This window comes from Oncorhynchus mykiss, chromosome 4, assembly GCF_057628025.1.
Source record: "Oncorhynchus mykiss isolate SJ-2025 chromosome 4, ASM5762802v1, whole genome shotgun sequence".
Classification (NCBI taxonomy): Eukaryota; Metazoa; Chordata; class Actinopteri; order Salmoniformes; family Salmonidae; genus Oncorhynchus; species Oncorhynchus mykiss.
The window spans coordinates 9,884,522-10,028,700 of NC_143025.1; the positions used below are offsets into that span (position 1 = coordinate 9,884,522).

Sequence of the window (144,179 nt, forward strand, 5' to 3'; positions counted from 1 at the left end):
TGCTTTCCATTTAAACAACATACTTGCACGATAAAAACACCTCTTTATTAGATTCGGTCTTAAACAACATTGTTTTTTTTTTCCTTCACATATAACCTCTCCAACGTGCACATATTGTGATCACGCACATCATCTGTGATGAGGATAATTCTCAAAAGTTATTTCAGCTTTCAAATCACTGTACTGCACCTCAAATCCACATCTAAATGGACAACACTTTCCAACTAAAAGTGCTATCTTTACAATGTATCGATTGGTCTCGCGTTGTTGGGGCGTCTAGTGCCTAATGCTCCATTTAAGATTGTCCACAGTTATGTCACATTCAACATATGAAACTTCAACACTCTTACTTATTGTCTTAAACTCAACAGAGAAATACAAAATGAAAATAAAATGTAGAAATTGCTTATCCAAAGGGCCAAAGTAAGTGCCAAAACAGTCTTGAGGTAAGACAGGGGCTGTGTCCCAAATCTGTCTTGCCTACTACTTCCCTAAACAGTATACTGCGTACTAATTGATCTACATACTACAATGTACTTAGTAAACAAAAATTATGCAGCAAGCAACAAATATCAACATGATGCGAAGGCATCAAACATGTTGTCGCACTTGTTCCCCCGTCATCTGTTCATTTTTTTTGTAAAGCACATCTGATTATCAGCTGGTGTCGAACCAGCGCGGGTGTGAAAAAACACTTCCTCAATAGTGTGTAGTAAATTCTACCAGAGGAACAGCCTAAATAAGTATGACATCTAGGCATTTCATGAATACTCGTTTTATCGAAATTTCACATACTCAAACGGCCTACTATTTAGGATGCAAGTATGGATATTCGGACACGGGCAGTTGTTAACGCTCTGCAAAATAAGTCGAAAACCGTTACGAGATGAACAGTTACTTGATCTCGCTTGTACGCAGACTACGCACAATGTTGTATAATGGTAGTAGCTTTCGTAAGTCTCCTTAATCAGACTACGAATAATGTTGTATAATGGTAGTAGCTTAGTAAGTATCCTAAATTGAGGCTTTGTTTTCGATATATAAGACATTACTCCTGTTCGGAGATATTACGTAAGATGCAGCTCTAGATGCTGTACCATTTGACTTTCTCAGTACTCTTAACTACGTCAACTGGTGTTACAGAGGACTATTACCACATTGCTTGTCGTGAAGCTTTAGGAGGGGCCTGAAAGTGCTACTTTCAGTTTAAATAACTAGCTAGCTTTTATGAATTATTATTTTCCTCGGTAGCTGAAGCATGATTCTTGCATTTAGCTCAGACTCCTCCCTCGAGGAGTTTTTTTTTTTTTTTTTTGCCTGTGTGTCTAGTCCTTGCAGTCTCCAAGTAGGGAGTAGCCTATAAACATGTTCCAATACCTTACCGTTTGGCTGTGTGTTTGCTAAAATGAACATTACACTGTAGGCACCGGGCAAAGAGATGGTTCTCTTGTATTTGCTATATTTGTGCTGGATATAATGGTTCTTTATCAATATGTGAAGCAGTGGAGGCTGCTGAGGGGAGGGACGGCTCATAATAATGGTCGGAACAGAGTGAATGGAATGGCATCAAACACCTGGAAACAATGGAAACCATGGAAACAAAGTGTTTGATGTATTTGATAACATTCCACTGATTCCGCTCCAGTCGTCACCACGAGCCAGTCGTCCTGTGATCTGAAGCCATTATCGTGGTCTTTGTTGGTATGTTGATATGTTGATACATGGAGAGATTGTGTTATAACACATTAGAGGAGGATGTTTAAGTGAATGCAGCTGACTGGTTGAGACAGAGGCAACCGAGATGAATGTATTACGTTTGATGTTTTCTCCCGTTTTCAGTTAAATTATACTGTCTGAATGAAACTATTTAATGAATTGATGGAAACTGTATCGATTTTCCGTGGCGAATGTAGCCATTAGAGTCTACTGGAAACAATGGAAACCATGGAAACAATGTGTTTGATGTATTTGAATGTAGCCATTAGAGTCTACTCCGTCCCACTAAGACATGGTTGTGTGGAGGTTGTGTGAGTGTTCTTGTGGGGGGGGGGGGAAACATGACTGCGGTGGTAGACAATCGCTCTCATGTGTCTTCTGGTTGGGGTATATTGGTCAAGTGAGAAGGGTTACTTTTATAGTAGGCATTGTGGAGAGGGGAACCTGGATCCAGGGATAACACAAGAAACTGTGGAGAGGAACCTGGATCCAGGGATAACACAAGACATTGTAGAGAGGGGAACCTGGATCCAGGGATAACACAAGGAACTGTGGAGAGGGGAACCTGGATCCAGGGATAACACAATAAACTGTGGAGAGGAACCTGGATCCAGGGATAACACAAGAAACTGTGGAGAGGGGAGCACTTTAGAATATCAAACAAATCCATAGTTGTTGTCCAGGAATAGTGCATCTAGTCTGATCCATGTGGATGGATGCTGTATCCTGTATACACACAGTTGGTAGGCGAAAATGTCATTAGCCAGCTTAGCCAGCACATTTAGCCAGCACATTTTAGATTCAGTTTCTTATCAGTTTATTGCTGGTTAGCATTTGTCCCCTATCTTAAAGTGCCGCCCAGAAAATGCATCAGACAATAACGTTGTCAAAGAGCAAGAATGCACTTTTCAAAGGGGAGAAGAGGAGCTTAGGAGTGGGGCTGTGGTTCTAGTGAGAGAAGCACACACGTTATTTACATTTTTATTCAGCGTTCTTTACCATAACGTGGACTATGGTAGCCTTTGATTTTAGAATAGGTGGCTAGAGCAAACGCTCCATACTGTATGTGAAGACGTTCCAACAATAACGCAAGGTAGATATTTATCTAATAAAAAATTAAATAATACACTTTTCAGCCCTAAGATCATATGTATGAAACGAACATGAATGTGATGTTGTCGATTTGTAGTGGATAGAGATGTGGCACGTGCACCACAGGTCTTACGAGTAGAAGGACGTTTTGTGTTGTACGTGCTTGAGTGACACACACACAGAGACGGGGACAACAACAGTGTGTGTCTTAAAAGTGACCGTTTGCGCTGGGTAATCAGAGGTGGAGATACTTACTATGTCGCACTGCTCATCGGAACTCCTTACAAAACGTGATTCAGATTTGCATTAAATTCCATAGAGATTATAGAGTCAGTTTTTGATAGTTTTGCGTTTTACTGTACTTTTCTGGTAGTTAATTTTGTAGTTTTATTAGTTAAATTTAATTCATGAATAAATTATCAGTATTAGATTTTTTTATTTTTATTGATTTGAATTGTTTTTCAATATTTCAGTTACATGTAGAATTAACAATTATGATTGTCTCTTTTGTTTACATTTCTTAGACTGTATTTTTGAAAAGACTGGCTAAAAATGTATTTTATAATAAGCATGTGATTTTCAGCATTCGTTTTTTGCTTAGTGATTCTCATATGTAAGGTGTTTCTGTTTAGAGCTGCTGTGTTGTGTGTTTGGGGCTCCTGGCTTGAGGCCAGAGAGAGTGGATTGGGTTGGGCAGGCAGAGGTTGCTGGAGAGTCTGTCTATGACTCATAGTCTGTAGACGGACAGACATCCTTTACATCGAACTGCAAGAGGAACGTTCTCTCCCTCTATTGGATCCAGAACCTAACAGAGTCTCCTCTTAGGCTAAACCCATAAAGGCACTGTCTGTAGCCATCTTGCACTAGCCTGAGAACAGTGCCATCTTTGTCTGTTTTTTTTTCTGAACTTACTCAAATGTACGCTGCTATAATAGGCTGCAGGACAGCTTCCCCCAGGTCTGTTCCTAGCCCGGCCCACTCTCTGACTAGCAACGCGGCAGAGCCAGCCGGACTCGCGTCTCCGGCTGAATGGTTTCTTTCAGTATTATTGAGATACTCAATTTTGTTAGCTTTAGAGTCAGTATGCTTGTCATGTTGATTAATAGGAAGGTCAGAATAGCTGCTACGCTGAGTGAGAGCATCTCTATCCCCCGGAGGATAGAGATGGAGGATCAAATAGCTGTGTATGAGCAACTACATTTCCCGGGATAGAGGGGCCACACTAAGCCTATGACAGGTAGTCAGTGAAGGTATATATACATGGCTTTGGATATATTACAATGTCGTCACAAACTACTGTTTCTAAACGGATCATATCAATCTAAGTCTCTCTACCCCTTTTTGGCACTCTATGGCAGGTACAGATCTAGTACAGGGAAGGTAAGGGGGAATCTGAACCAGGCTCAAGATTGGCTGTTTAACGTATACTGTCTATGACATGGGTTTTCTGAATGGGCTGATATGGTGAATTGTCCTCAAGTCTGACTTAAGTCTGAGTTTTGTTTTAAGTTGTGGTGGAGCATCTTGGTGGTTCGATTCCAAATACCCAGCCTTAGGATCAAGCACCCTGGGGCCTTGGCAGATGGCTGTGAAATACTAAATAAAAAATAATATACAAAATATGACTTTGCAGAATGCACTAAACCTGAAATAATTCTATTGATACAGTTGGTACTGTACTGAATGCTGCTGGACAAAAAACCCAGAAGAAAACAGAATTGTACGCAAATATCTAAGAGATATATCAGTGGAGGAAAGCCTAAGGAAGAGACAGACTACTGTATTCAGATTTAATTTCTAGAACAATGATTGTAACTCAAAACAGAAAGTACAGTTTATTCATATTGCAGTGGCTGTTGTTTCATTTGCGGTTCTGTCCCAAGAGGAGAAAACTGTTATTTATGACAACACAAAGACTCGGTGTCCCATACAAACAGCAACATACTTACAATAACACAGAAACTAACTGCAGCTGAAACTTTTCCTGAATATGACTTGAAAACACATTGGAGACAGAAGAAAACAACGAATGAGTCAAATGAAAGATACATGTACATGTATGTACTGTACACAACTATGTATATACACCTTAAAACAAAGTCTCAATAGATATGTTATGAAACGTATGATCATTCTTGTTATTTTAGCAGATTTTAATCAAGTGTATGATCAAAACTTCCCAAGCCTTGAACAAAGACACATAGCCAATGCTAACTAGGTAGCTAACAGATGAAAAAGAAACATCTTTCAGTTTCATTTCCATTCTCCCAACTTTCTCATCATAAAAAGATTTGAACTCTTTTGAACATATATCATTGTCCCATCTTATCTCTCTGCATGTGAACTATTTGGTTGTAATCCTGAATGTAATTGTTTATTAACATGAAAATGAAAACAGGAAATGCTCTTTTAAAATGGTATATTTGAAACAGCTGATTGTTTAACTGGTACTGGGATGGCATATATTATTACCGTGCTGTGCTTGACTGTTTTACCCTAAGATGTTGTTATAATAAAACATGTTGTAGTTCTTCGGTCTTTGTCGCTGTATTAATCTTAGTTCTGTTACTATCTTCAGTGCAATTGTAGAAAATTGTCTCTCTCTCTCTCTCTCTCTCGCTCTTTAAATCTAAAATGCAAAACTACAACTAGGCCTACCGCAGATTAATTGTAAAAGGGAAACAGCCTGGTGATCACCAATAAAAATGCATTTATTGAAATCAGACCACGAGCCTCTTGTTGTTTTGGGATCTTTCTCTTTCATGTGAGTCAGTTTTGTGTTGTGACTCCTATGTAAACGAAGGGGGAGGGGCATATGCAGACTAAAAGGAACACTAAAAGGAAAGATTTATTAGCCCAAAAATGTAGCCAAATGGAGAAATTAATGAAATAACTATGAAAACATTGTACTCTGAGGCTGTCCTAATATGGACACCATACATTATATGGACATCAAACAATGAATGAATTCCTTCACAAATCCATTCAGGTTGGAATGTTTGAGGAAGGGATAGTATAGAGAGAATTTATAGGGTATTATAAAGTATTGATAGGGTAGTATATGATAGTGTAGGATATTATAGATTAGGATAGTATAGAGAGTATTGATAGGGTATTATAGATTAGGATAGTATTGTAATGGGTCCTATGTGTAGCTGGTGTAGAGAGTCAGGCGCAGGACAGCAGAAATGAGTAATCAATGTACTTTTACTCAAAATGTCCAATATACAAAGTAACAAATACACGCACACCATGACAGACCGAAAATACAATAAACAATCACTCACAAAAAAAAAACATGGGGGAACAGAGGGTTAAATAATGAACAAGTAATTGTGGGATTGAAATCAGGTGTGTTAAACAAAGACAAAACAAATGGAAAATGAAAAGTGGATCGGCGGTGGCTAGATGGCCGGTGACGTCGAACGCCGCCCGAACAAGGAGAGGGACCGACTTTGGTGGAAGTCGGGACAAGTATACGAGTATTGGTAGGGTAATATAGAGTATTGGTAGGGTCACATAGAGTATTGTTAGGGTAATATAGGATATTATAGATTAGGATAGTATAGAGTATTGGTAGGATAATATAGAGTATTGGTAGGATAGTTTAGGACAATATAGATTAGGATAGTATAGAGAGTACTGGTAAGGTGATATAGAGTATTGATAGGATAGTATAGGATATTATAGATTAGGATAGTATAGAGAATATTGGTAAGATAGTATAGGATATTATAGATTAGGATAGTATAGAGTATTGGTAGGGTAATATAGAATATTGGTAGGGTAATATAGAGCATTGGTAGGATTATATAGGATGTTATAGATTAGGATAGTATAGAGAATATTGGTAGGATAGTATAGAGAATATTGATAGGATTATACAGGATATTATAAACTCAGCAAAAAAAAAGAAACGTCCCTTTTTCAGGACCCTGTCTTTCAAAGATAATTTGTAAAAATCCGAATAACTTCACAGATCTTCATTGTGAAGGATTTTAACACTGTTTCCCATGCTTGTTCAATGAACCATAAACAATTAAGGAACATGCACCTGTGGAACGGTCGTTAAGACACTAACAGCTTACAGACGGTAGGCAATTAAAGTCAGAGTTATGAAAACTTAGGACACTAAAGAGACCTTTCTACTGACTCTGAGAAACACCAAAATAAAGATGCCCAGGGTCCCTGCTCATCTGCGTGAACGTGCCTTAGGCATGCTGCAAGGAGGCATGAGGACTGCAGATGTGGCCACGGCAATAAATTGCAATGTTTGTACTGTGAGACACCTAAGACAGCGCTACAGGGAGACAGGACGGACAGCTGATCGTCCTCACAGTGGCAGACCATGTGTAACAACACCTGCACAGGATCGGTACATCCGGACATCACAGCTGCGGGACAGGTACAGGATGGCAACAACAACTGTCCGAGTTACACCAGGAACGCACAAACCCTCCATCAGTGCTCAGACTGTCTGCAATAGCTTGAGAGAGGCTGGACTGAGGGCTTGTAGGCCTGTTGTAAGACAGGTCCTCACCAGACATCACCGTCAACAACGTCACCTATGGACACAAACCCACCGTGGCTGGACCAGACAGGACTGGCAAAAAAGTGCGATTCACTGACGAGTCGCGGTTTGATCTCACCAGGGATGATGGTTGGATTCGCGTTTATCGTCGAAGGAATGAGCGTTACACCGAGGCCTGTACTCTGGAGTGGCATTGATTTGGAGGTGGAGGGTCCATCTTGGTCTGGGGCGGTGTGTCACAGCATCATCGGACTGAGGTTGTTGTCATTGCAGGCAATCTCAACGCTGTGCGTTACAGGGAAGACATCCTCCTCCCTCATGTGGTACCCTTCCTGCAGACTCATCCTGACATGACCCTCCAGCATGACAATGCCACCAGCCATACTGCTCGTTCTGTGCGTGATTTCCTGCAAGACAGGAATGTCAGTGTTCTGCCATGGCCAGCGAAGAGCCCGAATCTCAATCCCATTGAGGTCATCCATAAGTCTTTGCTAGGAAAAAGCCCCGCCTTATATCAGCTCACTGGTCTCCATAGCAGCACCTATGGCCTATTTATTGCCTTACCTCTATAATCTTACCTCATTTGCACACACTGTATATAGATTTTTATATTGTGTTATTGACTGTACATGTGTTTATTCCATGTGTAACTCTGTGTTGTTGTATGTGTCGAACTGCTTTGCTTTATCTTGACCAGGTCGCAATTGTAAATGAGAACTTGTTCTCAACTGGCCTACCTGGTTAAATAAAGGTGAAATTAATATAACAATATTCAACAACTGAGACATAAACTGTACAAGTTCCACAGACATGTGACTAACAGAAATGGAATAATGTGTCCCTGAACAAATGGGGGGGGGGGGGTCAAAATCAAAGGTAACAGTCAGTATCTGGTGTGGCCACCCGCTGCATTAAGTACTGCAGTGCATCTCCTCCTCATGTACTGCACCAGATTTGCCAGTTCTTGCTTTGAGATGTTACCCCACTCTTCCACCAAGAAACCTGCAAGTCCCAGAGATGCTCAATTTGTTTTATACAAATATTTACACATGTTAAGTTTACTGAAAATAAACGCAGTTGACAGTGAGAGGACATTTCTTTTTTTGTTGAGTTTAGATTAGAATAGTATAGAGAATTGGCTGGGTAGTATAGGATAGTATAGAGAGTATTTGTAGGGTAGTATAGGATAGTATAGAGAGTATTGATATGGTAATATAGAGTATTGGTAGGGTAATATAGAGTATTGATAGGGTAGTATAGAGTATTAGTAGGGTAATATAGAGTATCGGTAGTGTAGAATAGAGTATTGACAGGGTTAGTATAGGATAGTATAGAGAATATTGGTAGGGTAGTATATGATAGTATGGAGAGTATTGGTAGGGTAGCATAGAGTATTGACAGGGTAGTATAGGATAGTATAGAGAGTATTGGTAGGTTAGTATAGAGTATTGGTAGGATAGCATAGGATAGTAGAGAGAGTATTGGTAGGATAGTATAGGATATTATAGATTTGGATAGTATAGAGTATTGGTAGAGTAATATAGAGGACTGGTAGGGTAGTATATATTGGTAGGGTAAAATAGAGTATTGGTAGGGTAGTATAGAGTATTGATACGGTAGTATAGGATAGTATGACTATCCTGACATAGAATATGTGGACAACTACAAATACCTAGGTGTCTGGCTAGACTGTAAACTCTCCTTCCAGACTCATATTAAGCATCTCCAATCCAAAATTAAATCTAGAATTGGCTTCCTATTTCGCAACAAAGCCTCCTCCACTCAAACCGCCAAACATACCCTCGTAAAACTGACTATCCTACCGATGCTCGACTTCTGCGATGTCATTTACAAAATAGCTTCCAATACTCTACTCAGCAAACTGGATGCAGTCTATCAGTGTCATCTGTTTTGTCACCAAAGCCCCTTATACCACCCACCACTGCGACCTGTATGCTCTAGTCGGCTGGCCCTCGCTACATATTCGTCACCAGACCCACTGACTCCAGGTCATCTATAAGTCTATGCTAGGTAAAGCTCCGCCTTATCTCAGCTCACTGGTCACGATAACAACACGTACCCGTAGCACGCGCTCCAGCAGGTATATCTTACTGGTCGTCCCCAAAGCCAACACCTCCTTTGGCCGCCTTTCCTTCCAGCTCTCTGCTGCCAATGACTGGAATGTTGTTTGTGTCGCACTGCTTTGCTTTATCTTGGCCAGGTCGCAGTTGTAATTGAGAGCTTGTTCTCAACTAGCTTACCTGGTTAAATAAAAAATTAATGAACAGTATAGAGAGTATTGATAGGGTAGTATAGAGTATTGGTAGGGTAGTATAGAGAGTATTGGCAGGGTAGTATAGAGAGTATTGGTAGGGTAGTATAGAGTATTGGTAGGGTAGTATAGAGCATTGGTAGGGTAGTATAGAGCATTGGTAGGGTAGTATAGAGAGTATTGGTAGGGTAGTATAGAGTATTGGTAGGGTAGCATAGAGTATTGATAGGGTAGTATAGAGTATTGGTAGGGTAGTATAGAGTATTGGTAGGGTAGTATAGAGTATTGGTAGGGTAGTATAGAGTATTGGTAGGGTAGTATAGAGTATTGGTAGGGTAGTATAGAGTATTGGTAGGGTAGTATAGAGAGTATTGGTAGGGTAGTATAGAGTATTGGTAGGGTAGTATAGAGAGTATTGGTAGGGTAGTATAGAGTATTGGTAGGGTAGTATAGAGAGTATTGGTAGGGTAGTATAGAGTATTGGTAGGGTAGTATAGAGTATTGGTAGGGTAGTATAGAGAGTATTGGTAGGGTAGTATAGAGTATTGGTAGGGTAGTATAGAGAGTATTGGTAGGGAAGTATAGAGTATTGGCAGGGTAGTATAGAGTATTGGTAGGGTAGTATAGAGAGTATTGGTAGGGTAGTATAGAGAGTATTGGTAGGGTAGTATAGAGTAGTGATAGGGTAGTATAGAGTATTGGTAGGGTAGTATAGAGTATTGGTAGGGTAGTATAGAGTATTGGTAGGGTAGTATAGAGCATTGGTAGGGTAGTATAGAGTATTGGTAGGGTAGTATAGAGTATTGGTAGGGTAGTATAGAGAGTATTGGTAGGGTAGTATAGAGTATTGGTAGGGTAGTATAGAGAGTATTGGTAGGGAAGTATAGAGTATTGGCAGGGTAGTATAGAGTATTGGTAGGGTAGTATAGAGAGTATTGGTAGGGTAGTATAGAGAGTATTGGTAGGGTAGTATAGAGTATTGGTAGGGTAGTATAGAGAGTATTGGTAGGGTAGTATAGAGTAGTGATAGGGTAGTATAGAGTATTGGTAGGGTAGTATAGAGTATTGGTAGGGTAGTATAGAGTATTGATAGGGTAGTATAGAGTATTGGTAGGGTAGTATAGAGAGTATTGATAGGGTAGTATAGAGAGTATTGGTAGGGTAGTATAGAGAGTATTGGTAGGGTAGTATAGAGAGTTGGTAGGGTAGTATAGAGTTTTGATAGGGTAGTATAGAGTATTGATAGGGTAGTATAGAGAGGGGAAAGGAAACGGGGTATGTCAGAGTTCCTTTCACGTACTGTTGAGGGTTTATTTACAGTGCATTTGGAAAGTATTCAGACCCCTTGACTTTTTCCACATTTTGTTACGTTACAGCATTATTTAAAAAATCATTAAATTATTAATTTTTTTCTCATCAATCTACACACAATACCCCATAATGACATAACAATACCTCGTAATGACAAAGCAAAAATATGTTTTTAGAAATGTTTGCAAAATGATTACAAATAAAAAATGGAAATACCTTATTTACATAAATATTCAGATCCTTCGCTATGAGACACGAAATTGAGCGCAGGTGCATCCTGTATACATTGATCATCCTTGAGATATTTATACAATTTGTGGTCACCTGTGGTCAATTCAATTGATTGGACATGATTTGGAAAGGCACACACCTGTCTATGTAAAGTCCCACAGTTGATAGTGCATGTCAAAGCAAAAACCAAGCCATGAGGTCAAAGGAATTGTCTGTAAAGCTCTGAGACAGGATTGTGTCGAGGCACAGATCTGGGGAAAGGTACCAAACAATGTCTGCAGCATTGAATGTCCCCAAGAACACAGTGGCCTCCATCATTCTTAAATGGAAGAAGTTTGGAACCACCAAGACTCTTCCTAGAGCTGGCCGCCCAGCCAAACTGAGCAATCGGGGGAGAAGGGCCTTGGTCAGGGAGGTGACCAAGAACCCGATGGTCACTCTGACAGAGCTCCAGAGTTCCTCTGTGGAGATGGGAGAACCTTTCAGAAGGACAACCATCTCTGCAGCACTCTACCAATCAGACCTAATGGTACAGTGGCCAGATGGAAGCCACTCCTCAGTAAAAGGCACATGACAGCCTGCTTAGAGTTTGTCAAAAGGCACCTAAAGTACTCTCAGACCATGAAAAACAAGATTCTCTGTTCTGATGAAACCAAGATTGAGCTATTTGGCCTGAATGCCAAGTGTCAGGTCTGGAGGAAAAGTGGCACCACCCCTACGGTGAAGCATGGTGGTGGCAGCATCATGCTGTGGGGGTGTTTTTCAGCGGCAGGGACTGGGAGACTAGTCAGGATTGAGGGAAAGATGAATGAAGCAAAGTACAGAGAGACCCTTGATGAAAACTTGGTCCAGAACGCTCAGGGCCTACGACTGGCATGAAGGTTCACTTCGACAAAGACCCTAAGCACACAGTCAAGACAATGCAGGAGTGGCTTCGGGACAAGTTAGCTAGCACTGACCACACCCAAAGCTAACACTGACCACACACAAAGCTAGTATTGACCACACACAAAGCTAGTATTGACCACATACAAAGCTTGTATTGACCACACCCAAAGCTAACACTGACCACACAGGTATCTAAAAAAATGTGTTGTTGGCATGTTAAACTTTCCCTGTAATTGTTGAAATGAAGCTAACTGACCATCTATGTATAGATTACCAATTGTTGTGAGCCCCTTCTCCCTCCACTGTGAAAACACCACATCATCCAATGTGGGGTAGAAAGCATGATTCAGGCAAATCGGGCTGTCAATGTATACAGTGGGTATGTTAAGAAAATACCTCATCTGTTTCCAGATCCTAAACGTATGACAAATCACTGGGTTAGAGTCATAAGTGTCTTTTTTCACATATGATGGGCTATTAACAAGTGCAGGGAGTGAGGAACGTTGACAGGAGGCCTGCTCAATCAAAAGCCATGAAGGCATATCCTTCCGTCTCATCGCAGGTAAACTTTCCCTCCAGAAAGACACAATGTTCAGATTAGCAGCCCAATAATACAGTTTGAAGTGAGGAAGGCCAAAGCCCACCTCTATCTTGTACTTGCATAAATGCTTCTTTGACATTCTGGCTGCCTTGTTATCCCATAAAAATGGAGTTACTATTGAATCCAGCTTCTTAAAATAGCTTTGTGGTATGAAATTGGGTAGACATTGGAAGAGGTAAAGAAACCTGGGTAGGACAACCATTTTAATAGCGTTTATAGACCAACCAAGGAGATAGGCAGAGTTTTCCAAAAATCTATATTTTATTTAAGCTGATATATTTTCATGTCCCAGTTCGCTTTCAATAGCTCTTGTCACTACAATGCCAAGGCTGTTCTAAACGGGGTAGATTATATTGGCATCAACTCACTTTTTTTTGCCAGTTTATCTTGTAGCCAGAGAAGGAGCCGAATGTGTTTATCAAGTTAAGTAAGGTTGGAATAGAAGTTTTAGGCTTGGACAAAAACAAAAGAACATCGTCTGCATATAAGGGAAATGTTGTGCTGTGTGTCCTTTATTTTAACAGAAGCTATATCGGCACATGCCCGAATGCGAGTAGCAAGGGGTTCCATGGCTATAGAGAAGAGAGCAGGCGAAATAGGGCACCCCTGTCGGCACCCCTTGAACAAGCGGAATGACTGCGACATTTCCCGATTGGTTACCACGGACGCCATTGGGTGTGCATAAATAATTTTTATCCGATTAATAAATTCCTTTCCAAACCCGAAGTGCTCCAGAACCGACATCATATACTTCCACTCAATCGGTTTGCCAATATCTTTGTCAACACCTTGTTTTCTATGGGGAGTAACGACACGGGGGCGATAAGACGACATCTCCATCTTTTTTTCAAGATCAGTGCTATTGTAGCCTCATACAGTGTTTGAGGGAGTTTGGAATTTTCTTTGGATTATTTAAACATAAGTGGAGATAGACTGGCGCAGTACTTCTTATAGAATTCTATTACATATCCATCGGGCCCAGGGGCCTTGCTGTTTGGAAATTGTGCTATCGCTGTGTTAATGTCCTCTGAAGTTATCCCTGCATCAAGTGCAGAAGCTGCCCCCCTGTCTAGTTTAGGAAGTTCACATTCAGCGAGAAAGCGTTCCATAGTTTGTGGATCAGTAGCATCGCATTTTTATTGGTATAGCTCTGAGTAAAACTGTGCAAAGCATTTATTAATATCCTGCGGATCTGTTACTATTTTACCCCTCGTCTTTTATTTTGTGAATAGCTCTAGATGCCTGTACATGCCTTAGCTGTCTTGCTAATCATTTATGTGGTTTGTCACCCAGTTCAAAATAACTTTGTTGCGTTCTAGCAAGTAAAGAGCCCACCCGTTTCGAAAGGATGGTATTGTATTCATATTTTAACTTTGTGATCTTCTGAAGGACTGTATACGAGGAATTCGTCCTAAAAACGTTCTCCTGCTCCCCTAACTCTCAATTTATCTCAGCCTAGTATTGGTGCGTTTCTTCCTCTCTGATGGATAATAAATAATGTAACCTCTAATCACAGCCTTTAGAGATTCCCAAAGGGTGGAGTAGTCAACATCCCCCGTGTCGTTAGTTCCGAGGAAAAAGGCAATCTGCTCCTTCAAATACTGACAAAAAGCCTAATCTTTCAACAGGAATGCGTCTAAGCGCCACGGTCGCCGACCTGTCGACATATTGTCGAGTTTCAGCACCATGGACAGAGGAGAGTGGTCCGTAATTAGAATAGGGTGATAAGTAACCGACGCAGCTGCTGTAATTAGTTTGGAGTCCAACAAAATATAATTTATGAACTGATGAAAATAAAGAATAATCCCTGTCTGTTGGGTGCGTCAGTCTCCAAATATCGACAATGTTAAGGTTGGTCATCAATGTATTTAGACAGACACTGGCATTTGATTGTTGAAGTGACCTTGATAGCTGTTTATCTAAAAGAGGATCTAACATACAGTTAAAGTCCCCTCCAACAATAACACTTGTATCTGAGATATTTGGTATGTCCTTAAATACCCTTTGAAAAAATAATGGATCATCGAAGTTGGGTCCATATAAATTGACCAAGGTTACTGGTTTCGAATTCAGTGTACCAGCCACAATAATATCCCGACCGTTAGGATCTGAAATCGAGGATGAGTAACCGAACGGAATGTTTTTCCTTAATCAGGATTGCTACCCCTCTCGCTTTTGCATCAAAGTTAGACTGGTATATCTGACCGATCCAGCCGACTCGTAGCTTGGCCTGAGTGGAGCGTTTAACATGAGTTTCTTGAAGAAGCACTATGTCAGCATCCAGTGATTTAAGATGAGAGAAAACCTTAGCTCGTTTCACCACATGCCCTAAGCCATTACAGTTCCAGCTGACTATCTTTATTCCACCTGGTCTACTCTGTGGTCTACTCTGTGGTCTACTCTGTGGTCTACTCTGTGGTCTACTCTGTGGTCTACTCTGTGGTCTACTCTGTGGTCTACTCTGTGGTCTACTCTGTGGTCTACTCTATGCTCTGTCACTATGTGGCATTTCTTATTTTAGAGCAAATTGTTGCTGTCATACAAAACCCAGATGAAAAACGTCCCGCCGTGCGGGAGCTTGTCATCCCACCTGTATTAATAAACGTGAACATAAAACCCCAGACCCCGTCCCCCCTCCCGTCCCTTTACTGAGTGACTTCCCCAAACGAAGCACTCCTTGGCTAACACACAAACCTTAGGGTGTCTAGACATACAGCTTGAACTAACTCGTCGTCTATAGATGTTCCGCATATAAACTAACATTAAATAACACTTAACTCTCACGTTAGGGGGTGAGTGGCACTAAAACATGATATGCTAAACAATGCTATATTAGCCACAACATCTCACCTATCATATAAGTCCCAATTTCTGGTCTTCTGATCGAAAAGAAATGCAAACACATTCCTGGCCTGTATTTGGCCATTTAGCCGGCTGACACAGCCATTCTGTATCCTCAGCCAAGGAGCTTGCTTGTCAAGAACAGATCGGCCTCTTTTGGGTTGTCAAATGTACGTGTTGATCCCTCGACTGTCACCTTAAACCGGGCTGGGAAGAGGAATCCATATCAGATGTTGGCCGCCCTGCATTTGTTGCGTACCTCATCATACTCTTTCCGTTGGTTCCTCACCTCCAAGGTAAGATCTGGGTAGAAAGACACCCTGGCTCTGTTGAAGTTAAGGGGGAACTTTTGACTGGCCAGCTTGAGGATGAGATCCCTGGTCTGGGGATAGTGCAGCCGTACAATGAATGGCCTTGGTGGCCCGCCCTTGGCCGGCTTCGTTGTCAGATCTGTGTGCGCGGTCGATCAGGATGGCCGTTTTGAAGTGTTCACTCCCCTGCAGGGCCGGTATCAGCTCCGAGACAAATTCAGTGGGTTTCCCTTTCTCAGTGTCCTCCTGGATCCCACATATTCGGATGTTCTGGCGTCTTGAATGCGACTCGAGCATTTCCAGTCGGGCTTTCAGGGTTTTGTTGTCATTTTTGAACGTTGCGCACTGGTTCTCTATGTCCTGTAGCCTGGCCTCGTGATCGCCTGTCGTCTGCTCAACCTCATGCACCCTTCCCTTTGTTGCTTTCACAGTTTCGTCCAAAGTCCCAATACTCTTTGAGATATCAGCCAACCTTGTGTCCACCTTCTTGCTTAGTGAGTTTATGGCAGCCAGTATGTCACTTTGAGTAGGATCTGTGGGGAACTCTTGGAAGCTAGCCTCTTCAGCTAACTCCTCGTGGGTCAGCGACGTTGAAATTGGTTCGCTGTCTCTCATTCAAATTATCTTGTTTAGCGCCCCTTTTTTTGCTGCCTTTTACCTGTGTCATATTTGTTTGAAGTTATAGGTCGTGAGAGGTTAAGATAAATACTAATTTGTTTCAAAATAGAGCAGAGCTCTTCCAAAGCACGTCTACTCCATAGCACGCTCTCTAGCGCCCCCCCTATTTGGACATTCTTGTTAGCCAGGTATTTGCAAACCTTGATGAATGCCTATTCTTCAATGCTGTTAAGACAAATAGTACATTTTTTGTGAGGATTATTAATGGCTAAGTTTAAAGTAGCACGATATGCTTTGGTCTATAAATTGTTATTGTCAATCTTGGGAGACTATAATATAGGTTCATAGTCAAATATATGCTAATAATTAATATTTAATCATTCAGCAAGAGCCAAGTCAATGTCTGTCAATCTGTTTACATTGTCTAAGGGCTGAATCCTGACTTAACATACTGCATAATTCAAAACAGAAAACTGTAAAGTAGGAGAAAATTACATAGATTTTCAATGCAGGGGTGATATCTTACTTTCCGTTCTGCAAATGTTCCCTTTACATCAATGCATGATTTACGAATGCATACAGTATGTCAGGTTAGGAGTCAACCGTATGTCAACAGAAGATGTAAGGAGAGACGTCAGAGAGCATGTTACAGACTTGGTCACCATATCATTTGAATAGGTAAATATTACTGTTACCCCTGTTGCCTACAGGAGGTTTGAAAAGATATGGGAAATATGAGAGTAAGCTTTACCAGTGCAGACTGCATCACACTGTACAGTGCCTTCAGAAATGTTGATAAGTAAGTATTCAACCCCTTTGTTATGGCAAGCCGGAATAAGTTCAGGAATTTTCTTTAACAAGTCACATAAGTTGCATAGACTCCTGTGCAATAATAGTGTTTAACATGATTTTTTGAACGACTACCTCATCTCTGTACCCCACACATACAGCTATCTGTAAAGTCCCTCAGTCGAACAGTGCGCCGCCCTGTGGGACTCCCGATCACGGCCGGTTGTGATACAGCCCGGGATAGAACCACGGTCTGTAGTGACGTCTCTAGGACTGAGATGCAGTGCCTTAGACCATTGTGCCACTCAGGAGCAGTTATTAATTGCACTTTGGATGGTATATCAATACACCCAGTCACTACAAAGATACAGGCGTCCTTCCTAACTCAGTTGCCGGAGAGGAAGGAAACCGCTCAGGGATTTCACCAGGAGAAAACTGAGGATGGATTAACAACATTGTAGTTAGTCCACAATACTAATCTAAATGACAGAGTGAAAAGAAGGAAGTCTGTACATAATACAATATTCCAAAACATGTATCCTGTTTGCAACAAGGCACTAAAAGTAATACTGCAAAAAATGTGGCAGAGCAATTCACTTTTTTTCCTGAATACAAAGTTTTATGTTTGCGGCAAATACAATACAACAAATTACTGAGTACCACTCTCATATTTTCAAGCATAGTGGTGGCTACATCCTGTTATGGGTATGCTTGTAATCATAAAGGACTGAAAGTTTTTTCAGGATTTTTTTTTTTTACTAAATGGAGCTAAGCAAAAGCCTAGAGGCAAAATCTAGGAAAGGCAAAATCCTAGAGGGTTGAATACTTACCCAGAAAGACTCACAGCAAGGTGATTCTAGAATGTATTGACTCAGGGGGTTGAATACTTACCCAGAAAGACTCACAGCAAGGTGATTCTAGAATGTAGTGACTCAGGGGGTTGAATACTTACCCAGAAAGACTAACAGCAAGGTGATTCTAGAATGTAGTGACTCAGGGGGTTGAATACTTACCCAGAAAGACTCACAGCAAGGTGATTCTAGAACGTATTGACTCAGGGGGTTGAATACTTTTCTATTTATTTTATTTTGTACAAATGTTAGAGTATTTTGTGTAGGTCGTTGACAAAATATAACAATTAAATCAATTTTAATCCCACCTTGTACCACAACAAAATGCAGAAAAAGTCAAGGGTGTGAATACTTTCTGAATGCACTGTATCTGTCAAAGGTATTTTTACATTTTATTTTGATATTTACAGAGCCCCGACTAAGCAACTGAGCTGGTTTTAACAAAATCTCAATATATTTCACCTGGCTGACTTTATACTGCAAAATGAGTGAAGGCTCTGGTCTTTGGCCAATATCCTTATCTGGTATCATGCCAGATCATGCTATTGATTGATGATTTATTGATACACACACACACACACTCTTATTAGCTACCATGTACATTACTCTTCAAAAGTTTGGGGTCACTTAGAAATGTCCTTGTTTTCCATGAAAACATACATCAAATGAGTTGCAAAATGAATAGGAAATATAGTCAAGACGTTGACAAGGTAATAAATAATGATTTTTAATTGAAATAATAATTGTGACCTTCAAACTTTGCTTTTGTAAAGAATCCTCCATTTGCAGCAATTACAGCCTTGCAGACCTTTGTCATTCTAGTTGTCAATTTGTTGAGGTAATCTGAAGAGATTTCACCCCATGCTTCCTGAAGCTCCTCCCACAAGTTGGATTGGGTTGATGGGCACTTCTTATGTACCATACGGTCAAGCTGCTCCCACAACAGCTCAGTAGGGTTGAGATCCGGTGACTGTGCTGACCACAGGGTATGGCATGGCGTTGCAAAATGGAATGATAGCCTTCCTTCTTCAAGATCCCTTTTACCCTGTACAAATCTCCCACTTGACCACCACCAAAGCACCCCCAGACCATCACATTGCCTCCACCATGCTTGACAGGTGGCGTCAAGCAGACCTCCAGCATATTTTCATTTTTTCTGCGTCTCAGGAATGTTCTTATTTGTGATCCGAACACCTCAAACTTAGATCTGTACATCGCCTCTTCAATGTTGACATCGAGACCGGTGTTTTGCGGGTACTCTTTAATGAAGCTGCCAGTTGAGGACTTGTGAGGCGTCTGTTTCTCAAACTAGACATTCTAATGTACTTGTCTTCTTGCTCAGTTGTGCACCGGGGCCTCCCACTCCTCTTTCTATTCTGGTTAGAGACAGTTTGCGCTGTTCTGTGAAGGGAGTAGTAGACAGCATTGTACAAGATCTTCAGTTTCTTGGCAATTTCTCGCATGGAATAGCCTTCATTTCACAGAACAAGAAAAGACTGACGAGTTTCAGAAGAATGTCTTTGTTTCTGGCCATTTTGAGCCTGTAATCGAACCCACAAATGCTGATGCTCCAGATACTCAACTAGTCTAAAGAAGGCCAGTTTTATTGCATCTTTAATCTGAACAACAGTTTTTAGTTGTGCTAACATAATTGCAAAAGGGTTCTCTAAGGATCAATTAGCCTTTTAAAATGATAAACTTGGTTTAGCTAACACAATGTGCCCTTGGAACACAGGAGTGATGGTTGCTAATAATGGGCCCCTGTACACCTATGTAGATATTCCATTAAGAATCAGCCGTTTCCAGCAACAATAGTCATTTACAACATTAACCATGTCTACACTGTATTTCTGATTAATTTGATGTTATAGTAATGGACAAAAAAAATTGCTTTTATTTCAAAAACAAGGGCATTTCTAAGTGACCCCAACCTTTTGAATGGTAGTGTAACTGCAACCAATGATGAATGGATGTTTATACCCAGTGCACAAAACATTAAGAACACCTGCTCTTGCCATGACAGCTGGATTCACCTGGTCAGTCTATGATCCATTATTGATGCCACCTGTTAAATCCACTTCAATCACTGTAGATGAAGGGGAGGAGACGGGTTACTGAAGGATTGTTAAGCCTTGAGACATGGATTGTGTATGTGTGCCATTCAGAGGGTGAAAAGGCAAGACAAAAGATTGAAGTGCCTTTGAACAGGTTATGGTAGTAGATGCCAGGCGCACTGGTTTATGTCTAGAACTGCAACACTGTTGGGTTTTTCACTCTCAACTGTTTGTCCACCACTCAAAGGACATCCAGCCAATTTGACACAACTTTGGGAAGCATTGGAGTCAACATGGAGCAGCATCCCTGTGGAACGCTTTCAACACCTTGTAGAGTCCAAGCCCCGACGAACTGAGGCTGTTCTGAGGCTGTCTCTAATAACTCAATATTAGGAAGGTGTTCTTAATGTTTTGTACACTCTACTCTTTCTTTCTCTCGATTTCTGCTAATACATTTTGCAGCAGTCATCTACAGATGTGAATGATTCTTAATGACTCTCTGTACCCTAGGAGAGGTAAAACACACACACACACACACGTTGCAGATGCAAGGCAGGAGGGAGAGTGAGCAGAGCTAGGCTGGTCCATGTTCAGCTGGCAGCCCTGCCTTCTTTCTGTCTCTCTGAGGTCTGCAGTTGGGTGACCAGACCCACACACAGCCTCTCTGCCACCCTCCAGCCAAGCAAAACAGCCCCTTGCAGGTAGTCTCCCTAGGAACGGAACAGGGGTTGCCATGGTGACCCATTTCGCTTTAGAAAGTGTAATTGGATACCGATGGCTGCATGTCTGATGTTCCAGTCAGAGGACCATAATGGCGAGAGAGAGGCCCCTTGATTAGGTTTGTGCTCATTAGAGCACACAGCAGGAAATCGTTTTGCAAGTGACATTTCTTATTAAAGTCCAGGTATTCCCTCCCCATTTGTTTTTGTATATTTTTTTTGGGGGGGGGGGGGGTGCCTAATGAACACAACCCATTTGGAATCTAATTTGAGCAAATGGGTGAATATGAATAGCCTTACCTTACATAATATAACTTTCACTCGCAGTCAAAATCTGATTCTCTCTCACACTGTCTCACACACACTAGGACCTAGAAAATCTGGACCTAGACAATGTGTATATCAAGTTCTGGTTACAAGGATAAAAAGGCATTGCTAGGACATCTCAGTGCAGAATGGAATGTTCAGTTAAGGATTTACATGGTCCTTGTGGGGAACAGCCGGAGACCACTGGCATCAGTTCGATTTCCCTCTGGCTGTGAGCTCCTCATAAATCATTGAAATAGCAATGAGCTGATTGTGCTGTGTGTGTAAGAGAGAGGGAGGTGTGTGTGTGAGAGATAGATGGTGTGTGAGAGAGAGAAAGGGAAGTGTGAGAGAGAGAAAGGGAGGTGTGAGAGAGGGAGGTGTGTGTGTGAGAGAGAGAGAGAGAGAGCTCCACTTCCTAACCTCCTGCCAAACGTATGACCATATTAGAAACATATTTCCCTCAGATTACACAGACCCACAAAGAATTTGAAAACAAACCCAATTTTGATAAACTCCCATATCTACTGGGTGAAATACCACAGTGTGCCATCACAGCAGCAAGATGTGTGACCTGTTGCCACAAAAAAAAGGGCAACCAGTGAAGAACAAACACCATTGTAAATACAACCCATATTTATGTTGATTTATTTTCCATTTTGTACTTTAACTATTTGAACACTGTATATAGACATAATATGACATTTGTAATGTCTTTGCTCTTTTGGAACTTGTGTGAGTGTAATGTTTACTGTTCATTTTTATTGTTCATTTCACTTTTGCATATTGTCTACTTTGTTTGCTTTGGCAACATTAACATATGTTTCCCATGCCAATAAAGCCCATTGAATTGAATTGAGAGAGAGAGAGAGAGAGAGATATGTGTGTGTGAGAGAGAAAGCGAGAGAGTGATGTGTGTGTGTGTGTGTGTGTGTGTGTGTATGTGTGGTTGCCAGTGGTAGGTATGAATGACATCAGTGTTTGGTATGAATGACATCAGTGTTTGGCATCCGGTGAAGAAACACAGCTTTCACCGTCTCTCTCCCTATCGGGTGACACAGCTCTCTGCATTCACCCACCGTCTCTCAGGAGAAGTCAATTACGTGGGGGGGGGGGGGGGGAGTAGCTGAAATGAAGCGGTTTCCATAGCAACGCGTTGGGCGCCGGAGCCGAGGAATGAGTCATCATTATTGTTCACGGATAGGGAGGGAGCGGGGAACAGAGGGTGGGTGAGAGGAGAGAGAAAGGTGTCCCATCCCAGAGCAGTGACTCAGCTGTCAGGCAGCACCCGCTCTTTCTTTATAGATCAACAACACAACCCAGCCTGTAGACCTTAAGCAGAGACCAGGAACAACATTCCCTGTCTGGACTGGTCAACCAGATGGGACCAGTCTCACGCATACAGAGATACAGTGTACAGAAAAATTAAGAACACCTTCCGAATATTGAGTTGCACCCCCTTTTTGTCCTCAGAACAGCCTCAATTCATCGGGGCATGGACAAGGTGTCGAACGATGCTGGCCCATGTTGACTCCAATGCTTCCCACAGTTGTGTCAAGTTGGTTGGATGTCCTTTGAGTTGTGGACCATTCTTAATACACACGGGAAACTGTTGAGCGTGAAAAACCCAGCAGCGTTGCAGTTCTTGACACAAGCCAGTGCCCCTGGTACCTACTACCATACCCCATTCAAAGACACTTAAATATTTTGTCTTGCCCATTCACCTTCTGAATGTATATTGATGTCGTCGAGAGATTTACACAGTTAGCAAAACGTGGCCCCAGGGTGAGCCTACACAAAACACAGCCCTTATTTTAAGTGTTTCTAAAATACTCCGTGGGACAATAAAATGGTGGCAAAACAAGTGGAACCATTTCCTCATTTAACCGCTAGGTTTTATGGGTATTATGACTCATTCTGTGGTACTCAATATATAAAAAGTAGGGGACTGAGCCTCATGGATGGATCATTTCTGTTTCAGAATGAGAGGTGGTTTCTCTCTGCTGGTGTTGCTGCTATGTCCGTCTGGGGGAACGGGCTCAGGGAGAGAGAGTGGAGAGGTCAGACAGAATGACATCACTCAACATAGACCACACGACCTGACATGAGAACGCTGTGACACATGGTGGTGGAACAGAGAGTGAAGCTGAGGAACACAGAAGGCAAGAGCATAGAGAATGAGAGGCCTCTAGTTGCCAAAAGGCTGTTTTAGCATGGGCAGCGCCATTGAGGGCATCCACCATGATTCCGCCATTTTAAAGTAGTCATAGTAGGAATTCCTATGGGTTTTAGCCTCAGTGGCGCTGCTCATGTCACAGACGCTCTAATGGCACCGATATAAAGATGAGTCCCCTATCTCTATTGGCCCGAAGAACAGCCAATGAGAGCCAGATGGACTGGAGAGAACGCAAACAGACCATAGGTAGCATTCTTTGCTACTTTTAGGTAGTTGCGATGGGACCCTACAATAACAATATTAAATCTGGTCTATACTAAATGTCACCACTAACATCGGCAACGTCTACAGTCCAGTTACAGGGAGGGGGGGACTCGAGGGAACTAGAGGTTATGAATATGTTTACATGGCAGTGACTAGAGGGAACTAGAGGTTATTAATATTTATACATTGCAGTGACTCTAGAGCTGGAGGTTATGAATATTTATACATGGCAGTGACTCTAGAGCTGGAGGTTATGAATATTTATACATGGCAGTGACTCTAGAGCTGGAGGTTATGAATATTTATACATGGCAGTGACTCTAGAGCTGGAGGTTATGAATATTTATACATGGCAGTGACTCTAGAGCTGGAGGTTATGAATATTTATACATTGCAGTGACTCTAGAGCTGGAGGTTATGAATATTTATACATGGCAGTGACTCTAGAGGGAACTAGAGGTTATGAATATGTTTACATGGCAGTGACTCTAGAGGGAACTAGAGGTTATGAATATGTATACATGGCAGTGACTCTAGAGGGAACTAGAGGTTATGAATATTTATACATTGCAGTGGCTCTAGAGGGAACTAGAGGTTATGAATATGTATACATGGCAGTGACTCTAGAGGGAACTAGAGGTTATGAATATTTATACATTGCAGTGACTCTAGAGCTGGAGGTTATGAATATTTATACATTGCAGTGACTCTAGAGCTGGAGGTTATGAATATTTATACATTGCAGTGACTCTAGAGCTGGAGGTTATGAATATGTTTACATTGCAGTGACTCTAGAGCTGGAGGAGGGGATGTGTCCTACATGGTACTTATAAGCTTCAAGATCGTTGGTGATCACAATAAACATAGCAACTTCAGTGGCTTCCCACTCTTCCCTATGTGAGGAGAACTAATAAATTAAAAGATTGAAGGAGTTTGTCTTTATAGCCTTCAGGATCGTTGGTGATCATGATAAACATAGCAACTTCAGTGGCTTCTGTCTTTCTCTTTATTCTGTAAATGTTGCATTAAATCTCTGTGTGGGCATTAATAAAGGCTTGGTAAAGGATCAATGGAGATGTTTTTATAGCAATACCAAATCATTTCTGGGTAACAGTTAAGTACCTTACTATAATAGAGCTCCACTAAAATTGGCAAAAAAAAAAAGCATTTTAGCAAAGCAAGAATTTTGCTAGGACTGTATGGGGGTGATGTGAGTTGGAAAACTGAAAACTAGCTGTTATTGGCAGAGGGGTTTGGAACTCTTTCTAATTGGTCTATTAAAAAATGTACTGCCTTTGTGATGTCACCAGGCAGGCCAAGACTCAATCCCACCAAAAGAGGCTAACATTTCAGCCGTTTTTTCCCCAAACAGCTCTTACACTAAAAGGGCATTATAATTTTTACAATATTATTCCAACCTCAGTGTGGAAATGCTGAACAAAAATATAAAAACACAACATGTAAAGTGTTGGACCCATGTTTAATGAGCTTCAACAACAGATCCCAGAAATGTTGCATACGCACAAAAAGCTTATTTTTCTAAAACAAATTTGTTACATCCCTGTTAGTGAGCATTTCTACTTTGCCAAAATAATCCATCCACTTGACAGGTGTTGAATATCAAGACGCTGATTAAACAGCATGATCATTACATAGGTGCACCTTGTGCTGGGGACAATAAAAGGCCAGTTTTGTCACACAACAATGCCACAGATGTCTCAAATTGAGGGAGCGTGCAATTGGCATGCTGACTGCAGAAATGTCCACCAGAGCTGTTTATGGTACAGGTATACACTACGGAGTTGAGTTGAGTTGAGTTTGAGGACTTTATAATATGATAGTAAACCTTGCTATACCCACACACACCCGCATGCCCACACACACACACACACACACAAACTTGTGCACCCATCAGACTAGTTAAAATGATGGATTTGTAATGCCTGAGCTTAATGGAGAAACACAACCTTCAGAGAGCCGATATGACTTTTAATAAAACAACCTTGGTATTCTATTTTGAAAGTCTAAGGAGACAGCATCAACATGTCTTTGGCTGACATTACATGCCACATGAAGTAAAATCACAAATACAGCCCTAAATTTCACCTACAGAAACACCAATCGTTAAATAAATCCTTACTATCACGATAAAAAACAACGTGAAGTAAAGTCAAAGAAAGGTTTGTTGGACAGATTCAGCAGTGCTACGGTAGGTCTGCATTAGTGCAGTTGAGAGCATCCTTGAGATAGCACACAAGACTACATACAAGACTACACACAGGACTACATACAAAAAGACGACGTACAAAACTACAAAACACAATGACAAGCATGTTCTCTTCGTACTCTATTGAAACGTTTCAGGTTTACAATTCTGAGAATTATGTCAAGAATGTAATGGCACTGTACAAGAAAAAAAACAATATGTTTTGTATGAAGTTGTATCCATAACGATATGTTTTGTATGAAGTTGTATCCATAACGATATGTTTTGTATGAAGTTGTATCCATAACGATATGTTTTGTATGAAGTTGTATCCATAACGATATGTTTTGTATGAAGTTGTATCCATAACGGTATGTTTTGTACGAAGTTGTATCCATAACGATATGTTTTGTACGAAGTTGTATCCATAACGATATGTTTTGTATGAAGTTGTATCCATAACGATATGTTTTGTATGAAGTTGTAGTCATAACGATATGTTTTGTATGAAGTTGTATCCATAACGATATGTTTTGTTTGAAGTTGTATCCATAACAATATGTTTTGTATGAAGTTGTATCCATAACAATATGTTTTGTATGAAGTTGTATCCATAACGATATGTTTTGTATGAAGTTGTATCCATAAAGATATGTTTTGTATGAAGTTGTATCCATAACAATATGTTTTGTATGAAGTTGTATCCATAACGATATGTTTTGTATGAAGTTGTATCCATAACGATATGTTTTGTATGAAGTTGTATCCATAACGATATGTTTTGTATGAAGTTGTAGTCATAACGGTATGTTTTGTATGAAGTTGTATCCATAACGATATGTTTTGTATGAAGTTGTATCCATAACGATATGTTTTGTTTGAAGTTGTATCCATAACGATATGTTTTGTATGAAGTTGTATCCATAACGATATGTTTTGTATGAAGTTGTATCCATAACGATATGTTTTGTATGAAGTTGTATCCATAACAATATGTTTTGTATGAAGTTGTATCCATAACGATATGTTTTGTATGAAGTTGTATCCATAACGATATGTTTTGTATGAAGTTGTATCCATAACAATATGTTTTGTATGAAGTTGTATCCATAACGATATGTTTTGTATGAAGTTGTATCCATAACGATATGTTTTGTATGAAGTTGTATCCATAACGATATGTTTTGTATGAAGTTGTAGTCATAACGGTATGTTTTGTATGAAGTTGTATCCATAACGATATGTTTTGTATGAAGTTGTATCCATAACGATATGTTTTGTATGAAGTTGTAGTCATAACGATATGTTTATGTTTTGTATGAAGTTGTATCCATAACGATATGTTTATGTTTTGTATGAAGTTGTATCCATAACGATATGTTTTGTATGAAGTTGTATCCATAACGATATGTTTATGTTTTGTATGAAGTTGTATTCATAACGATATGTTTATGTTTTGTATGAAGTTGTATTCATAACGATATGTTTTGTATGAAGTTGTATCCATAACAATATGTTTTGTATGAAGTTGTATCCATAACGATATGTTTTGTATGAAGTTGTATCCATAACGATATGTTTTGTATGAAGTTGTATCCATAACGATATGTTTTGTATGAAGTTGTATCCATAACGATATGTTTTGTATGAAGTTGTATCCATAACGATATGTTTTGTATGAAGTTGTATCCATAACGATATGTTTTGTATGAAGTTGTATCCATAACGATATGTTTTGTTTGAAGTTGTATCCATAACGATATGTTTTGTATGAAGTTGTATCCATAACGATATGTTTTGTATGAAGTTGTATCCATAAAGATATGTTTTGTATGAAGTTGTATCCATAACGATATGTTTTGTATGAAGTTGTATCCATAACAATATGTTTTGTATGAAGTTGTATCCATAACGATATGTTTTGTATGAAGTTGTATCCATAACGATATGTTTTGTATGAAGTTGTATCCATAACAATATGTTTTGTATGAAGTTGTATCCATAACAATATGTTTTGTATGAAGTTGTATCCATAACGATATGTTTTGTATGAAGTTGTATCCATAACGATATGTTTTGTATGAAGTTGTATCCATAAAGATATGTTTTGTATGAAGTTGTATCCATAACGATATGTTTTGTATGAAGTTGTATCCATAACAATATGTTTTGTATGAAGTTGTATCCATAACGATATGTTTTGTATGAAGTTGTATCCATAACGATATGTTTTGTATGAAGTTGTATCCATAACAATATGTTTTGTATGAAGTTGTATCCATAACAATATGTTTTGTATGAAGTTGTATCCATAACGATATGTTTTGTATGAAGTTGTATCCATAACGATATGTTTTGTATGAAGTTGTATCCATAACGATATGTTTTGTATGAAGTTGTAGTCATAACGGTATGTTTTGTATGAAGTTGTATCCATAACGATATGTTTTGTATGAAGTTGTATCCATAACGATATGTTTTGTATGAAGTTGTATCCATAACAATATGTTTTGTATGAAGTTGTATCCATAACGATATGTTTTGTATGAAGTTGTATCCATAACGATATGTTTTGTATGAAGTTGTAGTCATAACGATATGTTTATGTTTTGTATGAAGTTGTATCCATAACGATATGTTTATGTTTTGTATGAAGTTGTATCCATAACGATATGTTTTGTATGAAGTTGTATCCATAACGATATGTTTTGTATGAAGTTGTATCCATAGCGATATGTTTATGTTTTGTATGAAGTTGTATCCATAACGATATGTTTATGTTTTGTATGAAGTTGTATCCATAACGATATGTTTATGTTTTGTATGAAGTTGTATCCATAACGATATGTTTTGTATGAAGTTGTATCCATAACGATATGTTTTGTATGAAGTTGTATCCATAACGATATGTTTATGTTTTGTATGAAGTTGTATCCATAACGATATGTTTATGTTTTGTATGAAGTTGTATCCATAACGATATGTTTTGTATGAAGTTGTATCCATAACGATATGTTTTGTATGAAGTTGTATCCATAACAATATGTTTTGTATGAAGTTGTATCCATAACGATATGTTTTGTATGAAGTTGTATCCATAACAATATGTTTTGTATGAAGTTGTATCCATAACGATATGTTTTGTATGAAGTTGTATCCATAACGATATGTTTTGTATGAAGTTGTATTCATAACGATATGTTTATGTTTTGTATGAAGTTGTATTCATAACGATATGTTTTGTATGAAGTTGTATCCATAACGATATGTTTTGTATGAAGTTGTATCCATAACGATATGTTTTGTATGAAGTTGTATCCATAACAATATGTTTTGTATGAAGTTGTATCCATAACGATATGTTTTGTATGAAGTTGTATCCATAACGATATGTTTTGTATGAAGTTGTATTCATAACGATATGTTTATGTTTTGTATGAAGTTGTATTCATAACGATATGTTTTGTATGAAGTTGTATCCATAACGATATGTTTTGTATGAAGTTGTATCCATAACGATATGTTTTGTATGAAGTTGTATCCATAACGATATGTTTTGTATGAAGTTGTATCCATAACGATATGTTTTGTATGAAGTTGTATCCATAACGATATGTTTTGTATGAAGTTGTATCCATAACGATATGTTTTGTATGAAGTTGTATTCATAACGATATGTTTTGTACAAACGATTTAACGGATCCCTCCCATCTCATTTTTTTTTGTTTTTGTTGTTGCCCTATTTACATATTCAATATAATGTTAATGATCCTCTCAGGTGCAACACAGATGGCAAAATAATATGCATTACAACATATGATATTGAATCGTTTAAATTAATATTAAACACTTAACTATGGCAAAACAGCAGACTGTTTTTTAAAACTAGTATGAGGACTGGATCCAGTACAGACTGAAGTAGCCTAAAAGACAGTCAGCTACTTCCTCTGGAGTGGTTTACCCTTAAAACACTGTAAAAAAATAGATTCAGTAACACTGATTCTCGTTGTAAGGGAGTTGAGGCAGGTGTATAGTTTATTAGTTTGGTAGGTTGAAGGAGGTGTATGAAATATCTTTTACACTTAAAACATAACCAGTATGTGTATAGAAGGAGTTGTTATTTTGCGACAAAGTGGTGCATGCATATTGACTGACGGCTATTTAATAACGTGACTGAAAGTAATCGGCTCACGTTTTACGTTGCAATGTCTGTTTTTCAGACCCTTTCAGAATAATAATGCTGTGTAGACAATGACAGGAAATAGTATTCCCATTGTATTGTACCCTTTCCCCCAAAATCATGTAAAGTACGGAAACCCAAACAGTATACAAAAAAGAAAAAAGAAAAGGGACAACACCAACAAAACTCGAGGAAACAGTCCATATTCCATATTTAATCAACTGGCTCAACTATCTCTGTGTTTCAAAGAATATGGTCAGCCATGATTGAAAATGCAGAACATTCTGAACCTGCCTCCCGCCTCTGAGAGAGGAGGTACTCATGCACCGACACATTTTGTGTGTGCAGTTCCATATAGAATAGGATTTGGATGAAGCATGGAAATAATCAGCTCCTGTTTCTCCCATCGTCTCTAATCAGCAGCCACAATCTGAATCCAGGACAGACGGCAGGACAGCACAATCTGAATCTGGGACAGACGGCAGGACAGCAGTCTGAATCTGGGACAGATGGCAGGACAGCAGTCTGAATCTGGGACAGATGGCAGGACAGCAGTCTGAATCTGGGACAGATGGCAGGACAGCAGTCTGAATCTGGGACAGACGGCAGGACAGCACAATCTGAATCTGGGACAGACGGCAGGACAGCAGTCTGAATCTGGGACAGATGGCAGGACAGCAGTCTGAATCTGGGACAGACGGCAGGACAGCAGTCTGAATCTGGGACAGACGGCAGGACAGCAGTCTGAATCCAGTACAGACGGCAGGGATCCGTCCAGCCTCAGGCCCGTCTATACACTGCAAAGGAGCCTGGGGATAGGCTCCCCTCGCTGTCGCTCAACTGGGGCAGAGTGTTGGTTGGACACACATCCGCCTGAGGGGAGGGGCCAGTGGGTTTTGGTTTGTTTTTGTCCACAAAATGAGACTGGCGGTCCTTAGGGTCCAGCACTGTATGTGACTGTGATTAGTTTGAAAGCACTCACAGGCGGGTAGAAGTCATAGTGTGGATGGATGAATGGCTCGGTGGGTGGACAGATGGGTAGACAGATGAATAGATGGATGGGTGGATGGATTAATAGGGAGTGGATCCAGGTGTTGTGTTGTCCTCTAGCTCCTCTGTGGGATCCGGTGACGGGGCTGTGGTCTACTCACTGAAGCTGAAATGTATGTCTGGGTTCACTGAGGTGGGGGAAGAGGACCCTGCACTGAACACTGTGCTAGAGGGGCCACTGCTGTCTGCACACACACACAGAGAAAGAGAGAGAGAGAGACCCACACAAACATGAACATAAACAAGTAATTGTGATGGGATAATTATTTTGTACCTTCATTTATACATGTAAGTCAATTAAAAACAAATGATTATTTACAATGTGTCAAACATTATTAAACAACATATCAAATTTGAAGTGTAATATCAGTCACTCTACCGCTGGGCGAAACTCTACCGCTGGGCGAAACTCTACCGCTGGGCGAAACTCTACCGCTGGGCGAAACTCTACCGCTGGGCGAAACTCTACCGCTGGGCGAAACTCTACCGCTGGGCGAAACTCTACCGCTGGGCGAAACTCTACCGCTGGGCGAAACTCTACCGCTGGGCGAAACTCTACCGCTGGGCGAAACTCTACCGCTGGGCGAAACTCTACCGCTGGGCGAAACTCTACCGCTGGGCGAAACTCTATTGGTGTTGAATCTAATTTGTTTCCATACATATACAAATCACATACGTATATCTAATTTCCCGTAAAACTGTTTACCTTCTGCAATGAATTCAGTCTACAGTCTAGTGAGAAAATAAACTAATGTCACGCCACACTCAAATGAGAACAAAGCTGCTATTCACCAGAGGGACACTTCTAACCTCCAGCATGCTTTCTACTCCTCCTCTACACCCTAATAAACATTACATGGGTTATTAAGACTGAAGAGAGACAGATAAAGCTATGGTTACTGCAAGTTCGATTTTGGGGCGAGAGCGAAAGAGATAAAGGAGAGAGAGAGACAGAAAGAGAGGGACAGAGATAAAGGAGAGAGACAGAAAGAGAGAGAAAGGAGAGACAGAAAGAGGGACAGAAATAAAGGAGAGAGACAAAGGAGAGAGACAGAAAGAGAGAGACAGAGATAAAGGAGAGAGACAGAAAGGAGAGAGACAGAAAGGAGAGAGACAGAAAGGAGAGAGACAGAAAGGAGAGAGACAGAAAGGAGAGAGACAGAGATAAAGGAGAGAGACAGAGATAAAGGAGAGAGACAGAAAGAGAGAGAGATAAAGGAGAGATACAGAAAGAGAGAGACACAGAGATAAAGGAGAGATACAGAAAGAGAGAGACAGAGATAAAGGAGAGAGACAGAGATAAAGGAGAGAGACAGAAAGAGAGGGACAGAGATAAAGGAGAGAGACAGAAAGAGAGGGACAGAGATAAAGGAGACAGAAAGAGAGAGACAGAGATAAAGGAGAGATACAGAAAGAGAGAGACAGAGATAAAGGAGAGAGACAGAAAGAGAGACAGAGAAAGGAGAGAGACAGAAAGAGAGGGACAGAGATAAAAGAGAGAGACAGAAAGAGACAGAGAAAGGAGAGAGACAGAGAAAGGAGAGACAGAAAGAGAGAGAAAGGAGAGAGAAAGAGACAAAGAAAGAGACAGAAAGAGAGAGACAGAGATAAAGGAGAGACAGAAAGAGAGAGATAAAGGAGAGAGACAGAAAGAGATAGAGAAAGAAAGGAGAGAGACAGAAAGAGAGAGAGATAAAGGAGAGAGACAGAAAGAGAGCGAGATAAAGGAGAGAGACAGAAAGAGAGAGATAAAGGAGAGAAACAGAAAGAGATAGAGAAAGAAAGGAGAGAGACAGAAAGAGAGAGAGATAAAGGAGAGAGACAGAAAGAGATAGAGAAAGAAAGGAGAGAGACAGAAAGAGAGAGAGACAGAAAGAGAGAGACAGAGATAAAGCAGCTCACAGCAGCTGTTGTAACTAAAAGACTGGTGAAGGGCCAAATTAATCCCCACTGGAAGGGGGGGGCACCGACAACAATGGACCCCAGCGGCGAGGCAGAGATGGCTAGATAAAACTAAGGGGGGGGTTATTATCCCGAGTCCTATTTTACAGAAGTCTTAAATTGATAGCGCCTCTCTTCTTGGCAAAGAAAGACTAAAACACAGCGCTCTTATTTAGTTAATCTGACAGTTTTAGGCTTTTTATACATCCTGCTCTGGGAAAGATCTGTCTCTGGTGCTGGTTGGCCTCGTAACCATTAGGCAATAATAGGCTCCAAACGGAAGAAAATAGACTGTTCAATAAGACATTCATTTTGTTTTAAAACATTCTCTGTTGCACGCCCCACTGAACACAACCGTGTTCTAGGACAATGGAAATGTGCATTACGACTGTAGTGTTGAGTCCTAAAACGAACCCTTTCCCCTAGCATCACTTTCATGTTTTCAGATCTGAAGGGACTGAGTGGGTGTAATCTCAAACTAACCTACCCACGGGGTTGGGGGAGGCTTCCGCCATATTTCTCAAACCCATCTAGGTAAGGGCTACCGGTTGTGGTCGGACTGACATGCACCTGAACCTGTGTTGATTGTAAAGTTTTGCATATGCATCTACTGTCTCTCTCCTTTATCTCTCTCTCTCTTTCTGTCTCTCCTTTATCTCTGTCTCTCTCTTTCTGTCTCTTTCTCTCTTTCTCACTATAGCATTTTGAGAAGCAGAGGTACCAGACTGCCAGGTTGACCTACTGTAGCTAATTGGTACTGAAAAGAACGCAGCATATTACTCTGTGGTACAAGTACAGCACGGTGATGTTAATGCTCAGTATTTAGTTTAGCGTTTAATATTCTCACATTTAAAAGAGAGATATGTTTAAAGAAATATGTATGAAGACTGAAGAACGTGGACGTCGCTATACTCACACCAAAGTGGGCATTCAGGGGACCGGACAGGAGTTTCTGAGGAGGACAGGGCTTTCGGTGGTGGGGGGGGGTAGATGTGTGCCTGGCCGTACCCCTGACTCGACGTGTCGAACAAGGCAGAGAGAGCTGGAGGGAAACGATCATGTTCGCTACTAAACATCATAAAAGGTGGATGTATTATATGCCACTGAGAAACACAGTGATGACTGACACCAAATATATTCATTTGTTTGCCTGGTCCCAGATCTGTTTCTCCAATCTTGCCAACACTTATGGTCATTATCAGGCCAATGGCCATTGGAGTTGGTACGGCAGCACAAACAGATCTTGGATCAGGTCTGTATTGTAGAGGCTAGGTATGTTGTTCCTAGAAGGAATGTTGTAGTTTCATGTAAATGCATCATAATGCTCATTCTAGACATTCTATTCCCCATGTAATGTTAATGGGGGAGCCAACATGGCTGCCATAGAATGTCACCAAAAGCACTCACAAACTTCTACAGATGCACAATCGAGAGCATCCTGTCGGGCTGTATCACCGCCTGGTACGGCAACTGCACCGCCCTCAACCGTAAGGCTCTCCAGAGGGTAGTGAGGTCTGCACAACGCATCACCGGGGGCAAACTACCTGCCCTCCAGGACACCTACACCACCCGATGTCACAGGAAGGCCATAAAGATCATCAAGGACATCAACCACCCGAGCCACTGCCTGTTCACCCCGCTATCATCCAGAAGGCGAGGTCAGTACAGGTGCATCAAAGCTGGGACCGAGAGACTGAAAAACAGCTTCTATCTCAAGGCCATCAGACTGTTAAACAGCCACCACTAACACTGAGTGGCTGCTGCCAACACACTGACACTGACTCAACTCCAGCCACTTTAATAATGGGAATTGATGGGAAATGATGTAAATATATCACTAGCCACTTTAAACAATGCTACCTTATATAATGTTACTTACCCTACATCATTCATCTCATATGCATACGTATATACTATACTCTATATCATCGACTGTATCCTTATGTAATACATGTATCACTAGCCACTTTAACTATGCCACTTTGTTTACATACTCATCTCATTTGTACATACTGTACTCGATACCATCTACTGTATCTTGCCTATGCTGCTCTGTACCATCACTCATTCATATATCCTTATGTACATATTCTTTATCCCCTTACACTGTGTACAAGACAGTAGTTTTGGAATTGTTAGTTAGATTACTTGTTATTACTGCATTGTCGGAAGCACAAGCACTAGAAGCACAAGCATTTCGCTACACTCGCATTAACATCTGCTAACCATGTGTATGTGACAAATAAAATTTGATTTGATGTTGTAGTTTCATGTAAATGCATCATAATGCTCATTCTAGACATTCTATTCCCCATGTAATGTTAATGGGGGAGCCAACATGGCTGCCATAGAATGTTGTAGTTTCATGTAAATGCATCATAATGCTCATTGTAGACATTCTATTCCCCATGTAATGTTAATGGGGGAGCCAACATGGCTGCCATAGAAAGTTGTAGTTTCATGTAAATGCATCATAATGCAGAAACTTAAATGTCCCAACTCTCTAAATGCATGGCTCTGACTAGAATGCTTACCTTTCATGGTCTTGGCGTGGGCATCGCTGCTGTGCTCACACGCGGCATTGAGGAACTTGTCCACCTGCTTGAGGGAGAGCGAGTTGTGCAATGTCTCCAGCGGGTAGATAGAGGGCACCATGGAGCAGCCTTCAAAGCCTGCATGGGAGAGGAGACACACAAACACACGGTGGCACCACCCCTCCATCTGAGCTATGAAACGTGGCGACACAGTAATATAGCACGTAGCACCGCCCCCTTTCAATGTGACATCACTCAACGGAGAAAGATAGACATTGGGCGTCCCCCAGGGCACTCTGCAAGGACCATGCCAAAATCCAGTCAGTCATTCACACAAAAGTACCAAGCCATAGAGCAGCTCGACCAAGGACAGGCTTTGCGTCTCGAATGGCGTACAGTACACACGTCCTGCCCTGAGGCCCTGTGTTGTGTGACGACAGGCTTTTCACACACCAACAGGCCTGTGCAGCCAATCAATCCTTTGACATACAGTGCAGCCCGAAATAACACCACAATGGAAGTGACAGCACCTCACACAAAAACAAGGAATGTATGAGGTCAAGCAATGAGTCATCCAGTCATCCATTTCCCAGAATGCATGCTGTCAGCCTTCTCCCCGAACTGTCCAACTGTTGTAACCTAAATCCCAACAGCACTTCGATGGTTAGCACAAATGGCTTCCAAGGCCCGCATTTTGCAGTATTCCGCCATAATGTTTCTTCCCCAACCAACTGACAGTTTCATTGAGATTAATCAACGTGTTCATGTCACAAATAACAAGTCAACTTGGTCAGGATGGACTTTCACCAACCCCCAAAAGAGTGTTGTTGTGATTGGTGAAGCCTTTTGTGGAGTCTTTGAGTTTGCCGAGTTTCAACCAGAAGCAGTTTTCAGCATCATTATTCACCTGGGCAAGACAAGGTCAGAGTACAACATGAGAGCGTTTTGCCTGCCTAAAATTCTCTGATAACGTCGCTAAAGAATATCAACCCAGACGTCTGTGGAGAAGGCCTGATATGATCTCTAGCTTTCTGTTGTCTTTCCCTTCCTCCCTCTGCTTGCCTCCCTCTGTCTCCACCCCTCCCTCGCGACGTGTTGCAGCCTACCACTCTGTAAGGATATTTAATTCAGCTCACACACACCAGATGTAGCAGAAGACACTGATGCTACACTGCGCCATTAATTTACTACCCGTGAAACAGAGTGGAAGAGCAAGAGAGGGAGAGAGACGAAGCGAATTAAGATATGTAATGGAGAAAAAAAAAAGTGGTAGGAGGGAAATGGAAAAATAAAGTAAGATGAGAGAAGAAAAAAAACCCGTCAGGCTTTGACAATTCAACTGTGCCCAGTCAATTACCTATGGAAATGTAATATTCCTATCAACCTCTTCCAAGTCTACCAAGTGATTTCCTGTCCAGCTACAGAGTTCTGGGGCCGATGTCTAGTACATCCTGTGGGGATGCGTAGGCTTAAAAGGGGGAAGCAGAGACTCCAGATACTCCCCTAAAACTCTGTGGTTTAAGGACAGACTACCGCTTACTCGGCCAATTAAAATGAGGTAAGCCAAGGTGACCTAGATATTCTTCGCAGATCTCAGATCTTAAATCTGGTCAAAATACCAAAACATCTTTCATGAGAGCGAAGGGATTTCCAATGGTAGCCAGGAGGGCCACCAAAAGTGCAGTCTCCACATCACTCCAATCAAGTGTCCATATGTAGAGCAGCTATCTTGACAGTCAGAATACCCAACTGGACTGTAAAAGGTCAAATAGGGGGTGCTTATATTTTTCCTGTTTCAAATATATGAAAGTGTGTGGTGTGAAATGCAAATGTGTTTTTGTGGCATATCGCACTCCCCTGCGACACCCTCAGAGAGCGGGGTCACGGCCCTCGGAGAGCGGGGTCATGACCAGGGATCAGCCAATATTGACGGCGACCCTGGACCAATTAGGGTTAAGTGCTTTTCTCAAGGGCAGATCGACATTCTTCCACCTAGCACAGACTTTTTTCTTCTCATTTCACCGTAAAGATCTGGAAGAGAAAGCTGGCAAACATCCTTTTGGATTAAAAGACTCAGCAAAATGAGTAAGGGATATTGACCCATCGATTGGAGAATGAACACTCCCTTTATAGTTGTCACGGCTGCATTCTCAGGCACAGACAGAGAGAGACACAGACAGAGAGGAGAGAGAGAGACAGACAGACAGGTTAATGGGAATGACATGAAGGAATAGGCCAACAAACGTAATGTAGACAGTGAATTAGATATAAAAAACTAATGAGGACAGAAGCGAACGTAGAGGCTCTCTGGGAGGTCTACAGGGGGGGGCTGACTGTAGAGGCACTCTGGGAGGTCTACAGGGGGGGCTGACTGTAGAGGCACTCTGGGAGGTCTACAGGGGGGGCTGACTGTAGAGGCACTCTGGGAGGTCTACAGGGGGGGGGCTGACCGTAGAGGCACTCTGGGAGGTCTACAGGGGGGGCTGACCGTAGAGGCACTCTGGGAGGTCTACAGGGGGGGCTGACTGTAGAGGCACTCTGGGAGGTCTACAGGGGGGGCTGACTGTAGAGGCACTCTGGGAGGTCTACAGGGGGGGCTGACTGTAGAGGCTCTCTGGGAGGTCTACAGGGGGGGGGCTGACTGTAGAGACTCTCTGGGAGGTCTACAGGGGGGGCTGACCATAGAGGCGCTCTGGGAGGTCTACAGGGGGGGGGGGGGGGGGGGCTGACCATAGAGGCACTCTGGGAGGTCTACAGGGGTCCGACCATAGAGGCACTCTGGGAGGTCTACAGGGGTCCTACCATAGAGGCACTCTGGGAGGTCTACAGGGGTCCGACCATAGAGGCACTCTGGGAGGTCTACAGGGGTCCGACCATAGAGGCACTCTGGGAGGTCTTGGCTGGACACCAGATGGTTCCAGAAGAAGGCGTTGGTGGTAAGGGCACTGTTGCAGGTAGAGGGCCATGGCCCCCGTCCAGAGGAACAAGACAGGAGGACCGTGTCAGTGGAGAGCCCCTTCAGCAGCTGGGCTACATGGTGCTAGTCTCAGGGCTCTGAGGAAGAGTAGTGAAAGGCTGTAGGCAGGCCAGCATGTTCACAATATTAAAGAGGCTGTAACTCTCTCATTTAAAAAGAAACGAGGCTGCAGGTCCCAGGCTCTCTCCCATCCATTCGATAAGACAGATGGAGAATCATCTAACCGCTGTCCAGAGCTACAGTCTCTCCGTCGTTGATGTTCATGGGGTAATACACATTGGAAGATGACAGGCATGTCAGTCAAAACACCTCCTTGCTGGTCACGATCACCAGTAAGTAAACAAGGCTTCTCAACATCAAAGAAAGGACAACAATGCTTTCTTTCCAGACATAAAACCGAACTGCAACTACAAAACGAGGCATCAATGTTTTCATGTAGAATCCAAACAGGGTGAAATCTGGAATTCATAGAACGGTCAACAACCGGAACAGAGGCTTATGGGTAGTATCTACGATGCATTCGGAAAATATTCAGGGTCAACCAGAATACCAGACAACGGGAAAAGAGAAACTTATTGGTAATATGGGTAGTACCTACAGTGCATTTGGAAAGTATTCTGACCTCTTGACTTATCCACATTTTGCTAAGCTACAGCCTTATTCTAAAATCAATATCTCTCTGTACTTTGCGCCATTTATTTTTCCCTCAATCCTGACTGTTCTCCCAGTCCCTGCTGCTGAAAAACATCCCCACAGCATAATGCTGCCACCACCATGCCTCACCGTAGGGATGATGCCAGGCGTGACACTTGGCATTCAGGCCAAATAGTTAAATCTTGGTTTCATCATACCAGAGAATCATGTTTCTCACGATCGGAGTACTTTAGGCACCTTTTGACTCCAAGCGGGCTGTCATGTGCCTTTTACTGAGGAGTGGCTTCCGTCCGACCACTCTACCATAAAGGTCTGATTGGTGGAGTGCTGCAGAGATGGTTGTCCTTCTGGAAGGGTATCCAATCGCCACAGAGGAACTCTGGAGCTCTGTCAGTGTGGCCATAGGGTTCTTGGTCACCTCCCTGACCAAGGTCCTTCTCCCCCGAGTAAAGTCATTGTGTCGGGCAAAAATGATCAATTCAACCACTTACTTTCTTACCACAGCAGCTCAATCCTAAAACATTGTTTGAGAGATACCACAGCAGCTCAGGTCCTATACATTGTTTGAGAGATACCACAGCAGCTCAGGTCCTATACATTGTTTGAGAGATACCACAGCACTCACTCATGCATGACAAACTCATCCTACCACTGCCTGGACCCCTATAACATAGTAATATATTTCATAACACAGTGCATAGCAACATGACTCACTTGAGATCAGTAAAACAGACGGAATAAATTCAAATTGGTCAATTGAATACCCTCTCAATGGGTATTCTTGTGGACACATGTTCACATTCAGTACCAGTCAAAAGTTTGGACACACCTACTCATTCAAGAGTTTTTATTTATTTATTTTTTTACTATTTTCTACATTGTAGAAAAATAGTGAAGACGTCAAAACTATGAAATAACACATATGGAATCATGTTGTAACCAAAAAAAAGTGTTAAACAAATGAAAATATATTTTTAGATTCTTCAAAAAGTAAAGAAAAAATAAAGAAAAACCCTTGAATGAGTAGGTGTGTCCAGACTTTAGACTGGTACTGTATATCAACACGCAGACTGCAGCCTCTCTTCCATAGCAGTGTTATGTGAATGCCCTCTCTCTATGTGAATGCCCTCTCTCTATGTGAATGCCCTCTCTCTATGTGAATGCCCTCTCTCTATGTGAATGCCCTCTCTCTATGTGAATGCCCTCTCTCTATGTGAATGCCCTCTCTCTATGTGAATGCCCTCTCTCTATGTGAATGCCCTCTCTCTATGTGAATGCCCTCTCTCTATGTGAATGCCCTCTCTCTCGTTTGAACACCAACCATCCCTTCAAATGAAATGAATAGATTCACTGACATGGTGATGAGTGATGGGGACAGGTTTCATGTTAAAACTCTTTCATTCCGTACCCACCGTATTAAATTAGTAGGTTTAGCATGAACTCAGTTATCATTGGGTCAAATTGAAACATCGCTCAAGAGTTGAACCAAGAGGTTTGCCAGTTACTTCAGAAATAAAAGGATGTTTTTTGAAAGGCTATTAAAATAGCTGTAAACAACACACGGGTTATGCTCATCAAAAAGTAAACTGGAATGGTGTGGGGAGCTAACCGTCTCTCCAGAGAAATGGGTTTGAATGAACAAAAGGAGCATGTGATGATGATATAAAATGACATGTACACACAGCCACGCAAGAAGATGTATTCCACATACATCTACCCATCCTGTGGGAAAACGGTAGGGTCAGAGACACGCGTATTAACAGGTGAAATCAGTGTCAAGGCAGAACACGGAGGGTGTTAAGAGTGAGGGTCCAAACCAAAACAGATGGTGAAGGCAGGAAGTCTTGTGAAGTAGAAAACTCAAAAAGAGAGAAATTGAGATTCTGGCATAATGACGTCATTATGCAGCCAACGTCAAACCAAAATAGAGTTGTTTCCCCAAAAAGACATGCAAAGATGAAGGGAAACTGAGTGGCGAGGTGTATTTAAAACGGACGTACCATTAGTCGGATGCCTGGCAAACGACACAGAAAATCTCTTTACTGCCGGCATAGAGAAGAGCTCTGAGGAAATAAGAAGGGTAATGGTGTTACTGGGGCCCGCAGGTTAACCGTGAACACGCTTGTACCTAGTATCTGAGGGCATACATACGTGTGTGTGTGTATACATGTGTGTGTGTACATACGTGTGTGTATATGTGTGTGTGTGTACATACGTGTGTGTGTGTGTGTGTGTGTTTTCCTGACCCCATGTGTGTCTTCGAACTCTCCGAAGTAGAGCCCCTCTCTAATGCTGCAGCCTTATTATGTGTGCACTGTGCATGTTTGTCTGTGTCTCTCTGTCGGTGTCTCTCTGTTGGTGGTGAGACATACGCAGCATGGGAAGGGCTAACAGAGGAATGACAGAGAATGTGAAGGGAAAGGGAGATACCTGGTCCGTTGTACAACTCAGCTTGTGATTGTTCTGAATTCAGACAGAGGAGTGACATTATTATTTAGATTTATTTTACCTTTATTTAACTAGGGCAAGTCTGTTAAGAACAAATTCTTATTTACAACGACGGCCTACCACGGGCCAAACCCAGACGACGCTGGGCCAAATTGTGCGCCGCCCTATGGGAATCCCAATCACGGCCGGATGTGATACAGCCTGGATTCGAACCAGGGACTGTAGTGACGCCTCTTGCACCGAGATAGCAGTGCCTTAGACCTCCTGCGCAACATTAGGCACTGGTGAATTGGGCTTTTGAAGAAGTTACCTAAAATGTCCTTTAGCTCGTTTTAAATCTTTCTGGAACACTGACTGACTGTTCAGTCTATTTCCATGCCAAAATGATCTGAAACGTATGATCTGAAACGTGTGATCTGAAACGTATGATCTGAAACGTATGATCTGAAACGTATGATCTGAAACGTGTGATCTGAAACGTATGATCTGAAACGTGTGATCTGAAACGTGTGATCTGAAACGTGTGATCTGAAACGTGTGATCTGAAACGTGTGATCTGAAACGTGTGATCTGAAACGTATGATCTGAAACGTATGATCTGAAACGTATGATCTGAAACGTGTGATCTGAAACGTATGATCTGAAACGTGTGATCTGAAACGTGTGATCTGAAACGTATGATCTGAAACGTATGATCTGAAACGTATGATCTGAAACGTATGATCTGAAACGTATGATCTGAAACGTATGATCTGAAACGTATGATCTGAAACGTATGATCTGAAACGTATGATCTGAAACGTATGATCTGAAACGTATGATCTGAAACATATGAGATGAAGGCAAGTGACATTTGACCATCCTGTTATATTGAACATGTGTTATATTAAAATACTGTAATCATCTGGATTATGGGAGGTGTATCTGTAAACACAATCATTATTGATATTTCGTTTTTGTAACCTAAAAGTGCATTACGAGAAATAGACGTTTGCAAAAACACACACTTTAAAACAACCGAGACAAACCCCCCTCCCCCCCACCCATACGTCATAGAAAAACATTGGTGTTATTTCAACACCCCACACTTGTCACACTCTGTAGTCTCATACAAGCCAACAGTGAAGTAACATCTCAAAGCATAATGTTAAAGCAACCGTTTCATTAAGTGTGACATCACTTGCATCGTGGAAACAGTACACAATGCCACCCAGTGGACAACATGGGGAACTTCAGTTCAACCCACAGTGGGACAACCTATCCTCTCCACATGCATGGGGCAGGTCGGTCATACAGTATTGTCCTTTATGCCAGGGTTTTTAACAAATCATGCTCTGCATACACTGTATGGGGACAAACAATTCTTAGCATGTAATCACGAATGTGGTCACCGTCATGCTGTTCGGGGAGAGGGGTGGAGCAGAGGACTGCTCTAAAGCCTGTCAAACGACTAAAACCACATTGAAAACTGTAGAACTGATAATGGACCTGAAATTCATAAACAGTTTCTTGACTGTGCCCGACGTGCTAATAATTACCCGAAATGAAAGCTAGGACAGTCAGGGAGCATAGAAAATTCACCCACATTTCTTTGGCAAATTTTGACGGCGAGGTCACAACCGATTTTCAGTGTGGCTCTACCTGGAACTGGTTGAAGAGCGAATTAGTTGGACAGCGCTGCTCTTAAGAGGCGGATGAAAAGAGGCAGGAAAAGAGGAGGGCTCTTCGATAACTTGTCTGATCAAATAATAACCTCTTGTCCACTAAGGTTGGAAGAAACAGGATCTAAACATCAGCTCGGGACGCCATTTCAAATCTTCAAGGTAGTCTTACACTATATAGTAGGGCCTCTTCCACGAAGAAGAGATGGGAGATAGAGATCAATAAAGGAGCTCAGATTTGGAGGGAGGCGTACCATCTCGAAAAAGGCAAACAGGGGGCAGGGGGGGTTGCGGTAGTGGGTGCGGACGCAGTCCCAAAGGTTGGGGGTGCTACAGGACACCCCAGGACAGAGGTACTGAATAGGCCCGAGCACAGGGACCATGTTGTGGAAGATCCGCGGGGTGGGAGAGAGGAGCGGGATGGGGGTAGGGAGGAAATGGTTAGTCCTCATTGCATATCATGCAGTTCTTAGTAAGAGCAGATCACTGTTGCCAAGGGAGCTGTGTGTGTGTGTGTGTGTGTTACTGCACCTCTTCCCTGATCAGAGAGGTGGTGAAGCCCCTCTAAGACCTTCTGGGAAAGGTGACAGACATCAACTGGTGGGATCATGGACTCATAGGACGTCATGGATTTAAGAAATAAGTGGTCTTTCTAGTATGGACACATTTGGGACACGGTTTTAGATACATTCTCTCTCTATTGACCTTTGACCTACATAGTCTAGGCTACTCTGACCTACATAGTCTAGGCTACTCTGACCTACACAGTGTAGGCTACTCTGACCTACATAGTCTAGGCTACTCTGACCTACAGAGTCTAGGCTACTCTGACCTACATAGTCTAGGCTACTCTGACCTACATAGTCTAGGCTACTCTGACCTACATAGTCTAGGCTACTCTGACCTACATAGTCTAGGCTACTCTGACCTACATAGTCTAGGCTACTCTGACCTACACAGTGTAGGCTACTCTGACCTACACAGTCTAGGCTACTCTGACCTACACAGTGTAGGCTACTCTGACCTACAGAGTCTAGACTACTCTGACCTACAGAGTCTAGACTACTCTGACTTACATAGTCTAGGCTACTCTGACCTACATAGTCTAGGCTACTCTGACCTACAGAGTCTAGGCTACTCTGACCTACAGAGTCTAGGCTACTCTGACCTACATAGTCTAGGCTACTCTGACCTACATAGTCTAGGCTACTCTGACCTACATAGTCTAGGCTACTCTGACCTACATAGTCTAGGCTACTCTGACCTACATAGTCTAGGCTACTCTGACCTACATAGTCTAGGCTACTCTGACCTACAGAGTCTAGGCTACTCTGACCTACAGAGTCTAGGCTACTCTGACCTACACAGTCTAGGCTACTCTGACCTACATAGTCTAGGCTACTCTGACCTACATAGTCTAGGCTACTCTGACCTACATAGTCTAGGCTACTCTGACCTACATAGTCTAGGCTACTCTGACCTACATAGTCTAGGCTACTCTGACCTACATAGTCTAGGCTACTCTGACCTACAGAGTCTAGGCTACTCTGACCTACAGAGTCTAGGCTACTCTGACCTACATAGTCTAGGCTACTCTGATCTACATAGTCTAGGCTACTCTGACCTACAGAGTCTAGGCTACTCTGACCTACAGAGTCTAGGCTACTCTGACCTACATAGTCTAGGCTACTCTGACCTACATAGTCTAGGCTACTCTGACCTACATAGTCTAGGCTACTCTGACCTACATAGTCTAGGCTACTCTGACCTACATAGTCTAGGCTACTCTGACCTACATAGTCTAGGCTACTCTGACCTACATATTCTAGGCTACTCTAACCACTGGCCTACATAATCTAGGCTACTCTGGCCTGGGAGCTTTGGTTGCTAGACCTACATACTGTACGCAATGATGGCAGCTATGCAGCCATCAGGAAGAGAGAGAACACGAGAGAGAGAGAGAACACGGAGAGAGAGAGAACACAAGAGAGAGAGAGAACACACGAGAGAGAGAGAGAACACACGAGAGAGAGAGAGAGAGAACACGAGAGAGAGAGAGAGAGAGAGAGAACACGAGAGAGAGAGAGAGAACACGAGAGAGAGAGAGAGAGAGCGAGAGAACATGAGCGAGAGCCAACAGATAGTGAGGTAGTTCACATAACCCAGAGAGATCAGTGAGATAGTGTTGATGTCAGGGGGCAGAAATATGACAGTGGCAGCAGTGGTTGGTCCAGGGGGACAGAAACCAGATACCCACCTAGGCCAGTCTGTTTAATCTCGGGGGACTGGCACGAGCACGAGGGGAAGAGGCGATAGGAGGTGCCCTTGGAGGAGGTGGGCAAGGTCTCGGAGAGGACCTGGTTGGGGACAGGGACACATGGTCACAGTGAGACAGACAGCGACAGTCAAACAGCTGACTGTCAGACAGGTAGTGAAATAACCAGGAATAACTTGTAAAAACACAAACATGACTTGACTAATCCTCACTAATAAGGACACAGTACACAGACCATATAGTCTACTGTGCCTGAGATTAATAATCAGTGGTGTGAAGCACTTAGGTAAAAATAATTTAAAGTAGTTATGGGTAATAAAATGAAACTTGAAAATAGTGACATCTGGTTTGCTTAATATAAGGAATTTGAAATGATTTATATATTTTACTTTTGATACTTAAGTATATTTTAGTAATTACATTTACTTTTGATACTCAATGGAAAAATCCACCCAAAACCACTCATTCCTTTCATTTACAGTGTTAAACTACTAATATTTGAGAACAATATTTTTGTGATCAAATGCTTCATTTTGGCTTTCTAAAACGGTTGGTTGCAACATGGATCGTTGTGTAAATCTGTTGCATCTCAAGTTGACTACAAAATCCACAATGCAATGCGCTCTATACGGGCTGACTGGCTAGCTAGCTAGCAAGCAAACGTAGCTACACACATTAATACTAGTTAGCTGTAATCGCCTAAACAAACTGCACTATCAATTTAGGAGTCTACAATATCGGCATGTTCAACCTGCAGATGGATGTGCCTCTCAGAGTGGAGCCTAACATTCGCAACAGCAGATATATTTTTGAGAGAAACATTGCCTATGCTAGGCTAACAAAAACCCAATATTAGCACACATTTCATCAACAGGAAGTACAACATTACAACACTTTTCAGAGATGTGAAATAATTAACTTGCTATCTGTAGCAGTGGCGTAGCCAGGGGTAGGCCTGCCCAGTTTTATCTCAGGCCTAACCAACAAAAATGTAACAAATTATTCAATATAAATTGTTTTATTTTATTACATTTTTAAAAAAAGAAACCCATGTGAGATACAGTGCCTTGCGAAAGTATTCGGCCCCCTTGAACTTTGCGACCTTTTGCCACATTTCAGGCTTCAAACAAAGATATAAAACTGTATTTTTTTGTGAAGAATCAACAACAAGTGGGACACAATCATGAAGTGGAACGACATTTATTGGATATTTCAAACTTTTTTAACAAATCAAAAACTGAAAAATTGGGCGTGCAAAATTATTCAGCCCCTTTACTTTCAGTGCAGCAAACTCTCTCCAGAAGTTCAGTGAGGATCTCTGAATGATCCAATGTTGACCTAAATGACTAATGATGATAAATACAATCCACCTGTGTGTAATCAAGTCTCCGTATAAATGCACCTGCACTGTGATAGTCTCAGAGGTCCGTTAAAAGCGCCGAGAGCATCATGAAGAACAAGGAACACACCAGGCAGGTCCGAGATACTGTTGTGAAGAAGTTTAAAGCCGGATTTGGATACAAAAAGATTTCCCAAGCTTTAAACATCCCAAGGAGCACTGTGCAAGCGATAATATTGAAATGGAAGGAGTATCAGACCACTGCAAATCTACCAAGACCTGGCCGTCCCTCTAAACTTTCAGCTCATACAAGGAGAAGACTGATCAGAGATGCAGCCAAGAGGCCCATGATCACTCTGGATGAACTGCAGAGATCTACAGCTGAGGTGGGACTCTGTCCATAGGACAACAATCAGTCGTATATTGCACAAATCTGGCCTTTATGGAAGAGTGGCAAGAAGAAAGCCATTTCTTAAAGATATCCATAAAAAGTGTCGGTTAAAGTTTGCCACAAGCCACCTGGGGGAGACACCAAACGTGGAAGAAGGTGCTCTGGTCAGATGAAACCAAAATGGAACTTTTTGGCAACAATGCAAAACGTTGTGTTTGGCGTAAAAGCAACACAGCTCATCACCCTGAACACACCATCCCCACTGTCAAACATGGTGGTTGCAGCATCATGGTTTGGGCCTGCTTTTCTTCAGCAGGGACAGGAAGATGGTTAAAATTGATGGGAAGATGGATGGAGCCAAATACAGGACCATTCTGGAAGAAAACCTGATGGAGTCTGCAAAAGACCTGAGACTGGGATGGAGATTTGTCTTCCAACAAGACAATGATCCAAAACATAAAGCAAAATCTACAATGGAATGGTTCAAAAATAAACATATCCAGGTGTTAGAATGGCCAAGTCAAAGTCCAGACCTGAATCCAATCGAGAATCTGTGGAAAGAACTGAAAACTGCTGTTCACAAATGCTCTCCATCCAACCTCACTGAGCTCGAGCTGTTTTGCAAGGAGGAATGGGAAAAAATTTCAGTCTCTCGATGTGCAAAACTGATAGAGACATACCCCAAGCGACTTACAGCTGTAATCACAGCAAAAGGTGGCGCTACAAAGTATTAACTTAAGGGGGCTGAATAATTTTGCACGCCCAATTTTTCAGTTTTTATTTTGTTAGAAAAGTTTGAAATATCCAATAAATGTCGTTCCACTTCATGATTGTGTCCCACTTGTTGTTGATTCTTCACAAAAAAAATACAGTTTTATATCTTTATGTTTGAAGCCTGAAATGTGGCAAAAGGTCGCAAAGTTCAAGGGGGCCGAATACTTTCGCAAGGCACTGTATATTTTCTATGGGTCATTATAATGTAACAAAAATAGTCCGCGACAATCAAGTTGGCGCCGACTGTTGGTAACATTTAAGAAAAAAACTCTGTGGTTTACATCAAAAACGTCACGTGGCTAAACTTTATAATGCATAAACTAGCACGCTCTACCGCGCTAGTTTACTCAAAGTGACTCACCAGTGGTAATTTAGTAGTTCTAGCAATGGCAAACCAAAATGTCCATCACTGGGTTTTCAAAAAAAGACATCTGGAGAAAAAGGTGTGTGTGCCTGAGAATAATTTGGATCAATCTACCGATAGCTTCCAGAATGAGACATTAACAGGTGGCGCCAGGATAGACAACCACAATCGCCATCACAACTGCCAATGCCACGTTGAGCCAGGCATGTTTGCTATCCCACCGTCTCCTCTCGTTCTTGATGCTGCGGGAGAACCTGCAGTAGGTCCACCGACAGATGTGTCTGCGGTTGATGAACCAGCCTGTCAACCAAAGCTAGCAAAGTTCCCTTCAAGTATGATAAATGGCAAATCACGCTGCTTCTCTTCAAGGTGGTATGACCAGTTCGTGTGGATTGAGTATAGTAATGCATAGGTCTTGTAGGCACTTTCCTGTGGCTAATGTCGAATTCGATGTATACAAGATGGATTTAAAAACTGGAAACTCACTAGAAAATCCTTGCTGCAAACACGAGAATAGCAAGTTACATGCTTGTGCTCTTGCAAAATGTGAATCCTACAAGGCCACCCATGGGCCTAGAGGTTGTAGGACTGTGTTGAACCAGATACATGGTGATGCAAACATGGATTTCATAGAAAGAAACCGTACACATGTTAAAGTGGTCATAGATATGGACCTAATGTGTGCAAAGCAGGATATTCCACTCAGAGGACATAGAGAAACCCGAAGAGGCAACCAACAAAGGTAACTTATAGAAATCTTCAATTTCATCTCAAAGTATGACTCAGAAATACAAAAACAGGCTTAATGAGCTACCTCGCAATGCCACGCTTATGAGCCCCGGAATTCAGAACGAGTTGCAGCATCGCTGTTACTGTGGAGGATAAAAGATGAAGTTCATTCTGCGTCTTCCACGTATTTTGCCAAACTAGCAGATGAATATAAAGATCAATCTAAACAAGAACTTATTGCTGTGTGTGTCCAATACATTCATGCTGGAATGATTAAAGAAAAGAGCTGTTGGGTTTAATGAAACCGTTGATTTATCTGCACAAGGAATTTCTCTGAGAATACTTAGTGTTGGAACCCCTGGAGTTGGATCCCACTGTGTGGGTTTTTATGTCGATGGCGCTTCAGTCATGTCAGTGTAATCGTTTTGCTTCTGTCCCTCTTCTCTCCTCTACCTGGGCTCGAACCAGGGACCCTCTGCACAAATCAACAACAGCCACCCTCAAAGCATCGAACCACTACTTCAAGGTCTCCGAACGAGTGACTTCACTGATATAAACACTATTAGCGCACACCCCACTAACTAGCTATCCATTTCACACCAGTTACATCAGGGAACAGAGGAGGGGTACCTGTCCTACTAAAGCAAACATTTAATTAAGCAAGTGGTATATGTGCATTGCCACTCCCACCGTTTGAAGTTGGTTCTGTGCAGCGCGGCAAAAGTGTCAGGACCTTTTTTTGGACACAGTAATACATCAGCTACACACATTTATGAGTGGATCCCACAGACATGCTGGATTCATAGAAGTACAAAAAGAGTTGCATCCCCATTAGACTCATGTATCGATCTAGAAAGATCCACGTTGGAGTTCAAAGTCAGGGTCTGTGAGTAAAGTGCTGTTAACACTAGATGTCATTTTTAGAGGTTCTTGCAGAATTTTCAGAGGCTTGTGGACGAACCAAATTAGAAGCCGATACCCTCTTACAACAAATCCAGAACAAGACGTTTTTATTCCTGGTAGTCACATTTAGTAAATTGTTTTGACATTTAGTGATTTTACGAGCTCTACATTATCTGTGACGGACTATATTGGTTTAATTGAAATCCTCAAAAGCAGCTTTTCTACGTTCAGAGAACTCAGGGGGAGACTTTGATAAAGTTCAAGCTAACTGAAGAGATGATGATTAAGAATGATATTAGTGCGCTGTACTGCAGCGCCAGCTGTGCCACCAGAGACTCTGGGTTCGCGCCCAGGCTCTGTCGTAACCGGCCGTGACCAGGAGGTCCGTGGGGCGACGCACAATTGGCCTAGAGTCGCCCGGGTTAGGGAGGGGTTGGCCGGTAGGGATATCCTTGTCTCATCGAGCACCAGCGACTCCTGTGGCGGGCAGTGCGCCCTAACCAAGGTTGCCAGGTGCACGGTGTTCCCTCCGACACATTGGTGCAGCTGGCTTCCGGGTTAGATGCGCGCTGTGTTAAGAAGCAGTGCGGCTTGGTTGGGTTGTGTATTGGAGGACGCATGACTTTCAACCTTCGTCACTCCCGAGCCCGTACGGGAGTTGTAGCGATGAGACAAGACAGTAGCTACTAAAAACAATTGGATACTACGAAATTGGTGAGAAAACGGGGTAAAATTAACAAAAAACACACAAAAAAAGAATGATATAAGTAATTGGGATGTGACGGCATGTAAAAGTGGCAGACAGTCACAACTTCATTATGGAAGACATCCAGCATCAAGAGTGACAGTGACCTGAGGCAACTTTGGAACAATATTCTAGACCGACAGATTACTGAGTTGATCTCAAGAAGACCCATATGGGATCATGCAAGCGGCAGCCTCCTTTCCCAAAGAATCCCAAACCTGCGGCCTTAAAGAGCAGCTGAAGACCACATGCGATCATTATGCAACATCAAGTGAGGATGCGGAATTCACTGTTTTTATTCAGCAGTTGAGTTGCAAAATGAACATGGGAAATAGTGACTTTTCCTCCATAATGAGTGTACTCGACAGCTGCCCTGATGATATTTTCCCTTATATAAACTCTCTGTTAAGGATCATTGTCACACTTCCAATGACATCATGCAGCGTGGAGAGACTTTTCTCAACAACAACTAGGATAAAACATCGTCTTCACACATCAGTGACAAGGGCCCAGCTGAACCACTTCAGTTTGCTGTCTTTAGAGCGTCAACTGACAGCTCCATTGGATTGTGATGAAATCATCACCATATTCAACTCAAAGCCTCGCCGTCTGCACCTTGTGATGTAGGCCACGACTTATTGATACGTCTACTAGAAGGTCAGGTACCTTTTTATAGTACTACTTCCTGCCCTGGTATAAATGGTAACATTAAATATAGACTTGTTTGCCCATCGAGATTAAAGTGGGTCTGAAGATGAGTTTTATGTTGTTGGAAACTGGTCTGAAGTTACCGTCTTATTTTAATATGCTGGGATGGGTATTTATTTGTATATTTAAAGAGGTTGCTCCGTGTACTATGCACTAGTATAAAACGATTGTTTTACAAAATAATATACGGTGCGTCACAAAATAAGGTAAATAAATAAGCAGAAAAATACCTATCCACATTTTTCTTGGCCTATCCCCCCCCCCCCCAAGAAATCTGGCTACGCCCCTGATCTGTAGTATCAGACAGCTTTGGAATCGTGACATTGCGTAGTTGCGAGGAAAAATAGGCACGTTTCTCGACATATACACTGATTTTGAGAAGGGATTGCATTACGATTAGCTTAGCAACCGCAGCATGACAACGTGAACGCGATTGGTCGACAGTCTGCTGGGTGGGGGCGTTTTATGTTCCTTTATTCATTAGATTCCTATCTTCTGTGGATAATATCTCTGGTACGGCACCATGCAATGCACCCTGGTCTAACAAATAGGAGACAAATAGGAGAAATGTGCTAGACCCTCGGTTAAATTACACATTTCTCCAGGTAGGAAAATGGCAAAAATATGATCAACGGCTCACCCGAGAGAAGACATCCTACCGAGTTATGACATCGGACAGAATTGAAATCTGACATGTATGATAGACATTTTCACCATCTAAAAAGTGTCCAGTGAACTTCCAGTGTAGTGAGAGAGACTTTACCACTGTGCTACGTCAAACCGGACGGATTTCTACCTGCTTGAACGCCAGTAACTCAGATACACATGAAAACCGTGAAATGACCCAGGGGATCGATTGAACATCACTCAGAGATGCACAAAAACAATATAACATTAAAAAATGGGTGAACCTTCCCTTTAAGTACATTTAAAACCAAATACCTTTAGACTTGTACTCAAGTAGTATTTTACTGCGTTACTTCTTGTCATTTTGTATTAAGGTATCGTTATTTTTTTCTCAAGTAGGACAAATTGCGTACTTTTCCCACCACTGTGAATAATCATCACTAATAGGGACATAGTACAAAGACTACGTAATCTGAGATGAGTTGCAAAGCGCACACAGATACCTGGATGTTGTTCATCAGGCTACACAACAGAAAACGTTTAATAACGTTTTGCAACGGGAAACAGACGTTTGGTCAAGGTCAATCGCTCTCTTTCTCAAATTATTTTTTTCCATTATTATTTGGTACCTATGAACAGCCGTCTTAGAAAAATCAGGTCTATCCTAGAGAGTCAATATCTGAACAGATTCACGCTATGCCTGTGATTCAGAAGTGGACTGTATTGAATGTGGGAGAGAGGGCTAGGGTCATGGACGTGACCCTGGTCAGCTACCTCCATGGAGCCAGTCTTGCGGTTGCGGCTCATGGGGGATCTTTTGATGCTGATTGGCTCAGACAGCGACAGGGCCCGGTCAGTCTCGTCCTGTGATAGGTCCTCCAGACTGCCTTGGTTGGTCTGCTTCTCCTGGTTCTGGATTGGATCAAAGAGACCGTTAACGGCGGTTGTGGACACACACACACACAGACACACACACACACCACACACCACACACACACACCACACACACGGGCACACACCACACACCACACACACACAGACACACACACACCACACACACACACGGACACACACCACACACCACACACACACAGACACACACATACACACCACACACAGACACACACCACACACAGACACACACACCACACACAGACACACACACCACACACACAGACACACACACCACACACACACCACACACCACACACAGACACACACCACCCACACACGGACACACACCACCCACACACGGACACACACCACACACACACGGACACACACCACACACACACACACACACACGGACACACACCACAAACAGACACACACCACAAACAGACACACACCACACACACGGACACACACCACACACACGGACACACACCTCAGCGGAGGCTGGGCGGAAGCCAAAGCCCAGAGGGACGTTCTCCTCGTCCTCACAGCCCTTCACCCCGGGACTGAAGTGGAGCTCCACGTGGAAACGCTCCTCTGACCCAGGGTCCTGTTCAACACAAACACACGGAAACCAAAAAAAACATGAAAAATGATGTTAAACTACACAGACAGGCAGAGAGAGACAGAGACACCTAACTGACCTTGTTGTTATCCTCATACAGCATGATGACTATCTGGGTCATGTAGTTGAGTTCAGAGACGGCGCTGAGGTAATCCATGGCCTGTTTCCACTGCTGGTCCTTCACTTCCTGTCACACACACACACACACACAACATTACAACCAGAGATATCTGGATCCTGACGATTCATTCTGCCTATATGAGACAACTGCAAAACAAACTAAATAATAGTGTGTGAACCCAGGTCTGCAATATTCATGACCACATCTAAATCACAATTGGTACTTTCAGTGAACTATTCCTTTACATTACAACAACAAATCTGATCCCAGATCTGGTCGTGCCATCTTGCAAACACCTTGACCTATGATCATTGTCGTGCCAAACAGATCTGGGAGTAATGTACTTACGTCCAGTAATCCGCCGTAGCGGAAGATGCTGAGCAGTGAGTGGACGTGGCTTTCGCTGGTGAAATAGAGACGGGTCCTGACGTGGCGCCCCGGAGACATGACCCCCCGCGAGTACCTGGAACACCAGAGGGAATGAAAGGCAAATGGGTGATCACTCACTGGGGCAAAGAGAGAGACACTTCAGGGCAGGGTTAACTGGTCCTGGGACAGTGGCTCAACTCAGTGGTATGTCATCATTGTAACAACAGGATCTACTAAGAACTGGTTCTGGGACAGTGGCTCAACTCAGTGGTATGCCATCGTTGTAACAGGGTCTACTAAGAACTGGTTCTGGGACAGTGGCTCAACTCAGTGGTATGCCATCGTTGTAACAGGGTATACTAAGAACTGGTCCTGGGACAGTGGCTCAACTCAGTGGTATGCCATCATTGTAACAGGATCTACTAAGAACTGGTCCTGGGACAGTGGCTCAACTCGGTGGTATGCCATCATTGTAACAGGGTCTACTAAGAACTGGTTCTGGGACAGTGGCTCAACTCAGTGGTATGCCATCATTGTAACAGGGTCTACTAAGAACTGGTTCTGGGACAGTGGCTCAACTCGGTGGTATGCCATCATTGTAACAGGGTCTACTAAGAACTGGTTCTGGGACAGTGGCTCAACTCAGTGGTATGCCATCGTTGTAACAGGGTCTACTAAGAACTGGTTCTGGGACAGTGGCTCAACTCAGTGGTATGCCATCATTGTAACAGGATCTACTAAGAACTGGTCCTGGGACAGTGGCTCAACTCAGTGGTATGCCATCATTGTAACAGGATCTACTAAGAACTGGTTCTGGGACAGTGGCTCAACTCGGTGGTATGCCATCATTGTAACAGGGTCTACTAAGAACCGGTTCTGGGACAGTGGCTCAACTCAGTGGTATGCCATCGTTGTAACAGGGTCTACTAAGAACTGGTTCTGGGACAGTGGCTCAACTCGGTGGTATGCCATCATTGTAACAGGGTCTACTAAGAACTGGTTCTGGGACAGTGGCTCAACTCAGTGGTATGCCATCGTTGTAACAGGGTCTACTAAGAACTGGTCCTGGGACAGTGGCTCAACTCAGTGGTATGCCATCGTTGTAACAGGGTCTACTAAGAACTGGTCAGTGGTATGTAGGGCTGGGCGACAGTGAGAAAACCGAGATATGATTTTTAGGCTAACTCATTGCCGATTCACGATACAGTATATCTTTTTTTTCTTCACTTTTTCTTAGTAGGGTCTGTTCTGTTGTAAATTTTGGGAGAGATGAGACATGAAACAGATATCGTTAAAGGTTAAGTTCTCCATTACAGTAAAATAGAGTTGGGAGAAAAAAAAATTGTGAGTTGAAACTGCTCGTTGTCAGAGAGCAAGTAGTGACCTTTTCCACTCTTTGTTGTTGTGAGTGGCAGGGGCTTGGAGTCTGTGGACGAGTGGGAAGGTTCACAGTGCACACAGCAACAGAAGGTGGTGCTTAGTGTCAGGGGGGAGGGGCTTGGTGTCTGGGGGGAGGGGCTTGGTGTCTGGGGGGAGGGGCTTGGTGTCTGGAGGGAGGGGCTTGGTGTCTGTGTGTGTCTGGGAAGGTGTACAGTGCACACAGCACAGTCAGAAGGCTGGAAGAAGACACCAAAAATAAATGTGAACCACGATTCTTGCGATACAGGCATTTCGAACATCGCGCTAAAACATTAATTCAGATTCATTTGATATCGCTCTGCCCCAGTGGTATGTCATCATCACAGAACTGGTCCTAGGACAGAGGCACATTCACAGTGATGTGTACCTACAACAACAACTGATCCTAGATCAGCGGCACCGAGCCTGCAACAGTAGTCACAAGCAGTGGGAGTGTATTAGAGACTGACTCCAGAAACCAGACAAGTGCATCATACAGGTGGCACTGCGACTCACAGCGGGTGCAGCTTATTGACGGCCTCGTCCTCGTGGGTCCTCTGCAGGTCCAGCTGAATCTTCTTCATCAGGGGAAGGCAGTAGGCCTGGGCAATGTCCATCTTCTCTGCCTTATTGATGCCATACTCCTAGAGAGAGACAAACATGCTCAAAAGGTATGTTAAAAAAATACAAGCTTCAACCCAAGTTTTTACTTCTGTTGATCATTTTCTGAAAAGACAGAACAGTCATCAGGAGCCAGGTTTACTGTACTTGAAAAGACAGGTTCCTGGAACAGTCATCAGGAGGCAGGTTTACTGTACTTGAAAAGACAGAACAGTCATCAGGAGCCAGGTTTACTGTACTTGAAAATACAGAACAGTCATCAGGAGCCAGGTTTACTGTACTTGAAAAGACAGGTTCCTGGAACAGTCATCAGGAGGCAGGTTTACTGTACTTGAAAAGACAGAACAGTCATCAGGAGCCAGGTTTACTGTACTTGAAAAGACAGAACAGTCATCAGGAGCCAGGTTTACTGTACTTGAAAAGACAGAACAGTCATCAGGAGCCAGGTCACTTGAAAGGGTAACAAAGTAAGCTGGTATTAAGAATTGAAAAAGGGAATGCCAAGGAGTAAGAAAGGAGGTAGATGAGCCAAGAATCATCCTCAGACTGAGGAGACTGAGAATTCCCCCTCTTCCTCCACCCTCTCTGTGTACGTTGACGTTTCTCTATCCAACCAGGGACATAGAAACATTCAGAAGTCATGGTCCCCACCATAGCAGGTCTACACTACAGCTATAGTCCCCACCATAACAGGTCTACACTACAGCTATAGTCCCCGCAGTCGGTCTACACTACAGCTATAGTCCCCGCAGTCGGTCTACACTACAGCTATAGTCCCCGCAGTCGGTCTACACTACAGCTATAGTCCCCGCAGTCGGTCTACACTACAGCTATAGTCCCCGCAGTCGGTCTACACTACAGCTATAGTCCCCGCAGTGAGTCTACACTACAGCTATAGTCCCCGCAGTCGGTCTACACTACAGCTATAGTCCCCGCAGTCGGTCTACACTACAGCTATAGTCCCCGCAGTCGGTCTACACTACAGCTATAGTCCCCGCAGTCGGTCTACACTACAGCTATAGTCCCCGCAGTCGGTCTACACTACAGCTATAGTCCCCGCAGTCGGTCTACACTACAGCTATAGTCCCCGCAGTGAGTCTACACTACAGCTATAGTCCCCACAGTCGGTCTACACTACAGCTATAGTCCCCGCAGTCGGTCTACACTACAGCTATAGTCCCCGCATTGAGTCTACACTACAGCTATAGTCCCCGCAGTCGGTCTACACTACAGCTATAGTCCCCGCAGTGAGTCTACACTACAGCTATAGTCCCCGCAGTGAGTCTACACTACAGCTATAGTCGCCGCAGTCGGTCTACACTACAGCTATAGTCCCCGCAGTCGGTCTACACTACAGCTATAGTCTCCGCAGTGAGTCTACACTACAGCTATAGTCCCCGCAGTGAGTCTACACTACAGCTATAGTCGCCGCAGTCGGTCTACTCTACAGCTATAGTCCCCGCAGTGAGTCTACACTACAGCTATAGTCCCCGCAGTGAGTCTACACTACAGCTATAGTCCCCGCAGTGAGTCTACACTACAGCTATAGTCCCCGCAGTGAGTCTACACTACAGCTATAGTCCCCGCAGTGAGTCTACACTACAGCTATAGTCCCCGCAGTGAGTCTACACTACAGCTATAGTCCCCGCAGTGAGTCTACACTACAGATATAGTCCCCGCAGTGAGTCTACACTACAGCTATAGTCCCCGCAGTGAGTCTACACTACAGCTATAGTCCCCGCAGTCGGTCTACACTACAGCTATAGTCCCCGCAGTCGGTCTACACTACAGCTATAGTCCCCGCAGTCGGTCTACACTACAGCTATAGTCCCCGCAGTCGGTCTACACTACAGCTATAGTCCCCGCAGTCGGTCTACACTACAGCTATAGTCCCCGCAGTCGGTCTACACTACAGCTATAGTCCCCGCAGTCGGTCTACACTACAGCTATAGTCCCCGCAGTCGGTCTACACTACAGCTATAGTCCCCGCAGTCGGTCTACACTACAGCTATAGTCCCCGCAGTCGGTCTACACTACAGCTATAGTCCCCGCAGTCGGTCTACACTACAGCTATAGTCCCCGCAGTCGGTCTACACTACAGCTATAGTCCCCGCAGTGAGTCTACACTACAGCTATAGTCCCCGCAGTGAGTCTACACTACAGCTATAGTCCCCGCAGTGAGTCTACACTACAGCTATAGTCCCCGCAGTGAGTCTACACTACAGCTATAGTCCCCGCAGTGAGTCTACACTACAGCTATAGTCCCCGCAATGAGTCTACACTACAGATATAGTCCCCGCAGTGAGTCTACACTACAGCTATAGTCCCCGCAGTGAGTCTACACTACAGCTATAGTCCCCGCAGTCGGTCTACACTACAGCTATAGTCCCCGCAGTCGGTCTACACTACAGCTATAGTCCCCGCAGTCGGTCTACACTACAGCTATAGTCCCCGCAGTCGGTCTACACTACAGCTATAGTCCCCGCAGTCGGTCTACACTACAGCTATAGTCCCCGCAGTCGGTCTACACTACAGCTATAGTCCCCGCAGTCGGTCTACACTACAGCTATAGTCCCCGCAGTCGGTCTACACTACAGCTATAGTCCCCGCAGTCGGTCTACACTACAGCTATAGTCCCCGCAGTCGGTCTACACTACAGCTATAGTCCCCGCAGTCGGTCTACACTACAGCTATAGTCCCCGCAGTGAGTCTACACTACAGCTATAGTCCCCACAGTCGGTCTACACTACAGCTATAGTCCCCGCAGTCGGTCTACACTACAGCTATAGTCCCCGCATTGAGTCTACACTACAGCTATAGTCCCCGCAGTCGGTCTACACTACAGCTATAGTCCCCGCAGTGAGTCTACACTACAGCTATAGTCCCCGCAGTGAGTCTACACTACAGCTATAGTCGCCGCAGTCGGTCTACACTACAGCTATAGTCCCCGCAGTCGGTCTACACTACAGCTATAGTCTCCACAGTGAGTCTACACTACAGCTATAGTCCCCGCAGTGAGTCTACACTACAGCTATAGTCGCCGCAGTCGGTCTACACTACAGCTATAGTCCCCGCAGTGAGTCTACACTACAGCTATAGTCCCCGCAGTGAGTCTACACTACAGCTATAGTCCCCGCAGTGAGTCTACACTACAGCTATAGTCCCCGCAGTGAGTCTACACTACAGCTATAGTCCCCGCAGTGAGTCTACACTACAGATATAGTCCCCGCAGTGAGTCTACACTACAGCTATAGTCCCCGCAGTGAGTCTACACTACAGCTATAGTCCCCGCAGTCGGTCTACACTACAGCTATAGTCCCCGCAGTCGGTCTACACTACAGCTATAGTCCCCGCAGTCGGTCTACACTACAGCTATAGTCCCCGCAGTCGGTCTACACTACAGCTATAGTCCCCGCAGTCGGTCTACACTACAGCTATAGTCCCCGCAGTCGGTCTACACTACAGCTATAGTCCCCGCAGTCGGTCTACACTACAGCTATAGTCCCCGCAGTCGGTCTACACTACAGCTATAGTCCCCGCAGTCGGTCTACACTACAGCTATAGTCCCCGCAGTCGGTCTACACTACAGCTATAGTCCCCGCAGTCGGTCTACACTACAGCTATAGTCCCCGCAGTGAGTCTACACTACAGCTATAGTCCCCACAGTCGGTCTACACTACAGCTATAGTCCCCGCAGTCGGTCTACACTACAGCTATAGTCCCCGCATTGAGTCTACACTACAGCTATAGTCCCCGCAGTCGGTCTACACTACAGCTATAGTCCCCGCAGTGAGTCTACACTACAGCTATAGTCCCCGCAGTGAGTCTACACTACAGCTATAGTCGCCGCAGTCGGTCTACACTACAGCTATAGTCCCCGCAGTCGGTCTACACTACAGCTATAGTCTCCACAGTGAGTCTACACTACAGCTATAGTCCCCGCAGTGAGTCTACACTACAGCTATAGTCCCCGCAGTGAGTCTACACTACAGCTATAGTCCCCGCAGTGAGTCTACACTACAGCTATAGTCCCCGCAGTGAGTCTACACTACAGCTATAGTCCCCGCAGTGAGTCTACACTACAGCTATAGTCCCCGCAGTGAGTCTACACTACAGCTATAGTCCCCGCAGTGAGTCTACACTACAGCTATAGTCCCCGCAGTGAGTCTACACTACAGCTATAGTCCCCGCAGTGAGTCTACACTACAGATATAGTCCCCGCAGTGAGTCTACACTACAGCTATAGTCCCCCCAGTGAGTCTACACTACAGCTATAGTCCCCGCAGTCGGTCTACACTACAGCTATAGTCCCCGCAGTCGGTCTACACCACAGCTATAGTCCCTGCAGTTGGGCTACACTACAGATATAGTCCCCACTTAAGTAGGTAAACGTGTGTGTGATGAATAAATAAATAATGTCTTCCCCTCACCTGAGGTATGACGATGTCGGCCAGGGCTCGTGACAGCCTGAACAGCTCCAGTGTGTCCTCTAGGTCCAGCGTGGCGTTGTGCTGCGTGTCGTACTTCACACAGTCGTAGATGTCTGGGATCTTACTGATGTCGTAGCGACCGCTCTTATTCCGGAAGTCCCTTTCCAGCTTGGACCAGCGTTGCAGCATCAGCTCCAGGGTCTCACTGTGGTACAGCTGCAGGTCTGGGAACAGGACTTAGCTTACAGGTACAGCTGCAGGTCTGGGAACAGGACTTAGCTTACAGGTACAGCTGCAGGTCTGGGAACAGGACTTAGCTTACAGGTACAGCTGCAGGTCTGGGAACAGGACTTAGCTTACAGGTACAGCTGCAGGTCTGGGAACAGGACTTAGCTTACAGGTACAGCTGCAGGTCTGGGAACAGGACTTAGCTTACAGGTACAGCTGCAGGTCTGGGAACAGGACTTAGCTTACAGGTACAGCTGCAGGTCTGGGAACAGGACTTAGCTTACAGGTACAGCTGCAGGTCTGGGAACAGGTCTTAGCTTACAGGTACAGCTGCAGGTCTGGGAACAGGACTTAGCTTACAGGTACAGCTGCAGGTCTGGGAACAGGTCTTAGCTTACAGGTACAGCTGCAGGTCTGGGAACAGGACTTAGCTTACAGGTACAGCTGCAGGTCTGGGAACAGGACTTAGCTTACAGGTACAGCTGCAGGTCTGAGAACAGGACTTAGCTTACAGGTACAGCTGCAGGTCTGGGAACAGGACTTAGCTTACAGGTACAGCTGCAGGTCTGGGAACAGGTCTTAGCTTACAGGTACAGCTGCAGGTCTGGGAACAGGTCTTAGCTTACAGGTACAGCTGCAGGTCTGGGAACAGGACTTAGCTTACAGGTACAGCTGCAGGTCTGGGAACAGGACTTAGCTTACAGGTACAGCTGCAGGTCTGGGAACAGGACTTAGCTTACAGGTACAGCTGCAGGTCTGGGAACAGGTCTTAGCTTACAGGTACAGCTGCAGGTCTGGGAACAGGTCTTAGCTTACAGGTACAGCTGCAGGTCTGGGAACAGGACTTAGCTTACAGGTACAGCTGCAGGTCTGGGAACAGGTCTTAGCTTACAGGTACAGCTGCAGGTCTGGGAACAGGTCTTAGCTTACAGGTACAGCTGCAGGTCTGGGAACAGGTCTTAGCTTACAGGTACAGCTGCAGGTCTGGGAACAGGACTTAGCTTACAGGTACAGCTGCAGGTCTGGGAACAGGTCTTAGCTTACAGGTACAGCTGCAGGTCTGGGAACAGGTCTTAGCTTACAGGTACAGCTGCAGGTCTGGGAACAGGTCTTAGCTTACAGGTACAGCTGCAGGTCTGGGAACAGGTCTTAGCTTACAGGTACAGCTGCAGGTCTGGGAACAGGTCTTAGCTTACAGGTACAGCTGCAGGTCTGAGAACAGGACTTAGCTTACAGGTACAGCTGCAGGTCTGAGAACAGGACTTAGCTTACAGATACAGACCTGCAGATTTGGGGTCCTCCAGCCTCCTGCGGATCTGGGAGGTGAGGCTCTGGATGAGGGTGTAGACCTGGTCACATGTCCTCACTGGGTTCCCTATGGTCTTCATAGAGGTGACCAGGGAGGGGCTGCCTGTAGGGGCCAGCTGCAACACATGGTAACAGTCCCATTTTAATACAGTGGTACTAATAGTGCAGAACCTAATGGAACGGCGTAACGCCAACGTTGGTATCCATAACAACCAGTGATGAAATGCGAGATCTCTTATCTGGAGATTGACAGAGATGTCATGCTCAGTTGATGGCTGTACGGTGAGGAATGAATGGGAAACATTGTTTTTAAATCTCAAGAATACTGAAAGACTTGATGGAATGGTCGATGGAGCCTCCCATCAGTGAAACAGAGGGTTAATTTGACCATTTCTCTACTTCAACCCCGCAGGTAAAAATACATTGATGCAGTGTAAAACTTGTAATAATGACACGTCTTAATATCTCAATGATTCTTAGTTGAATGCCTTATGAGACATTATAAGCACATTCATGGTTATAACAACTCATAAGCAATTACACCTGCACACAGTGAGTAAGGTGTTATTAACCATTAAACAGGGCTTTCCTGCCTATGGTTTTTTTTCAACCCCGATTGGGTGGTTAGTAGTGGTCTAGGTGAACGGGTCTGCTGACTGTACCTTCTGGTAGTCGGCCTCAGTGAAGTCCTGGTCTTTCTGCATGATCTCATGGAGCCGTACCTTCACCCTCTGTTGGCAGTCGGTCAGGGACTCGCTGTCGCTGTCCAGCATGCCGTTCATGTTGGCACTCTTCACCATCTGCACCAGGATGGGAGTCAGCTCCCCCTCCAGAGCCAGCAGACCCTACACACACACACACACACAGTTAAGAGATATACACATATGTTCACACGTACTGTACACAGAAAGGGTTGATATATGCAGGGTTGGAGATATATTGACACTGAACACAAATGAAAGAAACAAGGCTAGTGAGCATACTGTACACGTATACTGAAACATCTACAGACATACGCACGCACCTTGGCAAAAGCGGCAGCGGTCATCTGAACACGGCCTTCGTCTGAGGCGTAGATCTTCAGGTCGTGGCGGTAGGTGCTGTGTAAACGGAGCAGACCACAGCCAGGAAAACCAGCGTAGTCCCCTTCAGAGTCAAACACACAGAGGAAGGAACATCAGCCTTGCAGGACGTCACAGAGGAAGGAACATCACAGAGGAAAGAACATCACAGAGGAAGGAACATCAGCATTGCAGGACATCACAGAGGAAGGAACATCACAGAGGAAGGAACATCACAGAGGAAGGAACATCAGCCTTGCAGGACGTCACAGAGGAAGGAACATCACAGACGAAGGAACAGAGGAAGGAACATCAGAGAGGAAGGAACATCAGAGAGGAAGGAACATCAGAGAAGGAAGGAACATCCGGCTTACAGGACATCACAGAGGAAGGTAAAGCATGAAGAAAGGGTACCCATCTACACAACGGCACAGACTCTGCAAAAAGTTGATGAGGTCGGTAACATTGGTTATTTGGTGATTCAAAAAGACGTCAACTGGATTTTTAAAATTTAACTAGGCAAGTCAGTTAAGAACAAATTCTTATTTGCAATGACAGCCTACCCCGGCCAACACTGGGCAAATTATGCGTCGCCCTATGGGACTCCCAATCACGGCCGGATATGATAGAGCCTGGATTCGAACCAGGGACTGCAGTGACGCCTCTTGCACTGTCTTAGACCGCTGCGCCACTCGGGATTCTGTTCGCCTGAAAAGGAAACAGTCCTTCGCATCTCATACCTGGGATGAAATATGGTTCATGTAATAAGGTTGAAATCATAAACCACTAAAGACCTGGGAAATTCCATAATGGATCCTCCTGCAGGTTGTTTAATAGTCTAACATAATGAATCCTCCTGCAGGTTGTTTAATAGTCTAACATAATGAATCCTCCTGCAGGTTGTGTAATAGTCGTCCATAATGAATCCTCCTGCAGGTTGTTTAATAGTCTAACATAATGAATCCTCCTGCAGGTTGTGTAATAGTCGTCCATAATGAATCCTCCTGCAGGTTGTGTAATAGTCGTCCATAATGGATCCTCCTGCAGGTTGTGTAATAGTCGTCCATAATGAATCCTCCTGCAGGTTGTGTAATAGTCGTCCATAATGGATCCTCCTGCAGGTTGTGTAATAGTCGTCCATAATGGATCCTCCTGCAGGTTGTGTAATAGTCGTCCATAATGAATCCTCCTGCAGGTTGTTTAATAGTCTAACATAATGAATCCTCCTGCAGGTTGTGTAATAGTCGTCCATAATGAATCCTCCTGCAGGTTGTTTAATAGTCTAACATAATGAATCCTCCTGCAGGTTGTGTAATAGTCATCCATAATGAATCCTCCTGCAGGTTGTTTAATAGTCTAACATAATGAATCCTCCTGCAGGTTGTGTAATAGTGATCCATAATGGATCCTCCTGCAGGTTGTGTAATAGTCGTCCATAATGGATCCTCCTGCAGGTTGTGTAATAGTCGTCCATAATGGATCCTCCTGCAGGTTGTGTAATAGTCGTCCATAATGGATCCTCCTGCAGGTTGTTTAATAGTCGTCCATAATGAATCCTCCTGCAGGTTGTGTAATAGTCGTCCATAATGGATCCTCCTGCAGGTTGTTTAATAGTCGTCCATAATGGATCCTCCTGCAGGTTGTGTAATAGTCGTCCATAATGGATCCTCCTGCAGGTTGTTTAATAGTCGTCCATAATGGATCCTCCTGCAGGTTGTGTAATAGTCGTCCATAATGGATCCTCCTGCAGGTTGTGTAATAGTCGTCCATAATGGATCCTCCTGCAGGTTGTGTAATAGTCGTCCATAATGAATCCTCCTGCAGGTTGTGTAATAGTCGTCCATAATGAATCCTCCTGCAGGTTGTGTAATAGTCGTCCATAATGGATCCTCCTGCAGGTTGTGTAATAGTCGTCCATAATGAATCCTCCTGCAGGTTGTGTAATAGTCGTCCATAATGAATCCTCCTGCAGGTTGTTTAATAGTCGTCCATAATGGATCCTCCTGCAGGTTGTGTAATAGTCGTCCATAATGGATCCTCCTGCAGGTTGTGTAATAGTCGTCCATAATGGATCCTCCTGCAGGTTGTGTAATAGTCGTCCATAATGAATCCTCCTGCAGGTTGTGTAATAGTCGTCCATAATGAATCCTCCTGCAGGTTGTGTAATAGTCGTCCATAATGAATCCTCCTGCAGGTTGTGTAATAGTCGTCCATAATGGATCCTCCTGCAGGTTGTGTAATAGTCGTCCATAATGAATCCTCCTGCAGGTTGTGTAATAGTCGTCCATAATGAATCCTCCTGCAGGTTGTGTAATAGTCGTCCATAATGGATCCTCCTGCAGGTTGTGTAATAGTCGTCCATAATGAATCCTCCTGCAGGTTGTTTAATAGTCGTCCATAATGAATCCTCCTGCAGGTTGTGTAATAGTCGTCCATAATGAATCCTCCCGAGTGGCGCAGCGGTCTAAGGCAATGCCTCTCAGTGCTAGAGGCGTCGCTACAGACACCCTGGTTTGAATCCAGGCTGTATCACAACCGGCCGTGATTGGGAGACCCATTCTTAATGGACTTGCCGAGTTAAATAAAGGATAAATAAAATGTCTTCCATGCGCATCTTCAACTATTTCTCTCTCATAAACATAAACATTTGTGTACGCCCGTGCAACAAAATTGCACAACTTTTGTTAGAAATTGAGTTGGACTAATGATCATCTTGGCAATACAATGCATCTTCTAAAAATTTCCATATGATTAAGGAAGAGGGAAAAAAAAGCAGCAGGCAGACAGTTCAGAAGTCTTGAGGGTCTGTCTCTTCCACTGAACCTAGAACAAGTGCCTCAATGACACCCTGTATGTTACAATGCAGTTGCAACGTGACGTTTTTTTTTTAAAAATGTATTTTACCTTTATTTAACCAGGCAAGTCAGTTAAGAACAAATTCTTATTTTCAATGACGGCCTGGGAACAGTGGGTTAACTGCCTGTTCAGGGGCAGAACGACAGATTTGTACCTTGTCAGCTCGGGGGTTTGAACTCGCAACCTTCCGGTTACTAGTCCAACGCTCTAACCACTAGGCTACCCTGCCGCCCCAGGTTGAGTGTCTTTGGTGGGGGGGGGGGGGGGTCACAGTGTAAAATGTCAAACACGAAGAAAAGGTGTGTCCAACAAGAGGACTGAGAGCTCCTCAAGTACATGGTCAACACAAGACGACGTTTGTCTTCGTTTGAGATGTGATTTCCCTTCAGCAATGAGAAGGGCAGAAGTGACGTTGGAACGAATCCCAACTTTAGAGCCGCATGCCTAATTTGAGCTCGTACAAAAAAAATACCCCATTAACCTCAACGCATGGATCTTACGTTATGACAATATGTCCCAAGTTCTCCCTGACCATGTGACCTCATGAAGACAAGCCCAGGGCTCTAGAAAAGTGTTACTGTATGTATGGACAGGCAGGGAAGTTTTCTTATCAAACACTGTACAGCGTTATCTACATGTAGTTCAACTGAATTCAATTGAAACCAGGGCTGCTTTTGATGTCAAATCATTTGGGTTTGACCAAATAGTGAATAGGTAGCATATAGTGTAGAGGTAGTATATAGTGTAGAGGTGGTATATAGTGTAGAGGTGGTATATAGTGTAGAGGTGGTATATAGTGTAGAGGTAGTATATAGTATATAGTGTAGAGGTGGTATATAGTGTAGAGGTGGTATATAGTGTAGAGGTGGTATATAGTGTAGAGGTGGTATATAGTGTAGAGGTGGTATATAGTGTAGAGGTGGTATATAGTGTAGAGGTGGTATATAGTGTAGAGGTGGTATATAGTGTAGAGGTGGTATATAGTGTAGAGGTGGTATATAGTGTAGAGGTGGTATATAGTGTAGAGGTGGTATATAGTGTAGAGGTGGTATATAGTGTAGAGGTGGTATATAGTGTAGAGGTGGTATATAGTGTAGAGGTGGTATATAGTGTAGAGGTGGTATATAGTGTAGAGGTGAGGAGTGTAGAGGTAGTATATAGTGTAGAGGTAGTATATAGTGTAGAGGTGGTATATAGTGTAGAGGTGGTATATAGTGTAGAGGTATATAGTGTAGAGGTGAGGAGTGTAGAGGTGGTATATAGTGTAGAGGTGGTATATAGTGTAGAGGTAGTATATAGTGCAGAGGTGGTATATAGTGTAGAGGTAGTATATAGTGTAGAGGTGGTATATAGTGTAGAGGTGGTATATAGTGTAGAGGTGGTATATAGTGTAGAGGTAGTATATAGTGTGGAGATGGTATATAGTGTAGAGGTGGTATATAGTGTAGAGGAGGTATATAGTGTAGGGGTGGTATATAGTGTAGAGGTGGTATATAGTGTAGAGGTGGTATATAGTGTAGAGGTAGTATATAGTGTAGAGGTGGTATATAGTGTAGAGGTGGTATATAGTGTAGAGGTGGTATATAGTGTAGAGGTGGTATATAGTGTAGAGGTGGTATATAGTGTAGAGGTAGTATATATTGTAGAGGTGGTATATAGTGTAGAGGTGGTATATAGTGTAGAGGTGGTATATAGTGTAGAGGTAGTATATAGTATATAGTGTAGAGGTAGTATATAGTGTAGAGGTGGTATATAGTGTAGAGGTGGTATATAGTGTAGAGGTGGTATATAGTGTAGAGGTGGTATATAGTGTAGAGGTGGTATATAGTGTAGAGGTAGTATAGTGTAGAGGTGGTATATAGTGTAGAGGTGGTATATAGTGTAGAGGTGGTATATAGTGTAGAGGTAGTATATAGTGTAGAGGTAGTATATAGTGTAGAGGTAGTATATAGTGTAGAGGTAGTATATAGTGTAGAGGTGGTATATAGTGTAGAGGTGGTATATAGTATATAGTGTAGAGGTGAGGAGTTTAACCAGAGATAGTATATAGTGTAGAGGTGGTATATAGTGTAGAGGTGGTATATAGTGTAGAGGTGGTATATAGTGTAGGGGTGGTATATAGTGTAGAGGTGGTATATAGTGTAGAGGTGGTATATAGTGTAGAGGTGGTATATAGTGTAGGGGTGGTATATAGTGTAGGGGTGGTATATAGTGTAGAGGTGGTATATAGTGTAGAGGTGGTATATAGTGCAGAGGTAGTATATAGTGTAGAGGTGGTATATAGTGTAGTATATAGTGTAGAGGGAGTATATAGTGTAGAGGTGGTATATAGTGTAGAGGTGGTATATAGTGTAGAGGTGGTATATAGTGTAGAGGTGGTATATAGTGTAGAGGTGGTATATAGTGCAGAGGTGGTATATAGTGCAGAGGTGGTATATAGTGTAGAGGTGGTATATAGTGTAGAGGTGGTATATAGTGTAGAGGTGGTATATAGTGTAGAGGTGGTATAAGTGTAGAGGTAGTATATAGTGTAGAGGTGGTATATAGTGTAGAGGTAGTATATAGTGTAGAGGTAGTATATAGTGTAGAGGTGGTATATAGTGTAGAGGTGGTATATAGTGTAGAGGTGGTATATAGTGTCGAGGTGGTATATAGTGTAGAGGTAGTATATAGGTAGAGGTTGTATATAGTGTAGTGTGGTATATAGTGTAGGGGTGGGGTATAGTGTAGGGGTGGTATATAGTGTAGAGGTGGTATATAGTGTAGAAGTAGTATATGTGTAGAGGTAGTATATAGTGTAGAGGTAGTATATAGTGTAGAGGTGGTATATAGTGTAGAGGTGGTATATAGTGTAGAGGTGGTATATAGTGTAGAGGTAATATATAGTGTAGAGGTGGTATATAGTGTAGAGGTAGTATATACGTGTAGAGGTGGTATATAGTGTAGAGGTGGTATATAGTGCAGAGGTGGTATATAGTGTAGAGGTGGTATATAGTGTAGAGGTGGTATATAGTGTAGAGGTGGTATATAGTGCAGAGGTGGTATAGTGTAGAGGTGGTATATAGTGCAGAGGTGGTATATAGTGTAGAGGTGGTATATAGTGTAGAGGTATATAGTGTAGAGGTGGTATATAGTGTAGAGGTGGTATATAGTGTAGAGGTGGTATATAGTGTAGAGGTGGTATATAGTGTAGAGGTGGTATATAGTGTAGAGGTGGTATATAGTATATAGTGTAGAGGTGGTATATAGTGTAGAGGTGGTATATAGTGTAGAGGTGGTATATAGTGTAGAGGTGGTATATAGTGTAGAGGTGGTATATAGTGTAGAGGTGGTATATAGTGTAGAGGTAGTATATAGTGTAGAGGTGGTATATAGTGTAGAGGTGGTATATAGTGTAGAGGTAGTATATAGTGTAGAGGTGGTATATAGTGTAGAGGTGGTATATAGTGTAGAGGTGGTATATAGTGTAGAGGTAGTATATAGTGTAGAGGTGGTATATAGTGTAGAGGTGGTATATAGTGCAGAGGTGGTATATAGTGCAGAGGTAGTATATAGTGTAGAGGTGGTATATAGTGTAGAGGTGGTATATAGTGTAGAGGTGGTATATAGTGTAGAGGTGGTATATAGTGTAAAGGTGGTATATAGTGTAGAGGTGGTATATAGTGTAGAGGTGGTATATAGTGCAGAGGTGGTATATAGTGCAGAGGTAGTATATAGTGTAGAGGTGGTATATAGTATATAGTGTAGAGGTAGTATATAGTGTAGAGGTAGTATATAGTGTAGAGGTGGTATATAGTGTAGAGGTGGTATATAGTGTAGAGGTGGTATATAGTGTAGAGGTGGTATATAGTGTAGAGGTAGTATATAGTATATAGTGTAGAGGTAGTATATAGTATATAGTGTAGAGGTAGTATATAGTGTAGAGGTGGTATATAGTGTAGAGGTGGTATATAGTGTAGAGGTGGTATATAGTGTAGAGGTAGTATATAGTGTAGAGGTGGTATATAGTGTAGAGGTGGTATATAGTGTAGAGGTGGTATATAGTGTAGAGGTAGTATATAGTGTAGAGGTGGTATATAGTGTAGAGGTGGTATATAGTGCAGAGGTGGTATATAGTGCAGAGGTAGTATATAGTGTAGAGGTGGTATATAGTGTAGAGGTGGTATATAGTGTAGAGGTGGTATATAGTGTAGAGGTGGTATATAGTGTAAAGGTGGTATATAGTGTAGAGGTGGTATATAGTGTAGAGGTGGTATATAGTGCAGAGGTGGTATATAGTGCAGAGGTAGTATATAGTGTAGAGGTGGTATATAGTATATAGTGTAGAGGTAGTATATAGTGTAGAGGTAGTATATAGTGTAGAGGTGGTATATAGTGTAGAGGTGGTATATAGTGTAGAGGTGGTATATAGTGTAGAGGTGGTATATAGTGTAGAGGTAGTATATAGTATATAGTGTAGAGGTAGTATATAGTATAGTGTAGAGGTAGTATATAGTGTAGAGGTGGTATATAGTGTAGAGGTGGTATATAGTGCAGAGGTGGTATATAGTGCAGAGGTAGTATATAGTGTAGAGGTGGTATATAGTGTAGAGGTGGTATATAGTGTAGAGGTGGTATATAGTGTAAAGGTGGTATATAGTGTAGAGGTGGTATATAGTGTAGAGGTGGTATATAGTGCAGAGGTGGTATATAGTGCAGAGGTAGTATATAGTGTAGAGGTGGTATATAGTATATAGTGTAGAGGTAGTATATAGTGTAGAGGTAGTATATAGTGTAGAGGTGGTATATAGTGTAGAGGTGGTATATAGTGTAGAGGTGGTATATAGTGTAGAGGTGGTATATAGTGTAGAGGTAGTATATAGTATATAGTGTAGAGGTAGTATATAGTATATAGTGTAGAGGTAGTATATAGTGTAGAGGTGGTATATAGTGTAGAGGTGGTATATAGTGTAGAGGTAGTATATAGTGTAGAGGTGGTATATAGTGTAGAGGTGGTATATAGTGTAGAGGTGGTATATAGTGTAGAGGTGGTATATAGTGTAGAGGTAGTATATAGTGTAGAGGTGGTATATAGTGTAGGGGTGGTATATAGTGTAGAGGTGGTATATAGTGTAGAGGTGGTATATAGTGTAGAGGTGGTATATAGTGTAGAGGTAGTATATAGTGTAGAGGTGGTATATAGTGTAGAGGTGGTATATAGTGTAGAGGTGGTATATAGTGTAGAGGTGTATATAGTGTAGAGGTAGTATATAGTGTAGAGGTAGTATATAGTGTAGAGGTGGTATATAGTGCAGAGGTGGTATATAGTGTAGAGGTAGTATATAGTGTAGAGGTGGTATATAGTGTAGAGGTGGTATATAGTGTAGAGGTGGTATATAGTGTAGGGGTGGTATATAGTGTAGAGGTGGTATATAGTGTAGAGGTGGTATATAGTATATAGTGTAGAGGTATATAGTGTAGAGGTAGTATATAGTGTAGAGGTAGTATATAGTGTAGAGGTGGTATATAGTGTAGGGGTGGTATATAGTGTAGAGGTGGTATATAGTGTAGAGGTGGTATATAGTATATAGTGTAGAGGTAGTATATAGTGTAGAGGTGAGGAGTTTAACCAGAGATAGTATATAGTGTAGAGGTGGTATATAGTGTAGAGGTGGTATATAGTGTAGAGGTAGTATATAGTGTAGAGGTGGTATATAGTGTAGAGGTGGTATATAGTGTAGAGGTGGTATATAGTGTAGAGGTAGTATATAGTGTAGAGGTGGTATATAGTGTAGAGGTGGTATATAGTGCAGAGGTGGTATATAGTGCAGAGGTGGTATATAGTGCAGAGGTAGTATATAGTGTAGAGGTGGTATATAGTGTAGAGGTGGTATATAGTGTAGAGGTGGTATATAGTGTAGAGGTGGTATATAGTGTAAAGGTGGTATATAGTGTAGAGGTGGTATATAGTGTAGAGGTGGTATATAGTGTAAAGGTGGTATATAGTGTAGAGGTGGTATATAGTGTAGAGGTGGTATATAGTGTAGGGGTGGTATATAGTGTAGAGGTGGTATATAGTGTAGAGGTGGTATATAGTATATAGTGTAGAGGTATATAGTGTAGAGGTAGTATATAGTGTAGAGGTAGTATATAGTGTAGAGGTGGTATATAGTGTAGGGGTGGTATATAGTGTAGAGGTGGTATATAGTGTAGAGGTGGTATATAGTATATAGTGTAGAGGTAGTATATAGTGTAGAGGTAGTATATAGTGTAGAGGTGGTATATAGTGTAGAGGTGGTATATAGTGTAGAGGTGGTATATAGTGCAGAGGTAGTATATAGTGTAGAGGTGGTATATAGTATATAGTGTAGAGGTAGTATATAGTGTAGAGGTAGTATATAGTGTAGAGGTGGTATATAGTGTAGAGGTGGTATATAGTGTAGAGGTGGTATATAGTGTAGAGGTGGTATATAGTGTAGAGGTAGTATATAGTATATAGTGTAGAGGTAGTATATAGTATATAGTGTAGAGGTGGTATATAGTGCAGAGGTGGTATATAGTGCAGAGGTAGTATATAGTGTAGAGGTGGTATATAGTATATAGTGTAGAGGTAGTATATAGTGTAGAGGTAGTATATAGTGTAGAGGTGGTATATAGTGTAGAGGTGGTATATAGTGTAGAGGTGGTATATAGTGTAGAGGTGGTATATAGTGTAGAGGTAGTATATAGTATATAGTGTAGAGGTAGTATATAGTGTAGAGGTGGTATATAGTGTAGAGGTGGTATATAGTGTAGAGGTGGTATATAGTGTAGAGGTAGTATATAGTGTAGAGGTGGTATATAGTGTAGAGGTGGTATATAGTGTAGAGGTGGTATATAGTATATAGTGTAGAGGTAGTATATAGTGTAGAGGTGGTATATAGTGTAGAGGTGGTATATAGTGTAGAGGTAGTATATAGTGTAGAGGTGGTATATAGTGTAGAGGTGGTATATAGTGTAGAGGTGGTATATAGTGTAGAGGTGGTATATAGTGTAGAGGTGGTATATAGTGTAGAGGTAGTATATAGTGTAGAGGTGGTATATAGTGTAGGGGTGGTATATAGTGTAGAGGTGGTATATAGTGTAGAGGTGGTATATAGTGTAGAGGTGGTATATAGTGTAGAGGTAGTATATAGTGTAGAGGTGGTATATAGTGTAGAGGTGGTATATAGTGTAGAGGTGGTATATAGTGTAGAGGTGGTATATAGTGTAGAGGTAGTATATAGTGTAGAGGTGGTATATAGTGCAGAGGTGGTATATAGTGTAGAGGTAGTATATAGTGTAGAGGTGGTATATAGTGTAGAGGTATATAGTGTAGAGGTGGTATATAGTGTAGAGGTAGTATATAGTGTAGAGGTGGTATATAGTGTAGAGGTAGTATATAGTGTAGAGGTGGTATATAGTGTAGAGGTGGTATATAGTGTAGGGGTGGTATATAGTGTAGAGGTGGTATATAGTGTAGAGGTGGTATATAGTATATAGTGTAGAGGTATATAGTGTAGAGGTAGTATATAGTGTAGAGGTAGTATATAGTGTAGAGGTGGTATATAGTGTAGGGGTGGTATATAGTGTAGAGGTGGTATATAGTGTAGAGGTGGTATATAGTATATAGTGTAGAGGTAGTATATAGTGTAGAGGTGAGGAGTTTAACCAGAGATAGTATATAGTGTAGAGGTGGTATATAGTGTAGAGGTGGTATATAGTGTAGAGGTAGTATATAGTGTAGAGGTGGTATATAGTGTAGAGGTGGTATATAGTGTAGAGGTGGTATATAGTGTAGAGGTAATATATAGTGTTGAGGTGGTATATAGTGTAGAGGTGGTATATAGTGCAGAGGTGGTATATAGTGTAGAGGTGGTATATAGTGTAGAGGTGGTATATAGTGTAGAGGTGGTATATAGTGTAGAGGTGGTATATAGTGTAGAGGTGGTATAGTGTAGAGGTGGTATATAGTGTAGAGGTAGTATATAGTGTAGAGGTGGTATATAGTGTAGGGGTGGTATATGTTATAGAGTGTGAGAGGTTGGAGATAGGGCTGTGGTGGGAGAGAGTGGAGAAGGGGGGAGAGTGGGTAGAGGGAGGTGAGAGTGGTGAGGGGGTTGTGAGGGTAGTGGGAGGAGTGAGAGTGTGGGTGGGCTCTATGAGAGAGAGGGGCAGAGCAGACGGGGGTGGGGGGGGTGTGTGTGGGGGGAACGCTATCAGCGCGTGAGTAGTCCGAGTCTATGATGTGTCATACGGGGGCTATGATACGTAGAGGTGGTATATAGTGTAGAGGTGGTATATAGTGTGAGGGTGGTATATAGTGTAGAGGTAGTATATAGTATATAGTGTAAGGGTGGTATATAGTGTAGAGGTGGTATATAGTGTAGAGGTGGTATATAGTATATAGTGTAGAGGTAGTATATAGTGTAGAGGTCATATAGTGTAGAGGTAGTATATAGTGTAGAGGTGGTATATAGTATATAGTGTAGAGGTAGTATATAGTGTAGAGGTGGTATATAGTGTAGAGGTGGTATATAGTGTAGAGGTGGTATATAGTGTAGAGGTAGTATATAGTATATAGTGTAGAGGTAGTATATAGTGTAGAGGTGGTATATAGTGTAGAGGTGGTATATAGTATATAGTGTAGAGGTAGTATATAGTGTAGAGGTAGTATATAGTGTAGAGGTGGTATATAGTGTAGAGGTGGTATATAGTATATAGTGTAGAGGTAGTATATAGTGTAGAGGTGGTATATAGTGTAGAGGTGGTATATAGTGTAGAGGTGGTATATAGTGTAGAGGTAGTATATAGTATATAGTGTAGAGGTAGTATATAGTGTAGAGGTGGTATATAGTGTAGAGGTGGTATATAGTGTAGAGGTGGTATATAGTGTAGAGGTGGTATATAGTGTAGAGGTGGTATATAGTGCAGAGGTGGTATATAGTGCAGAGGTGGTATATAGTGTAGAGGTGGTATATGGTAGAGGTGGTATATAGTGTAGAGGTGGTATATAGTGTAGAGGTAGTATATAGTATATAGTGTAGAGGTAGTATATAGTGTAGAGGTGGTATATAGTGTAGAGGTGGTATATAGTATATAGTGTAGAGGTAGTATATAGTGTAGAGGTAGTATATAGTGTAGAGGTGGTATATAGTGTAGAGGTGGTATATAGTATATAGTGTACAGGTAGTATATAGTGTAGAGGTGGTATATAGTGTAGAGGTGGTATATAGTGTAGAGGTGGTATATAGTGTAGAGGTGGGTATATAGTATATAGTGTAGAGGTAGTATATAGTGTAGAGGTGGTATATAGTGTAGAGGTGGTATATAGTGTAGAGGTGGTATATAGTGTAGAGGTGGTATATAGTGTAGAGGTGGTATATAGTGTAGAGGTGGTATATAGTGTAGAGGTGGTATATAGTGTAGAGGTGGTATATAGTGTAGAGGTGGTATATAGTGTAGAGGTGGTATATAGTGTAGAGGTAGTATATAGTGTAGAGGTGGTATATAGTGTAGGGGTGGTATATAGTGTAGAGGTGGTATATAGTGTAGAGGTGGTATATAGTGCAGAGGTGGTATATAGTGTAGAGGTGATATAGTGTAGAGGTGGTATATAGTGTAGAGGTGGTATATAGTGTAGGGGTGGTATATAGTGTAGAGGTGGTATATAGTGCAGAGGTGGTATATAGTGTAGAGGTAGTATATAGTGTAGAGGTGGTATATAGTGTAGAGGTGGTATATAGTGTAGAGGTGGTATATAGTGTAGAGGTGGTATATAGTGTAGAGGTGGTATATAGTGTAGAGGTGGTATATAGTGTAGAGGTGGTATATAGTGTAGAGGTGGTATATAGTGTAGAGGTGGTATATAGTGTAGAGGTAGTATATAGTGCAGAGGTGGTATATAGTGTAGAGGTGGTATATAGTGTAGAGGTAGTATATAGTGTAGAGGTAGTATATAGTGTAGAGGTGGTATATAGTGTAGAGGTAGTATATAGTGTAGAGGTAGTATATAGTGTAGAGGTAGTATATAGTGTAGAGGTGGTATATAGTGTAGAGGTAGTATATAGTGTAGAGGTAGTATATAGTTTAGAGGTGGTATATAGTGTAGGGGTGGTATATAGTGTAGAGGTGGTATATAGTGTAGAGGTGGTATATAGTGTAGAGGTAGTATATAGTGTAGAGGTAGTATATAGTGTAGAGGTAGTATATAGTTTAGAGGTGGTATATAGTGTAGGGGTGGTATATAGTGTAGAGGTGGTATATAGTGTAGAGGTGGTATATAGTATATAGTGTAGAGGTGAGGAGTTTAACCAGAGATAGTATATAGTGTAGAGGTGGTATATAGTGTAGAGGTGGTATATAGTGTAGAGGTAGTATATAGTGTAGAGGTGGTATATAGTGTAGAGGTGGTATATAGTGTAGAGGTGGTATATAGTGTAGAGGTAATATATAGTGTAGAGGTGGTATATAGTGTAGAGGTAGTATATAGTGTAGAGGTGGTATATAGTGTAGAGGTGGTATATAGTGCAGAGGTGGTATATAGTGTAGAGGTGGTATATAGTGTAGAGGTGGTATATAGTGTAGAGGTGGTATATAGTGCAGAGGTGGTATATAGTGTAGAGGTGGTATATAGTGCAGAGGTGGTATATAGTGTAGAGGTGGTATATAGTGTAGAGGTATATAGTGTAGAGGTGGTATATAGTGTAGAGGTGGTATATAGTGTAGAGGTGGTATATAGTGTAGAGGTGGTATATAGTATATAGTGTAGAGGTAGTATATAGTGTAGAGGTGGTATATAGTGTAGAGGTGGTATATAGTATATAGTGTAGAGGTAGTATATAGTGTAGAGGTGGTATATAGTGTAGAGGTGGTATATAGTGTAGAGGTGGTATATAGTGTAGAGGTAGTATATAGTATATAGTGTAGAGGTAGTATATAGTGTAGAGGTGGTATATAGTGTAGAGGTGGTATATAGTGTAGAGGTGGTATATAGTGTAGAGGTGGTATATAGTGTAGAGGTGGTATATAGTGCAGAGGTGGTATATAGTGCAGAGGTGGTATATAGTGTAGAGGTGGTATATAGTGTAGAGGTGGTATATAGTGTAGAGGTGGTATATAGTGTAGAGGTAGTATATAGTATATAGTGTAGAGGTAGTATATAGTGTAGAGGTGGTATATAGTGTAGAGGTGGTATATAGTATATAGTGTAGAGGTAGTATATAGTGTAGAGGTAGTATATAGTGTAGAGGTGGTATATAGTGTAGAGGTGGTATATAGTATATAGTGTAGAGGTAGTATATAGTGTAGAGGTGGTATATAGTGTAGAGGTGGTATATAGTGTAGAGGTGGTATATAGTGTAGAGGTGGGTATATAGTATATAGTGTAGAGGTGGTATATAGTGTAGAGGTGGTATATAGTGTAGAGGTGGTATATAGTGTAGAGGTGGTATATAGTGTAGAGGTGGTATATAGTGTAGAGGTGGTATATAGTGTAGAGGTGGTATATAGTGTAGAGGTGGTATATAGTGTAGAGGTAGTATATAGTGTAGAGGTGGTATATAGTGTAGGGGTGGTATATAGTGTAGAGGTGGTATATAGTGTAGAGGTGGTATATAGTGCAGAGGTAGTATATAGTGTAGAGGTGGTATATAGTGTAGAGGTGGTATATAGTGTAGAGGTGGTATATAGTGTAGGGGTGGTATATAGTGTAGGGGTGGTATATAGTGTAGAGGTGGTATATAGTGCAGAGGTAGTATATAGTGTAGAGGTGGTATATAGTGTAGAGGTGGTATATAGTGTAGAGGTGGTATATAGTGTAGAGGTGGTATATAGTGTAGAGGTGGTATATAGTGTAGAGGTGGTATATAGTGTAGAGGTGGTATATAGTGTAGAGGTGGTATATAGTGTAGAGGTGGTATATAGTGTAGAGGTGGTATATAGTGTAGAGGTAGTATATAGTGCAGAGGTGGTATATAGTGCAGAGGTGGTATATAGTGTAGAGGTGGTATATAGTGTAGAGGTGGTATATAGTGTACAGGTATATAGTGTAGAGGTAGTATATATTATATAGTGTAGAGGTAGTATATAGTGTAGAGGTGGTATATAGTGTAGAGGTAGTATATAGTGTAGAGGTAGTATATAGTGTAGAGGTGGTATATAGTGTAGAGGTGGTATATAGTGTAGAGGTGGTATATAGTGTAGAGGTAGTATATAGTGTAGAGGTAGTATATAGTGTAGAGGTGGTATATAGTGTAGAGGTGGTATATAGTGTAGGGGTGGTATATAGTGTAGAGGTGGTATATAGTGTAGAGGTAGTATATAGTGTAGAGGTAGTATATAGTGTAGAGGTGGTATATAGTGTAGAGGTAGTATATAGTGTAGAGGTAGTATATAGTGTAGAGGTAGTATATAGTGTAGAGGTGGTATATAGTGTAGAGGTAGTATATAGTGTAGAGGTAGTATATAGTGTAGAGGTAGTATATAGTTTAGAGGTGGTATATAGTGTAGGGGTGGTATATAGTGTAGAGGTGGTATATAGTGTAGAGGTGGTATATAGTGTAGAGGTAGTATATAGTATATAGTGTAGAGGTAGTATATAGTGTAGAGGTGGTATATAGTGTAGAGGTGGTATATAGTATATAGTGTAGAGGTAGTATATAGTGTAGAGGTAGTATATAGTGTAGAGGTAGTATATAGTGTAGAGGTAGTATATAGTGTAGAGGTAGTATATAGTTTAGAGGTGGTATATAGTGTAGGGGTGGTATATAGTGTAGAGGTGGTATATAGTGTAGAGGTGGTATATAGTGTAGAGGTAGTATATAGTATATAGTGTAGAGGTAGTATATAGTGTAGAGGTGGTATATAGTGTAGAGGTGGTATATAGTATATAGTGTAGAGGTAGTATATAGTGTAGAGGTAGTATATAGTGTAGAGGTGGTATATAGTGTAGAGGTGGTATATAGTATATAGTGTAGAGGTAGTATATAGTGTAGAGGTGGTATATAGTGTAGAGGTGGTATATAGTGTAGAGGTGGTATATAGTGTAGAGGTGGGTATATAGTATATAGTGTAGAGGTGGTATATAGTGTAGAGGTGGTATATAGTGTAGAGGTGGTATATAGTGTAGAGGTGGTATATAGTGTAGAGGTGGTATATAGTGTAGAGGTGGTATATAGTGTAGAGGTGGTATATAGTGTAGAGGTGGTATATAGTGTAGAGGTAGTATATAGTGTAGAGGTGGTATATAGTGTAGGGGTGGTATATAGTGTAGAGGTGGTATATAGTGTAGAGGTGGTATATAGTGCAGAGGTAGTATATAGTGTAGAGGTGGTATATAGTGTAGAGGTGGTATATAGTGTAGAGGTGGTATATAGTGTAGGGGTGGTATATAGTGTAGGGGTGGTATATAGTGTAGAGGTGGTATATAGTGCAGAGGTAGTATATAGTGTAGAGGTGGTATATAGTGTAGAGGTGGTATATAGTGTAGAGGTGGTATATAGTGTAGAGGTGGTATATAGTGTAGAGGTGGTATATAGTGTAGAGGTGGTATATAGTGTAGAGGTGGTATATAGTGTAGAGGTGGTATATAGTGTAGAGGTGGTATATAGTGTAGAGGTGGTATATAGTGTAGAGGTGGTATATAGTGTAGAGGTAGTATATAGTGCAGAGGTGGTATATAGTGCAGAGGTGGTATATAGTGTAGAGGTGGTATATAGTGTAGAGGTGGTATATAGTGTACAGGTATATAGTGTAGAGGTAGTATATATTATATAGTGTAGAGGTAGTATATAGTGTAGAGGTGGTATATAGTGTAGAGGTAGTATATAGTGTAGAGGTAGTATATAGTGTAGAGGTGGTATATAGTGTAGAGGTGGTATATAGTGTAGAGGTGGTATATAGTGTAGAGGTTGTATATAGTGTAGAGGTAGTATATAGTGTAGAGGTGGTATATAGTGTAGAGGTGGTATATAGTGTAGGGGTGGTATATAGTGTAGAGGTGGTATATAGTGTAGAGGTAGTATATAGTGTAGAGGTAGTATATAGTGTAGAGGTGGTAAATAGTGTAGAGGTAGTATATAGTGTAGAGGTAGTATATAGTGTAGAGGTAGTATATAGTGTAGAGGTGGTATATAGTGTAGAGGTAGTATATAGTGTAGAGGTAGTATATAGTGTAGAGGTAGTATATAGTTTAGAGGTGGTATATAGTGTAGGGGTGGTATATAGTGTAGAGGTGGTATATAGTGTAGAGGTGGTATATAGTATATAGTGTAGAGGTGGTATATAGTGTAGAGGTAGTATATAGTGTAGAGGTAGTATATAGTGTAGAGGTAGTATATAGTTTAGAGGTGGTATATAGTGTAGGGGTGGTATATAGTGTAGAGGTGGTATATAGTGTAGAGGTGGTATATAGTGTAGAGGTAGTATATAGTGTAGAGGTAGTATATAGTGTAGAGGTAGTATATAGTTTAGAGGTGGTATATAGTGTAGGGGTGGTATATAGTGTAGAGGTGGTATATAGTGTAGAGGTGGTATATAGTATCTAGTGTAGAGGTGAGGAGTTTAACCAGAGATAGTATATAGTGTAGAGGTGGTATATAGTGTAGAGGTGGTATATAGTGTAGAGGTAGTATATAGTGTAGAGGTGGTATATAGTGTAGAGGTGGTATATAGTGTAGAGGTGGTATATAGTGTAGAGGTAATATATAGTGTAGAGGTGGTATATAGTGTAGAGGTGGTATATAGTGTAGAGGTAGTATATAGTGTAGAGGTGGTATATAGTGTAGAGGTGGTATATAGTGCAGAGGTGGTATATAGTGTAGAGGTGGTATATAGTGTAGAGGTGGTATATAGTGTAGAGGTGGTATATAGTGCAGAGGTGGTATATAGTGTAGAGGTGGTATATAGTGCAGAGGTGGTATATAGTGTAGAGGTGGTATATAGTGTAGAGGTATATAGTGTAGAGGTGGTATATAGTGTAGAGGTGGTATATAGTGTAGAGGTGGTATATAGTGTAGAGGTATATAGTGTAGAGGTGGTATATAGTGTAGAGGTGGTATATAGTGTAGAGGTGGTATATAGTGTAGAGGTGGTATATAGTATATAGTGTAGAGGTAGTATATAGTGTAGAGGTGGTATATAGTGTAGAGGTGGTATATAGTGTAGAGGTGGTATATAGTGTAGAGGTGGTATATAGTGTAGAGGTGGTATATAGTGTAGAGGTGGTATATAGTGTAGAGGTGGTATATAGTGTAGAGGTAGTATATAGTGTAGAGGTGGTATATAGTGTAGAGGTGGTATATAGTGTAGAGGTGGTATATAGTGTAGAGGTGGTATATAGTGTAGAGGTGGTATATAGTGTAGAGGTGGTATATAGTGTAGAGGTGGTATATAGTGTAGAGGTGGTATATAGTGTAGAGGTAGTATATAGTGTAGAGGTGGTATATAGTGTAGAGGTGGTATATAGTGTAGAGGTGGTATATAGTGTAGAGGTGGTATATAGTGCAGAGGTAGTATATAGTGTAGAGGTGGTATATAGTGTAGAGGTGGTATATAGTGTAGAGGTGGTATATAGTGTAGAGGTGGTATATAGTGCAGAGGTGGTATATAGTGCAGAGGTAGTATATAGTGTAGAGGTGGTATATAGTGTAGAGGTGGTATATAGTGTAGAGGTAGTATATAGTGTAGAGGTGGTATATAGTGTAGAGGTGGTATATAGTGTAGAGGTGGTATATAGTGTAGAGGTGGTATATAGTGTAGAGGTGGTATATAGTGTAGAGGTGGTATATAGTGTAGAGGTAGTATATAGTGCAGAGGTGGTATATAGTGTAGAGGTAGTATATAATATATAGTGTAGAGGTAGTATATAGTGTAGAGGTGGTATATAGTGTAGAGGTAGTATATAGTGTAGAGGTGGTATATAGTGTAGAGGTGGTATATAGTGTAGAGGTAGTATATAGTGCAGAGGTGGTATATAGTGCAGAGGTGGTATATAGTGTAGAGGTGGTATATAGTGTAGAGGTGGTATATAGTGTACAGGTATATAGTGTAGAGGTAGTATATATTATATAGTGTAGAGGTAGTATATAGTGTAGAGGTGGTATATAGTGTAGAGGTAGTATATAGTGTAGAGGTAGTATATAGTGTAGAGGTGGTATATAGTGTAGAGGTGGTATATAGTGTAGAGGTGGTATATAGTGTAGAGGTAGTATATAGTGTAGAGGTAGTATATAGTGTAGAGGTGGTATATAGTGTAGAGGTGGTATATAGTGTAGGGGTGGTATATAGTGTAGAGGTGGTATATAGTGTAGAGGTAGTATATAGTGTAGAGGTAGTATATAGTGTAGAGGTAGTATATAGTGTAGAGGTAGTATATAGTGTAGAGGTGGTATATAGTGTAGAGGTAGTATATAGTGTAGAGGTAGTATATAGTTTAGAGGTGGTATATAGTGTAGGGGTGGTATATAGTGTAGAGGTGGTATATAGTGTAGAGGTGGTATATAGTGTAGAGGTAGTATATAGTGTAGAGGTGGTATATAGTGTAGAGGTAGTATATAGTGTAGAGGTAGTATATAGTTTAGAGGTGGTATATAGTGTAGGGGTGGTATATAGTGTAGAGGTGGTATATAGTGTAGAGGTGGTATATAGTGTAGAGGTAGTATATAGTGTAGAGGTAGTATATAGTGTAGAGGTAGTATATAGTTTAGAGGTGGTATATAGTGTAGGGGTGGTATATAGTGTAGAGGTGGTATATAGTGTAGAGGTGGTATATAGTATATAGTGTAGAGGTGAGGAGTTTAACCAGAGATAGTATATAGTGTAGAGGTGGTATATAGTGTAGAGGTGGTATATAGTGTAGAGGTAGTATATAGTGTAGAGGTGGTATATAGTGTAGAGGTGGTATATAGTGTAGAGGTGGTATATAGTGTAGAGGTAATATATAGTGCAGAGGTGGTATATAGTGTAGAGGTAGTATATAGTGTAGAGGTGGTATATAGTGTAGAGGTGGTATATAGTGCAGAGGTGGTATATAGTGTAGAGGTGGTATATAGTGTAGAGGTGGTATATAGTGTAGAGGTGGTATATAGTGCAGAGGTGGTATATAGTGTAGAGGTGGTATATAGTGTAGAGGTATATAGTGTAGAGGTGGTATATAGTGTAGAGGTGGTATATAGTGTAGAGGTGGTATATAGTGTAGAGGTATATAGTGTAGAGGTGGTATATAGTGTAGAGGTGGTATATAGTGTAGAGGTGGTATATAGTGTAGAGGTGGTATATAGTATATAGTGTAGAGGTAGTATATAGTGTAGAGGTGGTATATAGTGTAGAGGTGGTATATAGTGTAGAGGTGGTATATAGTGTAGAGGTGGTATATAGTGTAGAGGTGGTATATAGTGTAGAGGTGGTATATAGTGTAGAGGTAGTATATAGTGTAGAGGTGGTATATAGTGTAGAGGTGGTATATAGTGTAGAGGTGGTATATAGTGTAGAGGTGGTATATAGTGTAGAGGTAGTATATAGTATAGAGGTAGTATATAGTGTAGAGGTGGTATATAGTGTAGAGGTAGTATATAGTGTAGAGGTGGTATATAGTGTAGAGGTGGTATATAGTGTAGAGGTAGTATATAGTGCAGAGGTGGTATATAGTGCAGAGGTGGTATATAGTGTAGAGGTGGTATATAGTGTAGAGGTGGTATATAGTGTACAGGTATATAGTGTAGAGGTAGTATATATTATATAGTGTAGAGGTAGTATATAGTGTAGAGGTGGTATATAGTGTAGAGGTAGTATATAGTGTAGAGGTAGTATATAGTGTAGAGGTGGTATATAGTGTAGAGGTGGTATATAGTGTAGAGGTGGTATATAGTGTAGAGGTAGTATATAGTGTAGAGGTAGTATATAGTGTAGAGGTGGTATATAGTGTAGAGGTGGTATATAGTGTAGGGGTGGTATATAGTGTAGAGGTGGTATATAGTGTAGAGGTAGTATATAGTGTAGAGGTAGTATATAGTGTAGAGGTAGTATATAGTGTAGAGGTAGTATATAGTGTAGAGGTGGTATATAGTGTAGAGGTAGTATATAGTGTAGAGGTAGTATATAGTTTAGAGGTGGTATATAGTGTAGGGGTGGTATATAGTGTAGAGGTGGTATATAGTGTAGAGGTGGTATATAGTGTAGAGGTAGTATATAGTGTAGAGGTGGTATATAGTGTAGAGGTAGTATATAGTGTAGAGGTAGTATATAGTTTAGAGGTGGTATATAGTGTAGGGGTGGTATATAGTGTAGAGGTGGTATATAGTGTAGAGGTGGTATATAGTGTAGAGGTAGTATATAGTGTAGAGGTAGTATATAGTGTAGAGGTAGTATATAGTTTAGAGGTGGTATATAGTGTAGGGGTGGTATATAGTGTAGAGGTGGTATATAGTGTAGAGGTGGTATATAGTATATAGTGTAGAGGTGAGGAGTTTAACCAGAGATAGTATATAGTGTAGAGGTGGTATATAGTGTAGAGGTGGTATATACTGTAGAGGTAGTATATAGTGTAGAGGTGGTATATAGTGTAGAGGTGGTATATAGTGTAGAGGTGGTATATAGTGTAGAGGTAATATATAGTGTAGAGGTGGTATATAGTGTAGAGGTAGTATATAGTGTAGAGGTGGTATATAGTGTAGAGGTGGTATATAGTGCAGAGGTGGTATATAGTGTAGAGGTGGTATATAGTGTAGAGGTGGTATATAGTGTAGAGGTGGTATATAGTGCAGAGGTGGTATATAGTGTAGAGGTGGTATATAGTGTAGAGGTATATAGTGTAGAGGTGGTATATAGTGTAGAGGTGGTATATAGTGTAGAGGTGGTATATAGTGTAGAGGTGGTATATAGTGTAGAGGTGGTATATAGTGTAGAGGTATATAGTGTAGAGGTGGTATATAGTGTAGAGGTGGTATATAGTATATAGTGTAGAGGTAGTATATAGTGTAGAGGTGGTATATAGTGTAGAGGTGGTATATAGTGTAGAGGTGGTATATAGTGTAGAGGTGGTATATAGTGTAGAGGTGGTATATAGTGTAGAGGTGGTATATAGTGTAGAGGTAGTATATAGTGTAGAGGTGGTATATAGTGTAGAGGTGGTATATAGTGTAGAGGTGGTATATAGTGCAGAGGTAGTATATAGTGTAGAGGTGGTATATAGTGTAGAGGTGGTATATAGTGTAGAGGTGGTATATAGTGCAGAGGTGGTATATAGTGCAGAGGTAGTATATAGTGTAGAGGTGGTATATAGTGTAGAGGTGGTATATAGTGTAGAGGTAGTATATAGTGTAGAGGTGGTATATAGTGTAGAGGTGGTATATAGTGTAGAGGTGGTATATAGTGTAGAGGTGGTATATAGTGTAGAGGTAGTATATAGTGCAGAGGTGGTATATAGTGTAGAGGTAGTATATAGTATATAGTGTAGAGGTAGTATATAGTGTAGAGGTGGTATATAGTGTAGAGGTAGTATATAGTGTAGAGGTGGTATATAGTGTAGAGGTGGTATATAGTGTAGAGGTGGTATATAGTGTAGAGGTGGTATATAGTGTAGGGGTGGTATATAGTGTAGGGGTGGTATATAGTGTAGAGGTGGTATATAGTGTAGAGGTGGTATATAGTGTAGAGGTGGTATATAGTGTAGAGGTGGTATATAGTGTAGAGGTAGTATATAGTGTAGAGGTGGTATATAGTGTAGAGGTGGTATATAGTGTAGAGGTGGTATATAGTGTAGAGGTGGTATATAGTGCAGAGGTGGTATATAGTGTAGAGGTAGTATATAGTGTAGAGGTGGTATATAGTGTAGAGGTATATAGTGTAGAGGTGGTATATAGTGTAGAGGTGGTATATAGTGTAGAGGTGGTATATAGTGTAGAGGTGGTATATAGTGTAGGGGTGGTATATAGTGTAGAGGTGGTATATAGTGTAGAGGTGGTATATAGTGTAGAGGTGGTATATAGTGTAGAGGTGGTATATAGTATATAGTGTAGAGGTATATAGTGTAGAGGTAGTATATAGTGTAGAGGTAGTATATAGTGTAGAGGTGGTATATAGTGTAGGGGTGGTATATAGTGTAGAGGTGGTATATAGTGTAGAGGTGGTATATAGTATATAGTGTAGAGGTAGTATATAGTGTAGAGGTGAGGAGTTTAACCAGAGATAGTATATAGTGTAGAGGTGGTATATAGTGTAGAGGTGGTATATAGTGTAGAGGTGGTATATAGTGTAGAGGTAGTATATAGTATATAGTGTAGAGGTAGTATATAGTGTAGAGGTGGTATATAGTGTAGAGGTAGTATATAGTGTAGAGGTGGTATATAGTGTAGAGGTGGTATATAGTGTAGAGGTGGTATATAGTGTAGAGGTGGTATATAGTGTAGAGGTGGTATATAGTGTAGGGGTGGTATATAGTGTAGGGGTGGTATATAGTGTAGAGGTGGTATATAGTGTAGAGGTGGTATATAGTGTAGAGGTGGTATATAGTGTAGAGGTGGTATATAGTGTAGAGGTGGTATATAGTGTAGAGGTGGTATATAGTGTAGAGGTAGTATATAGTGTAGAGGTAGTATATAGTGTAGAGGTAGTATATAGTGTAGAGGTGGTATATAGTGTAGAGGTGGTATATAGTGTAGAGGTGAGGAGTGGAACCAGAGGTAGTAGGAGTGTCCAGTAGTAGAGTGCTGTACCTTGTCCTCCAGGGTACATGCAGCGGAAGGCCCTGCCCAGCTCCTCAGCCTGTACCCTGCCTGCCGGGGTCAGCTCCCCACCCCACTTCAACACCAGCAGCAGAGACGGACCCTCCGTTGGACACTCTGAACACACACAAAAACAACTGCATTCGTTCCTTCAGGCCAAGAATGTGCATGTTAAACGTACAGTTGAAGTCGGAAGTTTACATACACTTAGGTTGGTGTCATTAAAACTCGTTTTTCAACCATTCCACAAATTTCTTGTTAACAAACTATAGTTTTGGCAAGTTGGTTAGGACATCTACTTTGTGCATGACACAAGTCATTTTTCCAACAATTGTTTAGACATGTTATTTCACTGTATCACAATTTCAGTGAGTCAGAATTTTACATACACTAAGTTGACTGTGCCTTTATACAGATTGGAATATTCCAGAAAATGATGTCATGGATTTAGAAGCTTCTGATAGGCTAATTTACATAATTTGAGTCAATTAGAGGTGTACCTGTGGATGTATTTCAAGGTGTACCTTCAAACTCAGTGCCTCTTTGCTTGACATCATGGGAAAATCAAAAGAAATCAGCCAAGACCTCAGAAAAAAAACACCTGAAGGTACCACGTTCATCTGTACCAACACCACGGGACCACGCAGCCGTCATACCGCCCAGGAAGGAGACACGTTCTGTCTCCTAGAGATGAACGTACTTTGGTGCGGAAAGAGCAAATCAATCGCTGAACAACAGCAAAGGACCTTGTGAAGATACTAGAGGAAACAGCTACAAAAGTATCTATATCCACAGTAAAACGAGTCCTATATCGACATAACCTGAAAGGCCGCTCAGCAAGGAAGAAGCCACTGCCATAAAAAAAGCCAGACTACGGTTTGCAACTGCACATAGGGACAAATATCGTACTTTTTTGGAGAAATGTCCTCTGGTTTGATAAAACAAAAATAGAACATGAAGCACGGGGGTGGCAGCATCATGTTGTGGGGGTGCTGTGCTGCAGGAGGGACTGGTGCACTTCACAAAATAGATGGTATCATGAGGGGGGGGGGGGGAATTATGTGGATATATTGAAGCAACATCTCAAGACATCAGTCAGGAAGTTAAAGCTTGGTTGCAAATGGGTCTTCCAAATGGACAATGAACCATAGCATACTTCCAAAGTTGTGGCAAAATGGCTTAAGGACAACAATGTCAAGGTATTGGAGTGGCCATCACAAAGCCCTGACCTCAATCCCATAAAAAATGTGTAGGTAAAACTGAAGAAGCGTGTGCGAGCAAGAAGGCCTACAAACCTGACTTAGTTACACCAGGTCTGTCAGGAGGAATGGGCCAACATTCACCCAACTTATTGTGGGAAGCTTGTGGAAGGCAACCCAAAACATTTGACACAAGTTAAACAATTTAAAGGCAATGCTACAAAATATGAATTGAGTGTAAACTTCTGACCCACTGGGAATGTGATAAATATAAATAAAAGCTGAAATAAATCATTCTCTCTAGTATTATTCTGACATTTCACATTCTTAAAATAAAGTGGTGATCCTAAGACAGGGAATTTGTACTAGGATTAAATGCCAGGAATTGTGAAAAACAGTTTAAGTGTATTTGGCCAAGGTGTATGTAAATTTCAGACTTCAACTGTGTGTGAAAGAAGTTAATCATGAACATGAGCAGAGATGGTGTATGCCTGCGACTCCTCCTCCCTACCTTCTTCCTCACTGGAGGCTTTGGGCTGTCCGTTGGGCAGGTAGGTGAGCTGCACCTTCCTGTTGATGCCTGAGAAATGGCCGTACCTGGAAGAGACACGCACACAGGGGGAAGGTATCCACCCTTAATGAAGATCAGTCAATATTATACAGGTATCCACCCTTAATGAAGATCAGTCATCATTATACAGGTATCCACCCTTAATGAAGATCAGTCCTCATTATACAGGTATCCACCCTTAATGAAGATCAGTCATCATTATACAGGTATCCACCCTTAATGAAGATCATCATTATACAGGTATCCACCCTTAATGAAGATCAGTCCTCATTATACAGGTATCCACCCTTAATGAAGAACAGTCCTCATTATACAGGTATCCACCCTTAATGAAGATCATCATTATACAGGTATCCACCCTTAATGAAGATCAGTCCTCATCATACAGGTACAGTACACACTCCTTACAGACATGTGACAAATGTCAAGAGCTTAGCGTTGAGCTCAACTCCAATCGAACTCTGTCAATTTAGGAAGTACATTTTAAATATCCTTTTTTATTTTTTAAATAACACTTTTCTTGAACTGAAATCAATGAATTACTGGATGGAATTGGCCATTTTTAAATGGAACTGACACAACATTTATTTTCAGAACCATAGTTCAGAGGTCTTCGACCAGCTTCAAACGCTAGCTAGCAAGTGCTAGGCTAAACTAGCTGCCTGGTTTCTGGAAACATGTTTTGGGTGGTTGTGTTCGACCTTTGGTAGCCTGAGGTCACTGTGTTACTGGTAATCCCTTATGTGCCACACCAGCATGCACTTGGTAAAAGTGCATAACACCCCTCCCACCTAGCTCTACATCCCCTGTGGTTTGAGATACATTGATATGACAGTGATAGGCTACCTACTGCTGTTCAATGCTCCGGCAATTATAATACTTTAGCATATCCGTCACTAATGTAAAACATACCTTCCTCTAATAGAAAAGAGAGTGTCCTTGGGACAAGCATCTGGTTTGACAACGTACAGAACGAACACATGACAGCCCCGTAAAAATGGGTTTGATAGGCGATACAGTTTGTGTTTCACAACCGATCCTGGATTCCCCGTTCCCGCACTCTTCCAGATCAATAACCCTCACAGATCAATAACCCTCACAGATCAATAACCCTCACAGATCATGGACCTGTCTGTTTGATCCTTGATTATTGTCAAAGAGGTGCCATTTGCATTGAATTGTGGTTAATATGCAATCCCATACCATTATCAACCAGTTTAACCAGGAAGACTACATACAGTACACAGAGAATGAGAAGAGTGAGAGGACGAAGGTGTAGTGAGATTAGAGGGCAACTTTCAGAACGACATGCATCGCAGACAAACACAGCACTCGTTCAAAAACGCACACACACATGGATGTGGCTAGCGGTCCCTGATTCTAATGGTCAGTATAAAATCCCTCGTTATGAATGGAGGTTAATGGCAGTGGTGGTTACAGAGCGAGGAGGAGTGAACCGGGGGAGGGGGAGGAGTGAACTGGGGGAGGGGTGGGGGGGGAGTGAACCGTGGGAGGGGTGAGGAGTGAACCGTAGGGAGTGTGGGGGGGTATACCGAGTGTCATTCAAGCTGGACTCCCTTTGGAAAGAGGAGGAGAGAGAGAGAGAAAGGAGGGAGGGAGGAAAAGAGAATTAGAGACACAAGGAGGATGGGGATTGTCCACAAAGTGAAAGCTGCTAGGCTATGGTGTGTTTCAGGAATACAGGGACGAGGCTAATTCAATATGTGTGGAGCACTGGACTACAGACACAGCAATGACACAGAGGAGGTTTCTACACTGGACTACAGACACAGCGATGACACAGAGGAGGTTTCTACACTGGACTACAGACACAGCAATGACACAGAGGAGGTTTCTACACTGGACTACAGACACAGCAATGACACAGAGGAGGTTTCTACACTGGACTACAGACACAGCAATGACACAGAGGAGATTTCTACACTGGACTACAGACACAGCAATGACACAGAGGAGGTTTCTACACTGGACTACAGACACAGCAATGACACAGAGGAGGTTTCTACACTGGACTACAGACACAGCGATGACACAGAGGAGGTTTCTACACTGGACTACAGACACAGCAATGACACAGAGGAGGTTTCTACACTGGACTACAGACACAGCAATGACACAGAGGAGATTTCTACACTGGACTACAGACACAGCGATGACACAGAGGAGGTTTCTACACTGGACTACAGACACAGCGATGACACAGAGGAGGTTTCTACACCAAGGATCACATACAGAAGAGCAGATCACTACTTGATGCATGGATAAAATGATGGACAGATTAGAGCGTGACGTGTGTACTAGGATACCAGATTTGCCATGGCAACGAAATAAAAACAAAGCAGACTTTGTTCCTCGTCAACATTAGGACTGTTTTCCATAAGAAATTAAGTCTACTTCATGTTTTGATTCCTTGCCGAAATATTTCTGAGTATCGCAATACTGGTCACGTGAATGGTCAACCCTGGTGTGAGTGTGTGTAGCGTGCCCATAAGCGTCTCTCACATCTCTAGGACCGTCTTGAGCTGCTCCAGTTTACCCTTCTTCTCCTCGATCTCACAGTCTGTGTGCTGCCCCAACTCAGCCAGTAGGAGCCGGGCAATGTCCAGCACTTCCTACACAAAACACACACACAACAGTCAATCGAACTGACATTTGTCACAAAGTGCTTAACCTCTACAGGATCGGTGACCACCACCCCCACCTCACGGGACGGTTGAGCTAACGTGCGCTAATGTGATTAGCATGAGGTTTTAAGTAACAAGAACATTTCCCAGGACATATCTGATACGGGCAGAAAGCTTAAATTCTTGCTAATCTAACTGCACTGTCCTATTTACAGTACCGTAATTTCTGGACTATTAAGCACACCTGAATATAAACCGCACCCACTGAATTATTAAAAAATATGTATTTTGTACATAAATAAGCCGCACATGTCTATAAGCCGCAGGTGCCTACCGGTACATTGAAACAAATGAACTTTACACAGCCTTTAAACGAAACACGGCTTGTAACAAAAATTAAACAGTAGCCTACCAAGGAAGTCATTGTATCTTCCTCCTCCTGTGCACTGAAACCACTGAAGTCATCTCCTTCGGTGTCGGAGTTGAATAGCCTCAGAATTGCTTCATCCGATGTTGGATCGCTGCCCTCTTCAACACGCAGCAGTCCAGCCTTTCGAAACCCGTTGATGATAGTGGATTTTGTTGACAATGCTCCACGCTGTCAGCAGCTCTATTTCCTTTTCCAACAGCCAGATCGATCGCCTTCAACTTGAAAGCTGCATCATATGCATTTCTCCGTGTCTTTGCCATGATGAGGGTGACAAAATGACTACCGTAATCAGAATGATGGGAAGTTTGAGCGCGCTCGATTTACGTCACATTATGTGACGGTGCTCAGTTTTTGAGCTGCATGAATCTTGTGAAAGCGGGAAAATCCATAAATTAGCCGCGTCATTGTATAAACCGCGAGGTTCAAAGCGTGGGAAAAAAGTAGCGGCTTATAGTCCGGAAATTACGGTAGCTATTACAGTGAAATAATTCCATGCTATTGTTTGAGGAGAGTGCACTGTTATGAACTTGAAAATGTATCAATAAACCAATTAGGCACATTTGGGCAGACTTGATACAATATTTTGAACAGAAAAGCAATGGTTCATTGGATCAGTCTAAAACGTTGCAGTTTAGCTAACTACTGGAACTAAACACTACTGTTTACCATGTAGCGGTGCAGCTAACTACTGGAACTACACACTATTGTTTTACCATGCAATCTGTAAATACTAATAAAATTGATAAAATATCAAGCCTAGTTGTTTTAGCCACGGAAAAAGTCAGCAACCTTCCCACTAGCCATGATTGGCTGAGATAAAGAGTCGGCTGGACATGCCGAGAGATGAGTTCGGATTGGTCTGCCATGTAGCACACTTCTGTCTATAATATGAGCTGGTCAGTATATGTAGGTAATCCTTTCTAATGCAGCTTTTTATAAAGATATCACGTAGTAGAACTACATAAGTGTTGCTCTCCACTTTCTAGAGGACCGAGTTTTGAAATCAGTGGAATTAGAGTATGATAGCTAAGGAGATGGAGAACATCCTGGCGTTTTATTGCAAATACGCAGACGGAGTCGAAAAGAGAACACAGAAGGCTGTTGTATAACCTGTCTCCGGATTACATCTTCAAACTAAAGGGCAACCATGGCATCGGTGACAGAGCAGGAGAAGTGTCCATCCATGTATATGGGTAAGAGAGTCTAGCTAGCTATATTTTCAGATATTACACATTTCTAATTTTGGCAGAAAGTCGTTTTCATTTAAAGTTAGTGTATTGTTAGCTAGCTAGCTAACGTTACGTGTATGATCTGTGTAGTAATATTTATCCTCTCTCAGAGCCATTTGCATTACTAGTAATAGCCTAATTTAAGCTAGCTAACATTGAACCTGGTTGGTTAGCTACCTGCAGATTAATGCAGGGTAGTACCGTTATGAGTTGGGATTATGGTTAATTGTTCAGCTAGCTAGCTACATGTCTAAACAAAAAGTCTCCACTATGCAAGTAACCATTTCAATAGAAAGTTCATGATGTCACTACTCTGATTTCGGAGCCCTCTCGTCTGAGTGTGCCAAAGCGCAGAATAACTGACAAATTTATGAACGCTCAACACCCGTTGAATATGGCCGGTGTCAGTAAATGTTGGCAAAAAAAAGCTTAATTAGAATTTTTGCTAGCAGCACAGTTGCAGTCATCAACGCTCTGGATAACATTTAAAAAAAAGCCTAACCAACTCTGCTAGGCCGAGTAAAATGGTCAGAGTGAGCTGTACTTTCATTTGTATCTGGAAGTAGCTAGCAAGCTAGCCAACGTTAGCTTGGGTGCCTGACTTCTGTTGTTAGGTCAGAATGCTCGGATACCCTACTCCTCGGCCATAGCATCCAGTGTGCGCTCTGAACGCTCCACGAGCGAAACTCTCTGAAATTACGAACAGACAATCTGACAACGCTCTGAGTTTACAGACACCAAGAGCGCTCCAGATTGAATGTACCAACACACCCATAGTATAAGCCAGCCTTTAGACAAAGAGCTCTCCAGTAGGTACCAAAACATTCAAGGGCCATTTTCTCAAATGTGAGGTTACAAGTTTATCAACTTTCAAAGCAGAATTACTTTCCTATTGTTCCTCAACTGTAGTGTATGATATACCATTGTCTAGCTCTGAGTCTCTACTTTTATCCAATGTAAAAAACACAATTTCAAATTTTGCTACATAAGATTGAATCAAGCCGGTCGGTCACATATGGGCAATAATTAACTTTATTTTTCGACATTAGACTTGCCTAATTCACACTATTCAGATTTCCATATGATAATTTTTCACAAAGTACTTTAGTTTGGATGTAGTGAACTACTTTTTCAAAGTAACTTAAGTAAACAAACTATATTTTTCTTAAGGCTAGCTTTAATGTAGCTTAACTTCTTCCAGTGTGAAGTCATTGGTAGCTTGGTGAACTATATTTTCAGAGTAGCTTCCCCAACACCACAAATAGGCTTCCGCTCAACAGAGGGTTTCTGTGTTATGGGAAAAGAAGATATACTTGGACTGACCTGTAGCTGTTTGGGTTTCTTCAACTTCAGTTTCCCTGACTTGTAGCCTCCATACTTTTCAAACAGCGCAAAGAATCTAAAAACAACAGATTTAACACTGAAATGCAACAGGACTGGGGAAGGTGAATTACAAGTTGTATTTGTTATATGGACGAACAGAAAATGAAGTCATTCATTTTGTCAGTGTGTAAAATTTTGCCCACTGTGAATGGGGAGAGAGGCTGTTTGAGGTATCTAGACTCACAGAGGGGGTATTTTAGGTATCTAGACTCACAGAGAGGCTATGAGGTATCTAGACTCACAGAGGGGGTATTTTAGGTATCTAGACTCACAGAGGGGGTATTTGAGGTATCTAGACTCACAGAGGGGGTATTTGAGGTATCTAGACTCACAGAGGGGGTATTTGAGGTATCTAGACTCACAGAGGGGGTATTTGAGGTATATAGATTTAAAGGGGGTATTTGAGGTATATAGATTTAGAGGGGGTAGAGATAGACTCACAGAGGGTGTCGGACTTCCATCTTCATCTTCTGTTTGGGGGTGCGGTCTCCGTGGCGGATGATGGCGATGACACAGCGCAGCTCCATCCTGTGGGATAGGTGACATTATGGAGTTGTTTACTGTACTCATCCTTTGTTATTGAGAATCTCAATAGGCTGAGGGCTGGAAAACCAATAGGCTAATGGACATGTAAATCAGTCATATACACCGGGTATCAAACTAGGTCATTTATGTGACTCAGGACTGTGTTCAGTCCAATGAGATGAAGCCTAGACGTTAGCTGTGGGAGCTAACAAGTTTTCAAGTCTCGAGAGAGGTTCACTAAACTACCTCAGACTGTCTCTAGAAGAGATGAGCAAGGAAGAGGGGGGGGACAGGAAGAAGAGGAGAAAGAAGCAGAAGGATGACAGGAGAAATTGAAAAAAAAGGAAGAGGAGGAGAGAAAGAGGAGAGGGGTACTCACATGGTTCCTGAGGTGGTGGGGACTATGGGTATGTCCTCAGCCTCCAGGGGGATGGACCAGGGGATGTGGAACTGAGGGGCCAGCTCTCGCATCACCATGTTCCTGTGTGGGGGGGGGGGAAACAACTAATAGTGTGAGTTATAGCAGAGTTTGGATTCTAGCTAGTTCAAGGAATGAGTTGTGAATAAAAATACACTTTTACTTTGTCAATGTACAGTATGGCTCTAGTTACCCAGCTGACCCCTGGGTGTCAACGTACAGTATGGCTCTAGTTACCCAGCTGAACCCTGGGTGTCAACGTACAGTATGCTCTATTTACCCAGCTGACCCCTGGGTGTCAACGTACAGTATGACTAGTTACCCAGCTGTCCCCTGGGTGTCAACGTACAGTATGGCTCTAGTTACCCAGCTGTCCCCTGGGTGTCAACGTACAATATGACTAGTTACCCAGCTGTCCCCTGGGTAGCAACGTGGAAATCAGAGGGCTAAACCAGGGACTGCAGTTGGAAATTAGGCGGCTGGCTAAAACTGGCACTTACATAGAGAGGGTATTTGATTCAAGTGCACACTGTCCCTGTAAAACTTTACTAAAGTAAAGGAACGAAGATGTAAGGATGAGCGCTAGTTGAACCTTCAGCATGACAGCCTGCCTCACCTACCCCAAGACCTTGGCACAGTCGTCGTAGTACTTCATGGAGTTCTTCACGAAGCTGAAGCCGTTGACGTCACAGACGAAGGAGTGGCCGTTTGCTCTCAAGAGGTCGAAGCCACACACAGTTTGCTGGGATAGATAGAGAGTGTCGCAAGTCAGACATTGAAACTGAATGTAGCCAATCAAGTGGAGTGCATCCCAGTAGTCTAAAGAGGGTTCCTCCCCTTCATTCATCAGCACTTACCTGAAAAAACACAACAGAAGCTTTTACCAAACGCAGCTCTTGCAGATGAAGGAGATAAGACGAGGTTGAAGAGAGGAAGCCTCTTCAGACTATTGGGATGCACCGCGAGTTTAAGATGGCTTCAGATTGATCGGGTGAGATGACACTCACACAAACAGCGAGTGGTCTGATTGGTTGAAAAGCCTCACCTTGAAGGCCAGGCAGACCTTGCGGGCCACCAGTTTCTCCATGGCGGAGAGCATGACAGGGTAGCGGATCTCTTTCCCCTCGCTGTCCCTCTCCACCTTACCGTCCAGGGCTGGGGACTTCCTGGCCTCAGCATGGGCATAGTCAGGGCCCACTGTGTACACCTGACATCATATCATAGTCAGGGCCCACTGTGTTCACCTGACATCATATCATAGACACATAGTCAGGGCCCACTGTGTTCACCTGACATCATATCATAGTCAGGGCCCACTGTGTTCACCTGACATCATATCATAGACACATAGTCAGGGCCCACTGTGTACACCTGACATCATATCATAGTCAGGGCCCACTGTGTTCACCTGACATCATATCATAGACACATAGTCAGGGCCCAATGTGTACACCTGACATCATATCATAGACACATAGTCAGGGCCCACTGTGTACACCTGACATCATATCATAGACACATAGTCAGGGCCCACTGTGTACACCAGACATCATATCATAGACACATAGTCAGGGCCCACTGTGTACACCTGACATCATATCATAGTCAGGGCCCACTGTGTACACCTGACATCATATCATAGTCAGGGCCCACTGTGTTCACCTGACATCATATCATAGTCAGGGCCCACTGTGTTCACCTGACATCATATCATAGTCAGGGCCCACTGTGTACACCTGACATCATATCATAGTCAGGGCCCACTGTGTTCACCTGACATCATATCATAGTCAGGGCCCACTGTGTTCACCTGACATCATATCATAGACACATAGTCAGGGCCCACTGTGTACACCTGACATCATATCATAGTCAGGGCCCACTGTGTTCACCTGACATCATATCATAGTCAGGGCCCACTGTGTTCACCTGACTTCATATCATAGTCACATAGTCAGGGCCCACTGTGTACACCTGACATCATGTCATAGTCAGGGCCCACTGTGTACACCTGACATCATATCATAGACACATAGTCAGGGCCCACTGTGTACACCTGACATCATATCATAGACACATAGTCAGGGCCCACTGTGTACACCTGACATCATATCATAGTCAGGGCCCACTGTGTTCACCTGACTTCATATCATAGTCACATAGTCAGGGCCCACTGTGTACACCTGACATCATATCATAGTCAGGGCCCACTGTGTACACCTGACATCATATCATAGACACATAGTCAGGGCCCACTGTGTACACCTGACATCATATCATAGTCAGGGCCCACTGTGTACACCTGACATCATATCATAGACACATAGTCAGGGCCCACTGTGTTCACCTGACATCATATCATAGTCAGGGCCCACTGTGTACACCTGACATCATATCATAGTCAGGGCCCACTGTGTACACCTGACATCATATCATAGTCAGGGCCCACTGTGTACACCTGACATCATATCATAGTCAGGGCCCACTGTGTTCACCTTACATCATATCATAGTCAGGGCCCACTGTGTTCACCTGACATCATATCATAGTCAGGGCCCACTGTGTACACCTGACATCATATCATAATCAGGGCCCACTGTAGTGTCACAATACAGTGACATATGGGGACATTATTTTGGTGATGATATATCGTATCGTTTTGACAATATTATTTTTGCACTAGTTGGGTGTACCTGCATGTTAATTTCCATGACTGATCTATACTTTTTGTTTTCCCGTGGCATCTATCGTGTCCCTCTGCAGCAGACATAAGGTGAGCAATATGTTTAGTTGTTTTTATTAAATCACCGTTCCTAAATCCCAATACATATCGTATCGGCACCTTGGTATGGTGATAATATCATATCGTAAAGTCGCTGAAAATTCACAGCTCTAGTCCCCACAGTGTACACCTGATGCAGTATTTAAAAAATGTACGGAGAAACTCCCCAAATACAGGTGTGCCAAGCTTATAGCGTCATACCCAAGAAGACTTGAGGCTGTAATCACTGCCAAAGATGCTTCAACAAAGTACTGATTAAAGGGTCTGAATACTTATGCAAATATATCCTCTTTTATTTTTTTTTATAAATTAGCACAAAAAAAACTAAAAACAAATTTTTGCTTTGTCATTATGGGGTATTGTGAGTAGATTGATGAGGAAAAAACGATTTAATCAATTTTAGAATAAGGACGTAACGCAACAAAATGTGGGAACAATTCAAAGGTCACTGTATATAGTACACCAATCGATTAACCTAAACATCAACAAGACACACACCCCATACAGCCGATCAAACAAATGACTGACTGCAACCAGGCTCACACACCAACACACACTTAAGATGATACCTTGACATCAGTGCCGTCCGTTGGCATGAACTCCTCGTATATGTAGGAGCCAGTCTTCCTCACACAGCTCTCTGGGGAGTACACACTGCTGCGGCTCCCTATCTACAGGAGAGAGGAGACAATCAGACCTGAGTTCAAATTGTATCGACAGAGCGGTTGCACTTTTGGGACTATTCCATTTGTTTGATTCTTTCAAGAAGAAAACAAAATCTAATAAAGTGCAACTAAAATATCTAAATAAGTGGTTGAAAGTTTGGTTTGAGTACTAAGTGTGTACAGTTGAGTTTCAACCCATTCTGTACAGCATGGCTCCAAAAAAACTCCACCCATCCACTATAATTCCAACAGCAGTTCCTATCCAATACAGCGTCCGACCGTCCCCCAGTACCTTGCGGAAGAGTCTCTGGCTGCCTCCTCCAGCTGAGGTGGGGTAGTAGACATAAACGTTATGGTCCTCAGCACTCACAGGCTTCTCCACAAAGGGCTTGGGGAACACCTCCCCGTTCACCTCCACATGATCCTCCCCCTCCACCAGGTTACACTCTAGAATGAAAAGCCACCCAGCCAATCAGAGAAAGGGCCTCGAAGCACACTTGAATTATGCCCGACTGGGTAGGGGTTGGCGATACGGTAACAGCCTTCATCTCCATTAGGCTAGGCGGAACTTGAGGTCTACAGAAAATGCATATGTAAAAGGAAGTGGCTGTGCTTCCTTAGCTGCAGCACTTCCTCCTGATCTAGCTCATACTGAGACTCGAGCACATTGAACCACCCTCCTGAAGCATTCTAACCAATCACGCTCTGGAAAAAGGCCACATTCAGCAGTGCAAGTGGCTACACTTGTAATCTTGGCACCCAGAACCAAATATTGGGTGCATGCTAGCTAACTAGCTAATTGATTTAATAGTACCAGTCTGTCACAAGAAACAAGATGCATTTTAACACTTACCTTCAGGTCTGTCTGGGTCTCGGGTTAACACAGCGTAACGAGGAAGATCAACGCCCTCCTCCTGCAAGATACGATACACCTCCCTCCTGAGGGGACAGAATACAACGTTTATATAATGGAACGAGTCAGTAGACTTTTACAAAAAGTATGAACAGGCTAGGAATGACTGAGTGTTTCCCATCATACCTGTCTTGTATGTAGTACTGCATGTTCAGGTCATTGATGAGAAGCGGGTTTCTGAGTTTGGCGTACTCTACCGCTTTGTCCAATGGGAAACCTACACATCCACCCCAACACATACATAAACACAACCATGTAAATAAATACAGGAAACACATGTCTTAACCATGACATTATTGTTCCAGGGGTCTGTATACAGGCTAAATACATGACATTATTGTTCCATGGGTCTGTATACAGGCTAAATACATGACATTATTGTTCCATGGGTCTGTATACAGGCTAAATACATGACATTATTGTTCCATGGGTCTGTATACAGGCTAAATACATTTCCATGTAGATTTAATTTTTCTGAACTCTGTTCTAAGACCAGGCCAGACGTATACTACGGCTACACACTGGCAAGACTGGAATGTGTGTGTGTGTGTGTGTGTGTGTGTGCACATTCGGTATTTCCTTCCTTTGTGCATGCTTAATGTAGAGATTGTGTACGCATGTATACTACAGGCATGCATATTCAGTATTCATCTGTAGCTGCGCAATGTGCATGCGAGAAAACCAGTACCTGATGCACTTAATAGTGTACGGTGGGTGCACGTACGTACGCTGGTTTGTACCTTTGGAGTGGAAGGAGACGAGGCAGTCACACAGGGGCCATTTGTCCACGGGCTGGCTGAGGATGACCTCCTCGGGGAAGATGACCACCGTGATGTACTCAAACTTACACAGCCTTTCCATGATCTGGGTCATGGGCTTGGACTTGGACTTCTTCATCATGGAGCAGATGCCTACCACGATCTGCCTCTCTGGAGGCTGGGGGAACCAGGGGGGGGGGGGTTAAAGATCACTGTTTGAAATTTAATGTACATGATGTGTTATAAGATTACTTGTGAAGGCAAAGGCAATTTTTTTTCCTGTTCTGTCATCTCTCCTCCTTTTCAAAATGCATTTGGAGGAGAAGGTCCAAGGAACGGGATCTTGGATTCTTCCCCTCAAATGCGGTTCGAGAAGGAGGTGAGGAAGCAAGGAAGCAAGTAAAGACTAGTCTTTTTTTTCTGCTTCCACGTACACACCGAGTCATCATCCTTGTCATCGTCCTCCTCCTCTCCTTTTCGCATCTCTCCCTCGTTCTTTATTCTTCCTCCTTCTTCTGAGCCTCGGTGGTCTTCATCGACACAGCCAACCACAAACGAGAGATTCCCACTCTGGTCCCGCCCCTCTCCTCTAGCCTCTGACATCACAGAGTGGGGACGTCACTCGAAGTTCAGCAGCATCGTCACGTGCCAGTACACAGGCTTAGAGCACCCTACTGAGGATACACTCTGGGCACAAAATGGACAGTAGGCACTGACAATGCTTTTTAAATTCCCCCTGTTGATGTATTGAATGTAATGTAATACTCCGGAGGGTGGGGACAGAGCGGTTTAAGAGCAGCAGGTTTACATAGAGGAGAGTGTTGAGGTAGTAATTAGAGGGGAGGGTTTATGGGTTAGTCAGGGGTGAGGTAATGGGGGTCAGGGGTGAGGTAGGTAGGTAGAGAGTCCGGGTTGCTAAGGTTGGGGGGAGGAGTACCCTCCCTGTGTCAGGAGAAGAGTCTCATTCTGCAAAGTGGCATCGCTCTAAGCTGAGGACAATGAGATGACTGGTTCACAAAGGTCCCTCCAGTCTCACCACCAGGCAACACCTACAGAGGACAACACAGAAAGAAAAACTGAGAAACAGACCAACCCTGAGAGACTGAGTTCAGCGCCTGTGAAGAAGTCCGCATGCTGTCTAATAATGCTGCCTCATCTCTCTAACTCAGCTCTACTCATCTACTGGGCGTCGTACCACTGTTTGGAGTTGCTATGGCCACATGCCGTGAAGAGCATAACTAAAACGGTCCTTCTTTTTTGTCCTGTGATATACAGTCGTTTGTTAAAGTTAGTCCATCTTTATTTTCTAGCCGAAATCACATAGTATCTCAATGGACAAACACATAATTGATATGCAAATTAGCCATCGCAACTTCCGACTGATTATGATTGAACATGTCACATATGCACAGTGCGGTGTCCCTCAGGGCAGTTCCCTTGGGCCATTACTCTTCTCTATTTTACAAATGATTTGCCACTGGTCTTACACAAAGCTAGAATGATTATGTACACTCTATATGTCAGCACCCAAAGCCAGTGAGCTCACTGAAATTCTAAATAAGGAGTTACAGTCATTATCCGAATCACTGATGGTGAACAGAAATTACAATAAGCATTGTAGCTCTCCGCTTACAAAACACAGCAAGAGATTTCTTAAGCGCTTTGTTTTTTCCTGCGTGAAAAATAAAGAAATCTCTGTTAACGCGACCCCTAAGTTTAACTTGCTGGTTATCAAAGTAATTTACTGAATAAAAAAATTGACGGGCCATCATATGGGACCGACAGGCACGAGTCAGTCTTATGTAGCAAAATTTGAAATTTTAATTTTTTACATTGGATAAAAGTAGAGACTCAGAGCTAGAAAATGGTATATCACACACTAGAGTTGAGGAATGTTTTGGTACCTACTGGAGAGCTCATTGTCTACACCCATTCAGCATTGTTCACAACCTCTTCCCAGTCATCTCCTCCCGCCCCTTCTCCCTCCAGACAGAGGGAGACAAGCATGCGTCAAAACTTTGTTCATTTGCACAATGTCTCTCGTTCAGATTCGCTTGTAAAATATCCAAACTTACCAAAAATTACATTCAGTAGCTTCTACTTAAACATGCATAAATGTATGCGCTGGATTGCCTGTTTTTTTACAATTAGTTTATTTTCGTTTCTGCTCATTGGCATATTTATCTCGCAACCTCCATAGAAATTCACTATTACTTGTGCTAATTTTGTTGACAAAATTGGGCATCTGGTAACAGATGCCCAATGGTCTTTTTTGTGTTTTTGGCGACCCCTTGTGTACTAATACCATAATACCTGGACAAAAGGAACACCTACGACAGAATGCTGCTCATTGACTACAGCTCAGCGTTCAAGACCATAGTGCCCTCCAAGCTCATCACTAAGCTAAGGACCCTGGGATAAACACCTCCCTCTGCAACTGGCTCCTGGACTTCCTGATGGGCCGAGGGTAGGCAACACATCCACCACACTGACCCTCAACACGAGGGCCCCCCCAGGGGTGTGTTCTCACACCCCTCCTGTACTCCCTGTTCACCCATGACTGCGCAGAACTCCAACACCATCACTAAGAATGCCGCCGACGATGAGACAGCCTGAAGGAAGGATGTCAGAGACCTGGCAGTGTTGTGCCAGGACAACAACCTCTCCCTCAATGTCAGCAACACAAAAGGAGCAGATCGTGGAAACGTAGGGCCGAACACACCCTCATCCACGTTGACAGAACAGTCTATGACTTGGGTGGCTGGAGTTTTTGACCGTTTTAGGGCCTTCCTCTGACACCGCCTGGTATTGAGATCACACCCTCATCCACGTCGACAGGGCTGTAGTAGAGCAGGTCGATCACTAAGGAAATAGATCATGGTCCACAGACACCAACCCAGTCCTGAAGAGGGCATGACAACACCTCTTCCCCCTCAAGAGACTCAAAAGATTTGGCATGGGCACTCAGATCCTCAAAAGGTTCTACAGCTCCACCATTGAGAGCATCTTGACTGTCTGTATCACCGCTTGGTATTAGAGGTCGACCGATTAATCGGAATGGCCGATTTCAAGTTTTCATAACAATCGGAAATCTGTATTTTTGGGCGCCCATTTAAAAAAACATTTTTTACACCTTTATTTAGCTAGGCAAGTCAGTTAAGAACACATTCTTATTTTCAATGACGGCCGAGGAACAAGGCAGAACGACAGATTTTTAACCTTGTCAGCTCGGGGGATCCAATCTTGCAACCTTGCAGTTAACTAGTCCAACGCTCTAACCACCTGATTACATTGCACTCCACGAGGAGCCTGCCTGTTACGCGAATACAGTAAGCCAAGGTAAGTTGCTAGCTAGAATTAAACTTATCTTATAAAAAACAATCAATCAATGACTGTCGTTGCTTCAATGTGTACCATAAACATCAATGCCTTTCTTAAAATCAATACAAAGTATATATTTTTAAACCTGCATATTTAGCTAAAAGAAATCCAGGTTAGCAGGCAATATTAACCAAGTGAAATTGTGTCATATCTCTTGCTTTCATTGCACGCAGAGTCAGGGTATATGCAACAGTTTGGGCCACCTGGCTCTTTGCGAACTAAGGTATGTGTTTCGTGCAGGCTTAAACCGCCTCTGTTCATGTCTTCCATAGAGAATGTCTTGATCTACTTCAGATAAGGTCTGTTTCGTGTTTAAACCACCTCTGCGTTTTGACACCCGTGTACATCTCACTAGGATAAGGTAACGTTTGTCAACATATTTTCATAAATCCACTCTACATTATATTTAGCCAATATTGATCAGAGTTACCTTGTCCTAGGTGTCATGGGAATTATGACTCGCACTTTGGTCGTCAATTCTTACCATGCCCATTATTAAAATAGGATTTCCTGCATTTAGAAATTACAGTTCTTGTTTTCAACATTCATCACAGGTAACTTAAACTCTATTTTTATTCAAACAGTTGAGTGTCTCCTAAGCAGACTCTTCAGTATCATTGTCACTTCAGAGCTGTGTGTGTGTATGTATTTATGTATTATATTAAGTTAAAATAAAAGTGTTCATTGAATATTGTTGCAATTGTCATTATTACAAAAATGTGTGTGTGTGTGTGTGTGTGTGTGTATGATATATATATATATATATATATATATATATATATATATATATATATATATAAATAAATATATGTACATTTATTTTAAAATAAATCGGGCGATTAATCGGTATCAGCTTTTTTGTCCTCCAATAATCGGTATCGGTATCGGCGTTGAAAAATCATAATCGGTCGACCTCTAGTTGTGTATGGCAACTCCTTGGCATCCAAACCGCAAGGAGCTACAGAGGGTAGTGCGTACGGCCCAGTACATCACTGGGCCAAGCTCCCTGCCTTCCAGGATCTCTAAACCAGGCGGTGTCAGAGGAAGGCCCTAAAACGGTCAAAGACTCCAGCCGCCCAAGTCATAGACTGTTCTGTCAACGTGGATGACGGTGTGTTGGGCCCTCCGTTTCCACGATCAGCTCCTTTTGTGTTGCTGACATTGAGGGAGAGGTTGTTGTCCTGGCACAACACTGCCAGGTCTCTGACCTCCTGACCTTCATCTCATAAGTGATACCAACAGGATCCTAAACAGCTTCTACCCCCAAGCCATAAGTCTGCTAAATACACTCAGTATACAAAACATTTGTGTATTTATTCCTTGTGTTACTTTATATTACTTCACTTTTCTTTTTCCCCATCCTCTCTGTATTGTTGGGAAGGGCCCAGTAAGTAAGCATTTCTCTGTTAGTCTACACCTTTTGTTAATAAGCATGTGACAAATTAAAATTTTATCTGATTTGAAACAAAACCAACTCCTTTCATGATATGCTATAGAATGCTAGCACGCTAGCTAAAACCACATGCTACTTTTAGACAGATCCTGCCCACACATATCTCAACTTTGTCACACATAACATGTGACCATGGGTAACCCCGGTCCCCAGAATAGCCTGCCCTCCTTTCAGGGAGGTTGAAAGAGGGCCAGGGGTGGACAGGGTAGAGAAAAGTATTGGGTGCAGAGGCCTACACTAGTACTGCTACCCAAACATAACTCATCACTCTCCTCTACGGCGTTGACACGGACAGGCCGCACTAAACCAAGTGGAAGCTCATCTCGGACAGCCGAGGACGGGAGATAAACTCATAAATACATAGCTACAACGACAGTGTGAAGACACTCAACACCACCGCGCTCAAAAGAAACACAGCAGTAAGGCTATCAGGCCTTGAGTGACTGGGGGAGATAGAACTGGTGGGTTGAGGAGAATAGTGGTACTGGAAGGCCGGCCTCTTCAGTTTCCTTCATTAATTGATGGCTAATGTATGATGGTTTAACACCTAGTGTTGATGGTTGAACACCTAGTGTTGATGGTTTAACACCTAGTGTTGATGGTTTAACACCTAGTGTTGATGGTTGAACAACTAGTGATGATGGTTGAACAACTAGTGATGATGGTTGACTTTCAAATCTGGTAGATATTACTGTTATATTCTATTTTTATTTGAACCTTTATTTAACCAGGCAAGTCAGTTAAGAACAAATTCTTATTTTCAATGACGGCCTAGGAACAGTGGGTTAACTGCCTGTTCAGGGGCAGAACAGCCTGTCCTCCTACCTTGTCAGCTCGGGGATTTGAACTTGCAACCTTCCGGATACTAGTCCAACGCTCTAACCACTAGGCTACCCTGCCGCCCCAATACCCTTCAATCATTCATTTAAAAAGTTAAAAAAATTTATATAAAATATGTCGCAACTGCAGATTGCCCCTTTAAAGTATTAGTTCCACCCGTCAGCCTGTCCTATAGTCCGACCGTCAGCCTGTCCTATAATCTGCCCGTCAGCCTGTCCTATAGTCTGCCCGTCAGCCTGCCCTATAGCCTGCCCGTCAGCCTGTCCTATAGTCCGACCGTCAGCCTGTCCTATAACCTGTCCTATAGTCTGCCCGTCAGCCTGTCCTAAAGCCTGCCCGTCAGCCTGTCCTAAAGCCTGCCGTCAGCCTGTCCTAAAGCCTGCCCTATAGCCTGCCCTATAGCCTGCCCGTCAGCCTGTCCTAAAGCCTGTCCTATAGCCTGCCCGTCAGCCTGTCCTATAGTCCGACCGTCAGCCTGTCCTATAGCCTGCCCGTCAGCCTGTCCTATAGTCCGACCGTCAGCCTGTCCTATAGCCTGCCCTATAGTCCGACCGTCAGCCTGTCCTATAGCCTGCCCGTCAGCCTGTCCTATAGTCCGACCGTCAGCCTGTCCTATAGCCTGCCCGTCATCCTGTCCTATAGTCCGACCGTCAGCCTGTCCTATAATCTGCCCGTCAGCCTGTCCTATAACCTGTCCTATAGTCTGCCCATCAGCCTGCCCTATAGCCTGCCCGTCAGCCTGTCCTATAGTCCGACCGTCAGCCTGTCCTATAATCTGCCCGTCAGCCTGTCCTATAACCTGTCCTATAGTCTGCCCATCAGCCTGCCCTATAGCCCGACCGTCAGCCTGTCCTATAGTCCGACCGTCAGCCTGTCCTATAGTCCGACCGTCAGCCTGTCCTATAATCTGCCCGTCAGCCTGTCCTCTAACCTGTCCTATAGTCTGCCCATCAGCCTGCCCTATAGCCTGCCCGTCAGCCTGTCCTATAGTCCGACCGTCAGCCTGTCCTATAATCTGCCCGTCAGCCTGTCCTATAACCTGTCCTATAGTCTGCCCATCAGCCTGCCCTATAGCCTGCCCGTCAGCCTGTCCTATAGTCCGACCGTCAGCCTGTTCTATAATCTGCCCGTCAGCCTGTCCTATAACCTGTCCTATAGTCTGCCCATCAGCCTGCCCTATAGCCTGCCCGTCAGCCTGTCCTATAGTCCGACCGTCAGCCTGTCCTATAATCTGCCCGTCAGCCTGTCCTATAACCTGTCCTATAGTCTGCCCATCAGCCTGCCCTATAGCCTGCCCGTCAGCCTGTCCTATAGTCCGACCGTCAGCCTGTCCTATAATCTGCCCGTCAGCCTGTCCTATAACCTGTCCTATAGTCTGCCCATCAGCCTGCCCTATAGCCTGCCCGTCAACCTGTCCTATAGTCCGACCGTCAGCCTGTCCTATAATCTGCCCGTCAGCCTGTCCTATAACCTGTCCTATAGTCTGCCCATCAGCCTGCCCTATAGCCTGCCCGTCAGCCTGTCCTATAGTCCGACCGTCAGCCTGTCCTATAATCTGCCCGTCAGCCTGTCCTATAACCTGTCCTATAGTCTGCCCATCAGCCTGCCCTATAGCCTGCCCGTCAGCCTGTCCTATAGTCCGACCGTCAGCCTGTCCTATAATCTGCCCGTCAGCCTGTCCTATAGTCTGCCCATCAGCCTGCCCTATAGCCTGCCCGTCAGCCTGTCCTATAGTCCGACCGTCAGCCTGTCCTATAATCTGCCCGTCAGCCTGTCCTAAAGCCTGCCCTATAGTCTGCCCATCAGCCTGCCCTATAGCCTGCCCGTCAGCCTGTCCTATAGCCTGCCCGTCAGCCTGTCCTAAAGCCTGCCCTATAGCCTGCCCTATAGCCTGCCCGTCAGCCTGTCCTATAGCCTGCCCGTCAGCCTGTCCTATAGCCTGCCCGTCAGCCTGTCCTATAGCCTGTGTGTCAGCCTGTCCTATAGCCTGCGTGTCAGCCTGTCCTAAAGCCTGCGTGTCAGCCTGTTCCAAAGTCTGCTTGTTTACCTGCCTGCCTGTCCTAATGCCTGTGCGCCTGTCCTAATGCCTGTTCGCCTGTCCTAATGCCTGTGTGCCTGTCCTAATGCCTGTGTGCCTGTCCTAATGCCTGTGTGCCTGTCTGTCCAAATGCCTGTGTGCCTGCCCTAATGCCTGCGTGTTTGCCTGCCTGCCCTAATGCCTGCGCGTCTGTCCTAATGCCTGCGCGCACAATGCTCCATCTTTGTTTCTAGTCTCCAATCTTCCAATCCTTGCTGTGCTTCATTCATCCCTTTACCTCACCATATCAATTTTTGTAAGATTCAGCCTTCATTAAAAAGGCACTACTTCTGCCGATGCCTACGACGTCCTCCTCCGACACCTATGATTAATTAAATCCAAGATGGCATCGACCGACCCACTGTCTGTCTGGCAGAGGGTCACCTCCACCACCCAAAGTGTGACGAACCCAATAAAGGCTTTTAACCTTTGAGACAGTAACCTTTGTGACAGTGTCCTGTAGAAAGTCCTTGATTCCACCAATGTTTATGATTAGGGTGGGATCATCAACGGAGCTCTCAGAAAAGGCACGCACTATCCGACTCACTGATAACAGGCCCAATGACAGCCACTGATTGGTTGAATACTAGGGGAGTGAGGTGGTTGGAGTCATCAACAAAGCAGCATGAATAAAATATGATGCCAAGCTTTCAAACTACCGGGAGTTTTTTTTGTGAAGACATATAAAGTGATCTGTGCATTTGAACAGCAGCATAAACACACCCATTTTACTTCTGCGTGTCAAAAACCGAATGAACGCAGCTTCACGCCGACACGGATTAGATTATACTATTTAGAATGAACGCAGCTTCACGCCGACACGGATTAGATTATAGTATTTAGAATGAGCGCAGCTTCACGCCGACACGGATTAGATTATACTATTTAGAATGAGCGCAGCTTCACGCCGACACGGATTAGATTATACTATTTAGAATGAACGCAGCTTCACGCCGACACGGATTAGATTATACTATTTAGAATGAACGCAGCTTCACGCCGACACGGATTAGATTATACTATTTAGAATGAACGCAGCTTCACGCCGACACGGATTAGATTATACTATTTAGAATGAGCGCAGCTTCACGCCGACACGGATTAGATTATACTATTTAGAATGAACGCAGCTTCACGCCGACACGGATTAGATTATACTATTTAGAATGAACGCAGCTTCACGCCGACACGGATTAGATTATACTATTTAGAATGAACGCAGCTTCACGCTGGCACGGATTAGATGATACTATTTAGAATGAACGCAGCTTCACGCTGACACGGATTAGATTATACTATTTAGAATGAACGCAGCTTCACGCTGACACGGATTAGATTATACTATTTAGAATGAACGCAGCTTCACGCCGACACGGATTAGATTATAGTATTTAGAATGAACGCAGCTTCACGCCGACACGGATTAGATTATACTATTTAGAATGAACGCAGCTTCACGCCGACACGGATTAGATTATAGTATTTAGAATGAACGCAGCTTCACGCCGACACGGATTAGATTATACTATTTAGAATGAACGCAGCTTCACGCCGACACGGATTAGATTATAGTATTTAGAATGAACGCAGCTTCACGCCGACACGGATTAGATTATACTATTTAGAATGAACGCAGCTTCACGCCGACACGGATTAGATTATACTATTTAGAATGAACGCAGCTTCACGCTGACACGGATTAGATTATACTATTTAGAATGAACGCAGCTTCACGCTGACACGGATTAGATTATAGTATTTAGAATGAACGCAGCTTCACGCTGACACGGATTAGATTATACTATTTAGAATGAACGCAGCTTCACGCTGACACGGATTAGATTATACTATTTAGAATGAACGCAGCTTCACGCTGACACGGATTAGATTATACTATTTAGAATGAACGCAGCTTCACGCCGACACGGATTAGATTATACTATTTAGAATGAACGCAGCTTCACGCTGACACGGATTAGATTATAGTATTTAGAATGAACGCAGCTTCACGCTGACACGGATTAGATTATACTATTTAGAATGAACGCAGCTTCACGCTGACACGGATTAGATTATACTATTTAGAATGAACGCAGCTTCACGCCGACACGGATTAGATTATACTATTTAGAATGAACGCAGCTTCACGCTGACACGGATTAGATTATACTATTTAGAATGAGCAGTCAGCTCACGAACGAACGCACGCACCAGGGAGAACGCAACAAGCATGCAGATGCAATCTGACTGGGGATAGCTAGCTAACGTGTCACAACTAGCCAGTTAACTTGCAATCTGACTGGGAATAGCTAGCTAACATGCCACAACTAGCCAGTTAACTTGCAATCTGAGATAACTTCATACAGTGGCAAGAAAAAGTATGTGAACCCTTTGGAATTACCTGGATTTCTGCATAAATTGGTCATAAAATTTGATCTGATCTTCATCTAACTCACAACAATAGACAGTGTGCTGAAACTAATAACACACAAATTATTGTATTTTTCTTGTCTATATCATTTAAACAGTCACAGTGTAGGTTGGGAAAAGTATGTGAACCCCTAGGCTAATGACTTCTCCAAAAGCTAATTGGAGTCCGCTAATCTGGAGTCCAATCAATGAGACGAGATTGGAGATGTTTGTTAGAGCTGCCTTGCCCTATAAAAAAAACTCACAAAATGTGAGTTGGCTATTCACAAGAAGCATTGCCTGATGTGAGCCATGCCTCGAACAAAAGAGATCTCAGAAGACCTAAGATTAAGAATTGTTGACTTGCATAAAGCTGGAAACAATTACAAAAGTATCTCTAAAAGCCTCGATGTTCTTCAGTCCACAGTAAGACAAATTGACAAAAGGTTTAGCACTGTTGCTACTCTCCCTAGGAGTGGCCATCCTGCAAAGATGACTGCAAGAGCACAGTGCAGAATGCTCATTGAGGTTAAGAAGAATCCTAGAGTGTCAGCTAAAGACTTAGTGAAATCCCTGGAACATGGTAGAGGTCGACCGATGATGATTTTTCAACGCCGATACCGATAACGATTATTGGAGAACCAAAAAAAGCTGATACCGATTAAATCGGACCATTTTTTTATTTGTAATAATGACAATTACAACAATACTGAATGAACACTTATTTTAACTTAATTTAATACATTAATAAAATCAATTTAGCCTCAAATAATGAAACCTGTTCAATTTGGTTTAAATAATGCAAAAACAAAGTGTTAGAGAAGAAAGTAAAAGTGCAATATGTGCCATGTAAAAAAGCTAACGTTTCAGTTCCTTGCTCAGAACATGAGAACATATGAAAGCTGGTGGTTCCTTTTAACACGAGTCTTCAATATTCCCAGGTAAGAAGTTTATTCCCAGGTAAGAAGTTTTAGGTTGTAGTTATTATAGGAATTATAGGACCATTTCTCTCTATACGATTTGTATTTCATTCACCTTTGACTATTAGATGTTCTTATAGGCACTTTAGTATTGCCAGTGTAACAGTATAGCTTCCATCCCTCTCCTCGCCACTACCTGGACTCGAACCAGGAACACAATGACAACAGCCACCCTCGAAGCAGCGTTACCCATGCAGAGCAAGGGGAACAACTACTCCAAGTCTCAGAGCGAGTGACGTTTGAAACTCTATTAGCGCACACCCCGCTAACTAGCTAGCCATTTCACATCGGTTACACAAGCCTAATCTCGGGAGTTGATAGGCTTGAAGTCATAAACAGCGCAATGCTTGAAGCATTGCGAAGAGCTGCTGGCAAAATGCACAAAAGTACTGTTTGAATGAATGCTTACGAGCCTGCTGCTGTCTACCATCGCTCAGTCAGACTGCTCTATCAAATCATAGACTTAATTATAACATAATAACACACAGAAATACGAGCCTTAGGTCATTAATATGGTTGAATTCGGAAACTATCATCTCGTAGACAAAACATTTATTCTTTCAGTGAAATACGGAACCGTTCTGTATTTTATCTAACGGGTGGCATCCATGAGTCTAAATATTGCTGTTACATTGCACAACTTTCAATGTATGTCATAATTATGTAAAATTCTGTCAAATTAGTTCGCAATGAGCCAGGCGGCCCAGACTGTTGCATATACCCTGACTCTGCGTGCAATGAACGCAAGAGAAGTGACACGATTTCACCTGGTTAATATTGCCTGCTATCCTGGATTTCTTTTAGATAAATATGCAGTTTTAATAATATATACTTCTATGCATTGATTTTAAGAAAGGCATTGATGTTTATGGTTAGGTACACGTTGGAGCAACGACAGTCTTTTTCACGAATGCACACCGCATCGATTATATGCAACACGCTAGATAATCTAGTAATATCATCAACCATGTGTAGTTATAACTAGTGATTATGATTGATTGATTGTTTTTTATAAGAAAAGCTTAATGCTAGCTAGCAACTTACCTTGGCTTCTTACTGCATTCGCGCAACAGGCAGGCTCCTCGTGAGGCAGGAGGTTAGAGCGTTGGACTAGTTAACTGTAAGGTTGCAAGATTGAATCCCTGAGCTGACAAGGTAAAAATCTGTCGTTCTGCCCCTGAACAAGGCAGTTCCTAGGCCATCATTGAAAATAAGAATGTGTTCTTAACTGACTTGCCTAGTTAAATTAAGGTAAAAAAATATATTAAAAAATCATAAAAATACATTTAAAAAATGTTTTTTTAAATCAGCGTCCAACAATACCGATTTCAGATTGTTATGAAAACTTGAAAATCGGCTCGAATTAAATTGGCCATTCCGATTAAACGGTCGACCTCTAATGCTAACATCTGTTGAGTCTAAGATACGTAACACACTAAACAAGAAGGGTGTTCATGGGAGGAAACCACGGAAGAAGCCACTGCTGCCCCAAAAAAACATTGCTTCATGACTGTTTGTAAAAGTGCACCTGGATGTCCAACAGCACTACTGGCAAAATATTCTGTGAACAAATGAAACTACAGTTGAGTTGTTTGGAAGGAACACACAGCACTATGTGTGGAGAAAAAAAGGCACAGCACACCAACATCAAAACCTCATCCCAACTGTAAAGTATAGTGGAGGGAGCATCATGGTTTGGGGCTGCTTTGCTGCCTCAGGGCCTGGACAGCTTGCTATCATCAACGGAAAAATTAATTCCCAGGTTAGCAAGACATTTTGCAGGAGAATGTAAGGCTATCTGTCCGCCAATTGAAGCTCAACAGAAGTTGGGTGATGCAACAGGACAACGACCCAAAACACAGAAGTAAATCAACAACAGAATGGCTTCAACAGACGAAAGTACACCTTCTGAAGTGGCCCAGTCAGAGTCCCGACCTCAACCTGATTGAGATGCTGTGGCATGACCTCAAGAGAGCAGTTCACACCAGACAACCCAAGAATATTGCTGAACTGAAACAGTTTTGTAAATTCCTCCTGTCCGTTGTGCAGGTCTGATCCGCAACTACAGAAAATGTTTGGTTGAGGTTATTGCTGCCAGAGGAGGGTCCACCAGTTCAATAAAGACATGAAAACGTATAATTGTTTGTGTGTTATTAGTTTAAGCAGACTGGTTGTCTATTGTTGTGACCTAGATGAAGATCAGATCAAATTTGATGACCAATATATGCAGAAATCCAGGTATTTCCAAAGGGTTCACGTACATATGTACACATTTACCTCACTTTTATGAGCATTTAAAACAATCCATAATCCAACCATTTTTTTAGGGGCGGGTTGCCACTGCCAATGACACAGAACTGTCTGTGCAAATACAGGAGCCATATGCTGTCCATTAAAGAGTGTTTCATTTCAAAGGGATTGAAGGAGACTGCAAAGACCGGCACAGTCAGAGTATTGTTGTCTTCCACTAGCCATTTACTTGTGCTGATTGACAGCAGCATACAAGCGTTCACTATGAAAACAAAGTAGGCCATCATGACTAGTTAGTCATCTAGACTAACAGGTATTATCAGAACACTGAGACTTCATACAGCCTAACAGGTATTACCAGAACACTGAGACTTCATACAGCCTAACAGGTATTATCAGAACACTGAGACTTCATACAGCCTAACAGGTATTATCAGAACACTGAGACTTCATACAGCCTAACAGGTATTATCAGAACACTGAGACTTCATACAGCCTAACAGGTATTATCAGAACACTGAGACTTCATACAGCCTAACAGGTATTATCAGAACACTGAGACTTCATACAGCCTAACAGGTATTATCAGAACACTGAGACTTCATACAGCCTAACAGGTATTATCAGAACACTGAGACTTCATACAGCCTAACAGGTATTATCAGAACACTGAGACTTCATACAGCCTAACAGGTATTACCAGAACACTGAGACTTCATACAGCCTAACAGGTATTATCAGAACACTGAGACTTCATACAGCCTAACAGGTATTATCAGAACACTGAGACTTCATACAGCCTAACAGGTATTATCAGAACACTGAGACTTCATACAGCCTAACAGGTATTATCAGAACACTGAGACTTCATACAGCCTAACAGGTATTATCAGAACACTGAGACTTCATACAGCCTAACAGGTATTATCAGAAACACTGAGACTTCATACAGCCTAACAGGTATTATCAGAACACTGAGACTTCATACAGCCTAACAGGTATTATCAGAACACTGAGACTTCATACAGCCTAACAGGTATTATCAGAACACTGAGACTTCATACAGCCTAACAGGTATTATCAGAACACTGAGACTTCATACAGCCTAACAGGTATTATCAGAACACTGAGACTTCATACAGCCTAACAGGTATTATCAGAACACTGAGACTTCATACAGCCTAACAGGTATTATCAGAAACACTGAGACTTCATACAGCCTAACAGGTATTATCAGAACACTGAGACTTCATACAGCCTAACAGGTATTATCAGAAACACTGAGACTACATACAGCCTAACAGGTATTATCAGAACACTGAAACTTCATACAGCCTAACAGGTATTATCAGAACACTGAAACTTCATACAGCCTAACAGGTATTATCAGAAACACTGAGACTTCATACAGCCTAACAGGTATTATCAGAACACTGAGACTTCATACAGCCTAACAGGTATTATCAGAAACACTGAGACTTCATACAGCCTAACAGGTATTATCAGAAACACTGAGACAGAACCGAGACTGTGCACAGGTGATTATTATTATTTATTTTTAAAAATCGGAGTAGCCTCCAATGCTTAAATCTTTAACAAATCTGTTAATCATTATGTTCAATAGTCTGGAGTGTACTGAACGTACAGACGAGGAATGACAATACCTCATTCCCCACCGCCGGCCACACATCACAGAAATAGCTTAAGCCCTCTAGTCTCCATACCCCAACACTCCTTGACCCAGATGCCATCTACAGCACAGACAAAACAAAATGCTTACTGTACAGCGAGGAACGCAAGACAAAATGCTTACTGTACAGCGAGGAACGCATGACAAAATGCTTACTGTACAGCGAGGAACGCATGACAAAATGCTTACTGTACAGCGAGGAACGCATGACAAAATGCTTACTGTATAGCGAGGAACGCATGACAAAATGCTTACTGTATAGCGAGGCACGCACAACAAAATACTTACTGTATAGCGAGGCAAGCACAACAAAATACTTACTGTATAGCGAGGCACGCACAACAAAATACTTACTGTATAGCGAGGCACGCACAACAAAATACTTACTGTATAGCGAGGCACGCACAACAAAATACTTACTGTATAGCGAGGCACGCACAACAAAATGCTTACTGTATTTACAACCAACCTGAGAGTGGGTGACCTAGCAACATTACACAAGGGGAAAACAAGGCAATTGTCAAACAATGAAACAGAAGTATAAAATTATTATTATTATTATTTTTTTTTTAAAAAGGTCACCACTGACTGATTGCTGACATTAGCAAACATCACTTTAGCTTAAGAGGTAGCTGACTAAACTCCACTGTGAAGGAAGTTTCTGATGAACTCCACTCAAGAGTATGTGAGTGGAGTTGAGAGGTCAGAAATCCCCCTCATAGCTCATGGAGGAGTGCCTTCCCACTGCTTCTGTGCTCCACATCCTTTCCACCTGCTCTGCTAAAAATCTCGACAACAAAAAACTGCCGCTCCAAATTCGCTTCTTTCATTTTTTTTTACCTGGAACTACCATTTGGTTAAGTATTGAAACCAAAATGGATTTGAATTAAAAAAAAGTATTTGAATAAACATGAACCGGTGACTGTAAGAAGCGCTCATCATTTCAAATAGGCTACATGTCATATTAAAACAGCATATAAACACTAAATAGGTCAGGAGCCAGACAGGAAACCTAAGAAGGAACCAAATCTATTATTTAGGCTATATTACTTCCATTATTTCAAGGCTATAGCCAACAAAAAAATACACTGAAGCATTTGCAAGTGTGACACAATAGGCTTGTATTTTTTTTACATTTTATTTCACCTTTATTTAACCAGGTAGGCCAGTTGAGAACAAGTTCTCATTTACACTTGCGACCTGGCCAAGATAAAGCATAGCAGTTCGACACATACAACAACACAGAGTTACACATGGAGTAAAACAAACATACAGTAGAAAAATAAGTCTATATACAATGTGAGCAAATTAGGTGAGATAAGGGAGGTGGAGGCAAAAAAAACACACAAAATATGTATGGACATAAAGCTCTCAGTATTTAAACATTTAGTTGTATGTACACTAACAAAAACGAACTAAACTTAAGTTTAACTAAACTTTTTTAAATAAATACTTTACTACAAACTTATTAGCTACCCACCTCATTCCTTTCTTTATCATGTGCAATTTATCATGTGCAATTTATCATGTGCAATTTATCATGTGCAATTTATCATGTGCAATTTATCATGTGCAATTTATCATCAATTTATCATGTGCACGTAGTGATTTAGCACCTGTGTGTTATATCAGTTTCGGTATTACAATATTTTGCAAATTCCATGCCAGTAGCTAAAGCAATAGCAGCACACAAATGCACGGGATGGACCTCGGTCTGTAAGAAGAGAGTTGCATTCTCTTTTAGTTATATACAAACGCAATCTGACAGAAACTCCCTCCATATGGAACATCATTCATTAAGATCACAAGTTACCAAACCTGTTCCACAGGAATGAATAACACTAGAGATCCCTTCAGTCGCCACAGATTTGGGAAAATCTGCATTTTGTTTTTTTATGCCCCAGATTTGTGTAACAATCTGCAGAGTTCACTGCAGTTAGATTTGGTGGTGTCACTCAGGCAGTTTAAATTATTGATTGAGGACTTATTTGTAGCTGAATGTGATTGCTTTAATTAAATGTTTTTATTTTATTTTTAATTGTCTTATTGTGCTGAATTGTATTGTTTTATACACATGTGTATGTTTTAATATTCTGTTTTTATTGTTATGTGTACAGGGCTCTCTTGTAAAAGGGATTTTAATCTCAATGTGACTTCCTGTTTAAATAAATGATGGGCGGCCATGCGTGAGAGTTAGCGCTACTGGAGCAGGCAAGAAGACCAATGCTTCAGCCTTTGAGAATTTCTGTCCGACCTCCAGTCAAAATTGGCCATGCTCAGTTCCAGCTCCACTTCACCAATGGAGTGGAGCAAAGACCAGGCTTTGTGGAATTCAACTCCAACTACATGGATTCACCCAAGGTCAATACTTTTAAAAAAATGTAATGATTAATTCCAACAAACCTGGGGTGTAATCATTAAATGAAATTATGTTGCAAACAGTTTACTCCAAACAATAGTTTATATTGGACAAATTCAGGAAGTTCCCTTCCCCGTTTACTTGTTTGGTTCTTAAACGCTAAACGTTTTCCGCAATGAATACACCCCTGAGGCAATTGTTGCAAAAACGTTTATTAAACAGAAGCAAACGGAACGCAACGGGGAGGGACCTAACATAATTTGTCCAATATAAACTTCGTTTTGTTCCGTTTGGTTCATAAACGGTTTCCGTAATGGGAATACGGTTTAGGTCTCTGCTCCACTCCGTTGGAGTTCATCAGAGTTTAGTCAGCTATATTTTTCTTTTGGGAACAAGCTTTGGAACCGGTCTGTCACGAATGGTTCATGTGTATTCCTGTCAAGAAAGTGTGCACACTGTAACAACCTTGCCTGCATGCCAAATGTTTTTGCGTGCAAATAAATAGTTACAACGTAGCCCACTTCGCTAGTCAACTTTACATTACAGCCAACACACTGCAGTGACGATAAATATTGGTAAATGAGTGTTGCGGTGCTCAATTAAAGTTACTTACCACTAAATATTAACCAACTGTCAACTTCCTTCCCCCTCGGTAGTTGTTTTGTCGTGCACGCGGGCTTCGCCTTTCCTTTGAAGTAGGATTTGGTTCTTTAAAACAAAGGCCTTTGTCACTGCCATCTACCGTCTGGAGTGTGCCGGAACATGACCTTGACTGGAAATCAATTTTGTGTTTCTGATAATGAGCTCACAGTGCTATCATAAGTACATAGAAACAAATGATTTACAATGTTTTAAATTATTACGTTCTTGGTAAGGTTATTTTATTTAGAAGGAGAATTCTGCTACCTATTATACATCTGACAGGCTAGGGATGTGAAATCCTGGGGAGGGTGTCTTTGTCAAGCATTTGATTTACAATGTTGCCTTTTATAAATAAAAATACAATTCAATGGCAAGAAAAACATCTTAGGCTGAAGGATTGGTACAGAGCACGGGTAGGTAGGACTCAATTGATTGAAAAGCCATAATGTTCTCTCATCGGTTTTTAAAAAAAACAGCTAAATCAAATGTCTCAAACATAAAATTACACTCAAGGTGTAAAAGAGTTCACTGAGAAACAGTATTGTTGTGTCAACCTGACAAATAAACATTCTACCTACACGGGGGGGAAAATGAACGTTATTAAATGGTTCTTCCTCAGATGTTAAGGTTCCTTGGAGAACTGTTGCCCGATAAAAAAAACGGAGTTAAATGGGGGAGTTCTTGACATGGCATCTAGGGTTCTTTAGAATTCTGAAAGGTTATTGAAATGTATCCCTTTCATAGCACACAGCAAATTGGCCAGTGTTTAACTAGTGTTGATTTTTCAATGTTACATTTCTAGTGTTGATTCAGGAGTTAAATTAACACTGTGAAGAGTTTTACATTTGACGTTTTCAGACAGATAGCTAGGTGGAACAACCACAGATCTCAGTCATAGGAAGTACATTTTTCCTCAATGTCGTAGCTATCGGCAAAGTCAGTACTAGTAGAAGAAAAAAAGTTCCATTCAAATTCAGTGGCATAAAAGAACCCCAGTGTTGTTGTAATGTCGCATTCACGTGCTAGTCAGACCGAGGAAACAACAAATTAGCAAGTCGGAAATGTCTGCGTTTCCTGTTCCGACTAGCACCAGAACACAGCATTTATAAGCAGAGTTTAACCAAAACCATGGCCATCATTATCATATTTCCCAGCATGCTGTATTGCAGGTTGATTTCATTTTATTTTATGTTTTTGCATTGATTGATCGATTAATTAATGTTATGCTACTCAAATATAAATAACATACATTTTTCTAAACTAATCCAATCGATTATTTTGACTTATTTTACCCGTTATTGACATGGTTGTTTCATTTTAGATGCTTCACGTCCCTCAAACTCAACTCTGGATCTTGAAGCCAGTTCCACTGCATTTTTTTCATTGTTCCCTTCTAATCAGGGACTTATTTAGACCTGGAACCCGAGTACTGTACTTATCAGGAAAAACAGAAAACCAGCAGTCTCCGGACCTCGTGGGGTAAGAGTTAAATACCCCTGCTTTGGGTAGTCTCATATTTTAGTCTTTCTAACCTTGGCAGTCTTTCTGAATGCAGTTGCGGGTGAATTAAAATTCCAAATGTTTGTTATCCCCACTCTGGGTGGATTCCAATAGAAATGACACAATACTTTGCAAGCCAGCATAATGTGACTTGCAGGCCTGATGTGGCCTGTAAACCATGAGTTTCAGTCCACTTTATTAGGATTAAACTAGGCCCTCAAAATAAGGCCTTGTGAAATGTGTATTTTGTTGTCTTCAATCATTTAATTTTAATGATAACATCACTTAGGGTCTCACTTGGTGATGGCCACAGAACTGAAAATGAATGAATGCAACAACCATGTCTCTGTCACTAGCAAACACAGTCATGGGTGATACTGTTAACTCTAAAATTCACTTGAAAGGGACACAGGGATATATGCAAATAAGGCTCAACACCAGTGGAAGCTCATAATAATGTCTGGAATGGAGTATAATGTCTGGAATGGAGTATAATGGCTGGAATGGAGTATAATGTCTGGAATGGAGTATAATGTCTGGAATGGAGTATAATGTCTGGAATGGAGTGTAATGGCTGGAATGGAGTATAATGTCTGGAATGGAGTATAATGGCTGGAATGGAGTATAATGTCTGGAATGGAGTATAATGGCTGGAATGGAGTATAATGGCTGGAATGGAGTATAATGTCTGGAATGGAGTGTAATGTCTGGAATGGAGTATAATGTCTGGAATGGAGTATAATGTCTGGAATGGAGTATAATGTCTGGAATGGAGTATAATGTCTGGAATGGAGTATAATGTCTGGAATGGAGTATAATGTCTGGAATGGAGTATAATGTCTGGAATGGAGTATAATGGCTGGAATGGAGTATAATGTCTGGAATGGAGTATAATGGCTGGAATGGAGTATAATGGCTGGAATGGAGTCAATGGAATGGTATCAAACACATCACTCCATTCCGGCCATTATTATGAGCCGTCCTCCCCGCAGCAGCCTCAAATGTTTCACTGTTAGTCTACACCTGTTGTTTACGAAGCGTGTGACAAATACATTACATGACTTAATTGTATTTCATTTGTGTGTTGTATTTTCAGGGAAACATGTTCCATCATATCACGTAGGAACAGGAGTGGGACCTCCCTTTTTTGCTCAGGTGCATTGTTTGTATATCGTTGTATTTAAAATTTGTGTCCCAGGAAGAATAGCTACTGCTTTGTCAAAAGCTAATGGGGATCCGAATAAACCAAACCAAACCAAACGAGGCTATTCTAGCTGACACAGGGACATTGAGGAGAAAGGCCCTACATAAAAACCTGGATCGAGAGCTCAGTGAATGTGGTCTCAAATAAGTGCTGGAGGGTTAATGTGTCTTGGGAGATGGGATAGAAGGACAGCATGCCGGTTTGCCAGTCCAGATACACTCTTACTCTATTGGAGAAGGGGTTACTTAAGAAAGTGCCCTTATCATTGTGCCAGGCAGTGTATGTGTCATTATAACACCTCAGACTCCAAGATATGTCATTGTGGCCTAGCACTATGACATCAGCACACTATGACACCAGCACACTATGAAATCAGCACACTATGACATCAGTCAATTCTTTCATATGCCACTCCTATAATGCTTGTATCATGTTTTGTGCTGCTACCATGTTGTGTTGCTACCATGTGTTGTCATGTGTTGCTGTCATGCTGTGTTGTCTTAGGTCTCTCTTTATGTAGTGTTGTGTTGTCTCTTGTCGTGATGTGTGTTTTGTCATATATGTATACACATTTTCTTAAATCCCAGCCACTGTCCCCGCAGGAGGCCATTTGGTAAGTCGTCATTGTAAATAAAAATGTGTTCTTAACGGACTTGCCTCGTTAAAGAAAGGTTAAATAAATAAAAAATAAATATGACGCAACCTCCCAGTAACATTGCTCAGTCAGAACCATTGCTCAGGAGGCACTTGTGATTGTTTCTCAAATCTCTCTGGGTGATCAGGATACGACTGTTCATTTCTCCCACGTCACCTTTTTGATCATGTCCGTTAGAGAGAGGAGTCTGTGTCCTGTTTTTAGGTCCAGTGGGAGCTCACAGGCATCTGATGGGGAAGACCAAGAAAAATAAGAGAATGTCACTTAATAATCTCAAATAACGCTTTTCAGAAAACCTCTGACAGATTCTAAAAGATTCCAGAAACCAGACCACTTAAGAGGCACAACACAAGTACCGTAGGTGCTGAGAAGTGAACTGTACGTAGTAATATTACTGTACGTTTAGGGTTAAGTACCTTACTCAAGGTCACAATGGCAGGAGACGGTATCTAGGATACCTAGAATCCCCCTCGGATACTTTGGATTCAAAGTTTGTGGACACATGTCTTCCGAGCCTACACCCTCCTCATATTTCATTGGATATACTACTGTGACTTGTCATCATTATTTTTCACTGCGGTCATCAAAACTTAGACTTCTGGAACCAGAACTCTCCATCATGGGCCACACTGTAGAGAAAAGTAGAACCGAACTCTCCATCATGGGCCACACTGTAGAGAAAAGTAGAACCGGAACTCTCCATCATGGGCCACACTGTAGAGAAAAGTAGAACCGGAACTCTCCATCATGGGCCACACTGTAGAGAAAAGTAGAACCGGAACTCTCCATCATGGGCCACACTGTAGAGAAAAGTAGAACCGGAACTCCCCATCATGGGCCACACTGTAGAGAAAAGTAGAAAAAAAATGAATCGTCATTCAGTATCACATACACAAAGACACGCGCCGATGTCCCACCCTGCTGTCCTATTAGTGACAACTCAATAGAAGCCAACCTTAAAAGAGGTCTGCGACATTAAAAGGCAAAGAAAAGAGGTCAACAAACAGTTACCACATTACTGTTTGTCACGAGTGTCGTCAGATGAAGGATGAGAACAAGGTGCAGAGTACTTTGAGTTCTACATAATTTATTAACAAAGTGAAACTTTAGAATAGAAAAGACAAAACTACAACAACCGAACAGCTTCGTTGTGCAAACTACCTGCACACAAACAAAGACAAGATACCCACCAGAAGGAGGGAAAAGGGCTGCCTAAGTATGATCCTCAATCAGAGACAACGATAGACAGCTGCCTCTGATTGGGAACCACACTAGGCCAAAGAAATAAAGAACATAGAAAGCCCATCCAAATCACAACCTGACCAAACCAAAATAGAGACATAAAAAGGCTCTCTAAGGTCAGGGCGTGACACTGTTCTTACCATTATGGGAGTTATACTATCAATGTCTTGGTCTAAACAACATCAGTTAAAAGTTTGTTTGGCACAATTTCAATAATGATAACTACCCTTAAAATTCATGTCACATGAATACTGTTGACACAAATATCTACATACTCGAGTTTCACCAGTCTACAGTGCGGATCTCTCAGTGGAGCAGACAGTAGCATAACTCCTGAACGGCCTAGGTGATTGTAGCGCATGTCCAGCTCTCTCAGGTGTGAGGAGCTGAGAGCTGAGGCCAAAGCAATACAGAATTTGGGAGTCAGATTACATTCGACCTAAAGACGTGTAAGGCCTTGTCCACAGCTGTCAGGGGGATTGCGTTCGAGGCTTGCATTCTATGTTTTCTGGATGATTTTTGTTTTTTTGGCCCAAAGATACACATTGCTGTTGAGAAATGTAGGAAACACATACTGTATGAAGTATAAAGTAGTGTTTAATCAAGTATAAAGTAGTGTTTAATCAAGTATAAAGTAGTGTTGGATCAAGTATAAAGTAGTGCTGGATCAAGTATAAAGTAGTGCTGGATCAAGTATAAAGTAGTGTTGGATCAAGTATAAAGTAGTGTTTAATCAAGTATAAAGTAGTGTTTAATCAAGTATAAAGTAGTGTTTAATCAAGTATAAAGTAGTGCTGGATCAAGTATAAAGTAGTGCTGGATCAAGTATAAAGTAGTGTTGGATCAAGTATAAAGTAGTGTTGGATCAAGTATAAAGTAGTGTTTAATCAAGTATAAAGTAGTGTTTAATCAAGTATAAAGTAGTGCTGGATCAAGTATAAAGTAGTGTTGGATCAAGTATAAAGATGTGTTGGATGAAGTATAATTCGTTAAGAATTCAAGCTGAATACAAGTTGAATGAGCTAAATCTAGTAAAATTCAAACACGGCCATCGGAGATGTGACATTAGTAACTGACCTTATACATTTCATGGACATACAGTAGATATGTAAATGAGGACGATCCATTTTCACACTGACACTCAGGCGTAGACAGAGACGGCCCTGGCGTGTCTGCAGACGGGTCTGTATCGGTCCTGTGGGCTCTCTGTCAAGAAGAAGCCGGTGTGGAGAGGCTCCCGGTCCCATCATGAAACAGGACATGAGAGGCCAGTCTGTACTGTGGCATAAGGATTCAGTGTTCCCTAAAAACCAACACTCACCCCTCTCAAATCCCCCCTCCACCTCTCAGACACCACTCGGGCTCTACAGTGTACATTTGGATATGATTATGTAGTAAAGACGAAGGCAGTGGAGGTAGTAATAACCTCTTAGGCGCCCTTTTTCTTCTCCCCAGAGCCTAATTGGTCGACCGGCCGCCTCTGGTGCCAGTACTCTCGGGTCAGTGGTGGCCATCTTGTTTTTTTTTTACCCGGGAAGAAACTAGGGCCTTGTTCCTAGTAAATAGTTTACAAGGGAAGAGAACTAGAGGAAATCTGGGGTGAAGAGGTTTGTGTAAAGAACGCAGTGGCATGTCATTTAGCTCAGGTGCAGAGTGAGCCATTTAGAACATTAAGAGCCATCAGAGAGGGGTATATGAGCTTCGATACATCTTGTGACAGAGGAAAAAAAACAGTTGGATAAACTCTGTGCATGTCATTGTTTGTCCTGACTAAATTAGCCACATAGTCAATGGTAAAAAAAACATTTTTTAAACTGTCCAGTTGGAGACTTACAGTGAGTTTCAAAAGTATTGGGACAGTGACTATTTTGTTGTTGTTTTGGCTCTGCACTCCAGCACTTTGGATTGGGAAATAATACAATGACTAGGAAGTTAACGTGCAGACTGTCAGCTTTAATTTGAGGGTTTTTTCATTCATATGAGGTGAACCGTTTAGAAATTGGGACAAATTCACTTATGTGTATTAAAGTAGTCAAAAGTTGAGTCTTTGGTCCCATATTCCCAGCACAGAATGACTACATCAAGCTTGTGACTCTACAAACTTGTTGGATGCATTTTGCTGTTTGTTTTGGTTGTGTTTCAGATTCATATTTTGTGCCTAATAAAAATGAATGGCAAATAATGTATTTTGTCATTTTGGGGTAACTTTTATTGTAAATATGAATATAATATGTTTGTAAACATTCCTACATTAATGTGGACGCTACCATGATTACAGATCATACTGAATGAATCGTGAATAATGATGAGTGAGAAAGTTAGAGACCCACATATGTCATACCCCTAAGACATGCTAACCTCTCAACATTACAATAACAGGAGCTGTTAATTTCTCACGGATCATTATTCATAGAGATTTACAATGTGATACATCACACACGTGTGTTCCTGTATAGTAGCTGAGCTAGCTACTGTATAACAGTTACAACTTCCACTCTAGTCTCAGTGTGTGATTAAAACATCACTTTTGAGACACTGTTTTGTCGCCTAACAAAATGTTTACAGCACATCAATAGACTGTGCCTTTAAGTGCCTACCTGTAACTTATACACGTTCACCAGTCTATTCCCATCATACAATGTTCAACAGATGATTTCCAGTAGGGCCGGTTTGCCTAGACATCCCAATAAGTTGGCATAGCAGAGAGAGCCATAAATTGGGGTATAAATTGCGTAAACACATATGTAGGCTATATATTTAGTGACTATGCCCTGCCTCCCATAAGCTAGCTATTCATTTATATGGAGGGCTGTGAGAAAAAAAAATCTGTCTTCTCCCTTGACAGACAGTGAGAGGCTGTGTCAACAGAGCCCTGAGCGAGGGGGGGGGGGGTGGATGGAAGGCTGAGTGAAAGGAGCCCTGAGCAGGGGAGAGGAGATTGAAGGTTGAGTGAAAGGAACCATTATGTCTAGCCCTGTGGCCCCAAGTCATGATGGAGGAGAGTGATGAGTAGAAGCATTAACGCCAGGGGAGGGACTATTACAGTGCAGTATACAACTAAACCCCATGGAGATGACTGGAGAGTTTGGATAATCCCCTGCGGCTCATTACTGTCTCCAAGTGACAGCGCCATCTGTTGGTTGTGAAGATTAACTGCAGGAGTGAATGTCAGGAATCCATCAATGCAAATATATTTTTATCCGGAGTCTGGAGTCTGTGTGCTTGTATTTGTGTGTTACTGTTAATGTCCCTTGGAAATATTGTACTGTTTATTTAAAAATGTTCTCTATCTCTTTATCAGACCAGGGTTCAAATTATATTTATATTGTATTTCAATTACTTTCAAATACATTTTCGAGATATGCATTTCAATATTTTTTCATTGAAAGTACAAATAGTTGATTATTGAATAGTATTTGGAAATACATTAGGAAACTCTTGGCATGCATTTTAAAATACAAATATTTAAATACATGTAAATACTTGAACCCAGGTCTGTTTGGTCCTAAGGGTATTTTAAATGTATTTGGAAACAAGTATTTAAAAAAAGTTGTAAATAGAAAATTATTTGAAAATACTTTTATATACTTCAAATATAAGTAGTTGATTCGGCCACATTATTTAAAAAAAAACTCAAATACACAGAAAATAAGTATTTCAGATACAAATATTTATATACGCATGTATTTTAATAAACTTACCAATAAACAGTACTAAATTGTGATTAGGTAGCTCGTCTGTGTCATCCTTGTGGGTTTGTTAAATTAGACCTACTAAGCTAATTTTCATGGTTATTTTTACAAATCTTTATCAAATATTATAATGAGCTTGTAAGAGAAGCATTCTGACATAGTCAAGCAGAGTAAATAACGCCATATGACAGGACTGTAAATGTATGGACACTATTTTTGTCTCAGGGCGTCTTATTTGAGAATCTCTATTTTAGGTGTGAACGCAGCCTCGTTCAGAGGGGTGTTTTAAAATCATGCAGGTATTTTGGAGCCTCGTTCATCAGCCTTTATAAAGGTAAACCAGGCTCTGTCTGTCTGCCTGTCTGTAAGTGTGAGCTTGTGTGAGCATGTGTGAGTGTGTGTGTGTGCGTGCATGTGTGTGTGCACACGTATATGTACACAGTATAACAGTTTCAGTTTGAAGTTTTAATGTCACGTGCACAATTACAGTCAAACGCCTTTCTTGCCAACTCTAACTCCAACAATGCAGTAATCAATATCAATGTAGTACTAAAAACAACAAGGTAGAACAAAAACACACAACATATCAAATAAGAAATAGGAGAACACGAGAAAGTAAGAAGCTATATACAGGGTCAGTTCAGTACCATATTAACAATGTGCAGGGAGTCACTGGAGTGATAGAGGTAGATATATACAGGAGTAAGGTGACAGGGATACTGGGGTGATAGAGGTAGATATATACAGGAGTAAGGTGACTGACTATATAACAGGGTCAGTTCCTGTACCATATTAACAACGTGCAGGGAGTCACTGGAGTGATAGAGGTAGATATGTATAGGGGTAAGGTGACTATATACAGGGTCAGTTCCTGTATATTAACAACGTGCAGGGAGTCACTGGAGTGATAGAGGCAGATATTTATTGGGGTAAGGTGACTAGCCATCAGGATATAATAAACAGAGTAGCAGGAGCGTGAGGTGGCCCTGTGAGTGGGCCCTGTGAGTGGGCCCTGTGAGGTGGCCCTGTGAGTGGGCCCTGTGAGTGGGCCCGGTGAGTCCCTGTGAGTGGGTCCTGTGAGTGGGACCTGTGAGTGGGCCCTGTGAGTGGGCCTGTGAGTGGGCCCTGTGAGTCCCTGTGAGTAGGTCCTGTGAGTGGGACCTGTGAGTGGGCCCTGTGAGTGGGCCTGTGAGTGGGCCCTGTGAGTCCCTGTGAGTGGGCCCTGTGAGTAGGCCCTTTGACTGGGCCCTGTAAGTCCCCGTGACTGGGCCATGTGAGTGGGCCCTGTGAGGTGGCCCTGTGAGTGGGCCCTGTGAGTGGGCCCGGTGAGTCCCTGTGAGTGGGTCCTGTGAGTGGGCCCTGTGAGTGGGCCCTGTGAGTGGGCCTGTGAGTGGGCCCTGTGAGTCCCTGTGAGTGGGCCCTGTGAGTAGGCCCTGTGACTGGGCCCTGTAAGTCCCCGTGACTGGGCCATGTGAGTGGGCCCTGTAAGTGGGCCCTGTGAGTCCCTGTGAGTGGGCCCTGAGAGTCCCTGTGAGTGGACCATGTGAGTGGGCCCTGTGACTGGGCCCTGTGAGTCCCTGTGAGGTGGCCCTGTGAGGTGGGCTCTGTGAGGTGGCCCTGTGAGTGGGCTCTGTGAGGTGGCCTGTGAGTGGGCTCTGTGAGGTGGCTTGTGAGTGGGCTTTGTGAGGTGGCCCTGTGAGTGGGCTCTGTGAGGTGGCCTGTGAGTGGGCTCTGTGAGGTGGCCTGTGAGTGGGCTCTGTGAGGTGCCCTGTGAGTGAACCCTGTGAGAGGACCTTATGAGTCGACTGTGACTGGGCCCTGTGAGTCCCTGTGAGTGGACCCTGTGAGGTGGCCCTGTGAGTGGACTCTGTGACTGGGCCCTGTGAGTCCCTGTGAGTGGGCTCTGTGAGTGTTTATGGAGACACTGCAAAAATGTAATGAAATATGAGGGTCAATTCAGATAGTCTGTGTAGCCATTTTGTAGAAGGGGAGTCAGTCAATACACCTTCTGAAATAGTCACATCAGCACTTTTCCACAGACTTCAAATGCATCACCCTGAATAAAAACCTCTGTATCCATGTTGATCCCATACAAACTGCAAGCACCAGCAATTCCCAATGTGTTTCCTGCTATCAGTGTATGCATGGCCCTATTCTGATATTTTGAGTCGTGGTGTAGAGAGAGAGAGAGAGAACTCACAGACCTGTGTTTACCCCTCAAGGCAGAAACAGCTCTCTCACAGAGAGAAGGTATGTAATACTTGCAGAGGCCGGTCAGAGTCAGAGCTTTATTCATTGGTACTCATGAACCATAGTTAGCTGAGAGGGGACATGATGCTGGTCTCTCTTCATAGTTAGCTGAGAGGGGACATGATGCTGGTCTCTCTCCATAGTTAGCTGAGAGGGGACATGATGCTGGTCTCTCTTCATAGTTAGCTGAGAGGGGACATGATGCTGGTCCCTCTCCATAGTAAGCTGAGAGGGGACATGATGCTGGTCTCTCTCCATAGTAAACTGAGAGGGGACATGATGCTGGTCTCTCTCCATAGTAAACTGAGAGGGGACATGATGCTGGTCTCTCTCCATAGTTAGCTGAGAGGGGACATGATGCTGGTCTCTCTCCATAGTTAGCTGAGAGGGGACATGATGCTGGTCTCTCTTCATAGTTAGCTGAGAGGGGACATGATGCTGGTCTCTCTCCATAGTAAGCTGAGAGGGGACATGATGCTGGTCTCTCTCCATAGTAAACTGAGAGGGGACATGATGCTGGTCTCTCTCCATAGTTAGCTGAGAGGGGACATGATGCTGGTCTCTCTTCATAGTTAGCTGAGAGGGGACATGATGCTGGTCTCTCTTCATAGTTAGCTGAGAGGGGACATGATGCTGGTCTCTCTCCATAGTAAGCTGAGAGGGGACATGATGCTGGTCTCTCTCCATAGTAAACTGAGAGGGGACATGATGCTGGTCTCTCTCCATAGTTAGCTGAGAGGGGACATGATGCTGGTCTCTCTTCATAGTTAGCTGAGAGGGGACATGATACTTGTCTCTCTCCATAGTTATCTGAGAGGGGACATGATGCTGGTCTCTCTCCATAGTAAGCTGAGAGGGGACATGATGCTGGTCTCTCTACATAGTTAGCTGAGAGGGGACATGATACTGGTCTCTCTTCATAGTTAGCTGAGAGGGGACATGATACTGGTCGCTCTCCATAGTTAGCTGAGAGGGGACATGATGCTGGTCTCTCCATAGAACATACTGTAGGTCTATCAACGACACCTGCTGAAAGTCTGTCAGTCTACCGTTGTCTCTGAAAAATCACAATATACAGTGGCAAGAAAAATGATGTGAGAAAGTTCAGCACTGTTGCTACTCTCCCTAGGAGTGGCCATCCTGCAAAGATGACTGCAGTAGCACAGTGCAGAATGCTCATTGAGGTTAAGAAGAATCCTAGAGTGTCAGATAAAGACTTACAGAAATCTCTGGAACATGCTAACATCTCTGTTGATGAGTCTACGATACGTAAAACACTAAACAAGAATGGTGTTCATGGGAGGACACCACGGAAGAAGACACTGCTGTCAACAACAAAAAAGTTCACAAAAGTGCACCTGGATGTTCAACAGCACTACTGGCAAAAATTCTGTGGACAGATTCAACTAAAGTTGAGTTGTTTGGAAGAAACACACAACACTATGTGTGGAGAAAAAAAGGCACAGCACACCAGCATCAAAACATCAGCCTATCTGTAAAGTATAGTGGAGGGAGCATCATGGTTTGGGTCTGCTTTGCTGCCACAGGGCCTGGACAGCTTGCTATCATCGATGGAAAAATTAATTCCCAAGTTTATCAAGACATTTTGCAGGAAAATGTTAGGCTATCTGTCCACCAATTGAAGCTCAACATAAGTTGGGTGATAAAACAGTACAACGACCCAAAACACAGAAGTAAATCAACAACAGAATGGCTTCAACAGACGAAAGTACACCTTCTGAAGTGGCCCAGTCAGAGTCCTGACCTCAACCTGATTGAGATGCTGTGGCATGACCTCAAGAGAGCAGTTCACACCAGACAACCCAAGAATATTGCTGAACTGAAACAGTTTTGTAAATTCCTCCTGTCCGTTGTGCAGGTCTGATCCGCAACTACAGAAAATGTTTGGTTGAGGTTATTGCTGCCAGAGGAGGGTCCACCAGTTCAATAAAGACATGAAAACGTATAATTGTTTGTGTGTTATTAGTTTAAGCAGACTGGTTGTCTATTGTTGTGACCTAGATGAAGATCAGATCAAATTTGATGACCAATATATGCAGAAATCCAGGTATTACTTTTTCTTGCCACTGTATGTGCTTTATTGAAATGGCCAACTACATTCAAAAGCCCAGAAGACCTGCCGAAAAAAATGGCGTCTTCACTGTCTCACAAATTGAGAGGTACCTTGTATTCTGCCATGGGAAACAGCAGACTGAGAATAACACGTTGCTTACAAAAGGGGAGGCATATACCACCTTATAGTTGTTTTTGTGAGTCATTCCTTCAGTCATGCCTTCCTCACCCATTCAGGCCCCCTTCCATAAAAAACGTGAAAACACTATGTCTGGTTCTGAGCACTCCCTATTGGCCCTAAAACGAAGGGACCCCTCAAGTCATAAAGTCTCTACACTCAGCACTTCTACCGACCCAGTACAACTCTACACAACTGTACTATATTATTGGCATCGGCCCATTTGCCCCAGACAAGAATACTTAATTGTCCAGGGAGTGCGTGTTTCAGTTTTCTTCCTCCATAAAACATAATCACTCGTTAGGTCTGATATGATTGTGTGTTTAAAAATATTAGCAGAGCTCAATACGTCAATGGTTGTCATGGTATTAATGATTATTAATGGAGAGAACAAAATGGAGGGGGGGGGGGGGTGAAAATTGGAAATGTTTTCTTTGAAGTTTTTATTGTATTTTTTTTTAAAAAGAAGGCAACTGTACAGTACATCAGAGGTAAGAATACAGGCAGTAGTCCCACCTCTCTGTTCAAACCATACAGGCAGTAGTCCCACCTCTGTATAAACCATACAGGCAGTAGTCCCACCTCTCTGTTCAAACCATACAGGCAGTAGTCCCACCTCTGTATAAACCATACAGGCAGTAGTCCCACCTCTGTACAAACCATACAGGCAGTAGTCCCACCTCTGTACAAACCATACAGGCAGTAGTCCCACCTCTCTGTACAAACCATACAGGCAGTAGTCCCACCTCTGTACAAACCATACAGGCAGTAGTCCCACCTCTCTGTACAAACCATACAGGCAGTAGTCCCACCTCTGTATAAACCATATAGGCAGTAGTCCCACCTCTCTGTACAAACCATACAGGCAGTAGTCCCACCTCTCTGTACAAACCATACAGGCAGTAGTCCCACCTCTGTACAAACCATACAGGCAGTAGTCCCACCTCTGTATAAACCATACAGGCAGTAGTCCCACCTCTGTATAAACCATATAGGCAGTAGTCCCACCTCTCTGTTCAAACCATACAGGCAGTAGTCCCACCTCTGTATAAACCATATAGGCAGTAGTCCCACCTCTGTACAAACCATACAGGCAGTAGTCCCACCTCTGTATAAACCATACAGGCAGTAGTCCCACCTCTGTATAAACCATATAGGCAGTAGTCCCACCTCTCTGTTCAAACCATACAGGCAGTAGTACCACCTCTGTATAAACCATATAGGCAGTAGTCCCACCTCTGTACAAACCATACAGGAAGTAGTCCCACCTCTGTACAAACCATACAGGAAGTAGTCCCACCTCTGTACAAACCATACAGGCAGTAGTCCCACCTCTGTACAAACCATACAGGCAGTAGTCCCACCTCTCTGTTCAAACCATACAGGCAGTAGTCCCACCTCTGTACAAACCATACAGGCAGTAGTCCCACCTCTGTATAAACCATACAGGCAGTAGTCCCACCTTTGTATAAACCATACAGGCAGTAGTCCCACCTCTGTATAAACCATACAGGCAGTAGTCCCACCTCTCTGTTCAAACCATACAGGCAGTAGTCCCACCTCTCTGTACAAACCATACAGGCAGTAGTCCCACCTCTCTGTACAAACCATACAGGCAGTAGTCCCACCTCTGTACAAACCATACAGGCAGTAGTCCCATCTCTCTGTACAAACCATACAGGCAGTAGTCCCACCTCTGTACAAACCATACAGGCAGTAGTCCCACCTCTCTGTACAAACCATACAGGCAGTAGTCCCACCTCTGTATAAACCATATAGGCAGTAGTCCCACCTCTCTGTACAAACCATACAGGCAGTAGTCCCACCTCTCTGTACAAACCATACAGGCAGTAGTCCCACCTCTGTACAAACCATACAGGCAGTAGTCCCACCTCTGTATAAACCATACAGGCAGTAGTCCCACCTCTGTATAAACCATATAGGCAGTAGTCCCACCTCTCTGTTCAAACCATACAGGCAGTAGTCCCACCTCTGTATAAACCATATAGGCAGTAGTCCCACCTCTGTACAAACCATACAGGCAGTAGTCCCACCTCTGTATAAACCATACAGGCAGTAGTCCCACCTCTGTATAAACCATATAGGCAGTAGTCCCACCTCTCTGTTCAAACCATACAGGCAGTAGTCCCACCTCTGTATAAACCATATAGGCAGTAGTCCCACCTCTGTACAAACCATACAGGAAGTAGTCCCACCTCTGTATAAACCATATAGGCAGTAGTCCCACCTCTGTATAAACCATATAGGCAGTAGTCCCACCTCTGTACAAACCATACAGGAAGTAGTCCCACCTCTGTACAAACCATACAGGCAGTAGTCCCACCTCTGTACAAACCATACAGGCAGTAGTCCCACCTCTCTGTTCAAACCATACAGGCAGTAGTCCCACCTCTGTACAAACCATACAGGCAGTAGTCCCACCTCTGTATAAACCATACAGGCAGTAGTCCCACCTCTGTACAAACCATACAGGCAGTAGTCCCACCTCTGTACAAACCATACAGGCAGTAGTCCCACCTCTCTGTACAAACCATACAGGCAGTAGTCCCACCTCTCTGTACAAACCATGCAGGCAGTAGTCCCACCTCTCTGTACAAACCATACAGGCAGTAGTCCCACCTCTCTGTACAAACCATACAGGCAGTAGTCCCACCTCTGTACAAACCATACAGGCAGTAGTCCCACCTCTGTACAAACCATATAGGCAGTAGTCCCACCTCTCTGTTCAAACCATACAGGCAGTAGTCCCACCTCTCTGTACAAACCATACAGGCAGTAGTCCCACCTCTCTGTTCAAACCATACAGGCAGTAGTCCCACCTCTCTGTACAAACCATACAGGCAGTAGTCCCACCTCTGTATAAACCATACAGGCAGTAGTCCCACCTCTGTATAAACCATACAGGCAGTAGTCCCACCTCTGTATAAACCATACAGGCAGTAGTCCCACCTCTCTGTTCAAACCATACAGGCAGTAGTCCCACCTCTCTGTACAAACCATACAGGCAGTAGTCCCACCTCTGTATAAATCATACAGGCAGTAGTCCCACCTCTGTACAAACCTCTGTTCAAACCATACAGGCAGTAGTCCCTCCTCTGTTCAAACCATACAGGCAGTAGTCCCACCTCTGTACAAACCTCTGTACAAACCATACAGGCAGTAGTCCCACCTCTCTGTACAAACCATACAGGCAGTAGTCCCACCTCTGTATAAACCATACAGGCAGTAGTCCCACCTCTGTACAAACCTCTGTACAAACCATACAGGCAGTAGTCCCACCTCTCTGTATAAACCATACAGGCAGTAGTCCCACCTCTGTATAAACCATACAGGCAGTAGTCCCACCTCTGTATAAACCATACAGGCAGTAGTCCCACCTCTGTATAAACCATACAGGCAGTAGTCCCACCTCTCTGTTCAAACCATACAGGCAGTAGTCCCACCTCTGTATAAACCATTTAGGCAGTAGTCCCACCTCTGTACAAACCATACAGGAAGTAGTCCCACCTCTGTATAAACCATATAGGCAGTAGTCCCACCTCTGTATAAACCATATAGGCAGTAGTCCCACCTCTGTACAAACCATACAGGAAGTAGTCCCACCTCTGTACAAACCATACAGGCAGTAGTCCCACCTCTGTACAAACCATACAGGCAGTAGTCCCACCTCTCTGTTCAAACCATACAGGCAGTAGTCCCACCTCTGTACAAACCATACAGGCAGTAGTCCCACCTCTGTATAAACCATACAGGCAGTAGTCCCACCTCTGTACAAACCATACAGGCAGTAGTCCCACCTCTGTACAAACCATACAGGCAGTAGTCCCACCTCTCTGTACAAACCATACAGGCAGTAGTCCCACCTCTCTGTACAAACCATACAGGCAGTAGTCCCACCTCTCTGTACAAACCATACAGGCAGTAGTCCCACCTCTCTGTACAAACCATACAGGCAGTAGTCCCACCTCTGTACAAACCATACAGGCAGTAGTCCCACCTCTGTACAAACCATATAGGCAGTAGTCCCACCTCTCTGTTCAAACCATACAGGCAGTAGTCCCACCTCTCTGTACAAACCATACAGGCAGTAGTCCCACCTCTCTGTTCAAACCATACAGGCAGTAGTCCCACCTCTCTGTACAAACCATACAGGCAGTAGTCCCACCTCAGTATAAACCATACAGGCAGTAGTCCCACCTCTGTATAAACCATACAGGCAGTAGTCCCACCTCTGTATAAACCATACAGGCAGTAGTCCCACCTCTCTGTTCAAACCATACAGGCAGTAGTCCCACCTCTCTGTACAAACCATACAGGCAGTAGTCCCACCTCTGTATAAATCATACAGGCAGTAGTCCCACCTCTGTACAAACCTCTGTTCAAACCATACAGGCAGTAGTCCCTCCTCTGTTCAAACCATACAGGCAGTAGTCCCACCTCTGTATAAACCATATAGGCAGTAGTCCCACCTCTCTGTACAAACCATACAGGCAGTAGTCCCACCTCTCTGTACAAACCATACAGGCAGTAGTCCCACCTCTGTACAAACCATACAGGCAGTAGTCCCACCTCTGTATAAACCATACAGGCAGTAGTCCCACCTCTGTATAAACCATATAGGCAGTAGTCCCACCTCTCTGTTCAAACCATACAGGCAGTAGTCCCACCTCTGTATAAACCATATAGGCAGTAGTCCCACCTCTGTACAAACCATACAGGCAGTAGTCCCACCTCTGTATAAACCATACAGGCAGTAGTCCCACCTCTGTATAAACCATATAGGCAGTAGTCCCACCTCTCTGTTCAAACCATACAGGCAGTAGTCCCACCTCTGTATAAACCATATAGGCAGTAGTCCCACCTCTGTACAAACCATACAGGAAGTAGTCCCACCTCTGTATAAACCATATAGGCAGTAGTCCCACCTCTGTATAAACCATATAGGCAGTAGTCCCACCTCTGTACAAACCATACAGGAAGTAGTCCCACCTCTGTACAAACCATACAGGCAGTAGTCCCACCTCTGTACAAACCATACAGGCAGTAGTCCCACCTCTCTGTTCAAACCATACAGGCAGTAGTCCCACCTCTGTACAAACCATACAGGCAGTAGTCCCACCTCTGTATAAACCATACAGGCAGTAGTCCCACCTCTGTACAAACCATACAGGCAGTAGTCCCACCTCTGTACAAACCATACAGGCAGTAGTCCCACCTCTCTGTACAAACCATACAGGCAGTAGTCCCACCTCTCTGTACAAACCATACAGGCAGTAGTCCCACCTCTCTGTACAAACCATACAGGCAGTAGTCCCACCTCTCTGTACAAACCATACAGGCAGTAGTCCCACCTCTGTACAAACCATACAGGCAGTAGTCCCACCTCTGTACAAACCATATAGGCAGTAGTCCCACCTCTCTGTTCAAACCATACAGGCAGTAGTCCCACCTCTCTGTACAAACCATACAGGCAGTATTCCCACCTCTCTGTTCAAACCATACAGGCAGTAGTCCCACCTCTCTGTACAAACCATACAGGCAGTAGTCCCACCTCTGTATAAACCATACAGGCAGTAGTCCCACCTCTGTATAAACCATACAGGCAGTAGTCCCACCTCTGTATAAACCATACAGGCAGTAGTCCCACCTCTCTGTTCAAACCATACAGGCAGTAGTCCCACCTCTCTGTACAAACCATACAGGCAGTAGTCCCACCTCTGTATAAATCATACAGGCAGTAGTCCCACCTCTGTACAAACCTCTGTTCAAACCATACAGGCAGTAGTCCCTCCTCTGTTCAAACCATACAGGCAGTAGTCCCACCTCTGTACAAACCTCTGTACAAACCATACAGGCAGTAGTCCCACCTCTCTGTACAAACCATACAGGCAGTAGTCCCACCTCTGTATAAACCATACAGGCAGTAGTCCCACCTCTGTACAAACCTCTGTACAAACCATACAGGCAGTAGTCCCACCTCTCTGTATAAACCATACAGGCAGTAGTCCCACCTCTGTATAAACCATACAGGCAGTAGTCCCACCTCTGTATAAACCATACAGGCAGTAGTCCCACCTCTGTATAAACCATACAGGCAGTAGTCCCACCTCTGTACAAACCATACAGGCAGTAGTCCCACCTCTGTATAAACCATACAGGCAGTAGTCCCACCTCTCTGTACAAACCATACAGGCAGTAGTCCCACCTCTGTATAAACCATACAGGCAGTAGTCCCACCTCTGTATAAACCATACAGGCAGTAGTCCCACCTCTGTACAAACCATACAGGAAGTAGTCCCACCTCTGTATAAACCATACAGGCAGTAGTCCCACCTCTGTACAAACCATACAGGCAGTAGTCCCACCTCTCTGTTCAAACCATACAGGCAGTAGTCCCACCTCTGTACAAACCATACAGGCAGTAGTCCCACCTCTGTATAAACCATACAGGCAGTAGTCCCACCTCTGTACAAACCATACAGGCAGTAGTCCCACCTCTGTACAAACCATACAGGCAGTAGTCCCACCTCTCTGTACAAACCATACAGGCAGTAGTCCCACCTCTCTGTACAAACCATACAGGCAGTAGTCCCACCTCTCTGTACAAACCATACAGGCAGTAGTCCCACCTCTCTGTACAAACCATACAGGCAGTAGTCCCACCTCTGTACAAACCATACAGGCAGTAGTCCCACCTCTGTACAAACCATATAGGCAGTAGTCCCACCTCTCTGTTCAAACCATACAGGCAGTAGTCCCACCTCTCTGTTCAAACCATACAGGCAGTAGTCCCACCTCTCTGTACAAACCATACAGGCAGTAGTCCCACCTCTGTATAAACCATACAGGCAGTAGTCCCACCTCTGTATAAACCATACAGGCAGTAGTCCCACCTCTGTATAAACCATACAGGCAGTAGTCCCACCTCTCTGTTCAAACCATACAGGCAGTAGTCCCACCTCTCTGTACAAACCATACAGGCAGTAGTCCCACCTCTGTATAAACCATACAGGCAGTAGTCCCACCTCTGTACAAACCTCTGTTCAAAAAACCATACAGGCAGTATTCCCACCTCTGTTCAAACCATACAGGCAGTAGTCCCACCTCTGTACAAACCTCTGTACAAACCATACAGGCAGTAGTCCCACCTCTCTGTACAAACCATACAGGCAGTAGTCCCACCTCTGTATAAACCATACAGGCAGTAGTCCCACCTCTGTACAAACCTCTGTACAAACCATACAGGCAGTAGTCCCACCTCTCTGTATAAACCATACAGGCAGTAGTCCCACCTCTGTATAAACCATACAGGCAGTAGTCCCACCTCTGTATAAACCATACAGGCAGTAGTCCCACCTCTGTATAAACCATACAGGCAGTAGTCCCACCTCTGTACAAACCATACAGGCAGTAGTCCCACCTCTGTATAAACCATACAGGCAGTAGTCCCACCTCTCTGTACAAACCATACAGGCAGTAGTCCCACCTCTGTATAAACCATACAGGCAGTAGTCCCACCTCTGTATAAACCATACAGGCAGTAGTCCCACCTCTGTACAAACCATACAGGAAGTAGTCCCACCTCTGTATAAACCATACAGGCAGTAGTCCCACCTCTGTATAAACCATACAGGCAGTAGTCCCACCTCTGTACAAACCATACAGGAAGTAGTCCCACCTCTGTATAAACCATACAGGCAGTAGTCCCACCTCTGTATAAACCATACAGGCAGTAGTCCCACCTCTGTATAAACCATACAGGCAGTAGTCCCACCTCTGTACAAACCATACAGGCAGTAGTCCCACCTCTGTACAAACCATACAGGCAGTAGTCCCACCTCTCTGTACAAACCATACAGGCAGTAGTCCCACCTCTCTGTACAAACCATACAGGCAGTAGTCCCACCTCTGTACAAACCATACAGGCAGTAGTCCCACCTCTCTGTTCAAACCATACAGGCAGTAGTCCCACCTCTCTGTTCAAACCATACAGGCAGTAGTCCCACCTCTCTGTTCAAACCATACAGGCAGTAGTCCCACCTCTGTACAAACCATACAGGCAGTAGTCCCACCTCTGTACAAACCATACAGGCAGTAGTCCCACCTCTCTGTTCAAACCATATAGGCAGTAGTCCCACCTCTGTACAAACCATACAGGCAGTAGTCCCACCTCTGTATAAACCATACAGGCAGTAGTCCCACCTCTCTGTTCAAACCATACAGGCAGTAGTCCCACCTCTGTATAAACCATACAGGCAGTAGTCCCACCTCTCTGTTCAAACCATACAGGCAGTAGTCCCACCTCTGTATAAACCATACAGGAAGTAGTCCCACCTCTCTGTACAAACCATACAGGCAGTAGTCCCACCTCTCTGTACAAACCATACAGGCAGTAGTCCCACCTCTGTACAAACCATACAGGCAGTAGTCCCACCTCTGTACAAACCATACAGGCAGTAGTCCCACCTCTCTGTTCAAACCATGTAGGCAGTAGTCCCACCTCTGTACAAACCATACAGGCAGTAGTCCCACCTCTGTATAAACCATACAGGCAGTAGTCCCACCTCTCTGTACAAACCATACAGGCAGTAGTCCCACCTCTCTGTACAAACCATACAGGCAGTAGTCCCACCTCTGTACAAACCATACAGGCAGTAGTCCCACCTCTCTGTACAAACCATACAGGCAGTAGTCCCACCTCTCTGTACAAACCATACAGGCAGTAGTCCCACCTCTGTACAAACCATACAGGCAGTAGTCCCACCTCTGTACAAACCATACAGGCAGTAGTCCCACCTCTCTGTACAAACCATACAGGCAGTAGTCCCACCTCTCTGTATAAACCATACAGGCAGTAGTCCCACCTCTCTGTACAAACCATACAGGCAGTAGTCCCACCTCTCTGTACAAACCATACAGGCAGTAGTCCCACCTCTGTACAGACCATACAGGCAGTAGTCCCACCTCTGTACAAACCATATAGGCAGTAGTCCCACCTCTCTTTTCAAACCATACAGGCAGTAGTCCCACCTCTGTACAAACCATACAGGCAGTAGTCCCACCTCTGTACAAACCATACAGGCAGTAGTCCCACCTCTGTACAAACCATACAGGCAGTAGTCCCACCTCTGTACAAACCATACAGGCAGTAGTCCCACCTCTCTGTTCAAACCATACAGGCAGTAGTCCCACCTCTCTGTACAAACCATACAGGCAGTAGTCCCACCTCTCTGTATAAACCATACAGGCAGTAGTCCCACCTCTCTGTACAAACCATACAGGCAGTAGTCCCACCTCTCTGTACAAACCATACAGGCAGTAGTCCCACCTCTGTACAAACCATACAGGCAGTAGTCCCACCTCTCTGTACAAACCATACAGGCAGTAGTCCCACCTCTCTGTACAAACCATACAGGCAGTAGTCCCACCTCTGTACAAACCATATAGGCAGTAGTCCCACCTCTCTGTACAAACCATACAGGCAGTAGTCCCACCTCTCTGTACAAACCATACAGGCAGTAGTCCCACCTCTGTACAAACCATACAGGCAGTAGTCCCACCTCTCTGTACAAACCATATAGGCAGTAGTCCCACCTCTCTGTTCAAACCATACAGGCAGTAGTCCCACCTCTCTGTACAAACCATACAGGCAGTAGTCCCACCTCTCTGTTCAAACCATACAGGCAGTAGTCCCACCTCTCTGTACAAACCATACAGGCAGTAGTCCCACCTCTGTATAAACCATACAGGCAGTAGTCCCACCTCTGTATAAACCATACAGGCAGTAGTCCCACCTCTGTATAAACCATACAGGCAGTAGTCCCACCTCTCTGTTCAAACCATACAGGCAGTAGTCCCACCTCTCTGTACAAACCATACAGGCAGTAGTCCCACCTCTGTATAAACCATACAGGCAGTAGTCCCACCTCTGTACAAACCTCTGTTCAAACCATACAGGCAGTAGTCCCACCTCTGTTCAAACCATACAGGCAGTAGTCCCACCTCTGTACAAACCTCTGTACAAACCATACAGGCAGTAGTCCCACCTCTCTGTACAAACCATACAGGCAGTAGTCCCACCTCTGTATAAACCATACAGGCAGTAGTCCCACCTCTGTACAAACCTCTGTACAAACCATACAGGCAGTAGTCCCACCTCTCTGTATAAACCATACAGGCAGAAGTCCCACCTCTGTATAAACCATACAGGCAGTAGTCCCACCTCTGTATAAACCATACAGGCAGTAGTCCCACCTCTGTATAAACCATACAGGCAGTAGTCCCACCTCTGTACAAACCATACAGGCAGTAGTCCCACCTCTGTATAAACCATACAGGCAGTAGTCCCACCTCTCTGTACAAACCATACAGGCAGTAGTCCCACCTCTGTATAAACCATACAGGCAGTAGTCCCACCTCTGTATAAACCATACAGGCAGTAGTCCCACCTCTGTACAAACCATACAGGAAGTAGTCCCACCTCTGTATAAACCATACAGGCAGTAGTCCCACCTCTGTATAAACCATACAGGCAGTAGTCCCACCTCTGTACAAACCATACAGGAAGTAGTCCCACCTCTGTATAAACCATACAGGCAGTAGTCCCACCTCTGTATAAACCATACAGGCAGTAGTCCCACCTCTGTATAAACCATACAGGCAGTAGTCCCACCTCTGTACAAACCATACAGGCAGTAGTCCCACCTCTGTACAAACCATACAGGCAGTAGTCCCACCTCTCTGTACAAACCATACAGGCAGTAGTCCCACCTCTCTGTACAAACCATACAGGCAGTAGTCCCACCTCTGTACAAACCATACAGGCAGTAGTCCCACCTCTCTGTTCAAACCATACAGGCAGTAGTCCCACCTCTCTGTTCAAACCATACAGGCAGTAGTCCCACCTCTGTACAAACCATACAGGCAGTAGTCCCACCTCTGTACAAACCATACAGGCAGTAGTCCCACCTCTCTGTTCAAACCATATAGGCAGTAGTCCCACCTCTGTACAAACCATACAGGCAGTAGTCCCACCTCTGTATAAACCATACAGGCAGTAGTCCCACCTCTCTGTTCAAACCATACAGGCAGTAGTCCCACCTCTGTATAAACCATACAGGCAGTAGTCCCACCTCTCTGTTCAAACCATACAGGCAGTAGTCCCACCTCTGTATAAACCATACAGGAAGTAGTCCCACCTCTCTGTACAAACCATACAGGCAGTAGTCCCACCTCTGTACAAACCATACAGGCAGTAGTCCCACCTCTGTACAAACCATACAGGCAGTAGTCCCACCTCTCTGTTCAAACCATATAGGCAGTAGTCCCACCTCTGTACAAACCATACAGGCAGTAGTCCCACCTCTGTATAAACCATACAGGCAGTAGTCCCACCTCTCTGTACAAACCATACAGGCAGTAGTCCCAACTCTCTGTTCAAACCATACAGGCAGTAGTCCCACCTCTCTGTACAAACCATACAGGCAGTAGTCCCACCTCTGTATAAACCATACAGGCAGTAGTCCCACCTCTCTGTTCAAACCATACAGGCAGTAGTCCCACCTCTCTGTACAAACCATACAGGCAGTAGTCCCACCTCTCTGTATAAACCATACAGGCAGTAGTCCCACCTCTCTGTACAAACCATACAGGCAGTAGTCCCACCTCTCTGTACAAACCATACAGGCAGTAGTCCCACCTCTGTACAAACCATACAGGCAGTAGTCCCACCTCTCTGTACAAACCATACAGGCAGTAGTCCCACCTCTCTGTACAAACCATACAGGCAGTAGTCCCACCTCTGTACAAACCATATAGGCAGTAGTCCCACCTCTCTGTACAAACCATACAGGCAGTAGTCCCACCTCTCTGTACAAACCATACAGGCAGTAGTCCCACCTCTGTACAAACCATACAGGCAGTAGTCCCACCTCTGTACAAACCATATAGGCAGTAGTCCCACCTCTCTGTTCAAACCATACAGGCAGTAGTCCCACCTCTCTGTACAAACCATACAGGCAGTAGTCCCACCTCTCTGTTCAAACCATACAGGCAGTAGTCCCACCTCTCTGTACAAACCATACAGGCAGTAGTCCCACCTCTGTATAAACCATACAGGCAGTAGTCCCACCTCTGTATAAACCATACAGGCAGTAGTCCCACCTCTGTATAAACCATACAGGCAGTAGTCCCACCTCTCTGTTCAAACCATACAGGCAGTAGTCCCACCTCTCTGTACAAACCATACAGGCAGTAGTCCCACCTCTGTATAAACCATACAGGCAGTAGTCCCACCTCTGTACAAACCTCTGTTCAAACCATACAGGCAGTAGTCCCACCTCTGTTCAAACCATACAGGCAGTAGTCCCACCTCTGTACAAACCTCTGTACAAACCATACAGGCAGTAGTCCCACCTCTCTGTACAAACCATACAGGCAGTAGTCCCACCTCTGTATAAACCATACAGGCAGTAGTCCCACCTCTGTACAAACCTCTGTACAAACCATACAGGCAGTAGTCCCACCTCTCTGTATAAACCATACAGGCAGAAGTCCCACCTCTGTATAAACCATACAGGCAGTAGTCCCACCTCTGTATAAACCATACAGGCAGTAGTCCCACCTCTGTATAAACCATACAGGCAGTAGTCCCACCTCTGTACAAACCATACAGGCAGTAGTCCCACCTCTGTATAAACCATACAGGCAGTAGTCCCACCTCTCTGTACAAACCATACAGGCAGTAGTCCCACCTCTGTATAAACCATACAGGCAGTAGTCCCACCTCTGTATAAACCATACAGGCAGTAGTCCCACCTCTGTACAAACCATACAGGAAGTAGTCCCACCTCTGTACAAACCATACAGGCAGTAGTCCCACCTCTGTATAAACCATACAGGCAGTAGTCCCACCTCTGTACAAACCATACAGGAAGTAGTCCCACCTCTGTATAAACCATACAGGCAGTAGTCCCACCTCTGTATAAACCATACAGGCAGTAGTCCCACCTCTGTATAAACCATACAGGCAGTAGTCCCACCTCTGTATAAACCATACAGG

General features: G+C 42.9%; 2 protein-coding genes and 2 long non-coding RNA genes across 16 annotated transcripts in view; 3 read left to right on the forward strand and 1 right to left on the reverse strand.

Moving 5' to 3' along the window:
* Positions 1-5,533, forward strand: part of map1ab (microtubule-associated protein 1Ab) — a 48,628-nt gene extending 43,095 nt beyond the window's left edge. Inside the window, exon 6 of the mRNA XM_036969194.2 lies at positions 1-5,533. This exon is cut by the window's left edge and continues 385 nt beyond it. The gene's annotated coding sequence lies outside the window, so the exon portion shown is untranslated.
* Positions 5,534-29,786: 24,253 nt separating this feature from the next.
* On the reverse strand, positions 29,787-118,416 carry LOC110522722 (inositol hexakisphosphate and diphosphoinositol-pentakisphosphate kinase 1). Of its 10 annotated transcripts, XM_090231075.1 has the most exons (30): positions 118,276-118,389; positions 100,662-101,272; positions 100,206-100,401; positions 99,592-99,682; positions 99,406-99,491; positions 98,845-98,999; positions 98,457-98,558; positions 96,151-96,312; positions 95,726-95,847; positions 95,067-95,168; positions 94,604-94,690; positions 94,103-94,178; positions 90,999-91,108; positions 90,029-90,052; positions 88,416-88,501; positions 86,697-86,822; positions 63,096-63,217; positions 62,734-62,916; positions 62,046-62,187; positions 60,536-60,759; positions 56,001-56,128; positions 54,066-54,180; positions 53,676-53,783; positions 53,465-53,581; positions 52,852-52,989; positions 45,480-45,579; positions 41,114-41,176; positions 35,483-35,620; positions 33,865-33,990; positions 29,787-31,192 (listed from the first exon to the last, which is right to left on the reverse strand). In XM_090231075.1, exons 2-30 carry the CDS (start codon positions 100,824-100,826, stop codon positions 31,101-31,103), a joined length of 3,486 nt encoding a protein of 1,161 aa, XP_090087201.1. In that variant the 5' UTR covers positions 100,827-101,272; positions 118,276-118,389; the 3' UTR covers positions 29,787-31,100. The 10 variants fall into 10 exon arrangements, with proteins under 10 accessions (XP_090087201.1, XP_090087203.1, XP_090087205.1 ...); XM_090231077.1 differs by lacking the exon at positions 90,029-90,052 and having other exon boundaries at positions 118,276-118,416; XM_090231079.1 differs by lacking the exon at positions 41,114-41,176.
* Positions 67,041-76,355, forward strand: LOC149983692 (uncharacterized). Of its 2 annotated transcripts, XR_016495076.1 has the most exons (5): positions 67,041-67,123; positions 68,009-68,045; positions 71,584-71,620; positions 73,644-73,680; positions 76,286-76,355. It is a non-coding gene; the product is annotated as an uncharacterized LOC149983692 (long non-coding RNA). The 2 variants fall into 2 exon arrangements; XR_016495075.1 differs by lacking the exon at positions 67,041-67,123 and having other exon boundaries at positions 67,991-68,045; positions 71,566-71,620.
* Positions 80,533-86,669, forward strand: LOC149983693 (uncharacterized). Of its 3 annotated transcripts, XR_016495079.1 has the most exons (4): positions 80,533-80,575; positions 82,773-82,809; positions 84,442-84,478; positions 86,151-86,224. It is a non-coding gene; the product is annotated as an uncharacterized LOC149983693 (long non-coding RNA). The 3 variants fall into 3 exon arrangements; XR_016495078.1 differs by lacking the exon at positions 80,533-80,575 and having other exon boundaries at positions 82,754-82,809; XR_016495077.1 differs by lacking the exons at positions 80,533-80,575; positions 82,773-82,809 and adding an exon at positions 86,645-86,669 and having other exon boundaries at positions 84,424-84,478; positions 86,151-86,187.
* Positions 118,417-144,179: the final 25,763 nt, after the last annotated feature.

Coding starts and splice junctions, on each gene's coding strand:
- LOC110522722 (XM_090231075.1), bottom strand. CDS start 100,826: ATGTCAGAGGCTAGAGGAGAGGGGCGGGACCAGAGTGGGAATCTCTCG. Junction 91,109..94,102: donor AGAAACCCAAACAGCTACAG/GTCAGTCCAAGT, acceptor TGTTTTGTGTAG/GAAGTGCTGGACATTGCCCG. Junction 31,193..33,864: donor CCCTGAATGCCCACTTTGGT/GTGAGTATAGCG, acceptor GTGTGTGTGCAG/ACAGCAGTGGCCCCTCTAGC.